The 144,179-nt window shown below is 42.2% G+C and overlaps 2 protein-coding genes across 7 annotated transcripts; one reads left to right on the top strand and one right to left on the bottom strand.

Annotated features, from left to right (window-relative positions):
* The first annotated feature begins 32,479 nt into the window (after positions 1-32,479).
* B3gat1 (beta-1,3-glucuronyltransferase 1) lies at positions 32,480-62,030 on the top strand. Of its 3 annotated transcripts, none has more exons than XM_047516445.1 (7): positions 32,480-32,972; positions 52,443-52,834; positions 53,028-53,109; positions 56,455-56,963; positions 57,668-57,964; positions 58,542-58,642; positions 59,818-62,030. In XM_047516445.1, exons 3-6 carry the CDS (start codon positions 53,103-53,105, stop codon positions 58,626-58,628), a joined length of 900 nt encoding a protein of 299 aa, XP_047372401.1. In that variant the 5' UTR covers positions 32,480-32,972; positions 52,443-52,834; positions 53,028-53,102; the 3' UTR covers positions 58,629-58,642; positions 59,818-62,030. The 3 variants fall into 3 exon arrangements, with proteins under 3 accessions (XP_047372401.1, XP_047372400.1, XP_047372402.1); XM_047516444.1 differs by lacking the exon at positions 53,028-53,109 and having other exon boundaries at positions 32,481-32,972; positions 52,443-52,538; positions 52,688-52,834; XM_047516446.1 differs by lacking the exon at positions 53,028-53,109 and having other exon boundaries at positions 32,830-32,972; positions 52,443-52,555; positions 52,688-52,834.
* A 63-nt stretch (positions 62,031-62,093) lies between these two features.
* On the bottom strand, positions 62,094-105,613 carry LOC124958422 (beta-galactosidase-1-like protein 2). 4 transcript variants are annotated; one of them, XM_047516441.1, is made up of 20 exons: positions 103,630-103,692; positions 96,265-96,380; positions 95,894-96,091; positions 94,146-94,214; positions 93,419-93,514; positions 91,365-91,473; positions 83,487-83,579; positions 79,708-79,789; positions 75,987-76,057; positions 72,973-73,057; positions 71,556-71,693; positions 70,863-70,943; positions 70,343-70,449; positions 69,553-69,693; positions 69,204-69,275; positions 68,854-68,932; positions 66,929-67,016; positions 66,481-66,592; positions 65,699-65,815; positions 62,096-65,441 (listed from the first exon to the last, which is right to left on the bottom strand). In XM_047516441.1, exons 2-20 carry the CDS (start codon positions 96,366-96,368, stop codon positions 65,355-65,357), a joined length of 1,929 nt encoding a protein of 642 aa, XP_047372397.1. In that variant the 5' UTR covers positions 96,369-96,380; positions 103,630-103,692; the 3' UTR covers positions 62,096-65,354. The 4 variants fall into 4 exon arrangements, with proteins under 4 accessions (XP_047372395.1, XP_047372396.1, XP_047372397.1 ...); XM_047516439.1 differs by having other exon boundaries at positions 62,094-65,815; XM_047516442.1 differs by lacking the exons at positions 96,265-96,380; positions 103,630-103,692 and adding an exon at positions 105,470-105,613 and having other exon boundaries at positions 62,097-65,441.
* Positions 105,614-144,179: the final 38,566 nt, after the last annotated feature.

Genomic DNA, 144,179 nt, shown 5'->3' with positions numbered 1-144,179 from the left:
CCACACACCAGACGGCATGACCTTCATGAGGTGCTGGGCAGAGGCTTCTTGCAGGTGAAACTGCAGGAAGATGTCTAAATACCTGTCCTGAAACTATCTATACATTTGTGTCTGTTGGATGTGCCCTTTAGCCGTTTCTAAACTGGCTGCCAGGAATGTTCTCACTTCTTTAACAGTGCATGCATACTCGTTATTTCAAAATACTTGTTATGAAAAAGTACAATAAGAAATCCATTTATATTATTACAAGAAATTTCAATATTATTTTTGTCATTGAAAGAAAAGGAAGGACTGTTTGAAGCTTGAAATATAATTTCAACTGTTATAAATTTCTGAATGGCTGTAAAAAATGATTTTAAAACTTTTATCACCTACTTGTATGAACAAAGGCTCTAGTCAATGGTGCCTATCAGAAATTTGAATAAATGTTCACTAAGTCTGAGTTTGAAATTGCATAGCAATTCTTTTAAGAATCAACTTTGAGCTGGGCAAGGTGACACACAACTGTACTAGTAGTTCTAGAGGCTGAGGCAGGAGGATTACTTGTTCAAAACCAGCCTCAGCAACTAAGCAAAGATCTAAGGAACTCAGCATGACCCTGTCTCCAAATAAAATACAGAAAAAGGGCTGGGGATGTGGCTCAGTGGTTAAGTGACCCTGGGTTCAATCCCCAGTACCCCCCAAAAAATCAATATATATATATATATATATATATATATATATATATATATACACACACACACACACACACACACACACACACACTCTCTCAGGAATATATATATATATATATATATATACACACACACACACTCAGGAAAGCCAGCTCAGTTTTTTCATTTAACAGATTTTATGAATTTACATAAATTTTATACCAATTTATTACTTCATACATCCTTTTAATTTTCATTTACTTAATATCATTTATTATCTAATTATGTATTTCATCATTTCTTATTAAGTGATGCAAAAAAAATGCCTCATATAGATGCCCCCAAATCCCCTCCAGTTTACTCCCGCACCCCATTCAAGTACTATTTTCTATGTATATCATGACATGAAAAAAAAAAGCAATGTCAGGAAGCAATATGGAAAAGGAATCAGACAGAAATCAATAGAAGATGATGTAGCTGTGGCAGACCAGGCCAGCTGTGATTTAGCACCCCTGCTCAGCAAAGCTCTGTGTTCAAGGAACAGACCTCCAAGTGGGAATAGCATAGTGTGTCCAAAGAAAGTCTGCAGGGTACAGACCTTGAGGTGCAGTTACAGGCAGCACAGCACATCCTGACTAGATTGGGGTTCATTTCCCCTGCCAGGAAATCTGGACTGGGGATTCAAATCCAATCTCAGTGAAATCTACATAACTGGCATTTATCTGTCTTTTCTCTCCTGTCTGGACAGGCTTCCCAGGCTTTTGCAGAGACATCCACCTCTGAGCCATGACCATGCATCTGCCAGATGTGAAGGGTTTTCATTTCAGAAGTGCTATCTCTTATACCAGATTTCAGTTACCTGGATTATTGCTGTATGCCCTATTACAATCACAATCACCATGTATAGATATCAACCTCATAAACCATCTGCCCACAGACATTGAACCTAAACCCAGAAATCACAGGGTGAGTGACCTTACACAACGGGAAGCACTCTAAACAGAGGCTTGGGCTCCATCTTGTTTTGACCACTGTCCAGCTGGGAGATATCTTGTTTACATGTTTCTTTCCTGGTTCAAGAAAAGTAAATTGAGAGCATTTTCTTACATGACCTTAAGTGTCCTCTGGCCCTGACATTTTTCATTTTCGAGGTAGCCAACATCCTGTTGGTTCCTCGCTGGCTCAAAATCACTAAAATGCAATTACCCTGAAGATTGGAGCTATGCCCACATGGCTCACAGTTATATCCCTCCTGCTGAGAACAGATCCTGATATGTAGTGGGAGATCAATACTTATTAGATGGATGGATGGATTGGTGGATGGGAAAATGAATGGGTGAATGAGTGGGAGGTGAATAAGTAGATGGATGGGTGGACAGACTTCTAGGGACATATTAAAGTCAAAGTCTCTATTAAATATATCATGAAGCTTACTTATTTGAAAAAAAATCAGTAGTCCACGGGAAAGTGGGACCAGTCTACTATGCCAAAGTAACTTAACAGTGGCTCATTTAATATTAAAACCACACTGGGAAAAACATACTGAATGAGGAGGGTTATAAAGACATGCCCAAGAGACAATGGAGCCAGGAAAGCTATTAATTTTCACTCCATCAGTCTTGAAAGCCTTTTAGGAGGGAAGATTTGAAAAACTATTTGGAAGATGAAACTCAGTGTTGGATGGTAGAAAAGAACATACACTTCATATTAAAGAAGCCACTATTTATAGAGTTGGGACTACTGATCAAGTAAGTCCAGGCCATATGGATGGGTAGAAGAGGCAATGAGGAGAAACAGTTTTTCTGAGCCCTCATAAGGATGCCCAGAATTCCAGAGAAAACCTGAGTGACCCCCACTCCTCCCAGGGGAAAGCCATCAACACCTAAAGTTAGTACTGAGTGCCCTGTTAGAGATTCATCCATCCTGGTCTAACCTCTAGTCATTAATATCTGCCAAGTTCCCTGATGACTTTATTGTCATCATTTACTTAAAATAATTCTTTAAGCAGATACTGTCAAGACCACAACTCCAGGAGGCTCTGTTCACCTCATGGTCTATGCAGGAAGCACCCAGAAAAAGGAGAGTCTCCGTCCTCAAAGAGTAGGCAGTTCTGTGGGGAAGACAATGCAACAGCAAATAAATGCTGTGAGGTCAGGTAGGTCCTAAACCACACAGCACAATATTTTATGAGACTATATCCCCTGCCTCATTATCTTATGTATTTGGTGATATAATGGGTCAACATGAATGTCCCTGGCCTTGACAATCTCATACAGTAACACCAAGACTCTTCTTCAATGCCCACAAAGCAGGATGTGATCAGGTTTTGTTTTTTGCTTTTTTTTTTTTTTTTTTTTTTTTTTCCAATCACAGCATCAGAAAAGCAGCCCAATGTTGCTGCCTATTCTGTCACAGAATTGGGTCAGCCCATCAGAGGCAGTCAGTCACATACCACCTATAAAAAGGAGTTAAATGTTGCTGGTCCCCTGGCCAGTTCACCAGAGTTAGCAGAAGATGATCTAAGCCCAGGATGGGTTGTAGCCCCCACCACCTGTACTGTGTAATTCAGCATATCCAACTTGATGTCACCTTTTATGGAATGTCTCTCAGCTTGGTTTCAAAACCCACATTGCATCTCTGTTATCTTCTGGAGGTGCAGTACACAGCTGAAATGAAAGCAACTGATTGAGGCCTTTTACCAAGACCAATGCACGTTTTACTTCACATAGCACCAAGTTAATTACTTAATAGCAAAGAAATGCCAGTTGCCTGCACAGGCTGAATTGTATGGTAGACCCAGTTTCTTCTCAAGTGCCCCTCGGAGGTGAGGTAGCTACAGACCATACTGTCATTGTCTTTGAAAATGTGGAGGCCAAGTGCAAATCGGGAGAAGCTCATGCCTCCTGTAGCCAGCATCTTGCCTCCGTGCATCAAGGAAGGCTTCCAACTCTGCTCAGATTACCTGATCAATTTGGTTTCCCCATGATATTGATAAGGCAAGGAGCCCTTCTTCCTCCATAATTCAGGAGGATAAGGACAGAAGAGTCCTTCTGGACTCTGCTTACTTGGATCCTGCCACAAATGGGAGTGATTTTGGGGGGGGGGGTTGTTAATGAGAGAACAAAGGAAGGGCTAATGTCAAGTTGGTGCTCACTGCCCCAGGAGAAACAGCATCATTCCAGACCCCACTGGCCATTGTTTTAATCAGCTTTTTCACTGCTGAGACTTAAAGACTGGACCAGGAAATTTGTAGAGGAGGAAAAGTTTATGTAAGCGCTCACAGTTTCAGAGGTCTCAGTCCATATACAGCCAGCTCCATCAAGGCACAAGAGTATGGCAAAGGGAAGCTGTTCACATGATGATGATCAGAAAGCAGAGAGAGGTCTCCACTTGCCAGATACAAATATATACCCCCAAGCCACACCCCAAATTCCCACCTCTTCAGTTACCACCCAGTTAATCCCTATCAGGGGATTAATTCACTGATTGGGTTAAGACTCTCACGACCCAATCATTTCTCCTCTGAACCTTCTTGCACTGTCTCACACATAAGCTTTTTAGGGACATCTCACATCCAAACCATAACAGCTGCCAGGTGAGTAAATTTGCACCAATTAGAATTCTTGGATAACTATAATCTCAATGCACACTTCAGGGGTCAAGAAAGAATTTGAATGGAGTTCATGTTCTCAAGAGCTTTTGGACCAGTTGGGAAAACATATTTTGCACATGTGAATACATACACAACAAAATTGATGTTAATGCTATATCTAGTAACAGTTTTAGAAGAATTATATACAAAGCACTGAGTATATCATTCTACAGGTAAGTTCTTAGGGACCCAAGGACACAGAGGTGATGGTGTGCTGAGGCAATCAGGAAGAAACTTCCTGGGGGATATGTAGGTGAGGTGAGGTTTGCTGGATAATCAGGATTTTGCAAGGCATTCCTGTGAGTGCAAGGAAAGGGGTGACACATGCCAAAGCAAGGCATGGATATAGTGAGCCAGGTGGATAACCAGCAGGAGGAATGGCAGGCTAGTGTAAACCAAGGGCAAGGGGCAGGTTCACAGCAAGACATACTAAAGGGTCAGAGGGTCAGCATCCCCATCCTGACCATCCACACCACATCAAAGTTTTCACCACACACCTCCATGTGCCTCTAAGCATTCATGTCAGGAAACCTAGTGACTAACCAATCTGGAACACTCACCAAGCTTCAATTACTGTCTAAGCTTTGCTCAGTTCCTATGGTACTTATCCCACGTACTTGATACCATTTATACCCATTTTATACATGAGAAAACTGAGGCCCAAAGAGGTTAAGTGAGTGGGCCAAGACCATACAGCCAGTAAACGTTTGGGGTTACATCCTGGATTATTTGTCCATACATGCTGTTTAAGGCTGACAACTCCACTCATCCTAGTTCCTGCCTAAGATGCTGGGCCTCCTCTCATCTATCAACTAACAAGTTGATACTCGAAAGTCCACACCTCTACTGCTGTGATCTAGGGTCACTGGCATATGAGTGCTGATGATGTCATAGAGGGAGTGATTGCTGATGGGATAAAGAGGAGGCAGCTTTGTGCTCCAGACAGTACCCAGGAGGAAAGGAGGAACCCAGACTGGGTGTAAGTCAGAGTTAGCCCTGGCTACATGAGAGCAGATCTAGGCGAGGTATCCCTTGCAGTGCACCCTCAACACCCTACATTTCCACATGCCTACTAACTCCTTCCTAGGAGTGAATATCATAGACACAGTAAATGTGAGACCTTCAGGGCTGGTGACAATTTTGATGGGATACACTAAAAAATCTGTAAAGATGGTTAAGATTTAATATGACTGACTGCCTAAATGCTTCTTTTTATGTGTCTATAAAAGTGATATCATCAAAGCAAAGCCTTGGAACAATTAATCAGACTTCCATCTTCAAGGAGTCCAGGAAAGGATTATTGCTCAGGTCCAGAGGTATGATTGGGCCTTGAGTCAGGGCAGCAGTGGTCCTGGCAGGAGGTGAGGAGGCAGCAGTTGGACACAAGACTAAATGGACTTGGGGTAAGAAAAGTGGCAGGGAAATGGAAAACATGGGCTTTATTTTGAAAATGTTGATTGCAGGCAGAGGTCAACCTGGCTCTTAGAACAGAAGGAAGAGCCAGCACTTGTGATTTAGTTTGAGGATATGTTTCATGCTTTGTACATTGTACTGTTCTAGAGGCTATTCTGATACTGAAAGATGTCTGAAATTTCAGGAAGAGGGATGAGCATTCTGTGCAAACACCCACTGAAAAGACTGGGTGATCAGAAGAGGTCTTCGAGGCTGCCCATCCCTAAAAGACAGAAGGGAAAAGGGGACCAAAGGAAGATGTGTCGAGGGAGGAAGGAGAGAATCAAGAATTGCTGTCTGCTGTAAATCACCTTCTGTGAGCTTCTCAAGATAGACGGAGCCAGCCCAGTCCAACACACTGAGCACAGCTTGGCAGAACAGCTCCTTTTCAATCAGATGGAAATGAATGAACCCATTCCTCCTCTCTTATTCATGTGTTCCTGTCCAAATAGGCAGGGACAGGCATGGGCCTGTGACTGGTGCCTGTCCTCCCTCTAGGCAGTCTTAATCCCTACCCATAGGCCCCTGTTTATTTGGTCTTCTAAAGATGGGGTCTGCCTGTGAAGCCATATGTGATCTCTATTCGTTTGTTTGTTTTTCATTCTTTCCTTAAATACTTCAGAGCAATCACATCTACCATCAACCCTCTCTTTACTCAGAAAGAGAAATAAGAATCAGTCCTAAGGCAAACTGCAAATAGGGCTAAGAAGGAAGTGGTAACAGTAGGCATGGAGCATATTTTCAAAACCAAGTGAAGACTGGGCATAGTGGCACACACCTATAATCCCAGGGACTCAAGAGGTCGAGGCAGAAGGATTGCAAGTTTAAGGCCAGTCTCAGCAACTAGCAAGATCCTGTCTTAAAATAAAAAAGAGAACTGGGCATATAGCTCAGTGATAGAGTGACTCTGGGTTCAATGCTCCCAGTACCAAAAAAAAAAAAAAAAAAAAGAAGGAGGAGGAGGAGGAGGAGAAAAAAAAAAGGAAAGTGGAGGTGGAATCCATGAACAGTTGCTGAAGACCTAAAGATTTCCTCATTATGCCCCTTAAGTTGGCTCTTGAGGTTCATCCAGGTTTGTGAGCACCGATTGGACAGGAAAGGCTGTGAACTGGATAATTGGATGAGCCATCAGAAAACTGCATCCTTCAGTTGTTTCTTGGCCCCTGATTATGAGCTGTCTAATCCATTGATGAGCTTGTAGAGATAGGACCCACACAATCACATCACCAATTTTCCAGAAACTTCTAAGATGCCCCCTCCATGTTCAATCACCCAGATAGATGGCTGCTTAGGAAGCAAACCTCTAAAGTCATAGACCATTTAAAAAGGAGCTTTGGCTCTCATTAATGCGACTTTGGAACTATAGCACAGAGCAGCAAAAGTGTCAGAGAAAATTCAGAGGGAGATTATCTCTGGTGATTGGAAAAGGCTGCTGCCAGCTTATGGGTGAAATTTCGAATCCCTGGCACTTTAAGGGCTGGAACCCCTGGGAAATTCCAATTATTGAGTTGGAGAGTGACTGGGGTGGGAGTTTGCCCACCCTGATTCCAGATCAGCAAGACAAGGCACAGAAACACAGAGGTGATTCAGAAAGCATAAGATGGAAAAGTCACTTCAGATGCCACCTTTGCTTCCCTACAACCAGTGGGTACAATGCTCCTTAATTGGCCAGTAGGGACAACAACAGGAGTCAGTGTTCCCAACACCATGAACCTCTAAAGGCACAATGATCCTCTACAGCAAACAGAGTGTAAGAGGCTTACCTAGTTACCTGCTTGGACCACCCAACAACACTCTTACTTAACAGGCAAGGAAACAGAAGCTCAGAGAGGTGGCCAAAGACATGAGGGGTAGGCCCTATTCTACTGTAGATCTGTATTCCATTAAAACCTGCATAGAGAGGGGAATCTTGGGCAAAAATAAAGGGTGCACCTCAGACAGAGGAACCCCAAAGAATTAGTATGGTCTCAGGACCATGATGGAAGGTACAGAATTCTTCCCTCTCAAGTACAGGCCCTGGCAACCAAGTCCCTTTAGAGCTAAGGAAGTTAAACCTCCCATCACTACCATAAGCCTGGTCCCAGAATCAGCCTGGCCTAAGAAAGAAGGGGATCCATGCTCCATTTGGACTGCTTAGAATCTTCCCTGACACCAAATGAACTTTGCCATGTACTTCAATGTCCAAGAGGGTAGATCTGATATAAGAATGAAAGATGCCAATCTCCCACTCTGTCTCTTCATCTCTCTAACCCCACTTAATTCTCTTCTCCACATGGCCCTAATTCTACCCTTAGGATCTTTACAAGTCAGGAACAGACGGATTCAAACCCATGTCATGTTCATCTCAAGGACTGGGGCACTCTGGGGGCTGGGACCACTCTGTGTTACCATCAGGTACACAGTCATAGGACCATGCCCCAAGGATGAAGGTAAAGTCCTGAAGACTTCCTCTCAGCAGAATCTGCACTTTTTCAGATGTGGGGAGTGCTCCAAAGCTGTGATGCCTCAGCAACTTTAAAAAATAATTATCTCTGTGCACTGCTTCTCTCAGAGAGTCATTGGGATCAAAAGAATAGCTTTACTCAGGGGGAAAAAACAAGGGACAGAAATTGTCAAGATAAATCCAGGCGGTTAGCATGTCTCTGCTGAGCGGGAGTTTTTTGAGTTTTGTTTTGTTTTGTTCCTTTTCTCTTTCCTAAGATGCTTAGTGAAACAACTGTAGGGCACAGTCAGCTCCTCTCTGTAGAAGGGAGGGAAGAACCACTGACTTCCTGCTAAACGAGTGTCAGTATAAACCACTTAAATTGAATTTGAGCCCAGAGTTCAGACCTCCTGTCTCAACAGGTAAATCAGAGGGTAAATGTGCACTGCCAATTGTTAAAGGGTTATACACCCCCCGGGGTCACACAGGTATTTTAACTGCTATTCTAATCACATTTCCAAAGGCCACAGATGTACGTGTCATAGAGGTGACTAGACTAGAAGAAGCCCCCAGGTATCTGCTGCTGCCACCTGGAGCCCCCAATTGGCACAATGTGGCACATGGATGGAAGTCTTACCTCCATGCCTGGAGATAGCTGCTGGACACAGTTAAGGGACTCCACCCAGAAATCTGCATGCCTCATGTAATTAGCACAAGGGTCTTCTTCTATGGATCAAACTAGCTCCAGAAGGAAATTCTCCTACTCAAAGATGAGAGGGCAATGACTGAAGCACCTACCAAACTAACAGATTTTGCCTAGAGATGGCAGTATAGAATAATAAAGCAATTCATATTTGTTAAGCATCTACTATGTGCATAATACTCGCTTCACAGTGTGGAATAAAAAAAACAACAGAGACTACTTATAACCTGTAACACATCCAAACAGACCTCCAAAAACTCTCCAGTCATTTTCATTCATTTTCTCATTGACAGCATTGAATTGCATCACCTATTAAGCTATAGCACTAAGCTGGGCACCTTAAGAAACGCTTAAACAAGTTAGATATAGCTTCTTCCCTTATAAGAAATACATTCTGGTGAATAAACATGAATTGTGATTCTTTTTTAAATATGTTTTTTAGTTGTAGATGGACATGATACCTTTATTTATTTATTTATTTATTTATGTGTTGCTGAGGATCCAGCCCAGTGCCTCAATTGTGCTAGGCAAGCGCTCTACCCTGAATTGTGATTCTTAAAAAGACATAGTGGAGGACCAGGGCAAGAGGTGAACACACCTCAGGGTGTTCAGCAGAGTTCAACAGATGGAAAAAGGAATGAATAGCCTTCTAAGTAAAGAGAACAATATCATAATCACATGGAGAAGAGCTGTAAACAGTAACAAACAACTGGCAATAAAGGAAAGAATATGATGAATGTCATGAGTGTTTCTGACAGGAAGCACCAGAAAAGTTAGAGAAAGATGCCTGTTTGAGTTGGGATGATCAGGAAAGACACACAGAGAAGAAGAGGTTTTTATCAGGATCCTACAAAATGAGTAGATTTGAGCAGTTGTAGATCCAGATAAAGGACAAGGTCAACAAGGTCCAAACTTTAGGACACTTGGAACCCATGGCCAAGACTTAGGCATTTACTGTTGGAACAGATGGTATTGAGATGTTTTAGGTTCTAGGGCAGGACCAAAAGAAAGGAGTGTTTTCTCTATTTAGAAAGAGAAGGTCCCAGAGTCAGTCTATGTTTGGGGCAAGTTCAGGAGGGTGGGAGGGAAATCAGGTCAAGTGTACCTGCCCCAGCCTTAGGATGACAGTATTCTCTCATCTCCCTTCACTGGCTCAGAACCCTTCCACCCCTTCCCACCCACAGCATTCCAACATCACTCTCACCACTTGGAGGACACTCTCTGCTCTTTATTCACTTTCTGCTCTTTATTCAAAGAGAGCTTTTTCCTATCAAAAACAAAATGGAAATATCAAAGTCTCCTGCATACAGCTTATCTTGAAAATATCATTTTCTACTTTGTCTCTGTGGGTGGCAAGGGCTTCCTACTTATTCCCTCATTGCTCTGGGCACTTTCCTAACAAGATATGTAGTTTCACTTGAAGCCTTGGAACCGAGATGACCACCTCCTGTGCTCTGTGTTTCCACAGCAGGGCTGCCAGTGGCAGAGCCCTGAGAACCACTCAACAGTAGTAGCTGGGACAAGAAAGCAACATTCAAAAAATCAGTGGCCTAACTACTCAAAAAAGAAATAAAGCAGGAAATGAAGATCATATATAACTCCACCAGCCACTGTCAATGTTTTCATGTATTGTCTTCTTGTAGTTTTTTCAGTTTTTATGCCATTGATATTCCAATGTACATACAGCTGTGTGTCCTTCCCTTTTTACACACTGTCTGGTATCTCATTTTAGTATTTTAGTACTATTCTATCTCCCTGCTTTTTTTCTTTTTTTTTTTTTTTGATACCACACTGGGGATCAAACCAAGGGCCTGGGCATGCTAGCAAGTACTCTGCCACTGAGCCAATTCCCCATCCCTTTTTTCTCCCTCCCTTTTTTTAATGTGGCCCACTCCTACTTGTCCTTGTGATTCACTTTAGACCATGCTAAGATTTTGATGTGGTTTGTCCTCCATAGATTCATGCATTGGAAGCATGATCCCTAGGATGGCTGTGTTGGAATGTGGTGGGAACTTTAAGAGGTGGGGTCTTTAAGAGGTGGGACCTAGAGGAAGATTATAGGCTCATTCTGGGCAGGAGCTGCTTCACAAGGAATTAGCACTGGTCTTACAGGGAGGGAGCTCTTGTAAAAGCGGATTTTACAAAAGCACAAGACTGGTCCCTCTCCAGTCTCTCTGCCTTCCTGTCTCGTCATGTGATCTCTACTTCCGGAAGTTGCTACTACCATGATGCCACCTATCATTTGGCTCCTCCCAGAAGCCAAACCAAAGGTCTGCTCAGTCTTGAACTTTCAGACTTCAAAACTCTGAGCCAAATAAACCTCCTTTCTTCATAAGCACCCAGCTTTGGTTATTGTTATAGTAACAGAATCAGCTTCACATAGATACTTCCTTCCAGGAAGAGATACTGTTCTTGGTGTTCTTGAGCACCAAGTCACCCAGGCATCTCTTACAGGCTTCCCTCATCCTGTACTTCTGTCACAGTCCTAATCAATAGTGTCATATTTCATTATGTGAGGGTGATGAGTACAAGAATTGCATCTGTTTGAAAATGGATGGAGGTAAATGAGGAAAAAAAGACAGAGGGACATAACTCTTTATATACATTATTTTAATGGTCACATAATATTCTCTTACAAGGATACACCATAAATTAACTCACTGAATAACACCACAGTTCAATCATAACTATTGAACATTTGCTAGTTGCTGCTTAACTTGTTTGTTCCTTATCTCCTCCTATACACTAAACTAGGGAGTAGGAACTGGTTTCTTAAGTTCCCAAAAAGAGCAGAAACCCTGTACTTTCCATTCACTGAAGTATCCTCAACATTTAGAACAGCTGAAAGATTTAACACATCTTAACGTTTATTGAAAAAAATGATTTAAGGAATGAATGAACTTGTGGATTATTTTCAGTGTATTGCCAGCATCGATAACACTGTGATAAACATTATTGTGCATGAATCTCAAACACAAATAAAACGATTTAATCTCATTATTTCAGCATACATAAAAACTCCTAATGCATAGATGCATATTGTCATAGTTAAAGAAAGTACCAATTTATCCTTCCACCAACAACCACCATATCAGAAGTTTATTGCTGCATTCTTAACATGTTGCAGCACATTTTAAAAATCTTTAAAACTTTGCCATTAAGGTAAGTAAAAATAAAATCTCATTTTTGTTAATTTGTGCTTATTTGGTTTCTAAGAAGACTCAACATTTTTTATATGGTTCTTTGTTGTTGATATTTCAAATTGTGTGTTTATGATCTTTGCATATATTCCTAGTAGGGTCTTAATATTTTTCTAATCAATCTAAATATAAGTTCTTCACATAATTTATTCTTTGCCTTTGATAGTTGTTAACATTTGCTTTTTTGTTGTAGACTCATTTTGATGTAGTGAAGTGTTTTTGTTAATAACACTGTCAAATCTATTGTTATTTATTCTATCACTTTTATGCCTAGAACAACATTTTTCACTTACGGCACTTAAATTTTCTTCTAATTTTAATATGGCTTGATTTTCTTTCATTAATATGTATCCCTTTTGCTGTATGGTATGAAATGAAGTTCCAAACTTTATTTTTTCCCAAAGAACAAACCATTTATCCCACTGGTATTTATTCAGTGACTGTTCTCTCCCTCTCTGAGTTGCTATCCTGCCTATGTTAAGGATCTTTATTTGGGTTATCCTGTGCAATAGGTCTGTCCATTCTTCTTTAACTGTTGTATTATTTCATTCAGTAATGGTCTATGATATGTTCTAATACATAGTAAAACAAACCCCCTCATTCAATTTCTCTGTCATAATTCTTAGCTACTTTCACCTATACACATTTTTCAGATAAATATAAAAATTGTTTTTGTCAAGTCTTCCCCTCTTCATGAAAAAACTCAGAGTTTGAGGAAAATTTAAACTTATATGTTAATATGGAAAGAATCAGTGTCTTTATGAAACCCAGTTTTCTTGTTGGCCTTTCATGAGACTCTTTCTGCCTGTGCCAGGTGTTGTTTGGATGGGATGTGGGGGGACAGCAGTACTCCAACTCCCAGCAAGGGCTCTGCCTTCTCAGCAGGGCTCTCCCCTGGACACAGAGTTATGTCCAGACAGGGTTTAGGGCTCTCTTCAAGCTGTGTCTCTCTGAGGGAGCTGCTTATGAGAAATTCTACAGCAATTATTCAGCTAATTTACAGCCTAAATGAACATTTTGATTTGAATTCATTTGGCAAATTCGGCCAAAATGAAGATGAAAATAGGATATAGAAAGTAGTAATATCATGGCATAATTATAAAAAAAAAAAAGAAGAAGAAAGAAAAAAGAAGGCCCTGTAAACATGAGTCCTCTGCTCAGCTGGCCCTCCTAGCAGCTGTTTAAGCAGAGATATTGCTTCCTCTCTCTGGGTCCTAGTTTTTGCATCTGGGAAGTGAATAGGTTGGACCAGTCAGTCCTGAAATTTCTTTTGTTTTCTGAGTTTCTACTGGACAATGTATAAACTGTCCATGTCTACATTTACTTTCTGATTTTGGAAGATCTCATTCACTGGCCCTGACTATGAGTTATGTAAAATATAATTGAAATTCTGCATTACTATCTGTGACTTTAAAGGATAAGTCAAAATTCCAGACATCCAGAAGGTAAGACCCTACAGAATAATAAATTGAATTCTATGGCTTCCCCCGAATGCTGAAGGAGGACAAAGGGACAGAGAGAAGCTGAAGACCCCATTTCTCCCTGTCAGCTACTGGACTTTGGGATCAAGGCTGGACAGCAATGGCACTGGCCTGCACCCCACAGGGAGTTTCATGGCCTCTGGGGGTAATTTGTACACCCTATGAATCCTATAGTCAGGTTCACAATGACTGGTAGGGGACTGACCATTTCCAGGCCCTCACTGCTGCAGAGGTGAGTTCTAATTCTGAAACATCCACCAACCCAAGTAGACGAGGTTTTGCAGAGGGCTCACTAAAATCAGTCAGTAGAAACTCAGAACGGGCTAAAATAGTCACTGACTTCCCTACAAGGCCCAGGTGAACAGAATTAATGGAGCTACATAATGTTATGCAGGATATGATTTCTAAAGAACTCACCCCTGTACCAAGGCTAGAAGTATCTGAGGACAGGATAGAACAAGGAAAAATGTAGTAAGTCAACTCTGAAGCCAAATCTCAGCTCACCACTCACCAGCTGTGCAACATTGGACATGTTATTTGACTTCTCTGAGTCAGTTTCTTCACCTATAAATTGGGTATTCTTAGTTAAATGACTTTGTGAAAGAAAAGTGTCTCATACATGGAAAGTAAACAGGAAGTGTTTTTTTCTTTCTCCACCCAAAAGCAGATATAAATCAGAAAGAGATATATGGTCCAAACACAATTTCAAATCCCAGCCCTCACCTGTTAACAAGGTAAATGTGATCCTCTCTCAAACCTTGCTCTTCTTACAAGTGAAATGGGAAGAAAAATACTGACAGCAAATAAGACATGGGTGGATTTGAACATTCTTCATCAAATGAAAATTCATGAGAATGTAAGACTCCAGTTTTTAAATAGAAGAGAAGAGAACCTGTCTGTTGATCCCATGGAGCCTGCTATTGCAGTATGACACTGTGTAGGGTCACTCCATGGTAATTAGTGCCCAATTCTCATCATTAAAGCTGATCCCGCAGGCTGCCTGGGTCTGGAGAGGAGCCTTCTGTCTGCTGATGCTAATGATGATGTCCGTGTGTTAACCTTCCCCCAGGGTGTTCTCCATCACCCGGCAGCCAGAAGATGAGCGATTTCCTGGCTTGGCTTTGCCTGCACAGCTGGGCAGCTGCCTCTGGGTAAGAACCAGGGGACTGTTTTAGGGTGATTTTCTTTCACTGCAATGCTATTTTCCAGGAAAATAAGATCAGGGGTTGCAGATACACTCCCTGATTAAAAAAAAAAAAAAAAAAAAAAAAAAAAAAACTGTAAAACAAAGATTCAGTGTAGGAAACATGCCCATCAAGTCTCTGGGTCTTTACGTCTTCCTTCTCCATGTAGTTTCTTGTCCTACTGTTAATCTCAGTCCAAAAGCCTACAATCCTCTTCCTCAGAATTCACCAGGTCATATACTCTGCCTACTCTTCCCCACATAATTGATTGTACGCTCCTGAGGTCAAACACCACATCTTATTTCTGTCTATAGCTTCAGTGCCAGGTTTATAGTAGATGCTCAGTTAAAAACAAATTCGAACAGACTTGATCTCCAACAAATGGTCATGTGCTGAGGATACAGGGCAGCCTGAGGGGTGAGGAGGGCAGTACAAGAGAGCATAGCTGGGGGTACCAGGTCTTATCCGGTGGTGCAACCCCATGTGGGAACAGAGGCTCTGCTTGGATCAGGACACTCCTGAGCTTTGTACACTCCCACCTAGAGTGACTATATTTTCTAAATCAAAATTTGAAAAATGGTGTCCCACTGAAGGAAACGTTTTCTTGGAATGAATACAATCATGAGAAATCAACAGAATCTTATAAAATCTGATATCTATAACTTCACCATATGTAAGTTGTGGGGGGCGGTCAATTAATTACATGGTACTTTGGGTCAGGTTGTAAAGTGCCACTCCCAAACAAAGCTGACAAAGTGCTCTGAAGTTTCATCTACTATACAGTAACCAGAGGACAGCTGGGCTGGGGTTCTGGATAACACTGCAGCCTGTCCCTATGGCAGTGGAGGCTGTAAAGGGCTACAAACTTATCAAAAACCCTTTGCAACTCCCTAGAAGTTCTGCAGAGAGAGGAAATGTCTTTTCAGCTAATCCCACCCTGATTAGCTGAACCTATCTGTTTCACTAACTGAAGGACCTTCCTGAAAGGTTGCAGTGAGTGTGTGATCTTCAGGTCGAACCCACGGGATCAGCAGACACATGTGAACTATTCTGAAAACTTACTTGCTTTCCAACAAATAGAGGACATTAGCTTGCTGCTTTGAGAAATAGCATTACTTTGTTTAGAATTCTGTTTGGAGTTTATTTCTTCATAGTGATTTGACTGGGGAAAAAAAGTATATAATCTTCTTGCATTATTATTAAAAGCATTAGTTAATCCTGCTGTGAAGAGCTGCAATTTACTTGGGAAGGTTTCAGGAGGAATAAAATCATGCCTCCTGGCTCCTAGCAGGACACTTTACTGTCCTGCTGACATGCTTGGTGTAGGGAGGGCAGGAAGGAGAATGTCCACTGCCCCCTGCAGACCCTTGTTCTCATTCTAGATGAGTGCCAGCCTGCCTCATGCAGAGGTACTCTCGTTCTAACAACTACCCAGGAAAGAGAAGGGACCTGCTCCTTGACTCACAATGTTTGACTTAAAGTGTATGAGATGCCCATTGCTTAAGATGTTCATGCCTCATATGAGGCTTGGGAAGGGTTGTATGAGTATCTACAGATCCTGCATATTGCATACTTAGCAAAAGCTCATGTCTCATCTTTCTGTGTGAGTCCCTGCTTCTGTTCCTAGCTCAGCATTTGCTTTCCTCTAGAATTGGCACCCTTCCATTGCCCTCACCTCTTCTTCAGAAACTTGGAAACTTCAGTCCCTAGAGCAGGCCTGGTTCCCAATTTCCAGGCCTCCCTGCATCAGCAGCCTGCCAGTCCAACCTCTAGGTTTCTCTGTGCCTAGTTGCCCCCATCTGCCGCACTTTCAGCCCACCCCAACTTTCCATAACATCTGTGATTCACCTGGCTGTTTTTCCTGTTGCTACAACCTGCTCTGACAGCTGCCCTGCGAGGCCTAGTCTCTTAACACCCCATACCTAGGTGCATCTGCTGCCAAGGAAATCTCAGTTCTAGAGACCTCTGTTCCAGAGTCTGCTCAATTCTTTTTGAATGTTATCAAACCCATAACCATGCCTAATTTTCTTTAAGATCAAGGTTCCTTATCACATTGATGCTAAACTGACACTGCATAATTAGTAAGAAATAAAGAAGTTCAGGTACAGTCATACATGTAAATCACAAACATTTAGAGTTAGCAAGGAACTTAGATCATCCAACCACTTCATTTTGATGTTAAGAAGACTCAAGTTCAGAAAGGGGAAATGGTTGCTAGTGGTCACACAGCAAGGCAATCACTTATGAAAGCATTATTATAATAATTATTATTATTATTATTTTGGTATCAGGGATTGAACCCAGGAGTGTTTAACCACTGAGTCACATCCCCATCCCTTTTTATTTTTTATTTTGAGACAAGGTCTTGATAAGTGACTTTGGGTCTTGCTAAGTTGCTGAGGCTGACTTTGAACTTGTGATCCTACTGTCTTAGCCTCCCAAACCACTGGGATTACAGGCATGCACCACCATGTCCAACATGAAAGCATTATTGATTCCTCTGTGCCCGACAGGGGGATGAAGGTGATCTTGTCCTGTTGGAAGACAAGAAAAGAATTAAAAAGCCAGGGGCTCAGCAGCAGGAAAATAAAAGGAACACTTGGTTGATGGCAACTTCTCTGGCCCCTCTGTGGTCTGTGTTCCTGGAACTTAGGGCCCAAGAGATAAAAGGAAGTTTCTGAATATTTGGTCCATGCCATTTTCTCCAACCATCCCTGTATCTTCCAAGTCTCTTGCAATCCTGTTTGTAACCCATTTCCCATGCGCTCAACTACCATGGGTCAACTAATTGACACCAACAAACCCATAAATGAAGCAAACCAGATCTGGGTTTTTGAATTCCTGAAGACAGTTAGAATGTGGGCCTGAGGACAAGTTGGGGAGAGAGACTATACTCTCAGCAATGTAGTTACCTGTCTTTTCCACATTAAAGTGAGAGGAAACGGCAGACTTAGCCCAAGAAATACCTGTGTCTTTGACTTTTTCCATGTGAGGGGCCTCAGATTCTAAGAACTTGATACTGTGTTTGTCTAGTTGGGTTGTAGAACTAGGAGGAATCTGGAGCCCCACATGACAGAAGGATTCAGCTCAATCTGCAGCTTGTGCTGAAAAGCTAAATGGCACGTAATTCAGTTAAAGGAGAAGGAAGCAAACCTCATCACAACAGTTGAAAACACGAAAACAACAAATAAACAGCTGCTTTGAGCAGGCAACAAGGAGGCCAATTTGATCCTTGCAGAAAGAAAAGTGCCATCTTGCATGTGTGTGTTTGCGCCTGCGCATGCCTATGTGTTGGGAGGGGCAGCGCCCTTCAAGAAGCTGCAGCTGTGAGCAGTTTAGAGCACAGCATTAACCAAGTTCCTGGAACAATTTGCTAGATTAGAACTACACCATTCACAGCACACAGACTTGGGCCAAGTTTCAGTGCTAATAGGCTGCACCCATGCCTATGCCCCCCTCATACTCACATTCCACCTGTTGTAGCTGGGCTCTAGAGGGAAATATTTGTGCTCTAAGAACCACAAGTCCTGGTCTTGAAAATGCACCATATACCCACGAACCTCAGGTGAACGTGAGACAAACAATGTAGTGGGCAAACAATGTCACACAGAACCACAAAGCACCAACTTATAATAAGGGTTCCTGGGCCCCTCTTTAGACTTAGTAGATTAGAATCTCTGAGGGCCCTGTGAATCTGTGTTTTAACAGGAACCACAGCTGATTCTTCTGTGTATGAAAGTTGAAGTATCAGTAGCATTGCCTCAAAGATATTATTAGACATATTAGATATTACCCTAATAATTCTGCATAATGAAACCAGTAGAGGAAGGGGATCAGGAGGAAGGAGGAGAAGAGATAAAAGGGAGATTCTAGGGTATGAAATTGATCAAATTATATTATGTGCATATACAGATATGTCACAAAGAATCCTATTATTATGTATTATTATAATGCACCAATAAAAACTATAAAAACTGTAATTCTGCATAGCAAGGATAAACACAAAATCTCAGTGGTGTGAAACAACAGTCATTCATTCTCACAAATCAGCAGGTTGGCAGAAGCAACTCTGCTTCCATGTGTAGACCCAGGAGTGCTAGGGGTAGGGAGAGTTTGGGGGTTTGCTCCACACATATTTATTCTGGGACTCAGGTTGAGAGTACATCAATTCTTGTAACCATGGCAAAGCTGAAAGAAGGAAATAGGAAACCCATGAAGTCTCTTGAGATACAGCATTGGATCTGGCTTATGGCCACTTCCACCCATTCCAACCACCAAAGGAAGTTACATAGGGCCAGAGTCAAAGGATGAGCAACAACACACCATCTACAACAATTCTGTGATAAGAGTACAGATTCATGGAAGGGTCAACCAATTCTCATAGTTTGTTATTTTTTTTCGTTAACAAAAGAGCTTCATTGCAAAGTGGGTACATAGTAAGCCCTGCCCCTATCTCATGGAAGTATTCCAAGCATGTAATGAGTTCATAAACTTGATAGTAATTTCTAAACAGTATGAGTGATGTGTCCATTAGCTGACATGACTCTCATTACTATAACATGAGTCCTAAAAGGTGGAAGAGTGTGGCAAGCCAGGTGATCTCTATGTTCTGCCAGGCTCTCCAAATCTATGTAGTGAGGCCAGACTATATGCCACTGTACATTGTTATTCACTGAATCTCCCTCCCTCTCACATGTTTTTAGCATACTTTTGAAGAACACAACAGGAGGTCACCCTTCGCTAGACCAAAGCCTTCCTGTTAGAGAGATAACAGTGACATTTCTAAATGGCCCAGATAAGTGATCCTTTCACTGTAGCAAAAAAAAAAAAAAAAAAAAAAAGGTCCAATGTTTGGTGTACTTGTGGCTCATCTATCCCCATTTACACCCCTACTCTTAGATACCTTAAATCATTTTGGGCTGGAGCAATGTATGGATCCTGACTGACTAGCAGTTACATCCCTCTCAGGATATCCAAATGACTAGTGTTCTTTGTAAAACCCTATTGTGTTTGATAAATTTGTTGTGATCCCATGCATTTTGCTCTAAAGAGCTCTGTGTGGTGCCTTAATAACAGGAAAGACACAAATGAATGCTGTGTTATCTCTGTCTCAATACCTGAACAATGATAGGGCAGCAGTGAAGAATCACAGCTTATTTCTTAACCATCCCTTGTCCCAAGCACAGTGATAAGTTACTGGGCCACTCGGGGACACTGGCTCCCATGCACCTGAAAGAGAGTGTGTGCTCTGACAAAGAGAACCCCAGGTGTCTGAAATACACCTGCATATCTCAGTTCAACTCACTTGATTTAACCCAGACTCTGGCTCCCAAGCCTACTTCTTCCCCCAACATGCACCAGAGATTTGACTTTTCATGTGTTAATGTGGATATGTGAATATCAGGCCACAATGATGCGTCTCTAAAGTCCTTCTCCCTAGCATCTGTTCATCCTTAGGATGAGAACTGTTGAACCCCTCCCAAATTCTCCCTTAGGATAGGTATTAAGAGTACTGGCATGCTTAAAGATACTCATCTCTGTGATTGAGGGAGGTGTAACAAAGATGACACACCTTTTGGGTTTTTCCCAATATATGCCTAGGTGGAATTTTTTGCCAGTGTCATCTAGAACTTCAGGAATTTTTCAATCTCCAGACTCAAGAATTTGGCAAACCAAGAAAAATTTCCCATTCCATTTCTTTATTTGTTACTTCTCCATCTGTTCATTTTTCTCCTGTTATTTACAAGTGAAGTCTGCAGAATCTGTCTTCAAAATATCCCATTTCTCCTTATAATTTCCAACTCTCCCTCTCTCTCTCTCTCTTTTTTTTTTTTGTTCTGTATTTGAACTTATTTCTTTCACTTGATCTTAGACTCCACTAATTTACTTTTCACTAGTTGCCATCTCCTTTAATTCAGTTGAGTTTTCCAACTCAGAAAGTAGGACTTAGTTTCAGAAAGTATTCATTATGCTGTGATTTAATCTTCATCAGAGCTTTATTTTTTTTTAATCCTTAACATAATTTTATTATCCATAGTTTGTTTACCCATGTACATTTTATACACACTGACTTGTTTTTATTAATTTTGTTTGTTCTAATTAGTTGTACATAACAGTAGACTGTATTTATACATTTTGATAGATCATACGTAAATGGAATATAATTTCTCATTTTTCTGATTGTACATATTATTAGTTTTATAGTTACCATAGGTGAAGTTTTCTGACTGTGTCTTTGAATAGAGCCAGTGAATTCTGGGTGTTCTGAATGTGCTTCTCTCAAGCTGAAGGGTTCCCTTAGCTATGTTTTAAATTTTCATTGCTACCCCATATGTACCTTGCAAGCCCTGATAAGCCACTGGGTTTCCATGAGCAATGGGAAACCCTGTATGCTCATGAGTCCTGGTGGTAAACTGCCAACCCTACACCAGACTCCAGCAGGAAGGCACTCTGCTTCTACCCACTTGCCAATGGAGCTAGTATTCTCTTAGTTTCAGGGGTGGGTTGCTAACTCAGCCCTCTCCCATATCCTCTAGCAGCTTTTCTAAACCCAGGGAGACCAGCTGTCTCCAACTAACTGATCTCTTATTCCCTTGACCTCAAGCCTAATGTGTCCAAAACAGAACTCTTAGTTTTTCCAAAGAAAGATGTTTCTCACCTCCACTACTCCAGTCCTTCTATAATCCACTAACCTAGGAGTTATCCTTGTCTCAACTTTCTTCATTATGCCCAACCCAAATCTATCCCATTTTCTTGGTCATCCTGGGTCTAACTGCTGTACCCCTCACCAAGATAAGTGCTGTGTTTACAGGAATCAGGTTTTCTTCTTTAGAATGTATAATCCTGGATTTTGACTCCCTGCTTCTAATTATTCCTGCATGCAACAAACATTTATTAAGTACCTACAGTATGCCAGGTCCTGGGATAAGTGCTTGAGAAGTAATGGTGAACAGATTGTGCTTCTTTCCTGCAGGATGCTTATTGCATAGGGATGAGAAAACATAAGTGAACAGGAAAGGTTTCACAGAGGGCTAAGTACCATGTGGGGTTAAGGACCAAATACTGTATGAACAGAAAAGATAGTTGCCCATTTTCTCTAACACACATGAAGGTATCCAATTCCTCTTTTCTTCCCTCCACTTTCCTTATCTCTTCTTCTTTACAGGAGTTCCTGTGACGTTGCATCCATTCTATGGGTACTCTCCATCTCTCCTGATGGCTGCTCCTCTCACACATCTGTCCAGCTCCATTTGTAGCAAGAACTATTTAACCCTATGGAACATCACTGAAAGGACCATCCTTCCACTCCTTCCTCCCACAGCAGCCAGGAGATCACATTTTAACACTCTCTCTTATCTTCTCTTCTACTTTCAATATCTAAAGGCAAAACATTTTAAGAGGAAAATATCCTACCTTGGCATACCTTAATTTTTAGCCAACTGTATGACTGTAAGCAAAGGTCTGGAGATTCTCAATTTAGAAGCTAGTTCTCATTCAATCTTCTTGTGTAAAATAAATAAAATTAGACAACATCCCTTTTGGAGGAGAAGGTATCATCTAGACTTGAGAGTCTATGAAATTATAAAACTTGTTTTATTATATACTTAATGGAATGTAGGACTTTTATCATGATAAAGATATCAAAAGATGAACATTATTGCTGCCATCAAGTGTGTTTTGACTATAGCAGATAATCTTTGCTACTCAGAGTAAGCTTCATGGGCCACACGTCCTGAGCACTTCTTAAAAATGCAACATCCAAGACTACTAGACTAGAATCTATACTTCAGATAGATTCTGGTCAGAATCAATATATTTCAAAGTGCTTTAAAGTTTAAGGGGCACCTGCCTGAGAATATGAATCCCCCAATGGAGGCAGGTTTCAGTTTCAGTTTTAGGGAGCAGAGTGATGGAATGAGGTGTATATAAGGAAATGGGGTCTCTGTCATTGGGCTGAAACAGAATTGGAAATGGCATTTCTCAGGGATGCTGTACTAGAGGATGGAGCAGTCTTTAGGGATTTGAAAACAATAACCTGTGCTACCCTTCTAATTCCGAGACATGAAGTTTATTTAATTCTGTGACCATTGCCTTGGTTTCATCCAGGGTGGCACTGGAGCCACAATATATGGTCACTAGTATACATGGCTGGTTTTGAGATATCATTGCCAAGTACAGATGTAATGGCAGAAATGGGCAGAGTAATACATAACAGTCTGATGGGTTATATTGCTTTCTCTTCACCCAGAGGCTGTTTCTGAGAAGGCCATTGAGCTTATTGCAGTCCTGGAACCCACCTCTCCCACTCGACTGCACAAGGGCCCTTTTTCCCTTCCTGGTCAAGGGCCTGGATTCTCAATTTAGAAGCTAATTCTCGTTCAAATTAGTCCATCTCACAGATAGAATTAGAAGCTGGGCGATGATTTGGAAAATACAATCAATTTAGTCCAATTGTTCTTGCATGTCAACTCCATCCAATAATGAAGAATTTGCTCCTCAGGCTGTAGTGCTGACAAGGAGCCATTATCCATGGGAGTAAGATTAGTCTGATAGAACACAAATGGGTGGAGGGCCTTTTCAGCCCTAAGGACAGGCACCCAGACCAGGACCAGAAGTGCGGAGGGGAAGGGAAAACTGTGATCCAGTTCTGCCTATGAAGGAAAACTTAATCAGGTTAAATCAACATAATCAGGTTAGGTCATAAGACTCTGTGACCTATCTGTGCTTCTGTTTCCTAAGGTATAATCAGGTGGTATTGATACCTTCCTGCCCCTTTCAATGAGGTTATACTTAGGAACAAATACAATGTAACTTATGTGCAACTGCATTCATTCACTCATTATTTTCAATAAATATTTATAATATCAGATATTCATTTAACATCAGGCATGTACCCAACATTGTGATAGGTGAAAGAGCTGATTTGCTGAACAAGATAGAGTCTGAACCTCCATAAAATTTATGTGAAATTATACACTGACCATCACTATTAGAAATGATGGGGATGCTGATGGTTGTGATGAGGGTGGTGATAACAATGATGATGGTGATAGGCATTCACCACTGCTGTCTGACAACTGTTTTTAATGTGCAAGGAAAGATTGTTCCTCCCTTGGCTCATCTGGGCTATGAGCTAACAAAGATTAAAATGCTTTTGTATGAAGCAAACAATATGTATATTTTATGAAATGCATTTCTCTGCCTGTTTAATTGTGAAATCTTCAAGAGGCAGTGAGATTCACCATTCACCACTGGGATAAATGAACAGGGCTTCAGCCTCAGTCCTGGGAGGCTTCTGACCACTGTCATGTCCTGGCTCCAGGCCTGCTGGGTCAGTTCCTACAGAAGGGATTGATTGTGTAATGTGATCCATGCAGCTTACTTTCCTCTCTGAGCCTCAGTGTGTCTAGCTGTGGAGATAAAGTATTCACTCTCCCATTGCTTAAAATTTCTCAAGACTGCTTTATTACAAATAAATATGCCAAGGTCCACAAAGATGATGGTTTAGTACCAGAGACTGAAGAGAAAATTATTGGAAACAGCTCCTAGAGACATGAAGGAGTAACCCATGAAGACTTTCTAGAAGTATCTCCAGTGGTCTTTCCAAGTGCTCACATGCCAAGACACTCCCATTATTCCTCTTAAGTCTTAATTTAGAATATGAATATTCCAGTTACCCTTTTCATCCCCCAGATATTGGCAGTTCAAAGTTGGTTTAAAATTGGGGACCTTCTCATACAGCAACCATGGAGCTCTACTTGGGGAGGGGTGTCTGTTTGTGTCCTCATCTAGGTAGGCCTAGGAGAGGGCTTTATGACCACCCAGGCTGCACTAGTTGATAAATGACACCTAAGAAAGTCCTTATTGAAACATTGGTTACCCAGAGCCCAGATCCTTCTTTCTGGACACCTGAGTTTAATGGAAAATCCATTCTCAAGTTCTGCTATTTGGGCTGCCATCATGTTGAAATCATTATAATGTGATGTTTGGAACACTTTAGGCCAGGACTTTATCATACCTTCTCTACCTGCAAAGATATGCCATCAATCCCACAGAACATTGTCTTTATCCCACTGTTTTGCATTTGTTCCTTTTCCCTATTAGACTATAAGTTCCCTGAACATAAGTAAAATCTACTGCCTAGTAACAAACACTTAGCAAGCACTCCACAAATGCTAATTAAATGAGTGAGTGAACAAAAGGAGGAAGAACTGAGAGACTACATAGAACTGGTGATTTTTAAAGACTTAATTGTAGATATTAAAGGGATCTTAGATATTTAGATATCACCTAGTTACGAAAAGACTCCGTCTCTCTTTGAACACACACATGCGTACAGACATACACACAAATTACCCTGCTATTCTACCACCCACTCAAGGCAGACATCACTAACTGGTCATAGCGCTCTGTCCAAAAATGCAGCTTCAGAACATTTCACAGCACTTCACACATTCATAAACAATTTCCTGAAATTGGCAAGCAAGATAAAATTGATTTGCTATTCCTGATCTAGTTCAGTCCCCTCATTTGGAATATAGGCCCTCTCAGCCTTCTCCAATCCTCCCCTGAATATCCCTTTTCTCTATGTCTTGTTTAGCTGTCACCTTAAAGAAGATTCTTTTTTGAAGAAATGCACCTCCCACCCTGGAAATAGGCTCCATGTGGATGTCAGCCTGGCTTCCATAATGCGATGCCCTTCTGCCAAACCCAAACAGGGCTTCCAGAGTCCTGACACTGCTTCTGTCCAGATGTAAGAACATATGCCTCTCGTGAGTGGTGCTGGCCTCGGTGCTGAAACAGACATGTATATATGAGACTGTAAAACCTACATGATTGAGGATTTAGGGTGTTTGCTTTGCTGAATGAGGGATTAGAGACCAGAAAGCCCAAAATGACCATCCGTTTGCTGAAAACAGAGCTAGAGAATTTGAACTGTTAGATGCATGTTCAAACTCAGGGGGCCCTATTAAAGTTATTCCTAACTCCTCAGATCCTTTATCTCTCACTAGGCCTTGCGTGGACAGATCGCCAGTTTCCCTGAAACTCCAAATCCTTTTGACCAAGAAGTAGCCATCAGACAAAATACAGTTTGCCCAGTTCCAGGCATAGGTGTAGCCACACCTATGGTGGTCAACCCAGGGCTACTATCTTTGGAATCCCAGTGAAAGTCAATAGTTACGTAATTTGTTGGGAGTAGTGTTCAGACTATCAAGTGACCTTGTCTCATCATGCCTTCCTGATATCTGAGGAAAAAAAAAAAGGTTTTCCCCTAGTATTCAACATGTTTTTCCTTTATGGGTCCATATTTCCTCTTTCTTATTTCCAAGAAATCCTGACAGACTCAGATTTGTCTTGTAAAGTTGACAGAGAAATAAATGTTCTTCAGTTTGGACAGTTTTCCATGATCAGAGAGTCTTTAAGGGAGTATTTAATGTGAGTTCTCTCTCTTTTTACCTGGCATAACACATAGTTCAGGCTGCAGGCAATTTGCATAAAGAACATTAAGGTATTCTACTATTATGTATAACTAATTAGAACAAATAAAAATTTTTAAAAAAATTTTAAAGAACATTAAGTTCCACTAATTCTGAGTATTCTTCTCCCTAACTTCTGCCCCTCTCTCATGTCCAGGAAAAAAAGAAAATAAAAGAATAAAAGAAGTTATAGGTCTAAGGAACCTTGAGAGATAGAAGAGAGATTTGCTTTCGACACATTGTTTTTCTCCCAAACCTTTGGGTACTTTTTTTGTTTATTTTATTTTATTTTTCTCCAGGATATGCCTAGTCAAAAATCACTCCTGGGTAGGCAGGGGATATAATTCAGTTGGTAGAGTGCTTGCATAGTATGTATGAAGCCCTGGATTTGATCCCTGGCATCATACCCACAAAAGTCATTACTAATGTCTGAAACTTACCTACGACTGCTATACGTTTCTCTTCCTCCTCTCATCCCCCAAAGTCATTGTGCCCTGAAAATCACAAAAAGAATTGGGAGACAACCTCCCACTGCTTGCTGCACAACCCCTGCCCAAGTCTCCATCACCTCCACCAAAAAAAGAAAAGAAAAAAATATCCCTGCACTCTGCCCTCCTCTTTCTTCAGAATAATCCAGGGGTACAGCACATGGGGAAAGACAGATGGTGAAAATGAAATAGAAAAACCTCAGACTTGCGAGAACCACTAGACTGGAAACAAAAGCTGGTCTTTAATTTATATATTTTCAGCATCTAGTAAAGGCAGAGAAAGTAGCTTTCAGGTATTGGGATGAATGAATGAATGAAATCAAAGCACCAGTAGAGTTCCTTCTTTATGTCTTCCAAATCCCAAAATGACAGTATAAGGAGTAATTTCTGCAGAAGCTCTGATAATACTCAAAGGTCTAGGATGTTTGCCCATCACCCCAGCTGTGGAGAGAAGCTTAGGCAGGAAATTAAACAACTACATCCATCATATTTATTGAACAGCTTCTCTCTGGAAGACACCAGTGTGGGAGGTCAATCAAGCACTCGAATCCTTAAACTCCAAAAAGAGAGTATCCTTCTGGCCTCACAGGACTCTCTCTTTCCTTGCTCACCATGCTCCAATTTAGATTGCCTTACTTGGTTTGTTCCCTAAATACACCAAACCTCTTCCAAAACTTGGTTTGGATTATCACTGTTCCCCCTGGCTGGGTCCCCATTCTTCCAGTGCTGTACACTGATGGCCCTTCTCCAACCTCTCTCAGGAGGTTTTCCCTGATCCTCCTTTCCCAGGATCCTCTCTAGTCAGTGATCCTGTCCATATGTGAATATTTTGAGTGTTTGTTTTTGGCACCCACCAGCACATAAGCTCTTGATGTACACTTTCATGAAGAGTTGAGTCTTAGTTATGATTTATGATTTGGATAAGAAGAGTTCCCTAAAAGTTCTTGTGTTAAAGCAAAAGGTGAAATGATCAGATTATGAAAGCCATAACCTAAATCAGTGGATTAATCCATTTGATGGATTAATAATTTGAACAGGCTACTGTGTGGTAACTATAGGCAGGTGGGGGGTGACTGGAGGAAGTAGGTCACTGAGGATATGACTTTGGAGTTTATATTTTGAACCCTGGCTCCCCCTGCTTCTTCTTCCTTGATACCATGAGATGAGTCATTTCCCTCTGCTACAGCCTTCTGCCATGATGGTCTGCCTCACCTCAGGCCCAGAGCAATAGAATTGGTCAACCAAGTACTGAAACCTCTGAAACTGTGAGCCTAAAATAAATGTTTCCTCTTCTAAGTTGTTCTTGTCAGGTATTTTGGTCATTGTGATGAAAAACAGACTAACACAGTCCTGCAACTTAACCACATGATCAAAGGTCAATTTTGTCACTTACCGAGCATGTGATATTTGATTAAATTACCTAAATACTATGCTCCAGATTGCTGACCTATAAATTGGAAACTCCAATAGAACCTCATCATAAATGGCACCTCATAAATAACACCTAATGTCATGAAATTAGTTAAGGCACATGAATACTTAGAACCTTACCTGGTATATATAGATGACCTAATAAAAGTCAACTTTTCTAGTGACTATCATTCACCACTCTACCTCTGTTTTCTGACATATGACAGGAGCTCAAAAAAATATTAAAGGAACAAATAAAAGCATGCACACAGAAATAAGAGTCTCCAGGGAAGTCCTGGAAAAAGTGCTACAGGACTCAGAGGAAGGGCAGTTCATGACCTGAGGTCCCTCAGAATCAGGACAGGCTGTGGGAAAAAAGTGATAGCCTCAAAGTTCACATTTGGAGGAGTTTCAAGTAGTGGAAAGAGCAGGTTCTGCAGAATATTAGAGTGAATCAAGGGGCAACCTAGGTTCTCTTCTTGCCTCCCCAAGAGAACAGAGTCCATGCTCACTTCAGAAGGATGCTCCCACAAAGCTCAGGGCTCTGCTCACATCGACTCTCAGGGCTCCCTTAGCCACAGAAGAAACCAAAGCACAACAAATGTTGAATAACAGAAGCATTCCAAAGCCATGCCGTGGCACCCTTGCCATGGATACAGGAATTTGAAAGGCGGCAGGAAAGGAAGGAGAAGAGGGGGACCTGAAAGTCCTTGTGATCAAAGATCATTTCCAATTTGTTATGGGGAAACAAGGATATGCAAGATCCAAAGCTGGGACCAAAGAACACGTAATAAAATGGAAAAGTTAAAAGGACTACTCCCCTTTTGAGCCATGAATTCGATTAATCCAAAGAGCACATATACACAACCAGTGTGGAAGCACTAGGGAGCATTTCATGAGCCTGCCGCACTCTGTAAGGCATGGGGAGGGGGTGGTTCCTGGGGAACTCACCCTGCCTGCTGAAGCAAAGGGCAGATTTTCTGCCTCTCATTCCCATCACTCCCTCATGGAACCTAGATGTTCACATGCAAATGCATGTGCCCTATGCCCCTTGCCTGAGCAATGACAGTTAAGTGGGATATGGTACTCCTCATTGGGCTTTACCACTCACAACTGCAAAATCACAGCTGTAGATTCCCAATGAAAAAGAGAGAGTATTGGATGGCTCCCCCAAAATGAAGAACCAGCGATTAGACAAACAAGATGGCAGAGTCAGGGCCTGGGACTGCTGTAAGGGCAAAAAGCAGTTCAGATGAGTTAGCTCTCTGGAGTACTTAGCTGAAAAGGAAAGACTGGACCGAAAAGAAAGCTTTGGTGACAAGTCTGGAGCAGACCAAAGCACGGGATAAAAGAGAGGACAAGGGAGAGAGAGCCCACTAGGGAAACAATTAACTGATAAGCGTAAACTAATTGTTATTCATATTAAATCAGGGCACAGGTGATTTGAAGAAAACCTACAGACCCTCCCAGATGTTTGCGGATTTTGCATTGCAGATGATGCTCTTAGGGACCCTTCAGGGATGCAGATTATGGGAACTGGGCCAGGACCAGAGCAGGGGCAGACTCCTGACCTGCTTAACTACACAATAAACACAATAAAGGCTTGTCCCACAGGACAGATCTGGGCTTTGCATACTAAGCATTCTGGTGCTAAGCTTTGGGGTCATCTGAGAAGAGGGGCTCAGAAAAAAGGAGGAAAAAATAAGTCATTCAGGGAGACCTGGATGCTGCTCCAGATGTTTGGAGCAAGGGCCAAGATGCAGGGATGCACTAAATCCAGCTGTAGAATGGAAGGATTTCCACAGATCCTCAGAGGCCAAGCAGGAAGACAGAGAACAGTTGTAGGAAGGTGGCTCCTAGGGCTCATACGAATTGGTGGGGACTGGTGTCTGAGCAGGTGTAGTATGCATGTGTGCATTCATTTATATGTGCATGTGAGGTATGAGAGGATATTTGTGTGTTCATTTTGGTGCATGCATATGTGTATCTGCCTCTCTGTGCATGATTTGTATCTATACAAATGTTAGTGTATTTGTGTGTCCATGCACATGCGGTGTTAAAACTTCCTATTAAAAAGAATGGCAGAGTGTTGCCTCTTCACCAAGTCTTCTTCTGCTAATTTTAATCTAATGTTATTGCTTTAAGTTGGCTTTAAAAATTAATATTAAAAATTCCATAAACATAGCCTAGGGCTAAATTGCAAGACAGGTCCCTAGAAAGGTGTTTTATTATCACTACTGTTCTTACAAGAATGGTGAGATAAAGCTTGTCATCCTTCTTGTTCCATCTGAGCTAGAGGGAGGGCACCCTGAAGAACACCTGCAGAGAGCATCCAACTGGCTATAGGCTCTCAGGACCAGATGGGACTTCTGACCACTTAATATAACTCCTTGTTTTATTACTGAAAAGAAGAGAGTCGTTTGCCAGGTCACTTGACTAGTGCCTTTAGAACTGGCCTGAAACTCAGGCCTCCTCATTGCCATTGTCCTGAACTTAGCACTTGGGGGCTGGGACCTGTCCTGGGGGAAGAGAGAAGAAGTGGTTGTGAGCCCACACACTGATGAAATAGAGTTCTTCGGTGGTTCTCTATTTCCCCATTGGTAAAATGCAGGACTGGAACTAGATAATCTCTAAGGTCATTTCTCCTACTATTTGGTGATTCTGTGACTGGTTCCAGTTGGTTCTAAGAGGAAGAACAGAAGTATGTCCTGCCTGCCTGTGCTCCTCTTTGGGCTTCTACAACTGCCCTCTAGTAGGTGTGGAGTCAGGGGAAAAGCAGAGTGTGGAGGTGTTAGAAAGTAAATATCATCCTGGGAAAGCTTTTTAGAAAAGTCTAAGGCAGCAAGGGTTATTCTAATAGGGAATAGAAAAGCACAGCAGTGTTTGTGGTAATGATCCTTCACTACAGCAAGTGGTACTCAGGTTAGATTTGCTGGAACTTCCTTGCTGGCAAGGAAGGCAGTTGTGCAAGGAGGACAGTTGAGTATGGTAATGGACAAAGGAGTGAGAGGGATGGTCAGCTTTCCCTAGAGACAGTAACTGATTATATTCTAACGTTTGTGGGATGGTTTGGATGGTGGGACCCCTTCCTCCATCCAGGTCTTGACCAAAGTGAATGATTCTGGAGCCCCTACCCTTCCCCTCCTACTGCACATACCCAGTGGAAGGACCAAGCTCTGGCAAAGAATATGAATGGAAAGGATGCCTGTGATTTCAACCTGGGTTCACAGTCATTGCGCAGTACAACTTAAATGCAGTAAAGCCTAGCTGTGGGTCACTGGATTACTAAGGGAGGTGGCAGATCCTGAGCATAAGCACTGACTTCCTACAGGAGCCAGGGAAAAAAACAAAAAACGAACAAACAAAAAACAGCCCTGACTACAGGTGTTCAGGAGGACTAGCAGGGAATATGATTCTTCAGAGTCCAAGGATAGTTCCCAAATCTCTGGCAAGTAGACAAAAGACCTTTTGGAAACCTCTCCACAGACAGCTACATGCTGCTTCCTCCATACATGCACACTTTTGCACACATACACGCTGACTCATTGGCCACACAATCCCCTGGTCCACCCGCTTGCACCAGCAAGGAAAGCCTGGGAAATTCCTAGATGGCCTGCCCTTCCCGCCTCTCCACCTCCCCCTCAGTTCTTGGTTCCTTGCACCCCTGCAGTACCTCCCTATCTTCTCTTTGTAATGTCTAATGCACTGCTCTGGGCGAGAGTGGAGGACATGGACACTCAGTAGTTTGACATGCCCTTCGACTAGGGAGCTGTACCCACAGGTGGGGTCGCCCCACTGGCCGGCGCCTGAGGATCCCCACTTTCACCTCAAAAAAGTGGCCCCGTGTCCTGGCAAGATATCACCCATCCCACCAGACTCCTTCCACTCCCAGGCGCCCAAAACCAAGGAGGGAGCCTCACCCTCCCTGCTCTCCAGCTCTGCCTCTTGGTCCTAGAGAACCGCCCCCCAACAGCCCAGCCCGGAAACAATCACCCTTTGAGAAAGCCTGCCAAGCTGGGCGCCAGGAGCAGCCAGGATGGAGGCGGGGTGGGATGGGGGTACAAGCAGGGGACCCGGCGCGCTTTAACTCTAGAGAGCCGAGACCCCGGGTGCGTTGGGCCCCTCCCGCAGTCCCTGCTCCAAGCGCCTAAAACTGGAGCCGCCTCCGCTGGGAAGGGTGTGTGTGTCGTGGGTAGGGGATGGGGGTAGGTGATACCAATCTCGGGGGGTGGGGGTCTCCTCATCGGCCTCCCTCCTCGCGCCCCCGCCTCAGCTGGCGAGGTTGGTACGGACCATTAGTGGCGCGGGTCCCACCGGCTCGCTGGGGGCGGGGGTAGTGGGGGAGGGGAGTAGGGGTGGAGGCGGGGCGGGAGGCGCTGTCAGAGCCGTGGCTGCACCGGCGCATCAGCCACCGCCACCGCTGCCGAGGGGACTGCGCGCTGGCCCGGTCGGCTCGGCTCCGGCCGCGCGCCCGGCCACCCCGCGCTTCCCCCTCCGTCCCCTGGGCCTCCGCTCCGTTCCCCTCCACTCTCCTCCCCACCTCTGTCTCCGGTTCCCCGCCCCCCACCGCGCCTCCCTGCCTGCGCCCTCCCGCGCGCTCCCAGGCTCCGGCCGCCGCCTCGCTGAGCCCAGAAGGAGCCGGGCCGGGGCGGCGGGACTAGAGCCGGGCTGCAGGCGAGCGCGCGGACCCTGAGGCTATGAAGTGGCCCCCGGGGGCCCGAAGCGCGAGTGCTCCCGGAGAGGGAGGAGCGCGCGGCCCAAGGCAGCAGCCTGAGGGCGCCGGGGCCGGGGCGTAGGGGCCGCCGCCCGGGATGGAACGCGCCGGGGACGATCCCGACTCGTCGCCGCAGGTCAGTATCCCCCGAGCCCTGCGCTCCCGCGGGAGCCGCTGCCGCTCACAGAACCCCTTTATGCGTCCCCATCTGTACCCACGCCATGTCCTCCCGGGTGCGCGCAGTGGTGTGTGTGTGTGTGTGTGTGTGTGTGTGTATGGTGTGCCCAGGTGGGCTGCTGGAAAGGGGATCGGGACTGGAAGGCCTGCGCCCAAGGGCTGCGAAACAAAACCTGGGTACTGCTTGCCCTCATCGGACCCGAATAAAGGGAAAATCTGGTTTTCAACAGCTTCTAACAATTGGACCTGCTCTTAGCCCATTGATCCCTTGCCATCTCAGCAGGTGGTTCCCGGTGACCGGGAGAAGTCAGTGGCCAACACCCGCCACCCTCCACCCCACCCCTGCTCCCCAACAGTCACTCACACCCGCTCTGCGGCTCCCTGGAATTGACAAGTTAACTCTTTTCAGAGGACTGGAGCTGGCAGCTTTGCTGGGGATATTGAGAGGCTGAGAGATGGCAAGGATGGCAAAGGGTCCTTAAGACCCTCTATTTAGCAAGCAGGAAGGAGGAAGGACTAGTTCATCACTAGTCCACTGCACCTGGGCTCAGGCCTGATGTCCTGATCCTCCAGAGCCAGAACATATAACTTCAAAAAAGGAAACTGAGAGTTGAGGCAGGAAAGAAGAAAGAAGGAAGCCACCAGATCCAGCAGTGCCAGGGAAAGAGAGTGACTGCTTTCTACCGAGCAGCAAAGGTCAAGAGACCAGCCCCTCCCCCACCCCACATGCATAAACCTGGTCTTCACCCCCTAGCCCCCAGACCTAATCTCAACCGTACACTGGCTGGATGGTCTGTTGTAGAAAGGAGCTGAGTGACTCCTGAGATATCTATTACACAGTACCCTGGACAAGGCCTTTTGCTGACAGTGGCTAGCCCATGCTGGTGGGGGTAACTCAGTCTGCATGCCTGCCAGTCTGGTTGCAGTACCCAGTTGGAACTTGAACCTGGGGTACATGGTATGCACTGTTTAAAATAGTTGGGGGTGGTTGTACGAGTGCATAGCTTTGTGACATTACTGTGTGTATCTGTATGAAAATGGCAGGCACACAGTTTCATAAGTTACTGGACTCAAGGAAGCCTGGGGCTGTGCAAGACTTTAGCCCTAAGTTGTTTTCTGCCCTTATATCTCCATGCTTCTGTCAAGAGCCACCCCACAGTTGACACATTTTCTCCTTGAACCTGTTTAGTTGGTGACTATTATTGACCTTATTGAACCAAATATCAAGCCTTCCCTGTCTTCTTATGGAATAAAGACCCTTCGCCATGAGACCCACAGGAAGACTTCCCACTCTTCCAAGTTCATGCCCAGCACTCCCAAATGTTATGGACCTGCATGCCATTTCCCTTTGCTCCTTTGGATGAGAGAAAAATGCTTGCTAGGATTAGCTGAAGAAGTAAAATTAATATATTTGTGCCCCATTCAGCTCTGAAGCCAATGCCTTGTTGTTCCCATTTCTGTAGCTGAACCCTAGGTGTTTGGGAATCAGCTGTGTTCAAGCATGCTAAAAGCTCCTATGTGCTGGGTTGAATATGTGCATGTATGTTCCAGGGTGAGCAGGGACTAACCGTTCCACCTGAAGTTTGGGGCAGGTAAATCACTGAGGGGGAACAGCTCCAGTGAAGAATGGAAGCCCATGGCAGAGACCAAGGACTCCAAAAGAAGCCCTTTTCTTCCTTTCAGCTCTCTGGATAGACAGATTTTCCCACAGTAGTTTTTAAGGGAGAGGAGACCAAGTCAGCTATGCTTTTCCTAGTTGTGGGGCACAGGCTGATGAGGCAGATCAGGAGCTTTGCTTTCCTGACTGGGAAGCCTGGGCTCTGGGGAAACCTGGTGGTCCAGTGTGACTGAAAGAGAGAATGAGCTGGTACAGAGATGTCTGGGTGCTTCTTTCTGCTGAGACTTGCCTGAAGAATAGAACAAATCTGAGTCTGAGAGAGGCAGAGGGAAGGAGGCAGAGTGAGACCACAAACAAAGACTAGAGGGAGGCACACCCGCAGAAGGCAGGGCTAGCAAATTGGGGAGTGGGTTGGGGCAGGCATGGTTCCTCCTTCCCAAACCCCCAACATCCTAACATTGGCAGTCATCCTCTCCTGCAGGAGGTCCCTCAGAGTAGACCCAGGGACATTCTACTGCGGAAGGTTCTGATGAATGCAGGGGTTCAGAGGGAGGCTCAAAGGCAGAGAGGAAACCAGCTGTGAGGCCACCCCTGCAGCTGTGCCATCTCACAGTGCTGAGTGCTCTTCTCCACCTTTTGGCCCTGCCCACCCTTTCTGGTCTTGGAATACAGGATGATGGGGGGAATGATGCAGGTCTGGGCAAGCCTGACACCTGGGGAGGAGAAAGAGAAGCCTCCTTAATGTATTAGTCTTCCCATCCAGTCCTCCAGGAAAGAAGATCTCTGAAAGCCAAGGGGATGTGGATGTAGAGCAGAAGGGATAGCCCCCAGCCAGGCTATCTGGCATCTCACTCAGTCTATCTCTGACCAGTTGAGTGGACTTTAGAAAAAACTGAGCCCTATAAGGTTTCTGAATATCTGTAAATTGAGGAACCCTTTTCTCACCAGTTTTTTAGGGGAAGTACTAGACAAATATTTATTCATTTTACACACTTTCTTGCTTGCCTCCCATTTTCTCAGCATCTGGATAGCTCTAGAATTTGGAGTAGCAACTCTCTGGCCAGATTAGCCCTGGAGCCAGTTCCAAGGAATAGATACATTCTGTCCCACATCCAGTCCTGACCACATTTGACTGGCCATACCTCCAGGATGTGGGCTGAACCCAGCCCTTCATTATGTAGGAACAAAGAACCCCCAACATTTCTTAGGTAAATAACAACAATAATATTATTTTTGTGTCTAATAATTAAGTGTAATTCACTTTATCAGCCAATGCTTATCTTAAAAGAACATTTCACAAAACTTACAAAAACTCCAAATCTGTGACAGCTTATCATACATGCTTGCAGGTGAAAGGATAGTCAGAGATCACTCAAAACTGCCCACTTTCACTGACACTGATTAAACATCTTCTATGTTCTGGCTTCCACATCTGGTTCTGGGTACATAAAGCATCAAATCATCCAAAATTAGCATTTTCTATTTAGCTTTGGAAGGGTTATATGAATTTCTCTCTCTCTCTCTCTCTCTCTCTCTCTCTCTCTCTCTCTCTCTCTCTCCTCTCTTCTCTCTCTCTCTCTCCCTCTCTTTCTCTCTCTCTTTCTCTCTCTCTTTCTCTCTCTCTCTCTCTCTCTCTCTCTCTCTCTCTCTCTCTCTCCCCCCCCCCCCGCAACTATAGCAAATTTACTTTTCTAATGAGGTTTGGCTCCAGCCAATATTAAAATGAGTCTGTGCTCCTTGCGCACACACCAGCTGACAGCAGGGCAGGAGGCAGCCTCCCCGCCAAGTGCCTGGCAGGAATTAAGGCTTTGCTACCACTGATAAGCCCCAGAGTAGAGAATTGAAGTCTGGATCAAGAGTTGACTGGATTTAAGGACTATCCTTGCCCAAGGGGCTTGTGGGTCCCACAGCTCAGTGTACAGAGCCATGTCAGGATATGAGTTTCTGATATGAGCCCTCATCTGTGCACATGAAAGAGAGGGGAAAAGGATGGGGGAGAAGAGAGAGCAGAGACAAGAAGGTGTGGTGATGGAATGAGTGTGACCATGGTGGGAGACCAGGCTCTGCTCTCCCCTACTGGCTTGCTATATGGAGCAGGTTGGGCTCCTTCACCTCTTCCCATTTTGCTTCCTTTGGAGGCCAGGAGTCACCCTTTTAACTCTTGACTTTGAGCTCTGGGCTATTCATTTGACCATGGTACAGAACCTGTTAGAAGCTTAACACTAGGCTACTTCCCCTATACTCTAAGCAGTGTCCACTTTGGACAACAAGGCATAGAACATTCCAAACAGTGCAGAAAGTTCTCCTGCATGGAGATGCTGTAGCCCTCTGTCTTCATAGATGGTTTGGCAAGGTGGCTAAGAGTATAGCCATTGAAGCTATTCTGACTGGACTCAAATCCCCACTCTGCTGCTTACTGTGTGACTTTGAGACTTGCTTAAACTCTGCCTCCAATTTCTCATCTCTAAAATGGGGATAATAATAGGATGTTGATGAGAAGGGAATGAGTCATTACAGTTAATCATGCTAATCGCTCAGAACATGTAATAGCAGATGCTTTTTAATTTTTTATTTGAAAATAGAAAGCAGTTTGTATTATTCATTTATTTAACAATTCACTGACTTACTGAATAGCCTACTCTGTGCCAGGCTGTCTTCCATCAGCATGTGACCTTGTTTCTTATAACTCTGCCCATTACTGAATCTCAGTTTCTCTCACCCATGACAAGAATGTGACCAGATAATAACCCATGTGCCACGCACCCCAGACAAATAAAATAAGACAGGAATTGTGTCCTCATTTGTAAATGAAAGGGGCTTATCATTTGAAGGTAGACACAATGGAAATTCTATTTTATTGGTAATGCTCTCATCCAAAAGCATTTAAGTCCCAGAGTTGAAAATAAAAGATGCGAGGTAAGTGTCAGTCAGATCCCATGACTTTTTGCTGAGTGGAGATGAAGGAAGGGATTTCAGGGCACTGCTTAGGCTCACCCCTCTTTGGTCTTGAGGGGAAGAAAGCCAGGAGGCTATGGCCCTAAGCTCAGCAGAGGGAAGCAGCAGCGGGAGGCCCTTGGCTAGACAGAACTTAGAGCTGTCACACACCCAGCTGACTGTGCAGCTGGAGCCCCAGGTTATGGTCCCTGCTGTGTCAGCAGCACATTGTGTGACAGAATTTGTGAAGCTTTGGTTTCCTCATCTAAAATATGGAGAACAGGGACGAGTAAATAGTTCCCCACCCAAATAACTTATACTAATGAACCTCTCCATAAAACACCTCAGGAGCAAGAAGCAAGAGACAAGCTGCCAGAGGTGAAAGGGAAGACAAAAATGGATGTGAGGAGCAGGTCCTGGTCATAAGGAGCCATGGACTGGGGAATAGACACCAGAGTAACTGGTCTGCCAGACTTTTCCCAGAAGTCATATTCTGTGACTCTAAGCTGCTCCCTTATTTTTATAGATGAGGGAATAGATGCCCCGAGTGTGCCACACAGCACCCACCCTGTGCCCTAAGATTCCCAACTCCCTCTCTAACAGGTACCCTGTTCTCTTCTGCTAGAGTTGGGTCCCCTTTTCTCCAGGGATAGTTTAGGGGCAAGAGAGGATCTGGATATGGTGTAAATTCTGACAGGGCCCTGGGGAAGATCAGTTCCTTTAGACCACAGACAGTGAATCAAAAATACATACAAAACTTCAATTAAGTCAGTGAATCTCTAGTCTGCTATAGAATATCCATGAACACTATTAAGGGAATAAGGTTGGTCTGAAAGAGTCAGGTTGGATGGGCTGTTGGGGGCCCTCAGTAGCTTAAGACTTGGGTTCTGGGGCTATCTGGCTCCTACTTAGCCTAGACCTGAAGTCCTCTGATTGGGGGTAGTGTCTTTGTGAACCTGAGAAAAATCTGGGGACAATCCTCAGCTACCTCCCCCATGATCACTGTCCTGACACCCTTGCAGATCAGTGTTGCTTTCAGAGCTGTCAGTAAAAACTGTGTCCCCTGGGAGGCACAGTGAATGAAATAATGGGGCCTTAGTAGGGACAGGGACATTGTCATTGCAGAGATGTCCCCTTCTAGTGGCTGTTCTGGGTGTATATTTAGTTGTCCTGACTCAGTGCCCTTTGCTGTTTTCTCACTGTCCATCAGTTCTTCCTTTATCCTTCACCTTCCCATTATCCACAGACCACAAAGTAGAAAGGACATTGCTTGTTTCACAGGGAGAACACTGATCCTACAGAAGCCAAGGGATGGGGCCAGGTGGCACCCACACTGCGATCAACATCACTGGCCCAGGACCCTGGCTCTGCTGGCTGCTTGGGTTGACATACAGCCGCCTGGTGTATGATTCTCTCCCACTGTCAGAGAGTTTCTGAACTTAGATGAAGTATTACTCTCCTAACTCTTCACTTGTCGATATTAACTTCTTTTCCCAGTCATAAATCTCCCTCCCACTCTCTCAGAACAAGCAGGCCAGCTGCTTGCTGTCTCTGACGCTGCCCAGGCACCAGTATGGGAGACAACTACAGGCTGCCTTGCACAGGTGTACATTCCTCTTAGTGGCACATCTGGAACCTCTAAAGGGTGCTTCCTAGAGGTATACCCTGTGCCTGATTCCTCATAATGATTTTCCCAAGTGACAAAAAGGTACACAGGCATCCTACCCGTGACCACACACAGGCATTCAGTCCAGCTCTGTGCAGGGAAAGTATCTCCAGACCCTGAGAAGTATTGTTGACCCTGTCTAAATAGATCTTCTGGATGACAGGTGTTTTTGTTATTAATAGTTGTCAAAAATATGTAACATACAATTTACCATCCTAACCATTTTAAGTGTACAGTTTAGTAGTATTAACTCTATTCACGTTGTTGTAAAACAGATGTCCAGAACTTTTTCATCTTGCAAATTGGAAACTGTACTTTTTAAACAGCTTCCCAACTACTCTTTTCTGTGGCCCCTGGCAATTACTGCTCTAGTTTCCCTCTCTATGAACTTGATAACTCCAGTTAGCTCATAAGAACAGAATCATACAATATTTGTCTAGAATGGCTAGCTTGTTTTACTTAGCATAATGCCCTCAAGGTTAATCCATTTTGCAGCAGGTGTCAGAATTCCTTCCCTTTTTTAAGGATAAACAATAGTGTGTGTATATACCACATTTTGTTTATTCACTCAGCTAGTGGACAGTTTCTTTGATGATAAGTTATGGAGTAAGAACTGTTCAATCAATGGTCTCTCTTGTCCTTTCCAGTTGGGGGATGTCTAAACATAGGGGCAAACCTATGTTTAAGTGCAGGCTTTTGTGCTTAGAGTGAAGCCCTGTACCAGAAGTCATGGGAGCACAGAGCATAAAGGAGGCCACTTTTATTTGTTGTCTGATTAGCACCTCTGGTTGCTCCCTTCATCTGTCCTATGCGCCTGAACATTCTCAGGTGCCAGGCCCATGTGTGACAGCCCTCAGAATGAGTGTACCCTGCCTCAGAAAGTGGAGGAGGACAATGAAAGAGGTAAGACATGACGCACTGACCAGTGGAGCGATGCCACTGTTTGTCCTGGGTCAAACCCTCTCTACTCTACCGCCTTCCTGGGACCCTGAGAGTGAAATCTGTCCCTCTATTTCCAGAATCCTTGCTGGAGGGCAGGTACCCAGAAGATCCTGGAGAGCCCCCTGGGTATGTGGCAAGCCTGCCTTGAACATGCACCTTTGTGATGTGTGTTCAGGCTCCATCTTAGTGATCGATGATCCATAGCCACCCTGACACTTGCTGTATAATATATTGCTGTATAATATATGGCTGTAGAACATATAGATAGTGTCAGCATAATCTACCATCTGCAGGACTGAGATTTAAGGACCCCTCCATTCATTACATTCACACCTGCTGTGCTTGTACCACTCTGGTTCACAAGTATTTGTAGGCTATACTCCTCACAACCACCTTTAGCCCCTTACTTTAACACTTTCTCATTCAGATAGTAGGCTTAACTGATACCCCAGAACAGGGACCCCAGCGGCAGAGGAGTTGTATCAGAGGGAGGTGGAAAACCTCTGAGGTTGGAGGTGGTGACAATCAGGTTTTCCAGAAACTGTTTCCGGGATAGAAAGGGCAGTCTGTGCCAAGCCTCAGACTCCAGCTGATATGCCGGATATTCAGCCCTGCCATGACACTGTCTTGGCCCACTCAAGGCTGAGATACTTGGTCTGGGGCTAGATCCACCTGGTTTACCTGGTTCTGGTATCTAGGTCTTGCAGGGATTCTGCAGATATCTGTGCCAGGTCCATACTGCAGGTGGGCACCCCCATCATCTGGCCTAAGAGACCTTTGTTGCAACCAGTACTTAGCACCTGGGCAGCCCTGTTCAGGTCCTGTCTCTAGGGTCTGATGAAGTGAGGGTAGCACCCCTCCCACCTTCTCAAGCCAGGATTCCCTGGGTATTGCATTCTTTCTGGGTTCCTGATCGTTCTCTGTCACTATTAGTGCATGGTAGCATGGTAGAGGGAGGGGTTGGATGTCCTGGCCAGTTGCACCTGTGGTCCTTTCTGCTTCTGTTTTATGAATAGTTGTAGACATTTTCTTGCCCCACCAGTCCCTCCTCTTTGGTAGCAGAATAGACTGAACCCCTCCTCCACTAAGCAGGTGCTGACCCAGTAGGTGTGAGCCAGTAGGAGGTAGAGCTGTAGACACATCCTGAGTGGGCCCACAGTCCTCTCACAGCACACTAAGCATTGCAGCAACCTGGACAGAGTCTTCAAAAACAGAAGTTTGGTGAGTTACATCAAGAGCATTGAACCTGGGGTCAGGAACTAAATCCTAGTGTGACCTCTTCCTAGAGCTGGGGTGAAATGCATTGCCAGTTCTCTGCCTGTCTCCAGAGAGGCCTGAGGAGGTTAGGCAGGCAAAGGATAGGAGGATGCTCCTGCCAGCAACAAGTCAGAACCACTTGCTCCCAGAGCTCATAATGCAGAGGGAAGGAGCAGAGGGGAAAGGAGCCATTTGGGTTTGCTAGTTCATAGAAGTTGCTCAGTGGAGGACTGCATGTAGGACTGGAGTGAGCAGAGGAGAAAAGTGCCCCGTCTTTATTTTGCATTTGCTCCCATAGCTGGCATCTGCATATGGGGTGGCAGTGGGCCCTGGTTAGGGGAACCTGATGCTCACTTCACTCGAACAATCTCAGACCATAACAGATGTTGACCCATTGGCTCTTGTTAATTGTTTTATCACCTCATTACATCTTCAAAAGTGTCCTAGTTTGCATAAAATAGTATAAGGTCTTACTAACTCTAATCAACAAAGGGTAGGGAAACCTAAGTTGCCAGCTGAGTGTGCAGCTTCAGCACACAGCCAGGAGGAACCCCATATTCCCACTGAGCTGAAGGCACAGGGCTGACTGGCCACAGGTGAGAAACTCCCTGGAGGAAGCCAGCAGGGGACTTCAACCCAAGAGGGATGCAACAGGGTCACTGCCTGGAACATTCATAAAATTCTCTAATGCTTTAATTTCTCAATTGTAAAACAGAAACAAGACTTTAGTGTTATAAGGATTTAATGATTAGTTGAGATAACAAATGGGAAATCATTTTTGAAGCCACACATCACCATTAAGCATGAGCAGTTGTGTTAACTGCAGATTTCAGCAGGAACTGTCTGCCCACCCTAGCACTGCAGAAAAAGCAAATTGACATCTTGGCATCATCCCATCTATATTCCAGGACCTGAGGCTGTTGTGTGCCAAGAGCACATGAGATAGTCTTTTATTTGAACAGGGATGCAATCATAGGATTCCCTGACAGAGCTCAGAAGCAATAATTGAAACAGCCAAGAGGATGCATACTCATGCCCATTAACATACATGTATGTTTGTGCACTTGTGTCAAGAAGAGAGCTACCTACCCTCCAAAATCACTCAATAGTGAGGCTCTGTGGTTTGCCTAGACAACTCTATGAGTTGTCAGAATGAAAGGCTGGACCCCAGCCATTTTCCTGAGCTGAATTACAAATACCACATCCAAGAGGTTGGAGTGGAAGGGCAGGCACCTGTCACCTTTGCCAAACTGACATCTTTCCACATCATCTGCTTTAAGAGGAGGGTTAGGTAAGAAGGGAAAAGGGCAGAATGGTCAAACTGATCCTGTGATTTCTAGACAAGGACCTGTGACAGCCACTCAGGCCTAGGTACCACAGGCATACTGAGCAATGGCAGAGGTTAATAGCAGGCAGGTTGGAAGCCAAGGAAAGGAGGCAGACTTGCTGATGGAAGGACATTGGATGGAAACTGGCCTGTGAAAGCCAAGCCTGGCTGCTTTTTGAGCAGCTTAACTTAAGATTCTTTCCCTGGGGTTGCCCCCAATCTTGCTTTGGATGGGAGTGGGGCATTACCATCTGACATGGACCATGATGGGTCCACCTGCTGCCAGAGTTCTCACCAGTGCCTCCGGAAGAAGAGCAGTATGCTGTGTTGGAATAGAGAGGCAGATTCTGAGTGAAGAGCAAAAGTGTCTACAGAATAGGAAGGGGTGGAGTTGGAGCAGTGGGTCTCTGGGCAGAGGGCACAGAACCTTGAACACCAGGCTAAGTAAGTTACTGCCAAGGAAAGTTACAGAATGATACTGAGCATGAATAAGTCTGTATGGTGGATCAGGCAGGGGGGTGGTGCATTCTCGATTGAAGAGGAAAGGCAGGAATCAAATCACAATGGAAGACTACTACAGGCAAGGAGCTACTCTCTTCCTGTGTCAGAGGGGTGCAGCTTCAGGCCTGAGGCAGACATCTAGGAGCTGAGGCCCAACCATTATAGGAAGATCAAGAACAGCCCTGAGATTCTCATGTTGTTCTCCAAGATGATGACAAAAACATCCCCTTGTATAGGGGTGCTCTGGGAAGAAAGATGGTGGTTGGATCTTAGGCATGTCACAGTGAAGCATGCCAGGAACAGCACTGCATCAGGAGATGGGGGAAATGGGGCCAGGAGAACACAAAGGGACTTGTCAGTGGCTTCATACCATGGTGGTAGAGCCAAGGTTAGCCCCTGAGACATGGAATTATCTCTGACTATTCCAGCCACTCTCTTTCTTCTTACTTCTCCTTTTGATGTTGATATGGGAACCCCAGCATCTGCAGCTTCCTTCTGCCTCTCAGCAGCCAGCAGTTTAGCTAGAAGGAGAGGAAAGCAAGGCCAAGAATCCCATGCCAGGCCCTTTCCAAGCTGTGAGAATAACAGCTTCAGGACTGTCTGTTTATTGGCACCAAACACATGCCAGATAGTTTGGGATTATTCTTTTTCTAATTATCCTAACAACCTAGAGGGGAAACACTATCCTATTCCCATTTTATGGTGAGAAAACCAAGGCACAGAGAGGTTCCCTTGCCAAAGTCATACAGAGAAGAGGGTTTACAGGGTGTCCAGGGTCCAGGCTCTTCCCAGTGTAGTATTGTCCCTGCATGGATCACTCTACTTGGGCATAGGAGAGTGAAGAGAAGATGGAAGAGAGGTGTTGGAAGGCAATGGGTGTGGTTGTGCCCTTCTGTGACCCTCAGGAGCTGTGGGAGCTGGGCAGGAGCTGAGGAGTTAAAGGTAAAGGTAGCCTATTTGCCTGGTTCTGGTGGGTAGACTCTAAGACATTCCTTACAATCTCTGACTTCTGTCTAATCCCCTCCCTGTAGGTGTGAAAGACCCCCATTATGAGCCTCTAACCAGTGGAACATGGCAAAAATGAGAGTTATCACTCACACGATTACTTTGTGTTATGTAGAACTCCAGTCTGCTCTGGATTCTCTCATTGCTGCTTTGATAAAGGAAAAGTCCATGTGGGAAGGAGCCATGTGGCAAGGTACTGTGAGGAGAGCAGCCCCTAGCAGCAGAGCACACTCCCAGCCAACAGCCAGCAAGTAGCCATTGCCCTTAACCTTATCACCCCACTGCAGTGGAATCTACCAGTGACGTGAGTGAGCTTAAAAATGGATCTTTCCCCAGTCAACCCTCTAGATGAGAACACAGCCCGGTCATTCCTTTGCAGCCTCATGAGACCCTGTGAAGCCAGGCCTGGACTCCTAACCCATGGAAACTGAAGAGAGCAGATGGGTGCTATTTTAAGCTCCTAAGAATATGATCATTTGTTAGACATCAATAGAAAGTGAATGTGATGTGCTTGCCATGGAAATAGTGGCATTCCCTTCCAAAAGCTGACATGGTTACCAGAATGGGCCTACAGCAAGGGACGGGGAGGATATCAAGGAAGAAGGATAAAGGAGGTGGGGAAGGCCTGCACTTTCCAACATCAAACCTCTCCTCTGATCCAGGTTGGGCAGCAGGGTTTTTGTTGTTGTTTTTTGTTTTTTTTTTGTTTTTTGTTTTTTGTGTTTTGTATTTTTGGCTTTTTTGCAGGGACTTCTTCCTGGTCCTTCAAACCCCAAAGATAGTCACTGTTTCCACATCATGCAGGCAAGAGATGAATGGCTCTGTGCTGTTCTGACTGCTGTCCTATGATGGTTAGCACATTCCTGTTGGATACATTCACCTTCTCAGCCACAGTGCCCCCCCCATCCCTGAGAATGAGCAGTCAGTCTACATGGTGGCTTTTCACTGGGAGTCCTTCATGGTCCTGCTGACCATTATCCTTCTGTGCCCAGTTCTCTATCAGGTTTGTTTCATTGGCTGACACTTCCTCCTACTCTCAAAGAGCCAAGCAGTAGATCATTTGTCTGCTTGTACCCTAGATCCAGTGTATTCCAAAGAGGACAGGAACATGTGCTGTTCTCATAGGACAAAGCACTTGATTTTTGCTTTCAGGTCCTCACTCCTTGAGACTCTGGGGCAAGTGGAAGTACTTCTACCTGGAGATCATTAACTTTATGACTAAGGGAACATCAGCAAAATCATCTGGGGTCAATATTTATTCTGTTCAAATTCCTCCCATGAACTAGAGTGAACTTTTACTTGCAGAGAACCACACTAAACTAAAACCCAATTTTCATTTTTCACAGAATCATAATCCAAATCTAATCTGAAGGCTATTTCTAGAAGTGAAAAAGAACAACGGAATTTCCTAAAAAAAAAAAGAAAAAAATCTCAATGGATAATATTTTTTGACATTTTTGGCCTAGAAGGGAATCAAAGCATAAAAGTATTCTTTGCACCATGTCTGAATTGACGTAATACTTCCTTTCTATTTGATTACTTGGCTTGGTTTTTCCCAGTTAGAAAAGAATGAGATGACAGAAGATCAGGAATACAGGCTGCTCTTTCTACCAGAGCATCCACAGGTGCCAGCCAGCAAGGGTCAGGCCTGGTAATCAGGACAGACAACCCCAGGTTCAGGCCTTCCTCTACTCCTTCATGCAGCACCATGGGAGTTGGGGAGGGAAGCCCTTCAGCCTTCAGAGTCTTATAGACCCTTTCCGGGGATACTGGACCTGACCATCAGGGTGGGGATAGACACAGAAAGGTCAGATCAATCAGACCCTGGGGCAAACGTCCCCAGAGCATAGGCCCATGTGTGGGCCAGGACATCCAGGAAGCAAGATCTAGATGTGTCAGCAAAAGGAGGCAGCTGCATACAGAGTTTTAGGCCTCTGCTTACCCCGAACATTGAGTCTTTGGGTCATGCAGTCTCTCTAAGCTTCTGTCGATTCCTGTGTCCTGCCTCATAGCAGTGGCTGTGTGGGCCCCAGGGCAAGTGCTGTTGGCCAGAGTGCTAGGGCCAGGTTAATGAAGTATGGATTGACTGGGCTGGGAGCTGATTAGCTCTGGCACTGGGCTTTTTCTGAGCAGTGCCTGCAGAATCAATACTAATCCCTTGATCCCATTAGGGGCTCATGCAGATCTCTGGGACAAAGTCTGTGTCTCCCTCTATTTGGGAAGGACCTATGTAGGCCTGGAGGGAGATGCTGGAGCCTTGCCAGCATCCCTCCCATTATTTTTCTTTAAAATCTTCCTCCTGTTGTCACATCCCCACTCCCATGCCCAGAGGACTGGGGACCTTCTCCAAGCACACCAGCTCCCCCAGCAACTTCTGTGATGCTGGTTATAATCCCATGCAAGGAACCTCCGGCATCTACCTTTGTCTGGAAAACCCAGACTCCTGAATGATATGATATTAATGCACTTCTGTGCATGAACGTAGGGTTTTTTATTTGTTTGGCAGTGCTGGGGATGGAACCCAGGGCTTCACTCATGCTAGACAAGTATTCTACCACTGAACCACATTCCCAACCCAGCAGAACTTTCTGAACCAACCTTTCTTTGATCAACTAACTCAGCAAGTTGCCTGATATACTCCATTCAGTTCATAAAGCACACTGAGCCAGGCCAGTACCAGAGGAATGAAGGGGTTGGAGACCCCTGGCTCATTTAGCCCCTGAGTACATGCTTACTGAGAGTCAAAACATTTTTTCCCAACCTGTTTATGATGATAGTGCTTGTTATCATTATGGAACATTAGAGATACCACTAAAAGAGTGTGTTGAAATAAGTGTGTTCTTCCTATGAAAACGAAATAGAATGCTCTCAAAAGACTGTATGGTGGGTGTGGGAAAAACAGTCTCCAAATTAGCTGAAGATTGATGGGAACAAGTGATAAGCATTCTAACGGGTATTGCACTCAGCCTGCTCACGAAGTGTCCTTCAGTTCTCTAACCACTTCTTCAACTACAATGAGCACTTGCTATGGTGAGGTTAATGCCAGTTCAGTGCAGATGTCCCATTGGCTGCCTCTTGGCACAGGAGAAACCCTGGCCCTGTGCTGAAAAAGTGGAAATGCTAAAAACCAGCCAGCAATGGGCAGTTTGAATTTTGGAAAAAAGATAACATATTTGCATTCATGGGAAGGATCAACATCTGGATCTTCAAAAGTTACTTACCTTGAAATATGTATGACGTGTATGTATGTATCATTCTGAAAGACCCCCACTTTCGTTCTTTTGATTAACCAACTAACTATTGCTTCTAATCTTATTGGTTAAAAAGTCTTTGATTATCCTCCAGAGATGAGTGGTGCGGACAAGTCCTGAGCTTGTTTGTAACCAGCCTCTGTCACACATGTGAGCACACACACATGTGCACATGCACACACATCTCTCAAACATTATGTGCACCTCACACATCACTTGCCTTGGAGTGACCTGTGTATCGTCTCCTGCTCTGGACTAGGAAACCTTGGAGGCAAGCCCCTGTTTTCTTCCAACACTGCTGTATCACCCACAGTGCTTTGTTCAACTATGGATGTGCATAATATTTGTCAAATGGAATTTAATGAGCCCCATCTTCAGGGATGAGGGGCATTACTGAGGCTTTTGTTTGAACAAATGCAGGTGCAGAAAAAAAGCCTTTCCAGCCTGTAGAATTGACCATCCTTGAGCCTACCTTGTACACTGTCCTGACCTTCTCAGACCCAGCCATTCTTGGGCTCTCCAGCCTGACTTGCCACATTTCTAGCTGAGTCTCGATCACTCATCCATACCAGGGCACCCTAAAGTCAATGAATTGCTGTAGATAGTTCTTTCCAGACATGACAAATCTCCAAAGGTTTACATGCTCTTTCAGTCCCAATGGGTAGCTGTGATTTTGTTCCTCTGGCCTTGACCCTGGCCTAGATGCCCACCTGGACACCACCTGCTTCAAGGAGGATGTTTTAGTCAGTTTGGTTTTTTTGTTTGTTTGTTTTGTTTTGTTTTGTTTTGTTTTGCCACTGTGACTAAAGGATCTGATCAGAACAATTTTAGGGAAGGAAAAGTTTATTTGAGGGCTCATGGTTTCAGGGTTTTAGTCCATAAAAGACCAGCTCAATTCCTTGGGGCTCAAGATGAAGCAGAACATCATGGCAGAATGACAGAGGGAAGCAGCTCGCATGGTGGTCAGGAAGCAGAGAGGTCTCCACTCGCCAGATACAAATATACGCCCCAAAGCCACACCCAATTCCCACCTCCTCCAGCCACACTCTACCACTTCAGTTACCAATTAATCTTGTCAGGGGATTAAATCACTGATTAGTTTAAGGCTCTCAGAGCAGAACCATTTCCCCTCTGAATCCTCTTGCATTGTCTCTCATGTGAGTTTTTGGGGGACACCTCACATCTAAATCATAACATAGGACAGTTCCTCATTCTCACAGAGCCCCAACTATCTTAGCTTCAAGAAGCTAAAATGGAAGAACTGAAAATACTTTAAAATTCTTCTGACTGATCTCAATGCTTTAAGGATGAGAGCAGAAGTCAAGAGGGGCAAGCAGCATAACCACAGTCCCATGTGGAGCTGACCGGGACACAGTCCTGCCTTCTGCTGCCACCAGCTGCTACTCCTCCTCCTTCAATGACCATCCCCCACTGGGCCTCACCCATGATACCCACAATGTAGGCTTTGTCTCTGCCCAGTGGATGCTTTGAGAACACTCAGGAGAGGGGAGCCTCTTCATGTCCTCACTTGCTGAGGGAGACACTGGTGATAGTCAGGGTCTGTCACAGGCATGGGTATGAGCGTAGGGGTGGGGAAACAGCCACAGCAGACCTGGTCTTCATGCTTGCTCACACCTACATTTCCTTTCTCAATGTAAACCCCACCCCAACCCCAACCATTCCTCCTTTACCCTGCTTTCCCCACCATTATCCTCTCTGCTTTCCTAGGTGTTCCTGGCTGGACCAGGCTTCTCTACCACCTTTGTGTTGATTCTTCTGCCCATCCCAACCAAGGGTCCAGAAGCCATTCTGAGTTCCACAGTGGACACAACATGCAACCACAGGCAACTACCATCCTTCCTCCAAGTAGAAACTGCAGGCTGCAGAGGAGTAACACACATTGGATATCCCTGCAGCCCTGTCTTAGATTCAGGCATAGGTGCACCCTCCCCAACCTAATCCCACCCCCTACACACACTCAGGCATCATTTCCCATGATTCCACCCCCTGCTGGCCAGATGGCTTTCTCCAAGACTGAGGGCTCTCTTGGTTCTACTTAATAACCGGCTGGTAATTAGCTCCACGATTTTGCCACTATGCTTATAATAGCCTCCATTAAAGTTATGGGGTTTTCAAGCCGTAATGGCTTCCAAAGTAATTAATGCACAACTGGGTTTATTGCAAGTTTATTTTTAGAGCTTTTCTCCCTCATTCCCCTCCCTTTCCTCTCATAGATATTTTGACCAAAAACTAAATGGGATCAGATTCCCTGTGTCTTCTTGCACCATGTCCCTATCTCTCCCCTTTTTCTTTTTGTTCCATTGTCTAGGCAGGTTCTGGGACCCACGGCATAAGCAGCTGGGGTGGAGGACAGGGGCTCTTGAACAGGTGTTTGTCCAGGCCAGAGAAAGCCTGTGGCCTGTATGTGTTCCTGTGCCTGGCCCAGGTTCTGAGGATTTCAAGCATGCTCCTGATGATAGCATATAGCCACATCATCCTGATTTAAATCTGACTGCATCATTTCCTAATCATTGACCAGGGGCAAATTACTTATTTTCTCTTTTCATGAATCCAGCTATAAAATAGGGATCATGATAATACCTGCCTCACAGGGTGGTTGTGAGGACTGCAGGGAGAAGATGTGTGTTAACTGTTGAACTTAGTCTTTGTACATCATGAATGCTATGGGAAGCCATGTTGTCATTAACAACAGCCCAAGCAGACCAGTGGGAGGTTGAGCAGGTGTCAAAGGTGGGAGCTGTGGGATAAAGTGACTTCCCAGAAGGGACAAGTTATTAAAAGCAGGAAAGTACTGACATGGGGGCTAGACACACATGGACTGAGTGGGCATGGTGCTCACTTCCTTTCCTCAGCTTTCTCCATCCTGGAATTAGAAGCTTCTGGAAAACCAGAGACATTGAAGAAAGCTTCTTTGTGAATCTCTAAGAACATAGAATCAATCTTCCCAGATGTTTTGGGAGCTTCAGTCAGGCCTAGCCTCCCAGTTTAGGTCTATTTTCTGTTACTGTAATAGAATACCTGAGACTGGGTGATGTATAAAGGAAAGTAGTTCATTTGACACATGGTTCTGGAGTCTAGGAAGTCCAAGAGCATGGTGCTAGTGAGGGCCTCATACTGCTTCAACTCATGATAAAGCAGAAGGTCAAGCAAACACAAATGGAAGACATAAAACATGATGGACAGTCTTGCTTTATCACAACCTGCTCTTGCAGGGATGAACCCACTCTTGTGAGAAAGGCATTAATCCCTCATAATAATATCATCACCTCTTAATGGGCCCACCTCTCTGCACTGCCACAATGACAATCAAATTTCAACACAAGTTTCAGAGAGGACAAACCATATTAAAACATAGCACTCCCCATCCTTCTTTAGATGTAACATAAGGTCACATCAGCCGGAATATGGCATTGATGTGGAACCCTCCTGGTGGCCTGCAATTTGATCCAGAGGGTGTGGCATAAGTCACTCTGCTTCTCACATGAGACCCATAAGCATTCTTGTATGCCACTGGGCTCTGTTACTTACAGGGTCAGCCAAGGCCTGCTGTAGGGAATGGAGCACACAGCTCAGAATGATGGTCCTACCGCATGCCCCACCACTGGCCTCTGTTTCATTTAACCCTAGTGTTCCATCGCCTAAGGAAGGCAGGGAGGGTGATGCCATCTGCCCTTGTAGACAGACTCTGGAGACTGTGGGCCTTTGGTGGGAAGAGGTAGGCAGGGGCTGCTGACTGACCCAGGAAACCAGAATGGAAGGCAAAGTTTGGTCCTCCAGATGGTATCATATTTAAGACCTGAGAATAAAGCATACTACTTCCAAAACTGGGGGACAACGAAGTCCTGGTCAGCACATCTCTCAATCCTCCCAGAGATGGAGAGCATACATGGGCTGGGGTTGGAGCAGACTTGGTCACCATGCAGTGCTAGGCTCTGGGGGTGATGAGTACATCAAGGGCTTTGCTGGGGCACCCAAGGCTGCCCTTTCTCCCCTCCCCCTCTTGCCCCCTGGCACATTTGCACAGTGCTCAGCACAGAAGTGAAGGAAGGAGGAAAGGAAAAGGATGTGGTAATTTCCGCAGTGCCTATATTTACTCCCCTTGTCCTAGGAAGGAATAAGTCCCAGAATGGATGACTGCCAGAAGATTTGCCACAACTGAAAACAAACTCAATCAGGCCTTTTCTTTTCATGGGGATGCCTTTCCTGGGGTCCTGCTGCTGCCATTTATGGAAATGTCTCCCCATGATGTAGCAGTCCCATAGGGACCACCCCTTCTCCCTGCTGATGCCCAAGTACAGCACCTGGCACTCATCCTGCATGGAGCAGGTGCTCCAAAAGAATTTCCTAGGGACATTAACAGAGGAATGCATTTGTCACATTTCCTCCCATGGCCTAACCCTAAAAGATCTCTTCCTTGTTCTCAAAGGAAGCCTCTCAACTCTGCTGCTATACCCAGGCTTGAAAAAATAAAATCTGGGCCCACAAATTTGGATATCACAAAAGTTAACATTTCTTGTACACTTACATGGGAGACTACCCTAAGTGCTTTATGAATGTTAACTCATATAATTCTGAGAACAGCCTTGGAAAGTAGGTGCCCAATTTTCTAGATGAGAAAAACTAAACTGCAGAACAGGGTTGATATAATTGTGCAAAGATCACAGCTTATTGATGAAACACTCGGGACTTAAACCAAACAGGTGTCTCGGAAGCTGTACCTGTAATGCCTATACCCTATTGACTCTTATAAATGTACCCTCAGCAAAGATGAGGTCTTCAAAGAGAAGACCAAAGAAGACTCCATGGAGAAACTTGATGCTGTATGTCCCAGAGTGGGACCTGACTCTTGCTGGGTGTCCACTTCCATGCTTCGGTCTCTGGCCATCCTCTTCTGCTCTCTTTTACAGGTGTCCATCTCTGAGGGTTCCTGACCTCACCCCTGGACAACCGCCCCTTCTCAGGCTCCTGTCAGGCTGGACTCTGCAAACCTGCTTCCGCAATGGGTGGGTTGTGAGTGCTGGTAAGACCTGCTAGCCAGCGTTCGGCTTCTCTGTTCTCTCCATGCCTGGCCGGCCAGCCCATGCCTTTTCTTTTCTCCCCTGTGCTGCCGCTGCCCTGTGGCCACCCCTCTCCTGACCTTACCACCACTCAGGTAATGAGGAGCTGTGGGCGCAGCCAGCTTTGGAGATGCCGAAAAGACGGGACATCCTTGCAATCGTCCTCATCGTGCTGCCCTGGACTCTGCTTATCACCGTCTGGCACCAGAGCACCCTTGCACCTCTGCTCGCTGTGCACAAGGGTGAGCCCTGCCCACCCTCCCTGCCTACTCCCCAGCCCGGCCTCCTTAGTGAGAACTCTTTGAAAGAGCTTGTTACCCTCAGTTCCCAAGAGAAGGGTCCATATCATGCCACACAAGGCCAACTGGGGTTGCTCAGGAAGCAAAAGGGGTGAGAGGCAAGCCTGTGGATATGCCTCTATTGTGATTTTTGCAGGAAAGAAAGAGCTGAGCGAACCTCTGAGCAGGCTTGGAAGTGGACAGTTTGAATAATTTCAGTGTGTTCTAAGATATGACAGGTAGTTTTTAATTGTCTGGTACTGGTACTTTGGTGATTTAGGACAGGGTAAGATTGGCTTGCAGTGTTTGATAAAGGATGTGGGTGGGTGTGCCTCTGAGTTGGTTCATTGGCATATGAAAACTCTATTTGCAGACAATTGTTTATTATTTCTAGTTAGTCTGGGAGGGTCAGCCCTTTCTCAGGTCAGCAAGGCCCCAAAAAGTCAAAGCAACAGCTAGGTGTGATAGCAGACACCTGTAATCCCAGCTACTTGGGAGGCCGAGGCAGGAGGATTTCAAGTTCAAGGTCAGTCTTCACATTTAATGAGACCCTGACTCAAAATATAAAATAAAAAAGGGCTAGGGATGTAGCTCAGTAGAGTGTCCCTGGGTTCAATCCCCAGTACAACAAACAACCCCCCACCCCCATACACACAAAAGTCAAAGCACCATCAAATACAGAAATTTTTAGAATGAACATGATTAATACATGCATGCAGAGAAACTGCATACATAGCTTTACTTCCCATGTGCAAAGAACCAGATCACTTAGCAGGGAGTCATGAGGAAAGAATAGGATTTCTGGCCCATATTTTTTGTTGTTGTTGTTATTTGTTTGTTTTATTTTGGGTTGCTGAAGATCAAATCCGGGGTATTGTATATCCTAGGTAAGCACTCTACCTCTGGACCAACGACCTTATCATGTATTGTGTTACAACACCTTTAAGAAGAATATATTGCTTATCACCTTTTCCTGTTTAGGAAACTAGTTAATCTACCTACTGGCGGTAGACCTGGAGAGAGAAAGAATCTACCAGGAGCTAGTGGGAGAATTATGATTTGAACTGCTTTCACCTGGCTGAGTCCCAGGGTTACCTTTGCCTCTCACATCTAAGCACTTTAGACCCCAAAGCCTTCTATGTGCTTCACATTTGGCTGCCCTCATTGCTTAGCCTTTAGTCTCATGCTTTCTTGTCCCCTTCCACTCCAGCCCCCAATATACACACAGATGCAACACTTTGGGGAAAGCAGCAATTCTCCTAAAGCAAAGTGTCTCCCCCGACCCCTCATGGTGCTAAGAATGGTCTCCAGGTCTTTACCCATGTTCACATACTAGACAGGCACTCTATTACGGAACTATCCCCTCCCCCCAGTCCAGTGTGAATTATCTTACCTGGGAGCATGATAAAACAGGAAGGTATCCAAGCCCATTTCAGGGATGGAGATAGTGATACTGAATTAGGATCTGGGTTTCCACTGTAGCCTGTAACCCTCAAGTGACTCAGATGCAGGCCATATCCACAAATCATTCTGTGCTGCTCTACACAGATAAACTCCTGTAGGTTCCCAAAGATTCCAGGAGAACAAGCTAAGCTTAAGATTGCTGTAGCCTCACTGCCTGTGCTGGACACTTTGGCTTTTCTGCCTGCTGTCATCTTCTGCTCCTAACCCAAATGTCTGTTTGGTACTTGTCAGTTTAGAATCATCATTATCCTGCCAATACATCATTCCAGAATGGTTGAAACTACCATATAGAAAATGATGATAGCATGTCCCATTGCATTCCTAGCAGAGCTAGGGTTGGAAACATCAGGCGTCTTTCTAAGTACTGATGTTATTGCCCAACGATGGCAACTTGACATTCTGTCTTCTCTGAACATGCCAAGAGGGAAACATCTTCTCTGTAGCCTGGGTAATAGACTTTCAGCTCCTGCTATGTGTCTTGTGTCATTAGCCTATGAGCACTAAGAGCCTACAGCAGGTCCTTTTCTAGGTTCATCTATATGGGACTCCACACCAGCACCCATACAGCTTGCATGCTGCTAATGATGGTGGAAGTTGAATAGAGGGAGGGACCAAAATGCTGATGCCCAGCATCTTCTCGTTGACCTGGCTCCAGCCCTTTCATGTGACTTGCTCATTTCATCTTTATGGTAACTGTATGGAGCCATGAGGAAGTGGGGCAGCTCATGTCCTTCTACACACCAGGAAATGACAGTAAAAGTGCTCTAAGTCCTTCAAGTGTCTCAACTCATTAATCTACATAATAACTCAATAAAGTAGATGCTATTATTAGTTCCATTTTACAGTCACTGAAATCAAGGCACCAAAAGCTAAGTAACCTGTTCAAGGGCATTTAGTTGAACAGAAAGACAGGGTCTAAACCCAGGCATTCAGTTTCCTAGGCCTGCCCTCTGACCATGATCCTTCCACTGTGAGTATGTGAGCTACACTATCATTGCTACATGAGTTTTTCAAACAGAATGACATAATTTGGAAAATAGAAACTCATTGACAATAGGAATGCTAGTGATCTTGAATCTCCTCTTAATAAGACTGCTAGATTCTCCATGGAGGAGGATGTCCAGCATGTAAGAAATACCTAGGTCACTAAGGCTTCCTGTACTTGGAGCAAGTTGCCTGCAGGAAGTAATGATAGCCCCATTCCTGGGAATGTTTGCTCAGAGATCAGGATCTGCAAGTGTTAGTGTCCCTCATGGCATCCTTGGTGTGGAGACAGTAACACTAATAGGGTGCTAGGACAGTAGTGTGCAGTTTGTGTCCCATATAGCCCAGTGTGCCTAGAAGGTATGGGTTAGGAGATTGACATCAAATCCTTGAAAGAGGTTAAACAGGTCTTGTTTGTCCTTTTCTAAAATACCAAAATGGAGGAATATACAAAATCAGGAATGACTTTCAGGTTTCAAAATTATTTTTATGAGTGTGGGTAAAACTCACTAAAATCCAATACAATAATCATTAAGTTCTGCACCAAGATTCAAAGAATTGATTACATAGGGCTAAGAAGGAAGAAGCCCCACTTGACTAGAGGACTTGAAAAAAAAAAAAAATATGAGGAAAACTAATCTTGGGATCCTTCAGGATCCAGTGTGTTGCACCCATGAGATTAATGCTGCCCTTGTGTTTTGTGACATCCCACCACAGAATGCGCACGGTCAATCTGCTATGTGGTTATTTACACCACATAAGGAGGGCACTAGGGAAGGAAGGGTTAGGAGACTACAGCATAAAACCCAATGTGTTTAGGAACTGAGAGTGCAAGCTTGGAATAGGCCAGCTGCACTCAAATAACTACAGGGCTGTCAAATGTAAGAATAAGGAAGGGATTATTTCTGTTTCATCCAGGGAGTCAGAACTAAGGAAATCCCTGTGAGAATTCCAGGGATGTAGATCTCAACCTTAGCTTTAACAGGTCAAGCAGATGAAGCAGGGATCTTGCTGTTCCTGCAGAGAGGTAGAGGAGGGGCCTATCTTAGAAAGGGTAGTTGGACTCGGTACCCTGTAATGGGGACAGAGTCAGGTCACCATTTGTCCCCCACACCGCCTGTCTCCCAACTCTGCAGATGAGGGCAGTGATCCACGACGGGATGCGGTGCCAGGCGCAGACTCAAGGGAGTACTGCATGTCCGACCGTGACATCGTGGAGGTGGTGCGCACCGAATACGTATACACTAGGCCCCCGCCATGGTCCGACACACTACCCACCATCCACGTCGTGACGCCCACCTACAGCCGCCCAGTTCAAAAGGCCGAGCTGACACGCATGGCCAACACGCTGCTGCATGTTCCCAACCTGCATTGGCTAGTGGTGGAGGATGCGCCTCGTCGTACGCCGCTTACTGCGCGCCTGCTGCGCGACACGGGCCTCAATTACACTCACCTGCACGTGGAGACACCCCGCAACTACAAGTTGCGAGGGGATGCCCGTGACCCGCGCATCCCACGGGGCACCATGCAGCGCAACCTGGCCCTACGCTGGCTGCGAGAGACTTTCCCGCGTAACTCCACCCAGCCTGGTGTGGTGTACTTCGCTGACGACGACAATACCTACAGTCTGGAGCTCTTTGAGGAGGTGCGGGAGGGACTGAGAGGAAGGAGAGTGGAAGCAGAGATTGGAGATGCTGATGGATACGGGGACTCTAGCGAGAATAGAGATGCAGGGGAGTTATGGGTGTGGGTACATGCATAAGGAAACCCAGGGAAGGGGATTGTCAGACTCGAATGGGTGAAGACAGTAGAGGACCAGGGAAAAGCATGGAAAATACCATACTGCTGACAAAAGCATCCTCCACCTGTTAAAGGCAAGAGTGGTGGTGGCCTCCTAAAAGCTTTGGTCTTAAAGGAGCTGTTTGAGATCTTTTGAGTGAGGCCATTTTGTATGAAAACCAGAAACCATTCTAGTGGAACAGTTTGAGCTTTTTTGGAGTCCTGGGCCATGCAAGCCTGGGGGGAGGAGGAGTCATCATTTCTGACAGATAAGTGGCAAGATTGAGATGTTTTGTCCAAGGGAGAAAACAGCAACTGGGTCACATTGAGAAGGTGACCATCAACTGGATTGGGAGTTGGGTCCTGCCTGCAGCTTAGAGGAGATTCTTCTGCAGGTGCCCATTAGTTGCCATCTATAGGATGGCATGTAGAGGCAGGGCTGTACTGTACCTCCCTCCCCCCATGACTTTAAATGGACCCCACATGTATAATTGATTTCACCTCCCTTGGGGATGGGTGCTACTCCTATCATTAGACCCAGGTGTCCTGACTCTGGCTTCCCCCTTGTAGATGCGCAGCACCAGGAGGGTATCCGTGTGGCCTGTGGCCTTCGTTGGCGGCCTTCGTTATGAGGCCCCACGGGTGAACGGGGCAGGGAAGGTGGTTGGCTGGAAGACAGTGTTCGACCCCCATCGACCATTTGCAATAGACATGGCTGGATTTGCTGTCAACCTGCGGCTCATTCTACAGAGAAGCCAGGCTTACTTCAAGCTGCGTGGCGTGAAGGGAGGCTACCAGGAAAGCAGTCTCCTTCGAGAACTTGTGACCCTCAATGATCTGGAGCCCAAGGCATCCAACTGTACCAAGGTAGGACCCTTTGCAGAATTGATGACTGTAGTGCAAGTGTTTCCATGACCATTTAGAGCCTCTCCACAGATCGGGGCAAGGAAACAGACCTCAAAATGATCTTGCCCATTTGAAACCTCTACCAAGGAAGGTTTATCTTCCATACTGAAAGTAGGAGGGACAGGGGAGGGGTGGTCATAGGGTCATAACCAAGAATTATTAGCCCTGTTAATGTGCTTTCTAGCCCCCTGCACACAAAAATACACATACCATGTCAGATGCACACACACGTGTATGCACACATACATACATACATGTGCACACATACATGTGTGCATGCACATTTGGGAAGTTTTGGGACTTATCTATTTTCTGTAGTTCCACACATCTCATTTCCAACAGATATTCTGAATGCATCACATGTACAAACAGCAAGAATGAGGGGGTAGGTAGAAATAAAGAACAGGTGGAAAGTCTTGATGGAACAGGTGGAAAGGGAGGGGCAGGAGAAATACTTGTAGGGTATGGGAGGGAGCAGGGAGGTGGCAGGGTGAGGTTAGGGACCTCACCCTACTTTGTTTTGTCTCTGGACACACAGATCCTGGTTTGGCACACACGAACAGAGAAACCAGTCTTGGTGAATGAGGGGAAGAAGGGCTTCACTGACCCCTCGGTGGAGATCTAAGCCTCAGGATGAAGGTAGGAGGGAGACCAGGGAGGGCACTAAAATGCACAGCACAGAACCAGGTTTGGATGCAGCATCAATCTCCAAGGACTTTCCTCTCGGTCTTTCATCATGGGTAGATGGGGCAAATGTGGACAAGAGAGGAAGAGGTGTGGCTAAAATCTCCTTTCTTTTTTGCCACCTGAAGGTTAACAGGTGTCGGCTTACACCCACATAGCTGGGTCCTTCTACCACCAGACACTCCAGACCACGGAGACACTTTCTCATGACATTTCTCTTTGTCATTGTTATGCTGGCCATGACACCTGAACCACAGCAAGGACTGCTGCTTAGACTTTCTCACTGGGTTCTATCCTCTTAAGGTTATATTTTCCCCTTTGGGTTCAACTGCTCCATGTCAGTGGCACCATGGTTCTGTAGGCAGATGTAGTGCACAGTGAAAGCATATACCCCAAAACTTGTTTTAGCACCCAGGACTTTTATGTTTGACCTAACTTTGCTTCTCTGTGCATCAGTTTCTTCATCTATAAAATGAGTTGCCGGGAGTACTAAGAACAGTCTGTGGCACATAAAAAATATAATATGTGTCACTGATGTTAATCTGGTTCTTTAAAATCCCTCTATCGAGGTAGGCTACAAGATCTACCTACAATTTAGAGGTACAGAAATGATTTCAGAAAAGCAAAGTAACTTGTCTAAGGTGACACACTGGCACAATGTGAACTGTACCGGGTAACTGGTCATGCCAAGAATTTTCAAGGGACTTTTCATGATCCTACTGTTTCTTGAAAGCACTTCTTACTTGGGACTCCCTATTTTAGGTCATGTCATACAGAGGTGGGAGCTCAGGCAGTAGACAGACATCTGTCCTCTGGCCTCAGGACATTTGTAGGCACCATGCCCACAGGGACTACAGGGTATCATTCTGCCAGTTTTGTCCCTTGACCTTAAAAAGTCACCTTGGCCAGTGTCACTTAGAATGAATCAGTATAGAGCTCAGTATAGGATTCATTCTCTATCTGTGTCCCTTACTGTGTTATTGGAAGCACCTTCTCCTCAGAAAGGTCTCTCAAGAGTTCCCGAAGTCCTCCATTAGGCACTCAACTTTGAGCAGCTGGTCACACTAGCTGTTCCCTCTCCGATCCCACCCTGAGCTGACACCTCTTTTGTTCCTCCTCTCCCTTCACAGGAGCCTCCTTCTCAGACCCTGTTCTTGGCCTTCCATCCTCTCCCCACAGCTGATGGTCCCTCCACAGCAGACTCCTAAGGAACCACCATCACCTCCTTTCTATTGTGGGGGCTTTCAAGAGAGCCCAGCTTGATGACAGGACAAAGGACAGAATTTAAGCACAGAAATCCCAGACCTGTTTTTCTCTCCATCCAGCATGACCAGGGAGCCTGAAAGACCTGAGGGTGAGGGGGTCTGGTTGCCAGCAAAGCCAGTGCTCAGCTCACCTCTACACAAGCAAGTGCTATGGGCACACATGCCTGCCCTGGAATGATGCTGGGGCTGGGAGGGAAGTGAGAAGACCTTGCAGTCAAGTGGAGCATGGCCATCTCTGGCTCCCTGCTCCTGGGCCCAGCATGACCACACAGGATGCCCAGCAGGGAATTCTGAAGACAGAGAGCAACCCCAAGCATCATGAATGCCCTACTCCTTGGCATCTGCTCGTCCTGAGCACTGCTCCCAAATCAGACATACCTCTGGCTCTCCTCTGGTTCATGTTTACAGAGCATAATAAGGCTGTCTTCTATCTCAACAGGTGCCCGGCCCTGCGTGGGGGGAGCATGAACCTGTCAATGGATCCCCCCTGTACCTCAGGCTGTGGTGGGAATGGACTCCCCTCCTCTTGTCCACTTTCCCCAAGCCTTCTCCTCCAGCACTGGCAAGGAGGTGGGCCTAGAGCCAGCACAGGTCACTGACTGACCTGGACCAAGAACCACATGACCCCCACTGTCCACACACTGCCTCCCCACCCTGCCCTGCCCCTTGCCTGGCCTGGGCTGGGGAGGGGAGAAAACCTCTTCCTGTGGCTACTGAAAACTGCAGGCCTCAGGGCTGGAGTGAGCAGTGGTGGGTGAGGCAGACAGCTTCTCCAGCCTGGAGAGTAGGGGGATCCAGGGAAGTCGCCAATTCCTTCCTGCTCCTCTTTTGAGGGATGGGAAATTGGATTGGAGAGATTTAGGGAAGAGGGGCAGGGATCAGTTGGACACTAAGAGGAAAGGAGACCTGAGTGCACACTGCTTTGGAAATCATTATAATTTTAAATAAAAAAGGGGAAAGAAAATCTCACTTCTCTTGAAGCTGAGAGCATGCAGAGCCAGCCCACCTCATGTCCAGCTGCCCTGCTCTCCACTCCAGAGAGAGAAAAGAGCTGCAAACTGTTGTCTCCACCCAAGAAGTAGTGGCCCCCTGGGTCTCCCAGGCCTCTGGAGAGGTCCCTGGCATTCTGACCAGGATGGCCCCTCTGGTGTTAATCTCATGCTCCTGAAAGTTGGAAGCACAATTTTCTTCCCAAGTGGAGGAAAAGGAAAGGGCCTGTGCCTACTGAAGAGGTGTTTATTTTTTAACTGCTAACAACCCCTCCCCTCACTCCATTAAAATTCATAGGACAGGTCTGAGGGCCATGCAGAACCTACTCCTCCATGGGTGGGTGGGACTCAGTCCAGAGACCTAACATTCAGAGTATAGCTTTGGCTGCCTATTTTGAAATGAATATAACTTCCCACTGTATTCATGAAACCATCTGATGGAATCAGATCCCTGAACCACCTTGCAGGATATTTTCCCCAACCTCTTACACTTTGGATGTTGCTTTGGAAACTGAACCCTTGGCATCAAGTGTGATGGCATGGGACAGAGGAAGGAGGTGGGCACAGGGCATCCATAGATAATTGAATTTATGTCTGGGCACTCTACTGCCTCATGAAAACTAGCCCTGAATATCAAGGTCAAATTGACTGGTATGAGGCCACCTTCTTAGCCAAAATCCTAGGGCTTATTTTCAGGAAATTAATAATGAACAACAAAATGAGGATTTTTTTTTTTTTTTTTGGCAGATTGTTAGTTCAGTTGTTTTCACCTAATATCCTCTCTTAGCTGCATGTATATTTATTTATAATTATAACCCTGGTGGACTGCAGCCTTCATCTTTGTTGGGAATGAGTTTGTTAGAAGTCAGAATTGGGACCATGATGACAATTTGTTTTCCAAACCCATTCTGTTCCCTGCTCCAATGCTGGCAAACCCCACCATAAAGAAGTGAAGCCAGGGGTTAGGAGTTTCCAGGGCAGTGGCTGGGGTGAGGGGGAGCCCAGGCAGCTGCACCATCTGATCTCTTTTAATTTAACTGTATTTAATTTGTTTTCAAAATTAAAAGTCAAATATGGTTTTTAACAGTCCTAATTCTCTTCAGCCCCGCCTTATTTTTATTCTTATTTATTACCGTAACTATCCAACAAATATTTATCAGGTGGCTACCTGTCAGAGCATGGCAGTGGAAAAAGAAAAAAAGGCCCCTATCTTCATGGAGCTTACCCTCTACTGAGAGGAGATGGATCACAGCAGAAGAATCACATTTCAGAGATGGAATCGGCTCAAAGGAGAAGAACAAAGCCAATTGGGGGAGATTGAGAATAGCAGGAAGAAAGGCTTGGGTTCTTTATAGGGCAGTCAAAAAGGTCTCTGTGAAAAGGCGCACTTTTTTTTTTCCCTATTTATTTATTTATAACTGTTTTTATTAGTGCATTTTATAGTTATACATAATAACTACAGTTATACATAATAACTATTTTGACATGCATCGAATATAATTTGTTCCTGATAAGGCAATTTTTGAGTAAAGCAGTAATACCCCAACATGCAGCATTCTAAGAAGAAAGAACTCTCCCTAGGAGGGCGAGTGCTTAGCTATGAACATGAGGACAAACATGTTCATAGCTAAGCATATCATGTGGTTGCAACAGACAAGGCAAGGGAAGTGGGTAGAATAGGTGTGACAGGCATGTGAGGAGGATGCCCAGAACATGTTAGCTTCAAGATTCAGCACAAAGCTTTCAGTTTCTACCGAGTGAAACAAGAAGGCATTGGAGGGTTTGGAGCAGAGAACCTACATGATCTAACCAAACTTCTTTTAGAACCATTCTGCTTTCTGGGTTGATGACAAATGGAGAAGGCAGGAGCTGGCCGGGGAGGTAGCTTCTGCAACAATTCAGGTATGAGATAATGGTGGGTTGGATAAGGGTGCAAGCTTTGGGGCAGAGAGAAGTGACTAAATTCTGAATTTGTTTTAGGATGCAGAGCCAACAGTATTTGCTGAGGGATTGGATGTGTGATATAAATAGGAGCCAAAAATAATCTGAGCCATGGAATAGAATTGCCATTTCTTGATATAAGAAAGAATGTAGGAAGGGCCACCTGGGGCAAATCAGAATTCTGTTGCAGATGCTTTTTGGACATAGGCAGGGGACAGTGAGAGGACAGTTGCCTATGTACCTGGACTGTGGGCATGGATGGACATTTGGGGCTACTGGTGTCGAGGTTGTTTATGATGACATAGGTCTCACAGGTTGAGACCCCATGCAGTGAATGTGGATGGAAGAGAGATGGAGTCCAATGAGTTGAGTCCTGGCATTTAGGCTGGGGTAAGAGATTAGGTCTTCCAAAAAGAATGAGAAGAGTCCATAAAGAGATCTGGAAAAACTTTTAGTCAATTCTGGAGGTGCTTTGATAGGGAAACAGATAAAGTCAAGAATATGAAGTTACTACAGCAAGAGTTCTTTTTAAGAAAAGGCTAATGCATAGGTGTGCATAAAAGTGTTAATTCAGGGAATTCTTCACTTTCCAAGAGTTTTCTTTAAGAGTTCCTTAATTTCAATCTGTTGTCACAATTCCAACAGTGTCAAACTTTGCAGAAATCCACTCTTATGTAATATAAGATAAAGTGACACTGTGACATTGCCCCATGCCTCTGGCCATACCCAAGTAGCCCTGAGTTTGTACACATCTTACTTCAAAGCTTGCTATTTCAAGGCATCACATAAGGAACTGGTGAGCTTAGACAAAATTAAAGACTCTGCTCCTGTCTTGCTCTCCAGTCACTGTCTGTGACCTCCATGTTAATAAACTCCACCTCTCTCCTCTGAGTGGGACATGTGGACCATACTGACTGCCACTGATCCTGCTGGGCTCTTGGCTCCATGGTTGCATACCACCAGCAGTGCCCATCAGTGCAGACCTTGTGGATCAGTCATAACCATTTTTACTGGACTCCTGTGTGGGTGCTGTGCTCAGAAGTTTTGTGCTAGTTGACTTTCTATTAGTGAAGATAATTAGTTTGGTATTGTACATGCCAAATGTGGTTTATGAAGAAAAATTGCCCTGCCCCTCCCTACCTCTCAGTTAATTCATATGCAACACTCTTGGCCATCTGGCAGATTCTTATCCCTGCCCACCAGCACGAGAATGGATTTGTACTTGACCTCTCCTCTTGAGGGGCACTTCCAATCCAGCCACATTTCAAGCAGAATCAAGGTTAAGGCAGTAAGCAGACAGGGGTGTGGCTCAACTAACAGTTGGGTATGGTCAGAGTCTGGATCCCTGAAGGCCAGGAGGCTAACTATGTTCCTGATCCCAGACTGCCTCCTCCACTGGCTTAGAGTGGCAGAGATGAGACCAGAGACATTGGCAAAGAACTTGATTCAAATCTATTGCTTTATTGCAAACCAGAAGAGTGAACCTGAGTCAAACCATTGAATTCTAGAATCTCTAAAACAAGAACCTCTAATTTGGACATGGAGGTAACTACGAAGGTTGTCTCCCCCTGCTACTGGTTAGTTACAGTGGCAGAGAGCTTACCAAGTTGGATATAAGACTTGGGCTAGGCCTGGAAGTTTCATGGCTACCCCAAAATGGCCTGCGGTGTGGGGGTCACCTAGCCTATGCCACTTAACTGAACCTTCTCTCCTTTCCCTCCTTGGAAGTTCAGATTCAGGCTGTGGTTTCTGCTGGGATCTACATTTCCACCTCAACTAATGCTTCTCCCATCGAGTACAACTGGAAATGCTGTCTAATTCAGGAAAATTGGTGGCTGAGTATTTCCTTTTCTCTTATGCTCAATTTGTCATGGAAAGGGGGAAAAAAATGTTATTTCTTAAACAGTTCCTTCCAGAATCCCAGTGGCAGTTTAGAGAGGGCAATAAAGAAAGAATAAAGCTGACTTAGGTGAAATGCCCCTTCTTCCTTCTCTACTAACAGCAACAAACCCATGATTTCAGGAACAGAATGGGGCCATCCAGGATGTGACCACGTTCCACAGGGAACATTAGAAGAGCATTCCTGCGTCCAGCAGACTAAGCAGCAGGAATTTGACTGGAGCAGGGGACGATGCCCTCCCACCACCAGTTCCTTTTCTGAGGGTCTGAGTATTTATCACTTGGTGATCTGACTTTTAAACATGACCATCCCTCAGAGACATCCCTCGGGCCTCTCCCAGAAAAAGCAGGGAGTAGGAAAGGTGCCATTCACAGAACCAGGCCGAGAAGCCGTCCAGGTCTAAGGACCCCAGTGCTATTCCACCTTTCTTTTCAGTACTCCCAGGATTAGAATTTCAGAAAGCAGGGAATAAACTATCTCTGGGCTCCCTGAGGTTGCTACTAAAGAGACTGTCCTGTAGGGCAGTGGAGAATGCAGCAGCTCACCAGGCAGGAGGTGCCAGGGGCTGCTACTCAGTGAATGTACTGGTTTCTGCCCAGGTAAGGGGTGTCAGTGAACTGTATCACAGGGCCTGCCATCACCTCCTCAAAAATGATGATCTGTAGGAAAAAGAAGGGTTGGGCTATGAGGTTTGTCCTGGAGCCAGATAAGGGGACCAGGAGGGTTGGAAGGGAAGGGTTTGGGAACCAGGCTGAAAGGAACAGGGACAACAACTCTGCACCAAGAAATAGGAAGGAATAGGTTAACTGAAACTTCTGCCCTCTCCCAAAGGCTCCCAGGGAGGCAATCTGATGCCAGGTGCAAGGATGGGAAGGGAGTTATGAGGAAAACAGAAGGAGGTTGGAAGTGTGCCCACCTGGTTGTATTTTCTGTACAGCCAGGGACCTGGTAGGTAGAGGGTTTCCTGGGGTCCAATGTTCCAGTAACGTCCAAGGTTTTGGCCATTGACAAATACAACTCCCTTCTCCCAACCCTTCAAACAGAGTAGGGAGGGTATTAGTCTACCATAAGAGGCACTGATAAAGTCACACCAGAAGGCAGAGAAGACACATTATGCCAGGTGCAGTAGCACAGGCCTATAATCCCAGCAGCTCAGGAAGCTGAGCAGGAGGATCATGAGTTCAAAGTCAGCCTCAGCAAAAGCAAGGCTCTAAGCAACTTAGTGAGACCCTGTATCTAAAATAAAATACAAAAATAGGGCAGGGGATGTGGCTCAGTTGGTCAAGTGGCCCTGAGTTCAATTCCTGGTATCCGCCCACCCCACCCAGAAAAAGATCTGTTCTTCACTCAGTTTCCAAAAGACCAAAGGGAGTCAGTGTTTCAATAGCCATGGAGACTAACAGGTGGCATGTTCCCCCTCATCCCCACTAGCTCTGAGCCTTCTAGGCAGAGCACCCAGTCCCAGGCTAGACATGGGAGCCTGGGCCCTGAGAAGTGCCATCAGGTGATTCTGTTTTGAGCTCCCTCTGCTGCCCTGGAAGGCCCCAGGAACCCTTTCAGATAGGACAATGGAAAAACAGGGAGAACTCTGGGACCAGGTGTTAGAGTGTCCATCAAGGCTAAGCATTAATGGTTTTTGAATCAGCACTCTGAGAGAAGAGACGAAAGAACAGGGAAAGGTAAAGGGGGCTTACAAACCTCCAGTTTCAGAAATGTGTCAGAAGGGGAAGAGTCAATGTTCAAGCCACTGAAGAAGAAAGCAGGGAATGTTGGTACATCAGGGATATTATTCCATTTGTCAGTGCTGAACCTAGGGACAGAACAGGGCAAGAAAAAGAGGAAGGGGCTTTCTTAGATCTGTTCCAGTCCTGTACCTAGTTCCTAAGATATGTCCTTTCCCTGTTTAAAGCCTCCAAGTTCCACACTTCTTAACCAAGACACAAGAAGGGCAGCAAGGAAGTACAATGAACATTCCCTAGTCTGCAAGTGCAGGTTCTAATGCTGGTACTGTCCCTCACCTTGGATAAACCACCTTGGCCTCTGGGTCCTGGCATTAACAGGATCCTGGTGGTGTGACGGTAGGGCTGTGCTGGTTCCTGCTACAAATTATTACGAGCTCATACACTGACATGGGGCAAAGACCTACCTCTGAAAGAAGTTCTTTTTCATGTCTAAGCTGTAGATTCTGAATTTTTTCAGGGCAGAATCATTTAGATAGAGATTTCCAATTAAGCCTGTGGGAAGGAGGCAAAGAAACATGAGCAAGTCCAAAGGCAGGGGACAGGTGACCTAGTTACAACCAGGGCCATGCATAGAAAGTTCAAGGGAAGATTTCTCCTGAAACATATACTACCTAAGAAGCTCTGCACTTAAAGCATAACCTATCTAGAGATGCCAAGGAACATGATAATGAAAAGACCATTATTTGCCAGGTCCTAGAATTTGCCATGGAAGAGTAATACATCTGAGGACAGCAACAAAGCTGAGATCTCATAGGGGTGAAAACAAACTCTGGCCTGCCTCTGAGCTAAGACCTGCATGAACAAGAAGTGACAGAGGTTTGGGCCTAGCTTTAAGGTTGGTGTCAAGTAGGATCCAAGAAATAATTTAATTGGAAATTTTCTACACAACCTAGATTTAAAGACAGGGTTTACAAGTATTGGAATTGTGAGCAGATGGTAATATCACTTGGGTATCCAACGTTGAAGAACTATATACAACCACATAGTGAGTGATTAGCACCTTGGGACAGCTCTGTTGATCCTGGAGTGGCCCCAAGGATAGTGGAGCTGCTGAGAAGATAGGGTGGGAATTTTGAGAAACTGGGAAAGTTGAATAGGCTTCACAGGGACTGCAGATACTCTTAAATGGTGCAGAAAGGTGTGTGTGCATGCACACTTTTGGAGGGAAGGTCTGTGGCTTATAAATATTGGTTGTGATACAGAGGCTACAACTCCACAATGAGGGTCAAGACACACTTGATGAAGGTCTTGGAGAAGCAAAGACTGGCAACAAGGGTCAGAGTGGAAGGTCCTTCCAAGTCAGGAGAACAAAGGAAGTGTGATGGGCCCAGAGATGAAATGCCAGGGAAGGCGCTGAGATTCTGAGAGGAATGCTGGGGAACTATTTCAGGAAAAGGAAGGCAAAGCGGGCCTGGATGGTTCTAGAAGCTACTCTGAGGCCCTTCCAGAGGAGAAGCCCCAATGTCTGACAGACACATCACATACTTGGTAGGCTACCAGAAGGTTCTCTGCTGAAAATCTGACCAAGGGAAAGATGCACAAGTTTCCTCCACTACAAATGCAAACAGCTGTGACAGAATTGGAAGATCATCAGTTTTCCTCACCACAGCAGGATTTATTTTATCTGAGTTCTTTTTTTATAACTTACTTAAAAGCACTAACATTTAGACAGATAAAAGAAAGGTCTAAATTAAGGCATAAAAGATTAGAAGGCCAGAAAATGAGAGTGAATTAGTGGGATATTCCTGGAGGGACATGTGGACAAAAGGCATTTGGTTTATTCTATATCCTGCTTCCTCCTCCTCACCACAGAAAACTATGGATTTCTCTGAGATGGAAGAAGAAAAGAAATTCAGTGTGGAAATCTAAGAAGGTACTGGTCCTATACTCTCCTTTGGATTCCTGGAAATCTCTTTCCTTGCTCCTCACCCACTACCCAAACAAGCAGATGATCCCATGCAAAAGCAGACTTCAGCCCAGGGAGAGACTAAGGTTAGCTCACAGTTCATGTGGTTTCTTCATGAGCACACAGAAAGTACAAGCATGGAGTGCTTTAGGGGAAAAGGTCAGAATGCAGCTAGTCTTCTCTGGCCCGCTCATCTGGTCTCATGTGCACGTCAACTCAGTCTTCACCTCCCTGAAGTGTGCCTCCATGATCCACTTCCCTTCAAAAGGCTTCCATGACCCACCTCCCTGCAGTGTGCCTCCATGGCCCTGCTCCCTGCAATGGGTCTCCACTGCCCACTTCTCTGCAATGGCTCTCCATGACCCGCCTCCCTGCAGGGTGCCTCCATTACCCACTTCCCTGCAATGGGCTTCCATGACCCACCTTTGCGCTGATCATCAATATTATTCCCGTAGTTGACTCGCCCACGATTCTCCACCAAGATCCTCAGTAAGGTGTAACCCTGCCAGGAACATAGTGGCTGATGATAATCACCTGATACCCAGCTATGAGGTCACTGCTGCACCTGGGGCTGTTTGTGGACCACATTTCTTCCCTATGCTCTGAGTATGGGAGTGAGAGCCCCAGCTGGTAAGAAAGACATATTTGCCCCCTCCATCCGCAGCTTGTGGTTAAGGAGGCTCCTGTCTTCCAGGTCTTCCTCTTTGACTCCCACAAAACTTCCTTGGAAGCAGCTGGGGCTAGCCATCACACAACTCCCTAGGATAACAAACCTGAATCAAGGGGATAACAATCTTTGTTGTTTTATAGTCCATGAATCCTATGGATACTGTGTCCAAAAATACCTGCCAAAGAGAGCAGATGAAAAGCATTCATGGTCAACAGGAGGGAGTATGAGAGGGGCCTTGCTATGAAACAAAGAGTTAACACTATGTATATGGATGCTTAGGAGGGCATGGAAGAATGAATGCACATGGTCACAGCTGGAAAGTGTCACTGAGATGACAGAGATGGGCAACTTTACATATTGGCAATAGCTAATTCTGAGGGCAGAGAGAATAAGATGTATAATGTAGAGCTTGGTCACTAAAAGGTCCAGAAATCAAGAAGAGATGCTCCTACCTGCCCCCGATCACGTACAAGACCTCTAAGGGTGCCAGATGAAGCAATGATGGTCTCATACAGAATGTACCCAAAGGCCTGTCCATTTCCATCATTTACTGGAAGGTTCTCCATGTTGATGGGTTTTTCAGACTCAATTGGCTACAACAGAAAATAGGGGAAAAGCACAGGGGCCAGGCTCACTGCCTCTCCCTGAACCTCCTGGCACATGGAGTAGCAGACAGGTCTGGCCTGGGAGGGAGCACACTGAAGGTGGAGCGGTAAGGGGAGATCTAACCCCCTTTTTCCATTTGGACTTATTGCATTAAACCTATAGCTCTCTAGAGTTATAGGGATGAGAAAACAAGGAAAGGGAATGTCATAAGAGAAAGGAGCCTTGCGATCTAGTTAGACACCTAACTCCTTATACACTGTCATTTTTGCATTACAGCATCCCTTAGTAAGCTGCAGGAGGTGACGCCTCTTCACAAAGGAGGGGTCAGTCTATTCCTCTGCCTCTTCCCCCTCCTCTTGCCCCAGGGAAAGGCAGCTCTAGCCCCAGGGAAAGGCAGCTCTAGCCCCAGGCTGGAGGAAGACCCCCATTGTTTTCAATTTCTTTTGTTCCTTCCCACTGCACACTCTGGCACCAGTTTGTTTTCTTCACTCTGAGTTCTGAAGTTGGAGAACAGACCTCAAAGCCATCTAGAATTGGCTTTGTTCTTCCCAGCAACCCCAAACCCATCTGGAGAGTTTCTGGGTCCTGCTCACCTTCCCAGTGATTGTCCCTGCTTCCCTGGCTTGCAGTACTCACCTCCCCTATGAAACTGAGGACATCCCACAGTGATACGTAGAAAGACGGCATCAATGGCTCAAAGGTCATCTTGGGAAGAGGTTTAGGAGGGGGAGGTAGAGGGGCATCTACAACAGACAGACAACACAGCCATCCCTAAAAGACCCATGTTGTCACTGCATCCTATGGTCTTCTATCCATGTGTCCGATATGCTCCTTTATCCTGGTACCAGTAGGAATAACAGGCTAATTTCAGCATATGCTTAGATCATCTAGGAGGCAATGCCTAGGGGAAGGGTGGGGCTTTCTTATGTCCTCCATATGAGATAAGGAGTCTTAATGCCTCTATAATACAAAGGCAAAACTGGCAAGATGCACACTATATGAAAACAGTCTCTCAAATCCTCTTTGTCTAGAATGTTCTTGCATATAGGTCCACTAGGATTGAGATGGGATTGTGAGAGGGTAACAAGAACAAAAGCAATTTGCTAAGTGGATACTTCATTCTGCTTCTTGCTGGTATTGAACTGCTAGCTGGTACCTGAGAGGGAGCCAAGGAATTCTCGAAGCTTTGAATATTTGGCTGTGTAATCTCCGGCTTCTGTCAGCACAGCATCATAGTCTGAAAGACATTCATGAACTGGTCATGCTCATTTCTGTCCCTGGAACAATACACACAGCAGCAAAGAAGAGAGAGGCTGGGATAGGGTAGTAGGCTCCTTGGCCCGGCAATTTTGAAGGCAATCACCTTTAGTATGAACTACTCAGTCAAAATACTATAAATTCTACACCTTATAAAATAATACAAAAATTTCCCATTATCACAGCATGAACCTAAATTTCTAATTGCAGGTAGATAAAATGAGGCATCTTTCCTGTCCTTTGGGGACTCTCAATCTAAAGGGGGGATACTTCAGTTACACATTCTCAAAAGCCTGAGTAGTGAGGAGAGGCTGCCCATCATCACAGGTATACATACCATCCCTTCCCTTCCTCTAGTACACTTCCTCTAAAGAGCTCTCTCAGCAGATTAGCTGGCTCACAAGCACCAAGCATCTTGAGTCTCCTGCTGCTCTGGAACCTTAAAAGTGACAATTTGAACACTGCCTCTACCTTCCCCAGGCACTTTATAATCAAAACCATTAAAGGTGCCAGATGTTGTCCCTAAAGGACTCTGCATAAAAAGCCCCAGCCCTGAAGATTCTGGAGAGGACCAGTATTCGAGAACACTTGCCATAGCTGGTGACATCAGACTTATATTCATGAAAATGCATGGCTCCATTTATGAAGCCAAAATTGGTGCCTCCATGGAACATGTAGAGGTTGAAGGACGAGCCAGCGTCAACGATGGCAGACACTGTTTCTAGGACCTCTACAAAAGGAGGGAGAAAGAGGGATGTGTGAGTTAGAATATAAGACAAGTCCTAGGTACTCCCTTTGGTTCTCTTACTCCCAAGGCCTCCTCAAAGTCCATTTCATCACTCTGTCCTTTAGTTTTCACTAAAACTCCAACTACAGAAGATCAGGAAATGAGGAAGAGAAGTGGGCCTGAATTCATAGCCCAGAGTTTGGGCCTCTATTTGTATTTAATTTCTAGCCAAGTCTATGAACTACCACATCAACAACTTATAACACAGGCCTGCATCCCTTGCCAGCCGGCATGCTTTCCGGAAGTTACTCTTTTGGTAAAATGCAAAATGATGGTGCTTATCATCAGAGATACAGTTATGACCACATCCCCCAGTCCTACCCTAATTAGGAAATGAACCAGTGACATAAAGAGATAATATTGGAGGAAAACAAATAAATGATTAATATATATTTTATTAATATAAATAAAAAAAATGCAAACTAAATAACATGTCAGACTGGCAAATATTAAAAATTACTTTAATATGAATAATGATGAATCTGTAGGAAATAAGTACTATCATTTAACAATGGTGAGTAAAAATTGCTACAATCTTTCTTCAGGTCAGTTTGACAAATACACATTAAAATTGCATTAATATAATAAATCTATTGATTATCATAGGGAAATAATATACCAGGTATACAAAACTATATGTTCAAGGATGATCAATGATATGGTGTTCAATTAACCAAAGAAACTGAAAACAAAGTAGGGTATATCCATAAGAGACTAGGTCAATAAATGGTTGTACAGTTATTAATGCAACAGGGTTCTTTGCATTCTTTAAGATTGTGATGTAAATCTAAGTTCAGTATTATAGAAAGCTGTCAATTTGTGTCATTAACTGGCATAAGTAGGTGACAGGGTCAGCAGGATCTGACTGCATTGTCTAAAGCTCAATCAACTAAAAAACCACTGCAATGTATACATCACAATGTTTTCTCTGGGCTCTGGGACTTTTACTTCTTTATTACTTTTCTATAGTTTCTGCATGTTTGAAATAAGTATGCATTATTTTTCTAAGTACAAAAACATAAAACATACAAAAGCAATGTTGAAAGTCCTACTTTTGATTTTAGATGTCAAGACTGAAATATCAATAGCTGACTATTAACACAAGTGATCCTAGGAGCCTTGCACACAACAGCTCCATACATCAACTAGCAGTTTATTTAAAACTTATTCTTCCTTCTTAGGCTAACAAACATGTTGCATATAGGCAATGCCAAGTACTCACCAGAGGAATCCAAGATATTGTGTGAGTCTCCCCATGAGTCAAACCACCCTGTCCAGTATTCCATCACCATCTTAGGCTGAATCCCCTGGGCACCACAAAATGAGAGTTAGCCAGGCAAGCAGGCCAAAAGGAAAAGAGAAATATCATTCCTAAAGAGGAGCCCAGGACCTCTGTCCTCCCACCTCTTCCCTGGCTTCACACCCCTTGCCTGAGAAGCCAGTTGTAGCAGAGCACAGATGAGGGTTGTTCACCCACCATATCTGGCCTCCACACTTTTGTAGAGTAGAATAGACAACCACAGTTGATACAGTACTTAATGTGCTTAGGATGATGCTTACAGTGGATCCAGTAAGAAAACATTGGTATATATTCAAATTAAGGCTCATTAGAATTCAGCATCTGTTTTGGAAGCCTACTTAACCAAAGAAAAAAAAAGAAGAGCTTGGGGTTGCTTTTTGGATCATGCCAACCTTTGCCCATCCCCTTCCAGGAAAGAAGAATGTTGTATCCATTATGGCTTCATAGCTGAGAGGCACACCATGGGTCCAGACCCCTCTGTGTTGCTGCTACTTTTTAGCCAGAAGAGTCAGGGGGCTGCAGTGTGGGCACTCTTTAAGGTTTAGCTTATTTAAACAGTAGTTGGCAAAGCTAGATCAGAAAATTAGAGACTTACAGCATAGCGAGTCACGGTACAAGTCACAGTATATATTCATACCTTGGGGGGGACATTCAGCGAGTCTTAAATATTATTTTAGAATACTGACTTTGACATATGATTGCCTCAAGCATGCAGAGATCTTTCCCAGGACCATGCTGTACTCTGCCATGTTTGCAGAAACCCTGGAGTGCCCAGGGGAGATATAAGGACTGATTTGCTAGGATTTTAGACTCTGTATAAGGAGCCCTCATTACTCATTCAGTGACAACTGATCAAGTATACTCTCTGTCAGTGATGGCATGGAAGTTTTAGAGCAATGAAATCAGATCCAGCAAACTTACAACCCATTGTACACAAGATAACAGCCATTCCCAGATAAAAGCCAAAGTAGTCACATTACTTATTTATTCATTTTTTTAAAGCAAGATTGCTGACTTGGTTTTCTTTATAAGCCATCTACCTCCCAAGAAGAGAACATATACTGTACTATATTTAAGTTACCCAAAAGGAATAAGCAGATTCTAAGTTCTACAACTCAGGAGTCTCTAGTGTCAAGAGTAGGCTCCTTAATTCGCAAGTGCTAGGGGTGAGGAGGGAGGGATCCAGCATGACGCAGGTCACTATACTGTAAATGTAGTAAAGAGCTAGAGATCTTCATCAGACCATGGTGTAACCCCTAACCAATCATTTAATAGGGTTTTTGTTTTTTTTTATTCATTCTAATTCTATCTCCTTAACCATAAAACAGTAATAATAGCAACTACCACCTATGACTATTGGGAGAACTGAAAGAGACAGCACACATAAAGTCTTTAGTACACAGTGCCTGGAACAACAGGAAATGTTCCAGAAACATTTTAAATACCTTCATCAGTGGCCATGAACCTATGGGATGATTGAAGTGCTACTGTATGCTCCAGATAGACAGAGCTGGTGTTCATTCAAGGGAGCCCTTGACTTAAACAAGGAAGCACCCAAGACCACTTCCTTTCAAATGTGCAGAAGAAAGTTCATTAGCAGTGCCATTCTGTTGACAGGACAACTTGGTGTGGATGGCACAGGCATGCCTACATTTCCAGGATGACCAGCAGAAGGTGCACACTTCCAGCAGCTGCCATATGAGGTACTTTTCAAAAAAATCTCACTGAATCCACAAACAATCCTATGAGTTGGGACTCTAATTATTCCTACTTAACCAAAGAAGAAAGAGAAGCACAGAGGTTAAGTGACTTGCCCAAAGTCACATATTAGAATGGCCAACTAGCCAAGTAGCTCACAGTACCCTGCACTCAAGAACACTTCTACTCAGTCATCATGAGATTGTGTATTTCATATATCTCTCTCCTCCAAAGTGTAAATTCCATGAGAAAAGACCCTGTTGTCTGTCACAAAGTGTAATAAACCCTAACAACATCCCAAGCACAGAGCAGGCACTTAGGAAACACTGAAGGAAGGAAGGAATCTGACCTGAACCCATCTTTCATCCATTATTTCTCCAAGCAGAAGTCCACCTGGGATCAGGCCCCATCCATCTCCTCCAAGGAACCTTCTCACCCATTCTGGCTATCATTTATGCTCCAGAATAGCCATACTACACACATATATGGTCCTCATCCTACAGGGCTCATCCTGCCATCACCATGTCATGTGAATGTGCTTGATCAGCTGAAATTGAAAATGTTTTGCATCTCCTCAGTGTTGATACAAACACTCCAATAGCTCCACTCTAAGTCTGGGGATCAATGTGGATATGCAACAGATGGGGGTATTCACAACTTCTAGTAGGTCAGAGTGAAAGACACAGCCTCTCAATTTTAGAGACAGGCTACACTTTGGACAGGATCACATCCGTCTCCTTAGGGGAGAGACAAACTTGAGAGAGCAACTGTACCAGATTGAGCTGTACGTGCCCATCAGTCTGATGATGCTCAGATACTGCCAGAAACTCCCCTCTCTCTTCCTTACCTGGAATGGATCTGGCTTCCTCCCTTGTAAATGACAATAATCTTTCTAGGTTAAGGTCAGACACCTCATATGTCACAGCAAGGGAAAGAGTTTCTCTTCCCCCTTAACTAGAGCAGTCTGGGGCTCACAGAGTCCACAAATTCAAGGGCTGTACAAAGTTCCCTTTCTTAAGGCAGCAGATCTAACTCATGCCTTATCTATCTGCACAGCAACACTTTGGAGCAGCTTCTAAGCTACTTCCCCTAAAGTGTGCAGCAACAGAGCCATAAGCTGAAAGACTGGGACAGTCCAGGTCCTTCTCCCCACTTCAGGGCAGCCTGAGAAAAGTGGCAGGCACAGAATCCCTGAACTTGCTGAGCAGTCTATACAGCTTTCCCTGGGCTAGGCTTACCTGGACACTCAAAAGAAAGGTGTTTAGTAAATGCAGCTCCTGTCGTGTCTGTACGTTAATGGCGGCCAGCACTGTGAAGGGAAAGGAGAAGGGAGAAAACATTCTTAAAGTCAGGAAGATTTTCTGAATTACTCCAGACCCTTCTTCATCTACCAGAACAACAAATTAACTAGTCTGGACATTGTTTCCCATCTCCAATTAGAAGTTAGCTCCTCTGACGGCAGGAGACCTAACTCTTTTATCTTGGAAGTTCTTCCATTCAGCACAAGGTGACATAGTACTAACACTCTAGACATCCATTCTTGATTAACTGTGATTCTCACAACCAGAGTTATTCACTTCTGTTAATTATTCTTTTGTAGGAATCACAGTCTGAACTTTACACCCTAAACATGTAGTGCAGGGTAATGATCTTAACAAAGACTCTTGCTTTATTTTTTGATGATGCCTCATTTTCTATTCTAGTCCATAATGTGTTCATTTAAAAATTTTAAATGACATGTTATATGGTTTCCCATCAATGAAATATATGTTCTACAAAGATGCACTATAGCTGGCTGATGGCCATGGAATCCCTTGACCTATACCCATTGCAGAACTTCATTCTGAGGGTTCCTGCCTGCTTGCTGTCTACCTGCATAGTTGGCCTCATGCCTGGGCTCCAGAAGGCTCAGCATTGATGATAGAGTCTGAGGGGACCTATCAAGAGCAGCCATCCTGCAGGACAAAAGCTGCAGCTCTGGGAGGTATAATAACTTACCTCAAGGTCACACAATCAGTGAGCAGAAGAATAGGGCTGCAAACTCAAGCCCCTCTGGCACCAATCTATTGCCTTGTGATGTCACAGGACAACCCACTGGGTAAGACTGCACACCCAAGTCTCTCCTCATCTAAAGTTACAAACTCTCTCCAGGAGGCCTGTCTTGAACTACTGAGACAGAACTCTCAAAAGTCAATGAGATGCACACAGCTTATACCCAAGCAGCTGGGCCCTATTTTTCAGATCCTCACTGAATATAAGTAAAGCAATGAACATATAGATAACCATAAAGACTAAGAATATAGAGGAAACCAGGCACAGTGTTGCACACCTGTAATCCCAGTGACTCCAGAGGCTAAGGCAGGAGGATCACTATTTTGAGACGAGCCTTGGCAATTTAGTGAAACTCTGCCTCAAAAAAATAAAAATGTAAAAAGGGCTGGAGTTGTAGCTTGGTGGTAAAAACCTTTGGTTCAATCCCTAGTACTTAAAAAAAAATGCAGAAATATTAGTAGATGGAAAGTGCCAATAAAATCTTGGAAAACTGGAAAAGGACAGTGGAACAGTAAATGGCCCAGGAGAGTGGAAGGAATTTCCACCAGTTCCTCAGGTCTCACCCCACTGAGCCCCAAGTCTTAAGTTCCATGCAGGGGGAAAATAGCCCTGTCTGAAACATTGCAACACCACATCGTTGTCCTCAAGTCTGCTTGAGCACCCATGCCCATCAGCTCAGTGGGGCTCATGTGCTCTTGGAAAACTGTTCTCAAGGGGTGGGGGGGGTAAGAGGTAGAAGGGAAAACCAAAGGTTGCTTCTGTAGAAACACCAAGAGTACAAAAGACAGAGCCATGATCTTTTGAACAAGCCACTACAGCTCCATCATTGCCTTGTAGGGAAGGATGTGTGTCTGAAGTCTCTCCCCACCCTCTGAGCTCCAAGAGGCTGTTTAGGGCCTTCTTTTTTTTTTTTTTTTTTCTCTGTAAGAGCCAGACAATTGAGAACCTCCCCTCACCTGGAAGATTGGGCAGAGCAGATAAAAGGAAATCAGGGTAAGGAGAACCAAGAAAAGAAACAAATGAAATGTTTAAAAATAAAAAGAGGAAAATATTCTCAGAAACAGTCAAGAAAGACAGTAAGCATTTTTTAAAGTATGCTAAGAGAAAATGTGATCTAGGAAGTAATAGAAGGATTGGGAAAAGGAAAAAAAAAATGTTGAGGAAATACCCATAACTAGAAAGAAGTAGAACTAAATAAAGAGACAAGAAATGGAAAAGACCAAGACATAGAGGGTCAAAGTGAGAGTTCATGTAGAAATAACAGGAATCAACAAAAGATCAAGAAAAAAGATGGTAAAGCATTATCAAAGAAACACAATGCCCAAATGAATGTCTCAAGCTCGATGGATGTAACTGTGCTCATTCAAATATGCTTTAGAAATGCCACAAAAATAAGAAATATCACAACCAAAAGCACTATTATGAAATACCAGAATAGCAAAAATAAAAAGAAAATTCTAAAATGTTTTAGAAATGGGGGGTGAGAAAGGAAACGGGATATACTAAAAGATCATTAGCCAGAATGTTCCTGGGCTTCAGTGCAGCAGTGGTTGCTAGAAAATGATAGAACAGTATCCAGAACTCCAGTGATCAGGACACAAGAGAGAAACACAGGTCAGAGTCTCAGGATAAAAGCTGTAGAGTAGGCCAACGGCAGATGAGAAACACAGAGCCAGGCCTCCAGACAGCCATACTGGCCCTGATGTGGGATCTGCTATGCACAGGCATTTGAAAAATACCAATGATAGGTGTCTGGAAGATTTTAGATAAAGACTTTGTTAAAAAAAAATAAAAAGAGTGCAGGGGTTTGGGATGGCAGAAGGAATAAAAGAGAAAAATTGAAATGAAAAGACAAATAGGATAAGTACACCCTTGAAAGTGAAAACTAAGTACATTGAAAAGCCAGTTGATTCACAACTGAAGAATTCACAGATTATGTGGAGCAGCACAATACCAGCCCAGCAGGCATGCAGGAAGGAGCCCTGCATATCCATGACACAATCAAAACTCAACACCTGACAGGAAAGGGATGGGTGAAAGAGGTGGAGAAAACTCAATCATCCACTAGAACAAGAGGTAAGAGACAGAATCTTAAATCAATTAATACAGAGTTCCATATACATGTTATTTAGACACAGGAAGAAATGTACTGGAAGAAAAAAAACTGAAGAGTTCAAAATGGACATTTCTGAGGAACAGGATGGGAAGGCAGGCAATGCTGTATTTTTAGATAAACATTTTCTATTATTTTAACTTTTAGCCTGTGAGAATGAATTGTTTTAATTCATTTTTTTAAACTAAAAAGCATCTTTCCTGGTAGCAAGAGTTGCTAGAGGCGTGAGGGATGGGGCCTGCAAAGGGAGGAAATGGAGAGAGCAGTGATTCCCCATCATCTTCCCAAGACCTTCAATCAGTAGACTAAGAAGCATCAGAGGAACCAGAGCTCCTCCCAGGGACAGTGATCAGATCCCAAGAAGCCCTGGGGACCCTAGCAGCAGACATGAGGAGACAGCGCCACCGCGTGGGAACAGTGGGAATCGCTACTGATCCTGGTCACACCCAAGGCTCAGGACCTCTCTGTTACCTACTCACTCTCCTCTCCATGCAGATAAGCAGTCATACCCTGAGCTCAACACCTTCCAGGTGCTACTGGAGTGATATAGATTTAAAAATCCCTACCTTCGAGCGATCAGCCTATGGAAGAAAATGCAAAAAAAAAAAAACAAAGTGGAGTACAAGCTATACATAGCAAAGGTAAGCACAGTTGTAGGAGCCTAGAGAAAGGGTCCCACCACAACTGAAAGGAGGGATACACCATGTCTTGACAGAAAAACTCCTGCTTGTGTCTCAGTCTTGCCTGGAAGAATATGAATAGTAGGGCCACCCACACAGCCTTCTTGCAAGTACCTCCATGGACCATTCCCTTCTTCAGGCCCTCTTTGTTGTCTGACGTCAAGAGCAGTTCTATGATACCACGGTCCTCTAAGGCCTGTTGGGAATAAAGGAAAAGTCAAAGTCTATCCTCATTCTTCAGAGCTTCTGCAGTCTAACACCGCTGAGGATAAGGTAGCCTGAAGAGCAACAGGGAAATATTTAAAGGAGCATTTCTCTACGGAAAAAAGAGGAAAGTCCATTTTGTCTGCACCTGTCAGATTCAGCAACGTTCCAATAAACTTGACTTCCAATTGTAGCAGAAGACAGGGCTGTTGATCTTTGGCAGCCCTCGGATGTTTCTGAAGGTCTGGCCAGTTTGCTGAGTAGGTTCTCAGATGGACCTACTCAGGGGCCGGCTATGGCTTGGGAGCCTGTGGGGCTCCAGCAAGTAGATCAGACCCCCAGGACAACGCTACATCTTTTACTTCACCCACACCATGAACAAGCACCCTGTCTCTTTCCCATACTGAGCCAGTGTGGGTGTGATCAAAAGCAAGAGCATGATGGCCCAGCAGTGACTCAGTGATATGCCTGTGGTACACTGCCTACATTGAGCACAGCAGGAAGCACTCCTGGAGTTTATAAACCAGAGAATGATGAAGTGAAAAAAAGAGGATGTAGTGAGGGGCAATAAGGATTGTTACCACTCAGATAACTGCTAACATTTATACAGTATTTATTATTGTTCTGGGCCTTCTGTTAAGCACTTTGTAATTCCTTCAGAATTAATATCTTAGTAGTAGAGACCAAGAGACTCACATAGACTGAATAAACTATAATGGAAGAGTATGGGCTAAACCCAGAATCTGCCCACTTTCAAAGGTTCTCCTCTGGGATTCTGGGTTCACTGGGACCAGAAACCAATGCAAAGGTGATTTTCCTATCATTTTCTCTACAGATATTATAACAAGACCGTATATTTCAACTGATTTTTTTTTAAGTAGCGGAGGCAGAGAGATTGTCTAGTCAGTGAATAAAGTGGATCTGACCTCCAAGGACAAATCCCACAGGCTGGTAAGGAAAGAACAGAACAGGGATATAGTTCTCAGGGATGACACAAGTTGAAGAGTTTGGGCTGGGGATATAGCTCAGTTGGTAGAGTGCTTACCTTGAAGGGTGCACAAGACCCTGGGTTCTAATCCCCAGCCCCACCAAAAAGAAAAAAAACAAAACAAAAAAAAAGCTGAAGAGTTTAATCCATGCAGCCAGGTGAGATCTTTACCAAAAACACTGGATCAACCGCCTTCAACTATCCACTTAGTCATTCACTATATACAGCAAACATTCACTTAAAGTTCCACAATATGCACAAGCTTAACTTTTCATGGTCATTAATTTATTGACTTTACCTAGTAAAAGATGATTATTAATTTCCTGACACCAGTCACAGGTCATGTAGTTAGGAGCTTTGGTCTTTCTCAGATTCTTAGAGAAAGAACTCAGTCTTAGAAAAAGCTGTGCGGTGGGGCAGGCCCCAAAATGGCTATGCCAAGACTTCCAGTCAGCTGTGTTATGTAGGGGTCTTAAGCCCCCTTGCTCTTCTCGACCAGCTATAAGAGAAGGGGACATTCCCCAACAAGGTCAGACCGGGATAGGTAGGGCCGACTGAACGCCCACTCCCAGCCCTCCCGGTGAGGATAATCAGACAGTCAGGGAGACCAGTCACAGCAGGAACTCGTTTATTGAGGAAATCACACAGCTTTTATGTAGGGTGGGAGGCTAGGCGGGAACCAATCAGCTTAAAGGTCAGCAAGGCATGGGAGGTTCACGCAGGTGAGAGTCCCATAGGACTATATGGCAAGCACAGCTGATCACGTTGGCGGAACTGTTGTTAACCAATCCCTGACAGTGGTCCGATTTATCGTCATTAACCTTTGAAACCACTTTTGAGCCTTGATCTTGCTCACTCGCCAGGGAGTAAGGAGTCAGCCTGAGTTAGTTAATGTGTCATTAGTCCCAACAATGTCATGTTTTTAGTGTATAGCCAGAGTTTGGAACTGGCTATGTTATGATTAGTCAAGGTCAGAAACATTAACTTGTGAGCATGTACCCTCTCTTTATATAACCTTCTTTGTTTGCCTTGCATATAAAAAGGGCCTAAGGAAATAGGCAAAAGGGAGGAGCTAAAAAAAAAAAAAAACTGACTGGGGGCTGAAGCTGAGGCTGGGGACTGCCTAAAGGCTACTAAATAATGCATATCTACTATACTAACTGCATCTTGGATCTTCCACCTGCTGAATCCCAAATCTGTTTCCTGGGTCAGAGTCCCCATACAACAGCCATTTATGTCTCCATTTTGCACATGATGAAAGGAGACTCAGAAAGGAGAAAAGGGTCTCGCCCACAGTCAAGCAATGTTGGCAATATCCACACCTCAGCAATTGCCTCCCACACCTCCCCCAAGGGAAAGTTGCATGGCAGTTCAGAAGGGGATCTTCCCAAGAGCTTTAGGATGACAGAGGCTGGGTGCTGTGCAGTAGTAAAGCATGACTGAACAGATGAGGTCCCTGAGGAAGCTACACTCTCTTGCGGCTCATGGAATGCTGCTTCTCTGCAGCGAATCAAGTAAACAATTGCAGAGAAGCTGCATGTTGTAAGAGGATGTCTAAGGGAATGAGGTGAAGCAGAGAAAGCTCTCAAAGCCTGTGTTTGGAGTAGGATCTTCCTAGGTAATTCAGAGGTGAAAAGGAAGCTGTGACTCTATTTCAAGTTGTGATTGGCCTTGACCATCAGATCCCAACTTGCCCCTTTCCAGCTTGAGGAATGTTGCCCTTCCTGGACACAGGCTTGGACTCTACTAAGACAGCTTTCTGTAGGCAAGAAGTGGAAGTCTGTAAGAATCTACAAACTGAGGTGCTTAAGCCTTGGTCCCCACTCTACAGGGGACCCAGATAAAAAATGAATCTGTGTGTGACAGCAGAAGAGACACTGCAGAGGTCAAAGGCCAAAGCCATCCAGCTTTCAATTAGATGCATTCACAGAGGCCATTTAACATTTCAAGTCACACCATGACTGACCCTTCAAAGTACTCTAAAACAAATGCCAAAGATTCCATCAAAGTCTTATTTACTGACAATTTACTGTTTGCTGAGAACAGCACTGAGCTGTATGACCTGAGATAATACAATTAAGAGGCAGACACTCTTTGTATTCCTACTTTATAGAAGAGAAAAAAGAGGTTTAGAAAAATGAAGGCATTTGCTCAAGGTCTCAGCTACTATTTGACAGAAACTGGATTTTAATATTAGCCTGTTATTGTATATGTTACCTTAGTCCTTCCCTTTCCTGATCTGCTGTGTATTAAATCAGTAGTTCTTATCCTCCCCCATACAATGGGATCAGATATCTGAGAACCACCTCAGAGGTTCTTATATATGTGACTGGGGTATTCAAAAACTCCCAAGATAAAGCCAATCTGTAGCTAAGGCTAGGAGCCATGGCTTTCAGCACTGGAATGAAGGTAGTCTCTTGAGGAAACCTTCCCTAATCACCACTACACAATTAAATCAATTCCATTATTCTCAGCTCCTGCAACACATGTATGTACCGCAATCCCCAAATAAATCTTACTCAATAAAGGGGAAATAAGTGACAACCTTATTGAAATAAAACAAGGAAGACAAATTCATTAATTGATAAATGAAATTAGGTGACACGGTACTAATCTGAGGAAAATATTAGATACATACATCACAGCTCATAAGACATTCTAGAGGAAGGAACATGAAGAAGTGAACCAAGCTGACTCTTACCTTCTTGATGTAAGGCATGTAAGCAGGGTCTCTGTAATAGGAACCATATTCATTTTCTACTTGCACAGCAATGATGGGTCCTCCATGCTTATACTGGGAAAAAGAGATAAATAATCAGAAGCTGAGTTTATAGCAAGAATCATATAATTTAACTTCATCATACCTATCTCCAATTACTAGCAATGTATCCCATTTAAAAACAAAAGTCTCAAAAGGTTTGGAATGTAATTGAGAGTAATGTAATCAAGATGGTAGAAGAAGAAGCATCAGGCCCTTGTTCTCCATGCAAACATCAAATAACTACAGACTGACCAAATAAGTTTATAGTCAAATGTCAAAGCAAGCAAGTGACCAACCAATGAAGATACAACCACGTGCAAGAGAATAGGATATTTTGTGATGTTTTTAGTAAACCTTGCCCCCTCATCCCACCCCTCTCAGTGTAACATAATGTGGAGGGGATAAAGTGTCCCAAATTTCCAGTTCCCTCTACTAGGATGGAGGGGGAAGAAGGGAACTTGTTTGTAATTCTGTGGCTTGCCTGGGGGCTGCCCATGGGCCTGGTTTCTGTCTCAATGACAGGAAACATCAGCATAGTTTGGAAGCTTCAGAAGGCAGCATGAGATACTATAGCATGTGAAAACTGCAGAAGATTACAAACTTGTGGAATGCCCGTGGACAAGGAATTATGGGCATAAGGATATGACAGAACACCCAAGAAACTATGATGAGACTCTTTGGGAAATGAAGACATGTAAAAGTAAAAAGAATTAGGGCGTGGGGAAAGTGTATACACAGGTGCAAACAGAAGATATTCTCAGAAAATATCTGGAATCTTGTATCTTCGCTCTGGCCTGATCTCCAGGTTCAGTAGCCCATTAATTAGTGAAGATCGTCCTAACCAGTTTGCAAAGACAGGGTGAGATGAGTTTTTTTCAAATGCCCAGTGATTCACAAAAAAACAGGCTTATAAAAAAATTACAGAGAAAGGTGGCTTATTCAAAGGAACAAAGTAAATCTCTAGAACAGCCTCTAAACACACATACACACACACAACTAGATATACTAGATAAACATGTTTTAAGAACTGTCAAAAATACATTTAAAGAGCTAAAGAAAAACTAGACAAAGAACCAAAGGAAAGAAAATGACATATGAACAAAATAAGAATATAAATAAAGAAATGAAAAAAATTTAAAAGAAATAAAACAGAAATTCTGGTGCTGAAAAATTCAGTATCTAACAAAAAATTCACTAGAGAAGTTTAACAGCATATTCACACAGGCAGCAGAAATAATTAAATGAACTTGAAAATGGAACATTTGAAAGAAATAATGGATAAAAATTTCTCAAATCCAGGAAGAGACATGAATATGCAAATTCAAGAAGCTCAATAAATTCCAAACAGGTTAACCAGAAAACTACACAGAGACACTTTATATAACAAAATTGTTAAAATACAAAGACAAAGATTCTTGAACGCAGAAAGAGAAAAGTGGCTTGTCACATAGAAGGGATCCTGAATAATATTATCAGGTACATCTCAGCAGAAACCTTGAAGGCCAGAAAGTAGTTGGAATGTCATATTCAGTTATTCGGAAAAAAAAAAGTTTCAACTTAAAATTTTGTCTTTGAGATAATATTTTTCAAAAATGAGAGAGAAATTAAGACGTTCCCAGACAAAGAAAAGCTGAGGGAGTTCATTACCACTGAACTTTCTCTGTGATAAATGCCACAAATTGAAATAAAAGGATACTAGACTATAACTTGAAGTCATATAAAAATAGAATGTTTTCCAGAAAGGTAAAAATGTGAAAAAAAAGTAAAGTAATATTATTGTGATTTTAGTTTACAATGACACTTTATTTTCTACAAGTTTTAAAACATAAAAATAATCTGAATTACTGGGTACAACATATTTAAAGATATAATTTGTGACCTCAATTAAGTGGGGGAATAGAAATATAAAGAAGTAGTTTTTGAGGGCTGGGGATATAGCTCAGTTGGTAGAGTGCTGGCGTCACAAGGATGAGGACCTAGGTTCAATTCCCAGCACCACAAAAAAAAAAAAAAAAAAAAAAAAGTAGTTTTTGTATGTAATTAAAGTTCAGTCATTATCATTTTAAGATCAAATATCATAACTTTAGGATTTTAGATATAATCCTGTGGTAACCATGAAAAATCTGCAGAATACATACAAAATAAAATGAAAACAAAAATCACCATAAACAGGTATCACTATAAAAAATCAACCAGACACAAAGGAAGACAGTAGTGGAGGAAATGAGGGCCAAAAAAAAACTCCAAGATACACAGAACACAACAAAATGACAAAAGTGTTTCTCATCAGTCATTACTTTAAATGTAAAGGTAAACTCCTCAATCAAAAGACACACATTGGCAGAATGTATAAAATATACTCAAGTAGATGAAGTCTATAAAATGCTCACTCTAGATCAAAAACTATATATATACAGGCCGAAAGCAAAAGGATGGAAAAATATTCAATATAAATAGTAACCAAAAGAGAATAGGGCGGCCTTTCCAATAACAAACAAAATAGATTTTCATGTCAAAAAATGTTACAAGAAATAAAGGAGGACAGAATTAATTCACCAAGAAGACATAACAATTACAAACATATATATATACCAAATATAATTTGAACAACTGTACACCAACAAACCAAATAACCTAGATGAAACAGATGAATTACTAGAAACATATAATGGGCCAAGTTTGTACCATAAAGAAAAAGAAAATCAGAATAGACCTATAAGTAGTAAGGAGATTAAATCAGTGATTTAAACAGAAAAACTCAGGACCATATGGCTTCATGAATGAGTTCTACCAAATATTCACAAAAATAATTAACAACAATCTTTGTCAAACTCATCCCAGTAATTGAAGAGGAGAGAATACTTCTTAACCTATTCTGTAAAGTCAGTATTACCAAACCAAAGACACTACAAGAAAAAAAAAAGGGCAAAGAAAAAGAAAACTACAAACTAATGTCCCCAATCTGAATTTATGCAAAATTCCCCAACAAAATACAATAAAATTAAATTCAGCAGCATTTAAAAAGGGGCATGGACCAGGAATTTATTCTTGGAATTCAAGGAGGAGTCTACATATAATAATCAATGTAATATACCACATCTTAAAAATTAAGGGGAAAAATCATAATTTCAAATATGTAGAAAAAACATTTTTAAAAATTCAATATACTTTAGTTATAAAATCACTCAAGAAACTAGAAACAGTAAGAGACTACCTCAATATAATAAAGGCCAAATATGAAAGGCTCAAAGAAATACACTCAATAGTGAATAGCCAAAAGCTTTTTTCCTCTAAGATCTTGGAAAAGACAATTACTTTTGCTTCCACCACTTCTATTCAACATAGTACTACAAATCCTAGCTATAGCAATTGGTCAAGAAAAAGAAATGAAAGGCATCCAAATTGAAAAGGAGAAAGTAAAATTATCTCTGTTCATAGATAACATCACCTTTAAGGTAGAAATTCATATAGATTCCATAAAACCCCCACTGCAACTAATAACAAATACACAGATTTTCAGGATACAAGATCAAAGCACAAAAATCTCTTCTATTTTTATGTTACCAAAGAACAAACAATTCCATTTATAGTACCATCAAACAGAAAAGAATAGGAATACATTTAATCAAGGAAGTAAAATACTCTGACTCTGAAAATTACAAAATGATGCTTAAGAAAGTAAAAACAAAAATTAGTGAAATAAATACATTTTTCTATTTAGGTATTGGAAGACTCAACATTATTAAGATGTTACTATCACCTAACATGATTTACAGAGTCAATACAATCCCTATCAAAATCTCATTTTTTTTTCTTTTTTTTTATGAAATAGAAAAAGACATCCTAAAATGTATATGGGCTCTCAAGAAACAGCAAATAGCCAAAACAACGTTGAGAAGTTAGTGATCTCACAGTTTCTGATTTCAAAACTTATCCCAAAGTCACAGTAATCAAAACATGGCATAAAAACATGGTCTGTCAAAAAAAAAAAAAAAGCACTTGATTTTTGAAAAGAGTTCCCTTTTCAATTGGGAAAGGACAGTCTTTTCAACAAATGGTGAGAAAATGGAATATCCACATGCAAAATAGTGAAGTTTAGACCCTTACCTTACAGCATATACAAAAGTTAACTCAAATGAACCAAAAATCTAAATGTAAGATTTGAAAGCAATAGAAGAAAACATAAAAGGAAATCCTCTTGACACTGGATTTGGCAATGAGCTCCTAGATATAACAACAAGAGTAAAAGCAAAGGCAACAACAAAACAACATAAAATTTGGAAATAAAATTTAAAATTTTTAGCTGGGTGTGATGGCACACACTTATAATCCTAGTGACTTGGGAGATTGAGGCAGCAGGATTCCAAGTTCAAGGTCAGCTTCAGCAACCTAACACCCTAAGCAACTTGGTGAGACCCTGTTTCAAAATCAAATATAAAAAGGGGATATGGTTCAGTGATAAAGCACCCTGGATTTAATCCCTAGTTGCCCTCTACCAAATTTTTAAAAAATTTTTTCTTTCTCTTCTTCTCTCTCTCTCTCTCTCTCTCTCTCTCTCTATCTCTATCTCTATCTCTATCTCTATCTCTCTCTCTCCCGTTTGTTTTGTTTTTTGGTGCTGGGGATCTAACCTGAGCCTCAAGCTGGCTTAGCAACTGCTCTTCCACTAAGCTATAACCTCAGCACAAAGCTTTTGTGAGTAAAAGGACACCATCAACAGAGTAAAAAGGTTACATTGTGATATGGAAGAAAATATTGCAAATCATATATCTAACAGTGAACTGATATCCAGAATATATGAACATCACAACTCAACAACAATAACAACAAAAAAACCCAAACAACTGGATTAAAAAATGGGCAAGGAACTTGAATAAACATTTCTTCAAAGGCAACAAATGGTCAATGAGCAAATGAAAAGATGTTCAACATCAATAGGCATCATTAGACAAATATGACTCAAAACCACAAAGAGATAGCTCTTCTCATTCATTAGGATGCCTCTTACCAAATAAACAGAAAATAACAAGTGTGGGCGAGGATATGGAGAAACAAATGCTTGTACATTCATGGTGGGAACATAACATGGTGAAATTTCTATGGAAAACAGTATGGTAGTTACTCAAAAAATAAACAGAGGAGCTTGGAGTCTATACTCTAGCAAGCATGAAGCCCTGGGTTCAATCCCCAGTAGGGCAGAACAAAACAAAACAAAAATGAAGGAAACAGAATTGTAATTCGACCCATAAATGTCACTATTAAATGTAAACCCCAAAGAAGCGAAAGCTTGTACTCAAAAACAATATTTGTACGCCCACATTTAAAGCAACATCATTCACAGTAGCCAAAATGTGAAAACAATCCAAATATTCATCAATGGATGAATGAATAAACAAAACAGTACATTCATACAATGGAATACTATTTAGCCTTAGAAAGGAAGGAAATTATGACACATGCTACAACATGAATGAACCTTGAGAACATTATGTTAATTGAAATAAGTCTGTCATAATACTGAGTGATTCTACTTATAAAGACAGAATAAACATATTTGTAGAGACAGTAGAATGACAGTCGGGTGCAGAGTTTCATTTGATCAAGATGAAAAAATTCTGGAAGTGGACAATGGCTCCAATGTCTTAAATGCTTGTGTTACCCTCAAATTCATATATTGAAATGCTACCCCCCAATGCAATGGTATTAAAAAATGGAACCTTTGGAAGCAATTATGTCATAAGGATGGAGCCCTCAGGAGTAGGATTAGTAATCTCATAAAAAGATCCCAGCAAGCTCCCTCACTCTCTTTCGGCCCTGTGTCTGCAATATGGAAGAGGACCCACAAAAGAACATGACAATGCTGACATCCTGATCTTAGACTTCCAGCTTCCAGAACCATGAGAAACAAATTCCTATTGTTTTTAAGCCATCCATTTGAGGTACTTTGTTTTAGAAACCTCAATTAAGATAGTGATGATAATTATACAATAAGAGAAATGCAAATAGTTCCCTCTTATCTGCAGTTTTGCTTTCTGGGTTTCAGTTACCCATAACCAATAAAGATATGAAAATATTAACTGAAAAATTCCATAAGTAAACAATTCATAAGATTTAAATTGCACACAGTTTAGCATGATAAGTAATGTGATACTCACACATCCCACCCTGTCCAGTGCAGGACATAAATCAGATGGTCCAGTGTACTCATAGTGTTTATGCATGCTATGTGCCTCTTTTAGTAGTCATTGTAGTTATCAAATCAACTTGTCATGGTATCACAGTGTTTTGTTCAAGTAACCCTGACTTTACTTAAAAATGGACACAAGTGGGCTGGGGATATGGCTCAGTTGGTAGAGTGCTTGCCTTGCAAGCACAAGGCCCTGGGTTCAATCCCCAGCACCGCAAAAAAAAAAAAAAAAAAAAAAAATGGACACAAGTACAAGATTAGTAAGTTTGGTGATTTTTTTATATTATGATCAGTTGCTATTGTGTGATTTTCCACTATGCCTGATTTATAAATTACACTTTATTGTAGGTATGTATGTACAGGAAAAAAATACTATATATAGGGTTTGATCCTTTCTGTGGTTTTAGGCATCACTGGGGGATCTTGAGATAAATCCCCCACTTTTATAAGAGGGAACCATTATATATTTAATGCCATTATAATACATTTAAAAATGGCTAGAATGGAAAATTTTATTATATACATTTGCCACAATAAAAAAGGAATAAAACTACTGTAACCAGGGGAAAAAAACACCTTGGTTATGTCACTTCCATGAATGCCTCTAAACTATGTTCCCAGAATGGCCTTTGCTAGTAGCCCCACCCTCCTCTACTACCCAATCTATTAGCACCATCTGCTGAATCTCCTCAGTAACTCCATTTTCCTGCAAAAATCTAGGCTAATAATTTCCAAGCTTCTTCCTTCTTTCATGATTAGGGCTGCCAGATTTAGTAAATAAAAGTATACGATGCATTTTAAAATGAGACTTTTTCATATTAACAATAAGTTTTTTTAATGTAAAAACTTACATGCTACTTGGGGTATATTTCACTAGGAAAAAATTCCTTGCTTCCCTGAAATTCATATTTAATTGATATCCTGTTTTTTTAGCTGGCTGTTCCCTTTGATTTATGTGTGCTGTGAACATTCCAAATGATTAACTCAAGAGCAAATTTTTATTGATACACTAATTTCTTATTGATGTACTAATTTCTCAATGTCATTCTTCATGGTTTTACATAAGCTACTTTAATTATTCCCATTCTCCTTTTTTATTGCTTCTAATTATTACATAAAATATTAAAATATTTCCCCTCCAAGACTCATTTTAACATATTTGTTTAAATAGTAAATGCATCCCAAGCAGTATGTTTTGGTTAGCAGAGGGAAATACCTTGAAAAGTACTTAAAATTTTTAAATTACAAAAAAATCTGTTGTCTAGTATCCGAGGGCCTATCCATGTGTGTTCCACTTGCAAAATTGAGTCATAGTGCTATTGGACACTGGAAGACGGGTGTTTTCAGCTATTAAGACATCCTACTTACCCATCATGAGTCATGACTCTGGCACTATACAGAGAAATGTGAGTCCTAACACCTGTCTGTCTATTTAACTTTGTCTGAGACCACACTGAAACACACAGTTCTTTGAAAATACAACTATCGTGAGTTCTTCTGATTCTATATCTCAGGTAGTCAGCAAGAGTGTGTTCCTGTGTTGCAAAGAACTTGGTCTTTGAACTAATCTAGGATTACCTACTACCTAGAAGAAAGACAGGCGAAAGATCAAAGAGTCTGTTTGCTTTTACCTGAAGTGGCACCACCCTGGACATTAGGTGATCAAAATAAAGGTCCACTGCCTGGGTGAAGCCCTTGTAAGTCGTTCTCAGTTTCATGCCAGAGTCCTGGAGTAGCCAGCTTAGGAAGAAAAGGGAAAGGAGTGGATCATTAGAAACTGGATCTGTGGGTTTTCCTGGGGCAAGCTGACAGTAGTAGCAGCTTCAGAGAGCTCAGGGATGATTCTGGAGACCAGGATGAGCTGAAATTCATTCCTATCTCACCACCTTCACTCAGTCAGGATATTAGGAGACTATGCAGACAGATTCAGGGGCGAGCAACAAAGTTAGCCTGCACTCTCCACTGTTTCCCTAACCAGCACAACCCTAGAGGAAGGTCATTTCCAGCTTTCCAGCTACAGGCCTCTATCTATCACCACCACACAGTGAGAAAAGCTATTCATAGGACCCAAGACCCAGGTTTCAAGCATTTCCATTATTATCTCCCAACAAAAAGATGAAGTCAAAAGGGGTAGGAATCACTGGAGCCAGAGAAGGACACACCTGCAATCTTCCAGGGTCATCCAGGAAAATGAACCAGCATAGCCTGTGAAAGGTGACTGCAGTTTGGCTGTGTCCCTGCTAACCACAGACTCCTTTGCATAAGCCACATCAACCCTGCAGATCTTGGCCAGTGGCAGCAGCAATAGATCCAATTTCTTTCTCTAACCTGACTGCTGTGATGACAAATTCCCCTGAGGAATGCAGCACTATGGCTTGGTTCCAAAACAGGAGTCAAAGTACTTCCCTCCTATTTGAAGTTCTGAAAAAAACATTTTTTCTAACAAAAGGCTCTGAGGCATCCCTTGTCCTGATTCCAAAGTCCTGAATAAGGTCAGAAAAGTATCAGTTAATGTTGGTTAAAAAATGGAGACAGGGATCTCCTAGTGTCTAACCTCTACATTTCCTGCCACATCAAAGAAGGTCTAGTTTATCATCTGCACTAGGGCTCCACACTCCCCTGTTGTGCCCCAAGGGACACCCTAGTGAATGGAGAAGTGCCACATAGGGGCTCGCAGGAGGTCTGAGGGCCAGAGCTTTCTGCTGCTTCTAAGTTAAGACTGCTAAACCCTATGCTCCTCCAGCTGAGCCCCAGGAAATTGTTGACCATGGCATACAGATCTGTAGTCCACAGGGACTTGGGACTCTACTCTGGCTGTGTTCACAGCCTTGCTCAGAATGCCAACTCAGAGAGAGAGAAGTGAACCTGAGGAATAGAGAGAAGGAGACAAAGGCTGAGCCCCTGAGGGAATGGCTGGCCGAGCTGGAAACTAGAGAGAAAACAAAGTGGGGCTTTGGGGCTTGTGCTATGGGAAGAAAAGTTCCCCAGGAGACTTCGGAAAATGAGATCAGCCTTTTCCCTTGGGGCAGCACGGGGTGGGGGAGCCTAAGTCTAACCATCTGGTACAGTATGAGGCTAGGAACAATTATATATATTATAACAAAGAAAATCTTTTTTACTGGAAAATAATGGCAATAATGACTAGAATAAGTAATAAATGGGATCCCAGCTGATTCCTGTCCAGATTTGTACTTCAACTACAGAATACTCTACTAGCTTCAGCAGAGGTAACACTTAGCAAGACCAGACATTAGGAAACTTGAAGACAAAACAGAAACAAAAGCTTTTCTTATACTTCACCAAAATACTGAACTTTTACAAATGATTGGTAATATCCTTAAAAACTAGAGCAGATTTGATTTTTCCATTTGTAGTGAGGGAAAGTAAGGTCCAGAGCAGACAAATGATCTGCTTGGGTTTTAACTTCACAGTTAGGCCCAGAAGAATGAAAAGCTCCAGAATGTCCAATCATCTTGCTGCTGTTTGCACATAACACATATTTTACAAAGTCAATAACTGCAACATCATTCAAAATGACCCCTTGTGGGTGCTACTTATCCTGAAAAGAATATTCAGCACAGAATAGAAACTATACTTTAAAAACAAAATGAAATCATATCTATGAGTATTTTGCATCAGCACAGAGATACCTCAAGTCACATTGGCCTCTCACAGTCAGGCTTACCTGGGTAAGCCTCCGAGGTCAATCTCACTGCAGATGTAGGGGCCTGGACGCAAAATCACCCACAGCCCAATTTCTGCAGCCATCAGGACAAAGGCCCTGGGGAGATAAACAAAGTCATGACAGTGCAGAAGGGACACTGAATGAAGAGGGAGTCCTCACACTGGACAATGTGTCAGAGTTATCTTGATTCTTGTTCCCTTTCTTCTCTTACCCAAGAAGTGGTTAAGGGGTGAGGAGGGGTCAGCCCAGCCCAGCAGAGAAAGGAAATCCCTACACCATGTCAGAGGCCAGTGGTCCTGGGAACTATATTTGTGCTGGCTCCCAGCATCAGGATCAGCTCTGCCCCACTGGGAATATAAGGATAAAGGCATCAAGGTGCAGGGACTCTTACCCAACAACACCCCTGTGAACTCAAAGAGCAGCCCTGACCCCAGCTAGGTGACTGGACCCCACTTAGAGTTAGCACCAAGGATCTTGGCCCCTCTGGGCTACAGTGGAGAAGAAGGTTGAAGGTTGCAGCCCAGTTCCCCTGCGTAACAGGTCTGCTGAGGAACAACTGGGTCCTGGGTACAGAGCCACTCATAACATCCTGAGAACAAGGCTCCAGATCTTGGTTCCTCTTTAGTGCTCAAAGCACAGCCCAGATAACACTAGGATTCCCAGTCTAAGGGGCCATGTCTCTGTCACCCACTCTGGGCCAGGTCACAGAAGCAGCAATACCACATACTCCAGGTCCAGATTCCCAGAGAAGTTGAATTTGCCTCTTTCTGGCTCATGGAGGTTCCATGGAACATAGCTGTAATAGAAAAGATAATTATAGGCAAGAGTTTGTCAATCATTCCACTTCACCTTCTAGATTACCTTTCTTGTCCTAAAAGAAGATATGTTTCTTAATGGATTCAGGACCAGAACCAAGAACTAATTCAACAGATCTGGGGACAGAAGGGAATCCAAGGCAAGCCCCAGGGGACCGGCACTGCATCTCCTTAGGAGAAGAAAGAGTTCAACAAGATTTAGGTAAAGCATGAGACATGCAGAGTAAAAGGTCAGGTTCAATGAGCACAGGTCAGCTTCCCATCCCCACCCCTTGTCAGTAAGAAAGAAGGAAGTTCATTGGAAAAAGAGATAAAAGTAGGGCAGGAAGAAACATCACTTATTAGTCCTATTTAACTGAAGCATCCATATTCCCAAAACTTGCCACAAAATGGGGCTTCTAATGGGAAGATAAGGACACTCCATAAGCTGTTAAAGGAGGCCAACTCAAGAGATGGGAGGTAGGAATCATGTATGATAACAGTTATGAAAGCCACCCTCCTCCTTGACCTATATCCCATCACTGGCCTAGCAGAACCCTCTCCCATTGCAAAAAATGTTCACAGGTGAAGGAAAGGGAGGCCTTGTGGCTTCCTATTCATTCTCAAGAGTTTCATGTTGAAGCAAATGTAAATTGTCCTGCTTTGGTAAAGCAAAATGCTTACCCTGCAGTATTCCCATAATCTTCTGGAGTTCTGAGAAACTAGTCACATTTCTTTCAACAATGCTGTCACATCTCAGAACACTCCTACAACTCTTTTAGGAATTATCTTCAAAGCCAGTTCATAAACCATCCAAGAAAATCCATCTTTTTTATTTACAAAAACATATTTTTCCCTGAAAATGGAACAATTCAGCCTGATCAACTCACTTTATTTATAGACATACATCCAAGTATCTGTTGGAAATTTGGGAAAAAAATCCATGAAAAGATGAAGATTATTCACAAATGAACTATTTTTAAAATGATTTTCACATTCAGCATTGTATTACATGCCTGCCATGTGTCAATCATCACACTAGATACACAAACGGTAGCCACAGCAATCAGGATCATTCCAAAAGAATGCTGGAAACTGCTTCTCAGATAGTTCCCCTGAAGAAGACTCTGTTCGTTTGCTGTACGAATTGAGGGTAGGTAGTTTGCTTCCTTAAAAAATTATTTATTGTGTCCTTACAAGAAGAGGGAGAGACACCCAGAGTGTGTACCCACAGAGGAAAGGACATGCAAGGACACAAGAAGAAGGCTCTCTACAAGCCAAGGAGATGGCCACAGGCTAAGCCAAACATGTTAACACCTTGATCTTGGATTTCTAGTATCCAAAACTGTGAGAAAATAAATTTCAGTTGTTCAACTGTCCCCTCTCCCTATCTCCCATCCACACCCCCCACACACACAAGAAAAAAAAAAGGAAAAAATAACATCCTACATGTACACTTACCTACCTTTCTCACTATATTCTTTTGTTCAACATTGCTACCTTGTCATTCTAGACTTTGTATTCATTTCACAACTTTTTGTGCCTGGAGTTCTATAGAGATTAGGAGGAAGGGAGACTCCTTCCCTATAGACCTAAGTAGAGGGGTTGGGCTGGATCCTTCTCTTAGGAATCCCTATTTGGTAACCAGGCTTGGTGGCAGGGGATGAGGCATAGCACTCACGTGGTGAGAGTATTCAAGCCACAGGCTTTCATCTTGAGCAAGCGGTCCCTCCAGTATTCCCTGGGCACACGGAAATAGTGTATGGAGCCTCCAAAGATCCAGAAGATGGAGTCCTCCAGCATAAAGTGTTTGCCTTTTGCCTGCAGCCCTAACTGCCGATGTTGGAGCCATGCAGGGATCAGAGTACTCCATTCCAACCTGGAAAGAGAAAATCCTCTGATGGAGCCTTAGAGCTCACTAGCAGCAGTGAGGAGGAGTGCAGAGAGGCAACTGGCTTCTTTGCCTCTTTCACAGGCCCTCAGCCTCTCTCTTTGAAAAGGGCCTGCTCCCAGGCAGTCAGGCCACGCTCCCACCCTCCAACTTGGTCAAACCTTGGAAGGCGTCTTTCTTCAGCAACACTCACAGGGCTGGGCCCCACTGCAGGAGAGCAAGGTGACACTGCAGTCAGGAACAAGGCAAACACAATGTTCAACATGAAGATGTGTAGCTAGAAGGAGAAAGGACGAAGCAGGGTCATGCTACATAGGAAGGGGCTGCTCTCTAGCATCAGGGACTAGAGAGCAGTTGTAGCTCACAGGCTCCTAACATGGCCAGCTATTCTAGGCCACCTGACTAAACTAAAGCAGCAGCTACTAGAAACAGTACCTCTGAGCCTCCTCACAACCACAGTCACCTGACTTGAGGTGCAGATACCTGGAAAGAGGTATGCACGTTAAACAGCATCTATTTATCCATCAGACTTTAGGTGTTAAGTTACTTTTTGAAGATGAAGCATCAGTCAAGAAATAATCCAGTATAACACAGTCCTACCTGGAAGACTATTGGACAGTTACAGTCCATGGAAAAGCATCTCTTGGTATCTCTGGGGTTGGCCAAAAGGAGTTCTTTCAATTACTCCCAGTGACACCAGAGTTCTTAGAATTTCCCCTTTCCTCCACCTAGACTCCTAAAGACCAGGAGAGAAAGCTGGTCAGAGCACCTGAGAAGCCAGAAATGTGTGGCTGTGAATTTTAGAAAAGTAGGTGACAGAAAACAAAAGTGAGTTTTAGGTGAAAGCAAATTGTAACTAGTGTGCTTTCTCTTTTCAATACAGTTCTTGACATATTGCTGGGCAGGGTTCCTACGGTCTGTTAGGAAAAATGGTCCTACACTTGCAATGTCATTGTTTTCAAAGATAAGGATGATACAATTTAGCAATCACTCCAGCAGGGAGCAAACTTTATTCTCTGGCCAGAACTTATTCTCTTTAGTCAATTCTTAACTAAAGCACACTAAAGTATCACTGATTCTAAAGTTTGTTTACAGGCCTGAGAACCTCCCCTCCCTACCCTGTTAAGTGCAGAGAAGTCAATAAGGTTGGAGATGGGCTCTTTTCAAACTTTACACTTTTAATATAGGCCCTGCCAAAACCAAACATCCTAAATCTATGACCTTGTGGATGACCAATCAGTTGACTTAGCCAGGTGTGGTCTGTAGATAGCAGAGTATCTTCAACTGCAGCTTGTTAGAAAAGTCCAAAATTGTGCTTTATCTGAGAACTGCTGAATCAAAATCTGCATTTTAACCAGATCCTACAGTTAAAGCTTGAAAAGTACCAATCTAACACTTTCTCCTTTGAGAAATATATATATATATGTATATATTATATATATATGTATATATTATATATGTGTGTGTAATATATATGTATATATTATATATGTGTGTATGTATATATATATATATATATATACAGTTTCTCTCTAGCTAGAGCTTCTCCTTGCTACTGTCTTTATGTTCTGCCATTCTAGACTTTGTTAAAAAAAATATTTCTTCTCAAGTTCTTATCAAAAAGTAGGAAATAAACATCACATGCAAAAAAAAAGCTAGCTGATACCAAATTTCAAATTCCAGAGAATTCAACTATTTTTTCCCTGGAAATTTTCTGATAGGTAACTAGTATGTACTCAACACCTTTCTAAAAAACAAAAATGTATTCAGTGAGAAAATGAGGATGATAAATGTTGGGTTTCTCAAAGGAATTCACTATGAGAAAATGGATGATACAATTCACAGTGTCATGTATCAAACGAGAAAGCACCATGCAAGTGGTTATTAACACTAATCATGATCATTAATACTAATGATCATCATATTAAGAATAGCCCCATAATTTCCTAAGCAATTAACTCTGTGATAATAAAGGAAGTATCAGTCGTGTGGTTATGTCTGGCTGATTTAAAGAGCAGAGTGAATTTAAAGTTAGGCTTATTACCAAGGAGCTAACAAAATCCTGAGGAAGCCCTGTTTCTATTGCTTTTCCTAGTGAGTTGGAAATTCATGATAAAAATTTCTTGGCAGAAACTGAAAAAGAGAGCATCCTTGTGCTGATATTGCAAACTAAACAACTATCACCTGACTAGGCTGGCACCAATGAAGCTAAAATTGACATGTTCCCTGCTAGCACTGCTTACCTAGATATAGGTATGTATGTCGCCTGGCTTTTGTTTCTAAAAATTGTAACCCCTCTGTAAGACCTACAGAGAAACAATCTAGCTGCTCCTCCCCAGTTCAATTAGATTGCATTAAGTTCACGTTTCCTTTTTACATCATTTGCTTATGAGTGGGTAGGTGAATTGGGCCAGCTGGAATCCAGGCAGGCTCCCTGGTTTAGATGCCAGTAACAAAACTAAAGGCACTTGCATTCTTTGCAGCTGGAGCTTATAGTGATACTTTCTTCCGGGATTTCTGCTGCTTTAATATCTTGGCTTCATTTCAGGGAAGCCACTTTTCAGTCCTAGAAAACACCATACACCAGATAGTAGGCTTCAGCTTCCACCCTACAATCTGTCCTTGGGTTTTCACTCAGTCATGTTCTGTTTTTCCACCTATAAAAGGGGGTGGCCATGTTCATAGTCTAAAGCAGGTCCCTGGTGTGTCAGGATTCTTGATGGAGTCATGAGACATGAAGAGCACATGAAGTCGACTGAGTTCTACTACACCCTAGGAAGGAGAATTCTCATCAGACTGTTCCTGGTGAGAAAGCAGAGTAGATACTTCATTCTGAATCATTGAATTGAGACATGAGGACAAAAGGTACAGGGCAGGCTCTAGCAGGTAAGGTGTTCCTGGGAATGAGAAGAAGTGCTGGGTTAATGAGTTTGAATAGAAAAGGGCAGAGAAACAGGTGGACAGGTTTCCACCTCTTTCACTTTGAATGCAACCATGAATGGATTCTCAAGTTTCAAAGCAGGTCATGCAGGGTGGCTGCAGTAAGAAGATAGCCAGATCCAGTCAACTCCTTGGAACAATCTCCTTGAATGAGGCATGCTAATGAAGACAATCTTGAAATGCTTCTTGTCATCGCGGTGCACATCCCCAAGTCACTCATAAATCCTGTAAACTTTGATCAGTACCCAGGCTAGTGATAGGACTTGGAGGCCTCACTTGAATCGCGGTCATCTCCTTTTGGCATCTGTTCAGTATGCAGAATCTGATCCTGAATGAGCCAGGATCCATACAATTAGACACAGCAAAGAAAAGTTCTGAGCAGCTAGAGTTGGATGGCTTGAGGCAGAGATCAGGGGCATGAGCAGTCTGAGGCTGGCCAAGGGCATGGCCAAGCTGGACACCTGCAGCAAGGTGTCTGCAATAACAGTCCTTTGATTCCCAGAACACACATCTTTGCTGATCCCAACTACTGGTTATTCTGGTTATTTTGATATAAAAAGTATGCACTTGGTTATCTGAGATAATGGCTTATAAGTTCAATTTCCAGGCCCCTACTTGGGCCTCCTGAAACAAATTCAACTGACACTGAGTTCAGGGCATCATATTAACATGTTAACTAAGAAAACACTCCCTTTTTCATTCATTCAAGCCAGAGATTGTGATTTTAGATGGTATGTATGTTAAACTGCCCCAAAGACATCATGACCTGTAGAAATTTCCTCACTTGAGTCTACAATGAAAATTTTTAATTTCTCTTTATCACTGTCAAGAATCTGCTTCAGTTATAGGCTCCCATGAGGTCCACTTTCCTTGGCCATCCTGCTCCTCTAAACTGTCCGTTTGTCCCCAACAGACATCAACTCTGTTCTCTCTGCCCTCAGCAGTAAAGTTCAAGGGTGTAAGGAAGGGAGTTTTTACCCTTTGGCCTGGTCATGCCCTTAACACCTATACCTCAAAATACTGCCTCTTGAATCAATCCTTGGGGCATGAAACACTGTAGCCCTAGGGAAATAGAATTCACTCCCTGTGCCTGGCCCAACTTAGATGTGATCTGAGTCCAATACTTTGGGTTCTTGTTTTGCTAGGAGAAGAATCAAATACTCCAAAGGACTTGGACAATGCCAAACCCAAAGCAAGTATGTGTGTTATGCAGGGACACAAGGCCCAAGGCATGAATGCAATCCCATTACCTCTGCCCTTCTCCCTGATGAGGTTCAGGGAGCCAGGACTGGCTGATACCCAGGCTCCTGCAAATCACACCAGGTGACTGACCTGACCAGAAATAATACTGTGGTTTGGAGAGCAAGATTTTCAAAATGAAGTATGTGCTAAACCAAAACCTTGAGATCCAATATAACAAAAATGTCCATTAGTAACCTACCACATAACAACAGCAACAAGTTGCCCCAGTGTTATGTGACACTGTACATTTGCTGTGAGAATTTTTTTTCATAGATAGGTAAAATAAAATAGGTAAATTAGGGCTGGGGAGATACCTCAGTCGGTAGAGTGCTTCACTTGTAAGCACAAGGCCCTGAGTTCAATCCCCAGCACCACCAAAAAAAAAAAAAAAAAAAAAAAAAAATATATATATATATATATAGGTAAATTATCTCAGCCTAGAGAGAAGTGAAAATTCTATTAGAAAACTCAAAAGGACTCTACTGTTAATAATAAGCCTCACTTATTGGGATTGAGAGGCCTCACTTGAATCATGGTCATCTCCTTTAGGCATCTGTTCAGTATGCAGAGTCTGATCAGACATGAACGAGCCAGGATCCATACAATTAGACACAGCAGAGAAAAGTTCTGAGCAGCTAGAGTTGGACTAAGAATCTAAATGCAATGACCTCATGAAATAGGAAACAACACAAATGTGTTAAATGTTTTTTTTAAAACTATCACATGGTACTTACTGAAAAAGATACATAAAAGATGGGTTAGTTCTTGTAAGACCCAAGGAATCCACATTGTCTTCCACACATACATTAAACAGAATTTCCTCCCTTAGGCTGTGGAGTTGAGCTTAGCATCTCCTTTACACTAATCCAAGAGAAATGACATGTACTATTTTGTAAATGACTATGAAGATTTAAAATGAATGTTTTGGTCAACAGTTCTACTTGTAGAAATGTATTGAACAGATAGTCATTGCAACTTGGTTTACTTTAGTAGCCAAAATATTACAAACAATATTAATAAATAATAAAATATTACAATCAATATTCATCAATAAAGAACTATTTAAATAAATTATGTGTCCAGTGAACAAATTGAAGTATAGATAGATAGATAGATAGATAGATAGATAGATAGATACCTTCTTATATATGCATACAATACCTCCAAGAGAAAACATTTTCAGAAATAGTCTCTGGTGGGAGGATAAGGAAAGGGTCCCTAAGGGACAAGAATGGGAGCTTCCTTTCATGAGTCCCCTTCATCCTCTGAATAGTCACCATATTTATTTATTATCTACCCATAAATAGAAATTTTAAGATAAACACAATTTGTTACTAGAAGTAAAAAATTCTATTAAGTGTCAGAGTACAGAAGAGTGAGTATACACCAACAGTATCCAATGAACAAACACCAGTCAAAAAATATTTGCTTCCTTACCATAAGTCTCTAAACACAACCCATCCCCTTTCATCCCAGAAGAAGTCCCATACAGGAGCACTGTTTTTAAAAATGGTCTTTAATATTCAGAAAAATTGATTTAAGAGAAGTTAAAACTGAGTAGAGAGGAAGCAGTAAATATCCCCACAACAAAAGAACACTGCTTTTGCTGGAGATGGCAGGTTAGAAGGGTGGGAGGGAGCAACCAGGCTCCAGGATCCTTTTCAGGTACTAGATGTTTTGAAAACTCTTTGTCATCAAGCTCCAGAATCTCCTGAATTCTTCTCTAGGGGAGCATTTGAGGTGACATGATGCATTATTTCATTTGCTCCTTCCTGATGGGGAGAACCTTTCAGTATTTAGATAATTCTGCTTCTTGATATTTCTGATGCCTAGCTCTTTGCCCCCTCTTTTCTAGATATCCCCAACTCCTAAATCACAAAATCACTGATGATGTCAATGCTCCAAGAAAACTCTGGTCTCCTTCAGTCATTAGCTAGCATGGTCCTGCAAGAATCCTGATGCCATCTTGCCAGCACAAGGTGACTCAAATATCCCACCTCTCCTGCACTATGAGACACTGCACAGGTAGCTTTGCTTCACCTCCTGTGTCAAACAGGTGATTACCTGCTGAGAAAGACACTTCCCAAATGCTGAAAACTTTACCTCTAGGGATGAAAGGGACAGAATTCAAAGGTTTGAATAGTCCAGGGACTCTGAGTCAGGCCTCCAGCAGAGTTGAGTCCTAGACTAGGCAAAGCTCATAAAATCAATGACCTCACGGAAGCACAGGAAGAGACACAATCTATTCACATACCTTTGGAGACAGGCTATCATTTGGATCAAAGAAAGTGACCTGCATAACTAAGTTATACACCTTTACCAAGGGGAAGGAGTTGAATGAGCTTCCCTCACCCCTTTTCTTTTTTACAGGAAATGCTTGATGTCCAGAATCCAAATAATGGCAGTGCAGGAACAGTGAATGACAGGGATGAGAGGAGAAATCAACATCTTTCAGGAGCCCAGTGCTGGCTACCTACTGGAGGCTTTCCTTTCTCTGAATCTTTGCTAGCTAAAAGGTATGAGATATACAGAGTTGACTGAATTATTGTTCAGTAATTGTAATTATTGTTATTGTTCAGTAATGCTTTTATATTAAGGAAAAAACAATCTTAGTGGGAACCATACCTTGACCATATCAAGTAGGCATTCTTATGTTCACAGAAAGAATGGAGGAAAGAGAAAGGCAATTGGCTCAAAGGCCTGGTTCACAGTGATACAGCATCATAGATCTCAAGATAATAAGCTAAGTAAAAAGAACCAGGCAACAAAAGGGTATGCATTTTACATTACATTTCTATAAAACTCTAGAAAATGCAAACTAATATATGGTGCTTAGGGCTGGGGAGAAGGAAATTGTGGGAAGGAAGGATAACAAAGGGGTACTAGGACATTTTGAGGGGTGAAGGATATTTTTACTTTCTCAATTGTTATGGTATTTTCCCAAATGGGTGAACATACATATCTCCATAATATATTTATTTATATATATGCACATATATATATACTCACATACATATAGAGATGGAGATATATACATATATATTAAAGTTTATCAAACTTTATATGCTAACTACATCCACCTTGTTGCATGACAATTATACTTCAATAAAGATAGTTTTTAAGAATGACCATTGTTCAAGCTAAAAAAAAAAACAAACCTAAGATTTAAATCCTCCTCAAGTCAATACAGTCCTCCTATTTCTTAGGTATCATGTAATCAAAAAACTATGATTAACCAAGAACCAAACCAAGGAAAAGTCTGGGGGGATTAAAAAAAAAAAAAAAAAGAAATACTGCCATTAAACTCTTTTCTGTTGCCATTATCACCACTGCCATCCACATACCTGCCTTCTGGGGTCCAGGAAAAGGGAGTATCCTGACAGCTGGGCTCCACAATGCTGAGAACCAAGAAGTCAGTTTCCATGTGACCTATATTCCACTGGCCACACCAACATTCCCCATTAACAGCTGGGAGAGGCCCCCACCTCCCACTATTTAATGACCCAGTCAAAGCTGGGATAAGGCAGGAAGAGACAGAGACAAAGAGTCTATTCTCCTCCAGCCTCCAGGGCTAGGAAAGTAATTCACAATCACTGATATCCAGCCCAAGTCAGACAAAAGGAATTGGGCAGGAAGTGTCTAGGAGGGTGAGACAATCAAAGAGATAAACAAGTTGAGTATTCTAAAGGATCCTAAGAGATGGTCTTGAACACAGTTCAGAGCTTCTCTGGCCTGTCTTACCTACTAAGTAAGAGGGGGTAGCAGAAACAACATGTTTCCTAAGCATCTCAAACTATTCCCCAGGCTTGAGTCATAGCTATTTATTCTCTATTGCCATTCCGAGGCCACTCTGTAGGCCCCAGCCTGACTTCCTCTTTCACCACCCCATGTGGGTGGGAACATGGTTAACACACCTGTGAGGTCAGGCTTCCTCACAGTCCAGTCAGCTGCCTGACACCTCTCTATCCAGGATACAATATATGCCCAGTCTCCTTATACCCTTTCCTGGAGGCTATTAGTGCTCTCCCTACTTGGATCTGATGCAAAGACTACTGTACTCCTGATCAACAACAGGCTATATGCACACAGCTAACCCATTCTCTCTGGAGCCCAGGATCCTTGACACATGTTGTATATAAGACACTCTTGTTGCCACTGCTCTGAGCAATTCCTCTGGGGGTTGCATCAGCCTCAGCACCTGCAGGAAAGCTGAACATCCTTCAAAAGCCAGGGCCAATCTTCAAAGAGGATGACTGAGTGATCATGGCCAACATGGGAAAAGTCTTGGGAACAAATGGTGAAATGAAATGCCTTGTGAGTGTTCTCCGCACCCGCGTACAGCTATTTTCTTATTTCAAACATCATTATGATATCCCTCATCTCAGAAACAATTCACCAACCTCCAGTGCCAAACCATGGCACACGGAGGGTTTTGAATATGGAAAGTAGCAGGCAAGACCTGAAAGATGGCCAAGCCCATTAGCAAATACAGTTTAGAAAAATTTGGGGGTAGAGAACGCAGAAAAATTTTACACAGGTGCTGGGTGAATGATTCTATCAGTGAGTCCAAGCCATAAACACTTTCTAAATGGGAAGGGAGGGGGAGTTAGCTGGTGAATGAAGGAAAGTGGGAGAGTCACTTGTAGATATGATCCGAGGATCTAGGAGGCACAGTGGGAAACGTCCTTATGACTGTGCTGAGTGAGCTAAATCTTGCTACTGCTGTTGGCATTGTGGCGCTAGCCTCTGGGAACAGAGGAGACTCCCAGCAGGCTTAAATGGAAATGTGGGGAACTGGGGGAAGAGTTGAAGGGGTTTGGGTTGAGCAGTGGTGCAGAACATCTGAGAGATATGTAGAGTAGTTCTGCTGACCTTCCCTGAGTGCTGGGAACGACCACGCGGAGCAGAACCCCGCAAATTTGTGAGGGGATGAGAAGCTCAATGCACAGGCGCCTGGGGACTAAGAGGGCAGCGCCTGGTGTTGCCCAGAGGCCTGAATCTTCAGGCAGAATCGGAGCGCCTAGAGGCGCAGAGGGACTCCAGGATACTGAGCTCCAAGAAACAGGAGTCAAGGCACGCTTCCATGGGAAATCGGGATTCGCGCTTTGCAGGAGGCGAGAACCCGAGGTGTGTAGGGCTGGGATGAATGCAGTTCCGCAGGTGCTGGGCGGGACTCTCTCTCACCTGCGGAGCACCAGGAAGCTCAAGATGACCAGTACCAGGAATCCCAGTGTGCGGCCCGGCTTCCGCCGGAGGATCCACGTGGTCTTTGCTCTCATGATGCAAGCCCCGAGCAGGTCCCACTCAGCCAGCACCCTGCGGCGCGCGGGAGCCTTGGACTGAGGGAGGAGCCACGCCCTGGTAGCCTCGGCAACCGAGCCGCAGCCGGCTGGGCCCATTGCTGCCGGTTGGCTGCAGTCCGCGGCCCCGCCCCGTGCGACCAGGCACGCATGAGCAGAGGCGGGGCTACGGAGGGAGTGGAGGCGGGACCCAGGATGTCCCCTGCTACAGAAAGGTTCAGGTGACAACCTCTGGTCTCCCACCGTGCCACAGGCAGTTTCAAAAAGTCTTTGCCTGCACGTGAAATGCAGGAGCAGAAGTATCGGGCAAGTGTAGTCGGGTTCTTGAATATCTTTGGACACTGGAATAAAGTCCCTCCCCAGCGCTACACTAGAAAGCATGTTTTGTTTTTGTGTGTGCCAGGTATCAAACTCATGGCCTTGTACTTGCAAGGCAAGTACTCTACCGACTGAGCTATCTCCCCAGCCCTAGAAAGCATGTATTAAAGGTTCCTGCCAAGCAGGGACAACCAACAATTCAAACTTGGAAGAAAAACAAAAAATGTTTAAGTAATAATTCATTATGTGAAAAGTCAGGACATTGTAGAATGTTTTTAATACATATTTTATGGTTTAGTATGGTTCATGTTGGAATAACTGTGAGGTGACGAGAGAGAAAAAATATTCTATCTTTCGTTTCCATGGGTTGATTCTTACCTAACTCCCAGCACTTCTTTTATTATTATTATTATTTTAAATTTAAAATATTTTTTAAAACTTTTTTTAATTTTTAATTTTTTAAGACGCTTACGTTTTAGGAAAGGACAATTATAACTATCGTGGCACAAAATCATGTTCCAATGGACATTATGTAATATTTGGGTGAAATTTGTGCTTTCTAACAATCACAAACCAAGGCTTCCATAAACAAAATTCAGATTTTACTGGAGGAAATTCTAGGGAGGAAAATGATTTTTCAGTGCATCAAGGATTCTAAAATATCTTCCCCTGTTGGGTGTTTCAAATTCATTTCCTATACATATTACATATTTTAACTTGTAAATCTGAGAACAAAATGACAGTTCAGTTTTTATTACAAAGACACAGTTTGGTGTGAAAGGTTGTATTTGAACATTGAGCAAATATTTTAGTCTAGTAACAAAAGTTAAAAAGAGGAAAGGCAAAAACAAACCAATAAACAAGGTGGGGGAGCTGCCAGAACTAGAGAAGATAGATTGGGCTTTGAATACCACAGTTATGACAACAGGGTCAGGAACATCCCTACAAGCATGTGAGGAGGACAGGAGATACCCTAAACACACTCTAAAATCAATGCCTTTTCTCCATTTTTAAGGTATATGATTTTTGATGGTTGTTAAGACTATAATAAAAACATTCTGGTTTAATGGGGATAATAGCACATGGAAAAAATGTCCAAGATTATCCCCTTTTACCTACAGAAAACCTTCCCAAAGATGCCCACCCCACATTCATTCCCTCATGTTACTGAGCAGTAGCAGAACCTATTAAACATTGGGATATTCTCAAGTTGTTTAAACAATACCATCATCTCTAATTTTTCTAGATATTAGTAAAATATTCTTACCATGAGCTATAGAAACCTTGAACTCAGGCTAGGGGTGCAGCTCAGGGGTAGAACACTTGTGCAAGACTCTGGGTTTGATACCAGCAATGTCAAAAAATAAATAAATAAATAAGCCTGGACTTCTTAACCCACCCCTGTTCCTCTGGATTTGATTTTTGTGAGGAACAAACAAACAAACAAACAAAAGTATACAACTCATTGCTTTAAAAAAATCACCCCTTAGCCCTGTAGAAATTCCCAAGTCCAGAACTACAGACACACCCTACACACAGTTTAAGAACAATTTTACCTAATTTAATTATAACACAGAATGCTACAAAAATAGCACTAACCTAAGAAGTGTTTTGCTGTTTTGCTGAGGGACCAAGACTTTTGTTTTATAAAATATTAGTATGTTACTGCTTTAGTTTCCCCTTTCCAAAATGTCTAATGATCTTGGCTCAAAGTTGACAATGAAAATAGTTAAATTTAGTTCTCTAGGAATATAGTCTACAGTAACAATCGATTGGCATGAGAGTGATATGAACAAGAGGTCTGGTAAGGTGCTTGGGTTGTAATGAATCCTCAATATACAGAAATCATAATCTTCTCAAGCTATCTTTCTTGTGTCAAGTATTAAGAAAATAAAAGAAATACTTAAAAAAAAATGAAGTCCTATTGGTATTCTCAGTTCACTTCTCTAATTCATTGCTCCAACAGACCAGACCCAGGGAGCACAGCACCCTCATTGAGAATCCCCACGTTCCACATAATCAATGGGAAATATAAATATACACAGAGCAGCACACAGGATAATAGAAGTTGTGGTAACACAGGATAGTAGCATGGAGTCACAAAAGAGAAAAAAACATATTAAACTAATTTCATTTACTGTTTTATTTTAGATATTTGGTAGGTAACACATATATAGATCGGTTATTCATTCATTCACATAATTGCCTTTTTAGAATACTGTGATAATGATTTAAATATAGTATATCTAAACTTAAGGAAAACACTTGACAAAGTCTCTCTTACAGACATAAAGATAAGACACAAAATTTGGTTTGTTTAATAGCACAGTCATTTGGGCCCTTGACCAAGATGTAACACCCTTGTCCTATAACAGATACCTCTGGTCAATTTTTCCCACCCTTCCTATTAACTCCTTTGCTCAGGGGAGCAAAGTCCAGTTATGAGATCAAATTGTGAGGGGTCTTGAGCAAAGAAATTAAGAATATGGGGGAATTTTCTGTGAATAAATGAAGACCATTTCAAAAAGGAAGTAGAAAATCCCAGGATTCAGATTTTGGTCTTGGAAAAGGAAAAGGGAGGAAAGATCTAAGTTAACAGAGGTAGACAAAGCTTCAAAGTCCAAAATATGTCTTAGTGGGAATGGAAGGGACCAGTATACATTCTGTATGGATGGTCTGAACTACTTTCAGTAGTCCAAAAGTAACACTTTGTAAACTCAGTCTTTGAATGACCATATAATCAAAGATCCAGTTCAACACCATCTTACTGATTAAGAAATGACCTTGTATAATGTACCAAACACTACCATAGGTGCTTGAGATATATTGGTAAACAAAACAAGCAAAGATCCCTTCCCTTTGAAACTTATTCTAGTCAGAGAAGAAAAACAACAAAAATTAAAAATATGAATAAATACACTGTAGACTACATTCAATGGTAATAAACTCCATAGCAAAAATGAAAAGTAGATAAGGAAAGGAAGATTGGGAGTGTGGTAGGAGGGGCACAAAGAAGTCTCCCAGGGAAAATGCCAACTCAGCAAAGATCTGAAAGTGGTGACATTTAGCTGTTGTCACTTGGAAGAGAGACTACCCAAGCAGAGAGAACAGTCAGTACAAAGGAACATGAACAGTTGTTCCAGAAAACACAAGGAGGTCAGTGTGGGAGGAGAAGGGTGATGGCCAGGAGGGAGGAGATGAGATCAGAGAAATATCGGGGCCTGGTCATGCGGGACTTTTAGGAGTAGGGCTTTGACTCTGAATGAAATGGGAGTCATTGCAGGCTTTGGATATGATATAGGTATGACTTAGAAGGATCACTGCAACTGCTGTATTAAGAATTTCCAGGAGTGGGAGAGAGTGGAAAAAAGATCACTTAGGAGACAATTGCAGTAATCCATGTATGTTAGTCAGTTTCCTGATATAATAACCAAATACCTTAGATAATCAACTTATAAGACAAAAAATTTATTTTGGCTCACAATTTTGAAAGTACCAGACCATGACAGTTTCTTTGAGTCTATGGAGAAGAAACATTCATGGCAGGGAATGTGTGACAGGACAAAACCATTCATCTCATGGCCAGAAAGTAAAACAGAATGAGGAAGGGCCACTATCCCTCAATCCCCTTTGAAGGTATGCTTCCGATGACTTAAAAACTTCCTACTAAGACCCAAGTATTGGAAAGTTGCACCACCTCCCAATAGAACCATCCTGAGGACCAAGACTTTAAACACATGGGCCCTTGGAGGACGTTAAAAATACAGATTATAGCACCATGTGAGAAGTGATGCTGACTCAAAGAGGAGGTGGTGAGGTAGTGTGAAGTGTTACATTCCTGGAAATATTTGGAAAGCAGAGATAAGAGGATTGTTATAATTCATGCATTGTTTGTGGGGTGAGAGAAATAGAGGTCTCAAAAGTGACTATACAATGTTGGGCCTTAAAAACCAAAATGACAACTGGAGTTGTCATTAATCGAAGTGGGGAAGGCTGTGAGGGAAAAGGGTTTGTATGGGAGTGTCAGGACTGGGTTTATGGGTTTGCTAAATTTAAGATGGGTATGGGACATTCAAGTGGGGCTATCACATAGGCTATCAAATACAATAAGCCTGATGATCAGAAAAGAGTCTAGGATGGAGATATCAATTTAGGACCTCTCAGAGATTTGGTACATAAGGCAATACACTGAATGAGATCGCCCATGAACTCAGTGTGATAGAGATGAGCATCAAGCCCTGGCACACCTAGTGATTAAAGAGGAGGGACTGGTGAATGGGCTGGATGAAACAGCAGTGAGAGAGAGAGAACACTCAGAAATTGGGATAACCTGAACATCAAGAGAGAAAGTTACAGGAAGGAAGAAACAGCATTCGACAGTTAATTCCACTGGAGAGCCAAGTTAAACAAAGAATGAGAATGGACCAATGGATGTAGTATATAGCAGTAGCAGATATTAGTGAATTGGACATTGATAGTTTTGGTGGAATAGGGGTTATGGAGTTAGGGAAGCAGAGTGGAATGGGTTTAGAAACAAAGGGTGAAAAGGAAACTAAAATGACAAATATAGATTATTCATTCAAGGATCTGTGCCTCAAAAAGGAAACAAAGATGTGGGATGGTAGGTGGGGGTGGAAGAGGAAACTGAGCCAAGAACAGTGTTCTATTTTCATTTTTGTTTATATGGGAGGAACTATACCATGCTAGAATGCTGATAGTGATCTTGATTAGTAGAGTGAAAATAAGTGAGGTAGGAGAGACTGTGGAGAACTTCTAGATTATCTTAAGGAGAAATGGAGGCAACCTGGTGATAAGTAAAGCAAAAAGCTTTAGGGGAAGCACTTGGGATCATTTAGGGCATTACTGCATTTTGAATGATAAGAGTAATTCAGAAATGAAAAGCACACATCATTGGAATTTGTTTTTAATATCTGTATATTCACTTTCAAACGGGCATGAATTCGGGATGTGATTATAAATAAAGCATGCTAATTTTTTTTGGTGGAGTACTGAGGATTGAACTCAGAGGCACTCAACCACTGAGCCACATCCCCAGTCCTATTTTGTATTTGATTTAGAGACAGGTCTCACTGAGTTGCTTAGTGCCCCACCTTTGCTGAGGCTGACTTTGAACTTTCGATCCTCCTGCCACAGTCTCCTGAGCTGCTGAGATTGCAGGCACCATGCCTGGCAAAATATGCTAATTTTATTGGCAGACTATGATGATTAATGATCATTATGAAAACTGTTAATGCAATTTCCAAAACTATTATTAAAAACTTCCAAATACTTAAACACATAGAGAAATAGATTGACAGCTTATATGATTATTAGGAGATTATGATAGTTTTATAACTTCAGGAAGATTTCTATATCCTCTTTGAACAAAACAATGCATATAAAATATTTAATGTCAAAACTATAGAATGTATATTGTAGGCTGGGTATGGTAGTGCATGCCTATAATCCTAGCTACTCAGAAGACTAAGGCAGGGGCGGATTGCAAGTTGGAAGCCAGCATGGGCAAGTTGCCAAGATTTTGTATCAAAATAAAAAATCAAAAGGATTGGGTATGTAGCTCAATGGTATAGCACCCACTGCCTGCCATGCGCAAGGTCCTGGGTTCAATCCCCAGTACCACACACACATACACACATACAAACACGAAAGTATAAAAGTATGTAGAAATTATATATTGTATAATACATAAATTTTAAAATATAAATACTAATTAAAGATTGTGTTATGTCAGATATTTTATTATTTTAGAATTATTTGATGTATACTATTTGCTATTGTTTGAATAGGTAATGTCCCCAAAGTCCATATGTTAAAGACTTGCTCCCCAGGGTGAAACTATTAAGAGATGTTATTGGACCTTTAAGAGGCGAGGCCCATTGCAGTGGCACCCGTTTATAATCCCAGTGGCTCTACAGACGGAGGCAGGAGAATCTTTAGTTCCAAAAGCAACCCTCAGCAACAGTGAGGCGCTAAACAACTCAGTGAGACGCTGTCTCTAAATTAAAAAATACAAAAAAGGACTGGGGATGTGGCTCAGTGGTTGAGTGCCCCTGAGGTTCAAACCCTGGTACCAAAAAAAAAAAAAAAAAAAAAGAGAGAGAGAGAGGTAGAGAGGTGGGAACCCCTGGGGAGGGTCATTGGTCTGTGGGGACATGTTCTCCAAGGGTAGTTCTCAAAAGAGCGGAGCTCTCTCTGCTTAGGTTTGAGATGTAATCATTTGTTTGCTCCCAGCACACACCCAACCATTGGCATCTGTGGCGTGAGATGATGCAGCCAAAGGGGGCTGCTGAGCATATGCTAGGCTATTTGGACTTTGAATCCTCAAAATTGTGAACCAAATAAACCTTTCTCTTCATTGAGTTAATTACCTCACGTATTTCATTGTAGTGATGGAAAACTGTCTCCTACCGTTCATAATAGTAAACATGTTTTTATAAAACTGAATGTAATTTTTTGTCATTTAATTTCACTCAAGCTATGAGTCTTCCAAGAATTATTTTTTGCCACCACAACATTTCATATGGATAAAAATCAAAACTATGTGCAGCTACATCTTTGATAAACCATTATCCAGATAGAATAAATAATAGACAATATATGAAGAAAAGATGAAATCATTAGACAGAAATTAAACATGCTGTATTCTCTGGAATCAAATGTCAAAGGACAGACATAATAACTCTTTGAGAAGACAATGTAACTTTGAGTCTGTGAAGACTAAATAAAAATAAGTTTAACCAAGTAATCATAATCACTATATCCCATTTTTGGTATTTTTTTTCTTTCCTTTTCTTTCTTTTTTTTTGGGGGGGGGGATGCAGTTGAAGAATTTAAAAAATCTTCCAAAGCTATGAAATCCAGTGCAAAGTTTCGTCTACAAGACACATTGCTAAAACTGTTTTTCCTTTGGGCTTATCAGTGGGTCAATATCAGGTATATGAACTTTTATATCAGATATATGAACATGCAGAAAGAAAAAAGTTACCTTAAAAATTGATGGTATGGCAGGTTAATGATGAATGTAACTATGCTTCTTCTGCATTATTTTGTTGCCTTGATTTTTTTGGTCGAATACAGATAATTAAGAAATATTTATAAAACAATAACTTAGAAAATAAAGGTACCATTTAATTTGCATTGGTGAAGAGTAAATATGGCTAAAGTCATAAAGTGGTATAGGAATTACAAATGTAGAATGTTTTACTTGGTATCTTTGGTTCTGTGTTTGAAAGTAATTTCAACACAGCATAAGGTAAGCACTTGCACTTAAAAACAAACAACAAACAAAAAACAAAACAACAAAAAACCTGTGACCTATATTTTTGAACTCTCCTGTCCTTTCAGATTTTTCTAAAATGTTCTTAAATATTGAATGATGACTAATACATTTTTTAAAAAGCCTCAGAAAAAGAAAGTATTAATACCATACTTTGCAGATAATAATAACATTAAGGTCTAAGAAGCTACTAATGGTTTATTTGCTTGAACCTTCTGGAGAAGAAAACACATTGAGATAAAAAGCTACCCTTCCATGAATCCTGATGAAAGTCACTACCACTCTTTTGTGGAAATGAAAGTTGACATGCACATGAAATCTTAGGATGATTTTTGGTATCCTAAAATCCAATTACATTACTGCATTACTATATTTTTAGATTCAATGTTCAAGAGAACATATTTTCAGGAGAATACAAATCAAAACCTCCTAGAGATAACATTTCACATTCACTAAGATGGCTATAATAAAAAACAGAGGTTAGGGTGCAGATGTAGCTCAGTGGTAATAAGGCCCTGGATTTGATTCACAGTGCTGAGAAACAGATATATACAGAGAGAGAAATATTAAAAAGAAGTGCTAATGAGAATGTAGGAATGGAACGCTCATGGCCTTGTTGGTAGGAATAGAAAGTGATATAGCCACTTTGGAAATAGTGTGATGGTTCCTCAGAAGTTAAACATAGTGTTGCCATATGGCCCAGCAATTTCTCTTCCAGGTAAATACTCAATAGAATTGAAAATATGAGAAATTCAACTCAGATATCCATATGTGTAAGATGTTAAGAAATACTGTAAGAAATACAAGAGTTGGTCTTGATTTTTAAGGAGATGTAACATTTTATTTTCCTTTGGCCAGTTAGGAATACAATAACTTGTGTTCCACTTTGTTTTTGCATTGTTAATAAATGTAAATAGATTAATTGAAAAAAATTTTTTAAAAACATGTCCACACAAAAACTTGTGCATTGAATGTTCATGGTAGCATTATTCTTAATAATCAGAAAGTAAAAACAGCTGAAATATCCATCAAACAATGAATACATAAACAGAATGTATATCCATACAATAGAACATTATTCAGCTAAAAAAAGGAATGAAGTGCTGATGCATGCTACAACGCTGATAAACCTTGAAAACATTATTCTAAGCAAAAGAAGCCAGATACAAAGAGCCATATTTCACATGATTTCGTGCACACAAAGTGTTTAGAAGAGCAACTCCATTGAGATAGTAAGTAGACTAGTGGTTGCCAGGGCTTAGGGGAAAGAAGAGATGAAAAGTGATTGCTAGAGTTATGGGTTTCTTTTGGAGTGATAAAAATGTTTTGGAATTGGATAGTAATGATGGTTGTAGAACTTTGTGAATGTACTGTATTAAAAACTACCAAATAACAAGCTTTAAAAGTTTACAATTCACAAATGTATATGTATTCATATATTTTATAGTATATGAATCATATCTCCATATTTGAAAATAGAACAAACTTTTCTCAAGCACAAAGTATTTCTATTTGTTTCTTTATACATATGGTTATGCAAATATTTGCATTATATATTTTAAGCATAATTTTTTAGGAACATTCATGCCTAAAATTCTTGTATTTTTCTCATGAATTTTCATTATTATTAGTAATTCCTCTTCCTATAGTTTGGATATGAGCTGCATGCCCTGAAAGCTTGGTCCTTGGTGTGGTAAAGTTGAGGTGGTGAAATCTTTAAGAGGTGGAGCCCAATTAGAGGTTACTAGGTCACTGTAGGTGTTGGCTTTAGAAGGAATTAATATAGCTGGGCACAGATGTGCACACCTGTAATCCCAGCAACTCAGGGGTGTGAAGCAGGAGGATCACAAGTTCAAAGCCAGCTGCAACAACTTAGTGAGGCCCTAAGAAATTCCATGAGACCCTGTCTCTAAATAAAATACAAAATAGGGCTGGGGATGTGGCTCAGTGATTAAATGCTCCTAGGTTCAATTCCTGGTACCAATCAATAAACAAACAAACAAACAAACAAAAAGAAGGAATTAACATAGTCCTCACAGGACACTGGTTAGTATTCCTGAGAGTAAGTCATTTTAAAAAGAATGAGCATGGCTCCCATACCACTATTGTTTTTGGTCTCAATATCTGATCTCTCCCTCTTACCTGCACTTCCACCATAATGCCACCAGCTGTATTGTGACATAGATTCTGTTGTCATGTGCATGAATCTCCAGAAATGTGAGATACAAAACAAACAAACAAACCTATTTAATGAAACAAACAAACTTAATGAAGTGCTTGGTCTCAGGTATTTTATTATAATAGTGACAGAAAATGAACTATGACACCTCTATACATAATAATACTTTCTGTCTTAAGTCTATTGCCTGATGTGAATATGGTTACTCTAGCTGATTTGGTAAGAATTTATATGGTACTTTGGAGTATTGATGCTTGATTCTGCCACACTGAGAGATTATAAAAAATGGACCTAGTATTTGTTATCAAAATCCAGTGTTTGAAGTCATAGCAAAAATTGTCTTCGTAGTCATTGAGATTAGAGAGGCAGAAAAGAAATAATCTTTCTGATTATCTATTTTGTTTCAATTACTCTTTTTGAAGTTTTGAATCTGGCTTGAAACAGTAAGACAGAAACATGAATTTATAGCAAAAGTGTCATAAGTATATAACATGCAGATGTAGAAGTCAGTATGATTAAATGCTGTTCTTTACACTGAATATTTGAATCTTATGTGTAACTATAGAAGCTAGTTTTAGTTCTTTTTGTATCCTGATATTTTGTATATTATCGAATTATCCCAGATTTCATAGAATTTTTCAGTATGTAGAGAACTACATAATATTTTAATTATATACTTATAAGAGCTTGTTTATATTTCATACTACTATACTTTGAGAGAAAAAAGTCAAAGAAAAAACTAAATTTTGGAGGGGAAAAAAATCTGACCATGAAGGATAAATTTTAAAAAATAGCCCCATATGATTTAGAATACTCACTCATGGAATTCCAGTTATTATGAATTGTTTCTATCCTTCTCCCCCATCATGCCTCACCAATGATATTTTTGCAAGTAATTTTGTAACTAAAGAATTAGTATCTTGGATTAATTAATGGTTACCAGTACATTTTGATTACACACATCATTTCTCTCTTTAAAATAAAAGAAAATCAATATTGTGGAACCACAGTAGTGTCATTTCACATTAAAATCAAATAAACAAACATTTGATTATGTTTAATATGATGTGAAGATTTTAAATAAGAAAATGGTTTGAACTTAGGCCAAATGCTAAGTTTTGTGTTTAAGAATGTGATTGGTTTCCAATGGTGCCATTTGATATTTGTTCAAGCTACTCATGAACATGAGGCTAATCTCAGTAATACTTGTAAAAGTCTTAATTCTGCTGCATAACCAAGGAGGAATAAGACACAGAGGACTTTGTTTTACATTTGCTGTCAGAAGTATCTGAGCCAAACAACAAATTTCTGTTCCATCTCCAGTTGGATGTGACTCAACAAGTTACCCTGGAGACACACAGCTTCAAGTTAGTATTGATCATTGCCCTCTCCCTATTCATCTCCTCCTAAACATACACATGTGCACACACATGGAGACCATGCATTTGCCCATCATCAAAAGCAATACTCTGTCTTACATGGGAAAAGTATCATCCTCACTCTTTCCTAGACTTCTGTTCCTCCTCAATGAGTATAAGGAAGTAGAAATTTATTTGTTTTTGTCATAATCATATCTGCCTATGGGCACATTTGATCAAAGAATAAGAACCTGCTAAGGATTAAGCATTGTTCTTGATAAAATGTCATTAAAAATTTTGAAAACTATAGCTTCAAAATGGGTAACATGTGGCTATTCTATAAAGTACATAACAATTTCCCTATTGACTTTTAAAGTTATCCTAACATTTTTCCTATTGCAGGCAATACTGTGGAATTGTTAGCAGTAAAGTAACGAACTTCCTGGAAAACTACTTAGAGATGAACTTGAACAATCCTCAAGGGCCAAGAAATGTGTTAGTATTTTTGTATTCTGAGGATGAATAAAATAATCTGAAAGTTTATGAGACCTCAAGTCAGGGCTTGGGTGGACTCACCTCATTGTCCTCTGCATGAAGCCAGAAATCAGGATGGGAAAGCATTTCCTCAGGCCCAACATTTTAATACCACCCAAGGTTGCATCCACTGTTGAACACGAATCCATAATTCCAGCTCTGGAAGGATAGGGGCTTGATATGTAGGAAAGATTTACACTGGCAAGTGATAACTAAGGCATTTAAGTAGTGAAAGCAAGACAACAATGTCTATGGCACTGAAAGTGAAAGTGGGTATAGAATAAAATGTGTCCTAGAATTTCTAATCTGATGTCTAGGGACAAGAGAGGAAAACAAACGGAACCAACCTTTTACTGTGGTGATACTGTTGTTCCTGTCCAGGTTCTTTGCTTCAAAATCCAACTATGAGGTAAAAAAGATGAACACTACTACTAACAACAGCTACTAAAGTTATAAAACTTTTTCAATCTGTTTGCCATTCAGCAAAAAAATTGCAAAACAAAGATTTGGGAGAAGAAAACAAAGAGATGAGGAGGCATCCACTCAGTTTTTTCTGCAAGCAGCATCTTCCCATTCAGAAAGAACATCTGAGAAGCTGAGTGGTAGCTTTCCTACCCTCACAAGTTTAGGGAGACAAAAAGTGGACACGATTTATTCTAATTAAATAATGTTCCCTTGTTTGAAATTTCAGGGGCTTCACCCTAGGAAATAGTTCAGTCATTAGATGGAAGCCTGGTTTCAAATCTTTTCAATCCTTGTCACCAGAGTTAGGTGATTACTAGTCACCTCTGGAGGTTGATGTTAATATTCTCTGGAAGAAGATGACATCAAGTAGGTTTAGAAATATTTACAGAGTATTTATGGTATAATTCTACTAGCATGAAAATAATTGTACAAGTGTATTTAGACAACATCATATGTAAAAACAAACAAACTGGTGGCATTGTTGAGCTCTGAGAAAGAGAGACAAATTGGAATGAGGATAAGTTAAAAGAACTTGCCCAATTTGCTCTGTACTTTTTCTTATTATTGGAATTTTCCATTGAGGTAGTATGTGTTATTTTGTAATCAATGATCCATGAGGAATACTGAGAAATGAAATATGACTTGGTTGGAAAGGAAGAAGATTTTTAAAAAGGAAGAAAGGGAAATATTCCTGTCAAGAAAACTATGGTTTTGTTTTGAGTTTGTGTGAGTATTCACATGCACATTTGGAAATGAGAGCAGAAGAGGGAAGCTCATTTACTGGTAGGCTTAGGAAGGTGTCCTTGGGAGAAAAGTCAGTCCTCAAGGGCCCAGACTACTCTGGTACAGCCCTCCAGCTGGCAGAACTGAGCCCGAATAAAGGATCAAGACATAAAAGAGAGGATGACCCTTTCTAACTCTTTTCCCCACATTATCCCAGCTTTCCTCCCAGAGACTAGAATTCTATTCCTCATAGATGTATGAGACTGGCAGTATTGAATGGGAATTAGGAAATTTATTCTAGGGTTCTAGTCCTGATGCAAAGCATCAGATAAACTGGAGTCAATTCTTTCAATTGCTTGAATCTGGTTCTTCATTTACAATGGAAGAACTTGAAAATTCTCAGTTCCCTGCTCTCCCATTGTGGTAAGGAAGAGCATACCTCCCAAAGTAGCCCATTTCATCTCCGGAGAACAGATGGTGAAACCCTCCAGGTAAGTGTTATTGAAGTTAACAGAGCCAGCTAATCCTTCAGATGGGAGGCAGGAAAGAATAGGAACAAGAACTGAATTTTCACCAGGGTCTGGGATGAAGCCACACAGACATGAATGTGCCTCATGACAAGGGCACAACCAAGAGACAAAGACTTCTCTGACATGCTGTGTCTGAATGTCTCCTGCATATTTCCATGTTGCTAATAAACCACTCCACTTAGTATTAGAGATTTCCCTGAAATCCCAAAAGGAGACTGGACCTTGCTCTATGACAAACCAGCATCCAAGATAACTGCTCTGTTTTCCTGCCCTGGAGAACAAGAAAAGGCAGGACAAGGGAAAAGAAAGGAGTTTGCATATTTATGTAGGACTGAGGGTGACCACTGCTGAGGGACTCATTTTCACCCTTCTAATCTAAACATAACCATGGTATTAATTTCCAAAAGAAATTGCAGCCTACTTCTCAGGCCCAGAGCCTACCTTTCCACTCATCTTCCAATTTCAATTGAGAATCCACTTGTCCTTTATTCTCCACCAGAATCCTCAGAAATTCACCACCCTGATGTGGGTCAGAACAGTTCATGGGAACTACAAGAACAGATAGGGCTTGGATTCTAGAGCCCATCTTCCCTCCAAATCCAAGAAAGAAGCACTAACAAATAGAGTAAAGTAGGCCAGAGCATAACAGTGGTCCCTCTCTGGTAAGGGTGTGTTCCTATTTCATACTCAATCTTCCCTTTCTCCTCTGTTGAACCTATTAGAAAGGGAGACAGACTCAGTTGTGCCTTTTACCAGAGGCCCAAATGGGGACTTCAGGTTAACTTAGGCCTAAAGGTGAAATTCCATTCTATCTGGAGCATCTGTACTATAAGTCCTGGGAGAGGATTATTGTGCTTCATGCTTCCTGTTTCAACCCTATGTTAGGAATAATATCAAAAGGTTGTGGGAGAAAAGGTGGTCTAACTCAGGACCAGTAATATTTGCTTTTGAGGGGAGGTCAGGGCATCATCTGATCTCTGGAATTACATACCCTGAACTGAAGAATGTTCAGGTTCCCCAGCTCCTCATTTAGGATTCTTATCATCGTCTCATTCAAAAATAACTGAAGAAGAGTTGGTATCAGACTGATAGATTCACTTGAAAAAGGAAAAAGAGAGTCTGTGAATGAGGCAGAATGATGTCATTATGAAGGCAGGGACTAGTCTTTACACTCAGAGATGGTTGGATGTTAACTGGAAGGTCCTAGTAGATTTTAAGTTGTGTTAAAGCAGATAGCAAGTTTGTTTGGTTTGATTTTATATTCCCAATGTCTCCTCCAAATAGGTGCTCTAAACACCATCATACAGTAAAGTTGCACAAAGACTAATAACCCTTCACAATAGCAAAGATAGGCTAGACACTTGGAACACCTGTCAACAGCTGCCTGTGTGCCAAATGTGGAACTACATATTGATTATTTTACTTTATTTTTTTCTTTTCTTTTTTTATTTCTTCTTTTGTGTCAGGGATTGAAACCAGGGACTCTTAACCACTGAGCCACATCCACATTTTAATTATATTAAAATAAATAAAATTAAATATGTAATTTTTTATTTTGAGACAGGGTCTCACTAAGTTGCTCAGGGCCTCCCTAAATTGCTGAGGCTGCTTTGAACTTTCTATCCTCCTGCCTCAGCCTCCCAACCCTTGGGATTCAGGTAGGCATGCAACACTGTGCCTGGTGATTGTTGTATCTTCTAATGATCTTCTCACTCCACTAAAATATAAGCTCACTGTCAAGTGGGAACCATGTAATTTTTATCCACCAGGACAGCTGCAGAGCCTGGTCAGTGATTGTAGCTAACGGGTTACTTATATTTTTGATTGCATGAGAGAGTTAATTAGTACAATGACCCAAGACACAGGGTCATTCAGACTTGGGAGTCAAAAATTGCAAAACACTTACCACTTGCTTTTGTAGCATGGTGTGTTCTCCCCATAGGTCAAATCAACCAGTCCAATATTCCATAATCAGAATTAACTTATTCCTCTAAAAATGAAAAAAAAAATCAAATACTAAGTCTACAAAATATACCCCAACCAAAAAAACAATAACAACAAAACAACAACAACAAATAAAATAGAAAAACTGAATACCACAAATGAGAACTGAGTATCTCATGCTTTTCACCTTAACTCAGTTTTTCATTTTTGAGACAAACTTTCTTATCTCTGATGCCATTACACCTTTCATAGCTTTGGATCTATCACTTGACCTCAACACCCAAGCTGACTTCCTCTAGCTTTGTGTCTCTCCCTATTATTCCAAGGTAGCACAATGAATAAATTTCACTTTATCATATCTGATGCTGTGTTCACGAGAATCAGTTTTTGGTATACAAGAACCTGACTACAAACTGGAAGAAAAAATACCAAAGTAGCACATTTCTCAAAACCTTTGAACAGATTCTCGCCTATAAATTTCAGCAGTTCTTTTAAACCTCATTTTATTGGTGCCTACCCTGTTAGATACCAGATGCTTTCTGCCTGACACCTGCACTCCTCTTTTAGCCTGACATTCTCAAGGCTATTGAATAGTGAAGGTTCTTTTTAAAAAGAGGATGTTAACAGCAGGATAGCTGTTGTTGTGTCTTGTGTATTAAATTGGAAAATTCTGGCTGAGCTTCTCTTGAGTAATACATAGGCATTCGTAGCATGAATTCCCAATTGCATCCTGTGGTGAGCTACAATGGTCACTCTAAGCCTGAAGAGCTGTCAAGTAGAAACTGATTGTAGAGTTGGAAATAGAATTTTCTGGAATCCCTTTCTTCTCTCTTGGTTTAATCCTTTATTTCCTGACTCCTCAAAATACTTCCATAGAAACAGTAAACAGAAAATTTAAAAATGCTGTGTCCTTAAATGTCTGAAAATATCTTTATCAAGTCTTTTCATTTTAAAATTTAAGTTAAATTTGTTTTTGACTGATACTTAAAGACAGAAAAAAATGTATATATTTATAGGGTAACACATGATGTTTCTATATATGTTGCATTGTATAATACTTAAATCAAACTGAAAGTATGTATCTTCTCGAAGGTTAATCATTTTTTGTCATGAAAATATTCAAAATAATTTCTTGTGGTGTTCTGAAATGAATCATGCATTATTGTTATCTGTAGTCTCCCTAATGTATATAATTGAATACCAGAGCTTCTTACCCCTATCTAACTATAACTTTGCACCCTTTGATCAGTCTCCCCATCCCCCAGCCCCACTCTTCCCAGTTTCTTGTAACTACTCTTCTACCTACTTTCAACTTTCATTACACAAATTTTTTATATTGCACACATGAGTTAGATCATGATTGTTGTCTTTCTGTGCCTGATTTATTTTCACTTAACATCATGATGTCTACTTCTATCCATATTGTCACAAATGACAAATTTCATTATTTTTATGGTAAAAAGCTCTCCATTGTGTGTATGTATCACATTTTAAAAAACATCAGTTTATAAATGAAAATTTCTTAAATCTACCAACACAGTTGATTGACTCAGTTTAAAATTCTACATTACAGAGATCCGAGATGGTAGACTAGAGGGTGACTGCATCTTCCGTCGCTCCAGAACTCAGGATTCAAGAAGGGGAGGTATTGAGAGACTTGGACCAACATAGAGTCGCATGGTCTCTCCCACCTGTGAAGCTCGGCGGGGCGGCAGGCCCAGACAGGGGCAGCTTCTCAGAACAGGGCAGGGCAGTGAGAGTCTTCCCCAAGCAGCCCGGCTCCCTCCAGCAGCAGGCGGGGTCCACAGCCAGTTTCTTGGAACAGGCCCGCCCAGTGAGAGCTTTTCCACACAGAGCCAACCCCAAGCCCTGAACCCAGCAGCGGTCCCAGCACACAGGCAGCTTCTGGGACCAGGGCAGGGCAGCGAGAGACTTCCCCAAGCAGCCCTGCAATCTCCGGCAGTAGGCGGGGTCCACAGACACCTTCTTGAAACAGGCCCGCTCAGTGAGAGCTTTTCTGCACAGTCAACCCCAAGCCCTGAACCCAGCGGCAGGCGGCTTCTGGGACCAAGGCAGGTCAGGGAGAGGCTTTCCCCAGCAGCCTGGCTGCCTCAGGTGGGGGCAGGCCCTGTCTATAGCAGCTTCTAGGAGCAGGACCACCCAGTGAGAGGATTTCCATGCAGAACCAGCCCCAAGCCCTGGACCGAGTAGCAGACTAGGGGCAGTCTTCTTCTGAAGCACTGCATTATCAAGTTCCTCCAAGACTTCAGGTTACTGAAGGCTGGGAGGTGATATACTGGAAATCTACAGGGACACTATAAGCCAATAGAGGAAATCTGCAATGTCTCAGAGTCCCACTGACATCTGACCAATATGAGAAAACAAGGGAAGAAAATGTCCCAAACAAACCTAGATACTATATCAATAAAACCCAATGACAGCATAGCAGAAGAAATGTCAGAAAGGGAGTTCAGAACGTACATAATTAAAACAATCAGAGAAGCAAATGAGGAGATGAAAGAGCAAATGCAGGCATTGAAGGAAGAAATGAAAGAACAAATGCAGGCATTAAATGATCACACCAATCAACAGTTAGAAGAGCAAATACGGGAAGCAAGAGATCATTTCAATGAAGAGAGATAATGAAAACAAACAAACAAACAAAAAAAACAAATCCTTGAAATGAAGGAAACAATAAACCAAATTAAGAACTCCATAGAAAGTATAACCGATAGGATAGAACACCTGGAAGACAGAACCTCAGACATTGAAGACAAAATATTTAATCTTGAAAACAAAAATGACCAAACAGAGAAGATGATAAGAAATCATGAACAGAATCTACAAGAATTGTGGGATATCATGAAAAGGCCAAATTTAAGAATTATTGGGATTAAGGAAGGCTTAGAGAAACAAACCAAAGAAATGAACAATCTATTCAATGAAATAATATCAGCAAATTTCCCAGATCTGAAGAATGAAATGGAAAACCAGGTAAAAGAGGCATATAGGACTCCAAATACACAAAATTACAACAGACCCACACCAAGGCACATTATTATGAAAATACCTAACATACAAAATAAAGACAGAATTTTAAAGGCTGTGAGAGAAAAGAACCAAATTACATTCAGAGGGAAACCAATAAGAATATCAGCAGATTTTTCAATCCAGACCCTAAAAGCTAGAAGGGCCTGGAACAACATTTACCAAGCTCTGAAAGAAAATGGATGCCAACCAAGAATCTTATACCCAGCAAAACTTACTTTCAGATTTGACGACAAAATAAAATCCTTCCATGATAAACAAAAGCTAAAAGAATTTACAAAAAGAAAACTTGAATTACAGAACATGCTCAGCAAAATATTCCATGAGGAAGATATGAAAAACAATGATGCAAACCAGCAATGGGAAGAACTCACCTAAAGGAATAGCCAAATAAAGGAGAAACCAAGTCATGTCAAAAAACAAAAATGAGTCAAATGACTGGGAATGCAAATCATATCACAATAATAACCCTGAATGTTAATGGCCTGAATTCATCAATCAAAAGACATAGACTGGCAGATTGGATTAAAAAGAAAAATCCAACAATATGCTCCCTGCAAGAGACTCATCTCATAGAAAGAGATACCCATAGACTAAAGGGGAAAGGATGGGAAAAAACATACCATGCACACGGACACAGCAAAAAAGCTGGAGTATCCATCCTCATTTCAGATAATGTGGACTTCAAGCCAAATCTAGTCAGAAGGGATAAAGAAGGACATTACATACTGCTTAAGGGAAGCATAAATCAACAAGACATAACAATCATAAACATCTATGGCCCGAACATTGGCTCATCCATGTACGTCAAACAAATCCTTCTCAATTCCAGAAATCAAATAGACCACAATACAATAATACTAGGCAATTTTAACACACCTCTCTCACCACTGGATAGATCTTCCAAACAAAAATTGAATAAAGAAACCATAGATCTCAATAACATAATCAACAATTTAGACTTAACCGACATATATAGAATATACCATCCACAAAGAGCGAATATACTTTCTTCTCAGCAGCACATGGATCCTTCCCTACAATAGACCATATTTTATGCCACAAAGCTACTGTTAACAAATACAAGAAGATAGAGATATTACCTTGTATTCTATCAGATCATAATGCATTGAAATTAGAAATAAATGACAGAATAAAAAACAGAAACTTCTCCAATACCTGGAGATTAAATTGTATGTTATTATATGATGAATGGATAACAGAAGACATCAAGAGGGAAATAAAAAATTTCTTAGAAGTAAACGAGAACAAAGACACAACATATCAAATCTCTGGGACACTATGAAAGCAGTACTTAGAGGAAGATTTATTTCATGGGGCGCATTCAACAAAAGAAGTAAAACTCAACAAATAAACGACTTAACACTATAGCTCAAAGTCCTAGAAAAAGAAGAGCAGATCAACACCAAAAGAAGTAAAAGACAGGAAATAGTTAAACTCAGAGCTGAAATCAACGAAATTGAAACAAAAGAAACAATTGAAAAAATTAACAAAATAAATAGTTGGTTCTTTAAAAAATAAACAAAATCGATAAATCCTTAGCCACACTAACAAAGAGAAAGAGGGAGAAAACTCAAATTACTAAAATTCGGAATGAACAAGGATATATCACAACAGACATGAGTGAAATACAAAACATAATTAGAAGCTATTTTGAAAACCTATACTCCAACAAAACAGAAAACCTCGAAGACATCAACAAGTTTCTAGAGACATATGAATTACCTAAACTGAACAAGGAGGACATACACAACTTAAATAAATCAATTTCAAGCAATGAAATAGAAGAGGTCATCAAAAGCCTACCAACAAAGAAAAGTCCAGGACCAGATGGGTTCTCAGCCGAGTTCTACAAAACCTTTAAAGAAGAGCTCATTCCAATACTCCTCAAACTATTCCATGAAATAGAAGAGGAGGGAACCCTCCCAAACTCATTCTATGAAGCCAATATCACACTGATACCTAAACTAGACAGAGACACATCGAGGAAAGAAAATTTCAAACCAATATCCTTAATGAACATCAACGCAAGAATTCTCAACAAAATTTTAGCAAATCGCATACAAAAACATATTAAAAAGATAGTGCACCATGATCAAGTGGTTTTTATCCCAGGGATGCAAGGTTGGTTCAACATCAGGAAATCAATAAATGTCATTCACCATATCAATAGACTGAAAGTCAAGAATCACATGATTATTTTGATAGATGCAGAAAAAGCATTTGATAAAATACAGCATCCCTTCATGCTCAAAACACTAGAAAAAATAGGGATAGTGGGAACATTCCTTAACATTGTAAAGGCCATCTATGCTAAGCCCATGGCTAATATCATTCTAAATGGTGAAAAACTGAAAGCGTTCCCCCAAAAAACTGGAACAAGGCAGGGATGCCCTCTTTCACCACTTCTATTCAACATTGTCCTTGAAACTGTAGCCAGAGCAATTAGACAAACCAAAGAAATTAAAGGGATATGAATAGGAAAAGAAGAACTCAAACTATCCCTATTCGCTGATGACATGATTATATATTTAGGGGAACCCGGAAATTCCACCAGAAAACTTTTAGAACTCATAAGTGAATTCAGTAAATTAGCAGGTTACAAGATCAATGCTCATAAATCCAAGGCATTTTTACATGAGTGATGAATCTTCAGAAAGAGAAATTAGGAAAACTACCCCATTCACAATAACCTTGAAAAAATAAAATATTTGGGAATCACTCTCACAAAAGAGGTGTAAGACCTCTACAATGAGAACTACAGAACACTAAAGAAAGAAATTAAAGAAAATCTTAGAAGATGGAAAGATCTCCCAAGTTCTTGGACAGGCAGAATTAATATTGTCAAAATGGCCATACTACCTAAAGTGCTATACAGATTCAATGCAATTCCAATTAAAATCCCAATGATGTACCTTACAGAAATAGAGCAAGCAATCATGAAATTCATCTGGAAGAATAAGAAACCCAGAATAACTAAAGCAATCCTTAGCAGAAAGAGCAAAGCAGGGGGTATTGCAATACCAGATCTTCAACTCTACTACAAAGCAATAGTAACAAAAACAGCATGGTATTGGCACCAAAATAGACAGGTAGATCAATGGTACAGAAAAGAGGACATGGACACAAACCCAAATAAATACAATTTTCTCATATTAGACAAAGGGGCCCAAAACATGCTATGGAGAAAAGATAGCCTCTTCAACAAATGGTACTGGGAAAACTGGAAATCCATATGTAACAGAATGAAATTAAACCCCTATCTCTCACCCTGCACAAAACTCAACTCAAAATGGATCAAGGACCTCGGAATCAGGCCAGAGACCCTTCATCTTATAGAACAAAAAGTAGGTCCAAATCTTCAACTTGTTGGCCTAGGATCAGACTTCCTTAACAGGACTCCCATCCCACAAGAAAGAAAAGCAAGAATCAATAACTGGGACAAATTCAAACTAAATAGCTTTCTCTCAGCAAAGGAAACTATCAGTAATGTGAAGAGAGAGCCTACAGAGTGGGAGAAAACTTTGCCACTCATACTTCAGATAGAGCACTAATTTCCAGAATATATAAACAACTCAAAAAACTCTACACCAAGAATACAAATAATCCAATCAACAAATGGGCTAAGGAAATGAACAGACACTTCACAGAAGAAGATCTACAAGCAATCAACAGATATATGGAAAAATGTTCAACATCTCTAGTAATAAGAGAAATGAAAATCAAAACCACCCTAAGATTCCATCTCACCCCAATTAGAATGGCGATTATCAAGAACACAAGCAACAATAAGTGTTGGCAATGATGTGGGGAAAAAGGTACACTCATACATTGCTGGTGGGGTTGCAAATTAGTGCAGCCACTCTGGATAGCAGTATGGAGATTCCTTAGAAAGCTTGTAATGGACCCACCATTTGACCCAGCTATCCCACTCCTTGGCCTATACCCAAAGGACTTAAAATCAGCATACTACAGAGATACAGCCACATCAATGTTCATAGCTGCTCAATTCACAATAGCCAGATTGTGGAACCAAACTAGATGTCCTTCAATTGATGAATGGATAAAGAAACTGTGGTATATATATACAATGGAATATTACTCAGCCATAAAGAATGATAAAATTATGGCATTTGCAGGCAAATGGATGAAATTGGAGAATATCATGCTAAGTGAGATAAGCCAATCTCAAAAAAAGAAAGGACAGATGATCTCTCTGATAAGCGGATGATGACACATAATGGGGGGTAGGAGGGGTTAGTGCAAGTGTTAGGGTTAGGGTTAGGGTTAGGGAGGGGGGCAAGAATGGAGGAAGGAAGGACTGTATAGAGGGAAAACGGGGGTGGGAGTGGTGGGGGGGAAGGAAAAAAATAACAAAATGAATCAAACAGCATTACCCTATGTAAATTTATGATTACACAAATGGTATGCCTTTACTCCATGTACAAACAGAGAAACAACATGTATCCCATTTGTTTACAATAAAAAAATAAAATAAAGTTCTACATTACAATTATTTAATCTCAAAATTTTGATGTTATGTCCATTACTTCTTATTACCCAAAGTCGATGTTTTACAATCCTATACCATTCTCATTTTTGTTGATTGGTGTGTAACTTTATGATTATTTGTCTTGATAAAGTGTTAATTTCACAGGGTCAGTATTTTTATTATTTACTTGCTGACCATTTGATGGACAACTTCAATTTAGATAAATGTATGCTTCAGTTACAGGAAATTCTTATGCTATTTGTAATTTCCTTTCCTCCCCATGTTTGTTCATTCCTTTAGCAACTACTGTGAGTAAGATGTTGGGCTTCCTACAGTGATCCACTAGACCTTTCTCTTTTCTCTACAGATGTTATCTTAAACTTCCAACTCTCATACCTAATTTTTAAATTTCAAATATTAGATTTAATTTTAGGGGATTCTTTTTGATTCTATGGTTATCTGTTTTTCTTAATATTCCACTCTTATACATAAATGATCTTATTCATATTTCTATGCATATTAACCAGACTTTCAGATATCATGTTCTGTTCATTTATTAGTCTAAATTTTCTTGTTTATAGATTAATTTCTCCTTAGGAAATTTTATTAAGTAAGTAGAGATCTTTTTATTTGCTTTTATTTTTATTTTTGTTCTTTTTAGTTGTACATGACAGTAGAGTATAATTTGACTTATTATGTAAACATGGAGTATATCTTATTCTAACTAGGATCCCAGTCTTGTGGTTATATATGATGTGGAGATTCACTGTATTATATTCATATATACATAGAAAAGTTATGTCAGAATCATCCCACTGTCTTTTCTATTCCTTTCTCCCTTCCTTCCCTTTGTTTCCCTTTTTGTAATCTATTTAACTTTTCTCCCTGCCCCCCACTGTGTATTAACATCCAATATCAAAGAGAAAATTCAGACTTTGGTGTTTTGGGATTGGGTTATTTCACTTAGCATAATAGTGTCCAGATCCATTTATTTTCTGGCAAGTGTCATAAAGTCTTTCTTTTTATGACTGAGTAAAATTCCATTGTATATATATACTGCATTTTCTTTGTCCATTCATCTGTTGTAGGGCACCCAGACTGGTTCCATAGCTTAGGTACTGTGAATTGAGCTGTTACAAACATTGTTGTGGCTGCATCACTGTGGTATGCTTATTTTAAGTCATTTGGGTATAAGCTGAGGAGTGAGATAACTGGGTCAAATGCTGGTTCCACTCCAAGTTTTCTGAGGCATCTCCATACCGCTTTCCAGAGTAGTTGCACCAATTTCCAATCCCATCAGCAATGTATGGGTGTACATTTTCCTCACACCTTCACCAACATTTATTGTTACTTGTATTCCTTTTTTAAATGTTTTTTATTTGCTCTAATTAGTTATACATGACAGTAGGATACATTTATGCATTTTGATAAATCATACATAAATGGAGTATGATTTCTCATTGTTCTGCTTGTATGTTTGCTGAGGTTTGCCTTAACACCCATGGTCAAAGCCTCAAGGCTAAAAAGGAAGGCCATTTATCAAGAGACATAAGGGAGGGTATAAGTCACAGAAACATACACAGAAAGATGATTCAGGAGTCACTATGTGCATATAAGAGAGGCTGAGGCTGTGGGTTCCTGAGAAAGCAAAGATCGACCTTACAAACCTTGGGTCCTACCCAGACAAACTCAAAGAAAACAAGGAAGCCTGCCAAAACTATGGGATTGGGGAGATCTACTCTTAAAATTGTATTTATACAATAGAACATAGGAAGCAGAAGGAGGGCAGAAAGCAATTCCTATGCATCTATTAGTTTCATTGAGCCGTATTTAGGCCTGGGGTGGAGTTAATTGATAAAATTTTAAAATTAAGAAAAAATAATGTTAACTGAAGAAGAGTGACTCAGGGGGTGTCACATCATCCCCTGAGACAAGTCAGGAAGGGAATTATTCACAGACCCTGTTCAACTTCCAGCAACCACAGTTACAGGGCAGGAAACAGTCAAGCCATGGACACTAGTGATACCGCCGTTTACCGGTGACGAGTTTTGCTCCTTCTAATGTTGAAGACTGAACACTAGAGAAGCACGCCAAGGCAAGCATATTAAGCAGGTTTTATTTAAAGATAATAATACAGACTTTTCCCGGCAGGAAGAAGGGGGCCATGGCTGATGTTTTAAAGTCCCAAGAAGTGAGCGCACCCTACATCTTTTATAGATTAAATTCTCTTTTGTTCTCCAGTTCTCTTCCCCCCCATCTCTCCTTCCTGCCTACATGACTAGGCCTGGTTTTGCATTAAGTGAAAAGCCATGGGCAGGGGGAGGGCCAAGGTGATTCAGGCAGGTAAGGGCCCAGGGGGCATTAATTAGCAGCTCCTTGCTTGCAGTCCTTGATAAAGGCAGATAAATTTGGTAATCAATGGGCTCTGGAGATCCTTGACATTCCATTCTTCCAGGGGCAGTCTCCAACTTCCAGAGGCAGATGGTTTCATGGCTTCATTTCCTCAAATTGACCCGATTTCCTATTTCTACACTAACTACCTGTGCTTAATTCTGGCTTCACTAGTTCCCCTAACCTTACTGCTCCTCACCCAACTGGCCACCCCTCCCCATTCTTTCCAGTATGTTCATCGGATGTCTCTCTGTAGATAGAGCTACCGAAGCAGGACTGAGTCCAAATGGGACAGGTCAGATCATGGGGCCCTGCATCTTGTTTGCCACCCTGAGGACAGGATTCAGTTTAGACTGAGCCTTATCAATTTTTTAAATGTGAGAAGCCAGGGACAGAGAAGGAGAAAGAGAAAAGACATTAGGCAGAACTGCAGTTCATCCTCCATGGAGAAGCAAAAAGAACAGAAAAAGGGAACATCAATGCCATAGGCCAGAAAGCTACAAGCTGATAGCCATCATCACCAAGTTTATGAAATTTTATTTACTATGAATATAGGTTCACCAACCTTCAGCCTTTGATGGAGCACAGGGATAGCCAATAGAAAGGAGTGTCTTTTTAACATCATATTTGGTTTCACCGTACAGTTGTTTAAGTACGTCTTGATTGTTCTGAAAATATTGAAGATATATAGAAAATTTGAACCTGATCTTACATGTGCTTATTGTAAGGAATCTGGCCTCCCAACCACCTGTCAATCTGCGTTCCACTCACCTCTCCCGTTACAGGAATCTGACCTCCCAACCACCTGTCAATCTGCATTACGCCCGCCTCTCCCGTTACAGGAATTTCTGGATTATGTTGCCATAATCTTCCTGCCTCCCACATTACGTTCTAATATGTCATTGGTCCATCAGTCAGTCTGTAATAATTCTCCTCCGTGATTGGTTCCTCCCAGCCTGCGAAATTCCGATATCTGAGGAGAAACCATGCGCCATGTTCTTCTTTTCCTTCTTCCCTTTTCCCCAAGCGGACCGAATCGTCTGCATAAAATAAAGTTCCTCGTGTGAGACCTGTGTCTGCGGAGCGTTTTTCTGGGAGTTGTCGACGAACCAAAACTGCCCCTAACACTTATAGTACACAAAGCCTAGAAATGATAGTAATTGTCTAATTCCCACATGCTGGAGAAGAGTCAGATTAAGCAAGGAAAAATTTTAATGTGGAGATAACCAAGTGTCTTACCTCTGTAACATAAGATATGTAATGTTCGTCCTTATTAAATGAACCCTTTTCCTTCTGTTTTTTTCACTTTTGTCTCAGTCCTCAAAGCTTTTTGGTTAAGCTTCCAGCCCTAAACCATCAATGCAGAATTAGCTGTGCTAAATTAAAGCACTTTTCAGGGTTTAATTTTTCAGTGTCCTTTCACACTCAGGTTCATTTGCTTTTTCTTTAATTCTGTCAATGCTGAAAGCAGAATGAGCATTGAGAAAAATGTCTGCTTTTTTCACTCCTCATTGCCCACACAGTAAATGTCTACATAGAGTTGATGCACCTTTTTGGTCAGGGGATGATGCTCCCAGTGAGATCAAGGTCAAATGAGCCTGTGTGGTGGGTTCCTTTAAAGACCAAGTTGGCCTCCGTCCCTCCTCATGCTGCCCAACACTCAGTGCATATTCATTCTGTTCCTGCTATCTTTGGCTTCACCAATGTAGGGTACTTGCCTGGTTGATGAATGTACTCTCCCCTTGCTTATTAGGGGACCCCATGCCTCCTCCGTTGTAGCCACGAATGTCCTCATGATAGTGTCTGTTTTTCTCCATGTTGGATTAGAAACTCCTTGGAGTAAGTGTTAGTTAGATGTAAAGGGGGGCAGTTTTGGTTCGTCGATAACTCCCAGAAAAGACGCTCCGCAGATACAGGTCTCACACGAGGAACTTTTATTCAAGTGGACAAAACGTGTCCACTCGGGGGAAAGGGGAAAGGGCAAAGGAGAAAGAAGATGGCACACAGTTCTTTGTATTGGAATTTCGCGGGCTGGGAGGAACCAATCACGGAGGAGAATTATTACAGACTGACTGATGGACCAATGACATATTGGAACATAATGTAGGGGGGGCAGGAAGGTTACAGTGACGTAAGCCGGAAATTCCTGTAACGGGAGAGGCGGGCTTAACACAGATTGACAGGTGGGTTGGGAAGCTGGATTCCTGTAACGGGAAAGGAAGGTTGCTTTATACCTAACAGTAAGAACCATATCTGTCCTGATGACAACTGGAAGCTTAGCTACTGAACGGGGTCTGGCACCCTACAAAATAACTACAAATTGCCTGATGTTCAATGATCTTTACTGGCCTGGGGGTGTAAGTCAGGGGTACATCACTTTCCTGGCAAGTGAAAAGCTCTGAGTTCTATCCTGATCACTGCAAAAACTAAAACAATAGGTAAGCAGACATAAATACTCTGGACTATAACATTTACAATTGTTTTCATTACTGATTGCTATCTTCTCCCCAACCAGAAGGGTGAGATTTCTGCAAGTTTCATTATAGGAGAATTCATAATTAACCTTCTAAATAAAGAGTAGTAGAAGAAGAAAATTCTTATGCAAGATAGTAAATGCACTCTAAAGAGTATTACACAATAATGTAAACAATTAAGTGTTCAAAATACTAATAATTTAGCAATGAAATAACCTGTAGATTTCATTTACATTTAGAATTCCTTGCTCGTTAAAAATTTCTGAGGTTTCCCACTCTCATAATTTCAATGCAATATTTATAAATGTGTTTGCTAAATGACATTAGTACTTGTCCTTTAATTTCTATCCTATTAACCAGTCTTTCTAGTTTTAAGGTTCAGGGATTTCCACTACAACCACTTAAGAACTTTTAGTCAGATTTTTCATTTCTTTGACTAAAAGGCCTGACACAAACAATTTTAGAGGAGGAAACATTTATTTGGTACTCATGGTTTCAGAGGTCTCAGTCCATAAACTGCCTGCTTCATCCTTAGGGCTGTAAGTGAGGCAGAACATCATGGCAGGAAAGTATGACAGAGGGAAGCTGCTCACATGACGATCAGATAGCAAAGAGAGACTGAGCTCAGTGCACCAAATGTAAACCCTGAAGACACCCCCCACCAGCCTGCAGTTACCAGTCAGTTAATTACTGGCAAGGAATTAATGCACTGATGAAGTTAAGGCTCTCATAACCCAATCATTTCACCTCTAAGTCTTCTTGCATTGTCTCACACATGATCTAAACCATAACAAGAGCCCTCTGGATTGCAGAAACATGTGATTTCTATCCTTTTTACAAAAAAATGCACCTTGACTACTCCTCACAGTCTCAGGTTCAACACTAAAGATGCGGTTTCTTCCCTTCAACTCTCCTAAAGCTGTATGAAGAAACCTCATCCCCAATGTATCATTCACACTCCTTTCCTTTCTAATACCTGGGTTCTTCTCTCTCTAAATATCTTAAAAATAACCCAACAATTTATGATTCTGGATTCATTACAAGGGGTCAGATCTGTACCTCTGTCATAGGTTCCCCAAAGTAGATGTGTCTAAATAATTTAAATTTACTATCTAACAATCCTGCTGTTAATCTCATTTCCAGCTACATCAAAAGATACATTCTTAAACTAATATTTGTTTTTTTTTAATTTTAATTTTTTAATTTTTTTTACGTTTACATAGGGTAATGATGTTTATTTTATTTTTCCCCTCCCCCCCACCCCTCCCACCCCTCTTTTCCCTCTACACAGTCCTTCTTTCCTTCATTCTTACTGCTCTCCTTAGCCTAACTCTAAACCTAACCCTAAACCTAATGCTAGCCCCTCCCACCCCCCATTATATGTCCTCATCCGCTTATCAGCGAGATCATTCGTCCTTTAGTTTTTTGAGATTGGCTTATCTCACTTAGCATGATATTCTCCAATTTTGACCATTTGCCTACAAATGCCATAATTTTATCATTCTTCATTGTGGAGTAATATTCCATTGTATAAATATGCCACAGTTTCTTTATCCATTCATCAACTGAAGGGCATCTAGGTTGGTTCCACAATCTGGCTATTGTGAATTGAGCAGCAATGAACATTGATGTGGCTGTATCTCTGTAGTATGCTGATTTTAAGTCCTTTGGGTATAGGCCAAGGAGTGGGATAGCTGGATCAAATGGTGTTTCCATTCCAAGCTTTCTGAGGAATCTCCACACTGCTTTCCAGAGTGGCTGCACTAATTTGCAACCCCACCAGCAATGTATGAGTGTTCCTTTTTTACCACATCCTCGCCAACACCTATTGTTGCTTGTATTCTTGATAATCGCCATTCTAATTGGGGTGAGATAAAATCTTAGGGTAGTTTTGATTTGCATTTCCCTTATTACTAGGGATGTTGAACATTTTTTCATATATCTGGTGATTACTTCTACATCTTCTTCTGTGAAGTGTCTGTTCATTTCCTTAGCCCATTTGTTGATTGGATTATTTGTATTCTTCGTGTAGAGTTTTTTGAGTTCTTTATAGATTCTGGAAATTAGCGCTCTATCTGAGGTATGGTTGGCAAAGATATTCTCCCACTCTGTAGGCTCTCTCTTCACATTTCTGATAGTTTCCTTTGCTGACAGAAAGCTTTTTAGTTTGAATCTATCCCAGTTGTTGATTCTTGCTTTTATTTTTTGTGCTATGGGAGTCCTGTTAAGGAAGTCTGATCCTCAGCCAACAAGTTGAAGATTTGGACCTACTTTTTCTTCTATAAGATGCAGGGTCTCTGGTCTGATTCCGAGGTCCTTGATCCATTTTGAGTTGAGTTTTGTGTAGGGTGAGAGATAGGGGTTTAATTTCATTATATTGCATATAGTTTTCCAGTTTTCCCAGCACCATTTGTTGAAGAGGCTATCTTTTCTCCATTGCATATTGTTGGAACCTTTGTCTAGTATGAGAAAATTGTATTTATTTGGGTTTGTGTCCATGTCCTCTATTCTGTACCATTGATCTACCTGTCTATTTTGGTACCAATACCATGCCGTTTTTGTTACTATTGCTTTGTAGTAGAGTTGAAGATCTGGTGTTGCGATACCCCCTGCTTCGCTCTTGCTACTGAGGATTGCTTTAGCTATTCTAGGTTTTTTATTCTTCCAGATGAATTTCATAATTGCTTGCTCTATTTCTGCAAGGTACATCATTGGGATTTTAATTGGAATTGCATTGAATCTGTATAGCACTTTAGGTAGTATAGCCATTTTGACGATATTAATTCTGCCTATCCAGGAACATGGGAGATCTTTCCATCTTCTAAGGTTTTCTTGAATTTCTTTCTTTAGTGTTCTGTAGTTCTCATTGTAGAGGTCTTTCACCTCTTTTGTGAGATTGATTCCCAAGTATTTTATTTTTTTCGATGCTATTGTGAATGGGGTAGTTTTCCTAATTTCTCTTTCTGAAGATTCATCACTTATGTATAAAAATGCATTGGATTTATGAGCATTGATCTTGTAACCTGCTACTTTACTGAATTCACTTATGAGTTCTAAAAGTTTTCTGGTGGAATTTCCGGGTTCCTCTAAATATATAATCATGTCATCAGCGAACAGGGATAGTTTGAGTTCTTCTTTTCCTATTCGTATCCCTTTAATTTCTTTGGTTTGTCTGATTGCTCTGGCTAGAGTCTCAAGGACGATGTTGAATAGAAGCGGTGAAAGAGGGCATCCCTGCCTTGTTCCAGTTTTTTGGGGGAACGCTTTCAGTTTTTCACCATTTAGAATGATATTAGCCATGGGGTTAGCGTAGATGGCCTTTATAATGTTTAGGAATGTTCCCACTACCCCAATTTTTTCTAGTGTTTTGAGCATGAAGGGATGCTGTATTTTATCAAATGCTTTTTCTGCATCTATTGAAATAATCATGTGATTCTTAACTTTAAGTCTGTTGATATGGTGAATGACATTTATTGATTTCCGAATGTTGAACCAACCTTGCATCCCTGGGATAAAACCCACATGATCGTGGTGCACTATCTTTTTAATATATATTTGTATGCGATTTGCTAAAATTTTGTTGAGAATTTTTGCATCGATATTCATTAAGGATATTGGTCTGAAATTTTCTTTCCTCGATGTGTCTCTGTCTGGTTTAGGTATCAGGGTGATATTGGCTTCATAGAACGAGTTTGGTAGGGTTCCCTCCTCTTCTATTTCATGGAATAGTTTGAGGAGTATTGGAATGAGCTCTTCTTTAAAGGTTTTGTAGAACTCGGCTGAGAACCCATCTGGTCCTGGACTTTTCTTTGTTGGTAGGCTTTTGATGACCTCTTCTATTTCATTGCTTGAAATTGGTTTATTTAAGTTGTTTATGTCCTCCTCGTTCAGTTTAGGTAGTTCATATGTCTCTAGAAATTTGTTGATGTCTTCGAGGTTTTCTGTTTTGTTGGAGTATAGATTTTCGAAATAGCTTCTAATTATGTTTTGTATTTCAGTCGTGTCTGTTGTGATGTTTCCTTGTTCATTCCGAATTTTAGTAATTTGAGTTTTCTCCCTCTTTCTCTTTGTTAGTGTGGCTAAGGGTTTATCAATTTTATTTATTTTTTCAAAGAACCAACTATTTATTTTGTTAATTTTTCTGATTGTTTCTTTTGTTTCGATTTCGTTGATTTCGGCTCTGATTTTAACTATTTCCTGTCTTCTACTACTTTTGGTATTGGTCTGCTCTTCTTTTTCTAGTGCTTTGAGCTGTAGTGTTAGCTCGTTTATTTGTTGATTTCTACTTCTTTTTTTGAATGCACCCCATGAAATAAATCTTCCTCTAAGTACTGCTTTCATAGTGTCCCAGAGATTTTGATATGATGTGTCTTTGTTCTCGTTTACTTCTAAGAATTTTTTATTTCCCTCCTGATGTCTTCTGTTATCCATTCATCATATAATAGTGTATTATTTAGTCTCCAGGTATTGGAGAAGTTTCTGTTGTTTATTCTGTCATTTATTTCTAATTTCAATCCATTATGATCTGATAGAGTACAAGGTAGTATCTCTATCTTCTTGTATTTGCTAACAGTAGCTTTGTGGCATAAAATATGGTCTATTTTAGAGAAGGATCCATGTGCTGCTGAGAAGAAAGTGTATTCGTTCTTTGTTGGATGGTATATTCTATATATGTCTGTTAAGTCTAAATTGCTGATTGTGTTGTTGAGATCTATAGTTTCTTTATTCAATTTTTGTTTGGACAATCTATCCAGTGGTGAGAGAGGTGTGTTAAAATCGCCTAGTATTATTGTGTTGTGGTCTATTTGATTTCTGGAATTGAGAAGGATTTGTTTCACGTACGTGGATGAGCCAATGTTCGGGGCATAGATATTTATGATTGTTATGTCTTGCTGGTTTATGCTTCCCTTAAGCAGCATGTAATGTCCTTCTTTATCCCTTCTGACTAGTTTTGGTTTGAAGTCCACATTATCTGAGATGAGGATGGATACTCCAGCTTTTTTGCTGTGTCCGTGTGCATGGTATGTTTTTTCCCATCCTTTCACCTTTAGTCTATGGGTGTCTCTTTCTATGAGGTGAGTCTCTTGCAGGCAGCATATTGTTGGATTTTTCTTTTTAATCCAATCTGCCAGTCTGTGTCTTTTGATTGATGAATTCAGGCCATTAACATTCAGGGTTATTATTGTGATATGATTTGTATTCCCAGTCAATTGACTCATATTTGTTTTTGACATGATTTGGTTTCTCCTTTATTTGGCTATTCCTTTAGGCTAGCGCCTCCTGTTGCTGATTTGCATCGTTGTTTTTCATCTCTTCCTCATGGAATATTTTGCTGAGAATGTTCTGTAATGCTGGCTTTCTTTTTGTAAATTCCTTTAGCTTTTGTTTATCATGGAAGGATCTTATTTCATCGTCAAATTTGAAGGTAAGTTTTGCTGGGTATAAGATTCTTGGTTGGCATCCATTTTCTTTCAGGGCTTGGTATATGTTGTTCCAGGCCCTTCTAGCTTTTAGGGTCTGGATTGAAAAATCTGCTGATATTCTTATTGGTTTCCCCCTGAATGTAATTTGGTTCTTTTCTCTCACGGCCTTTAAAATTCTGTCTTTATTTTGTATGTTAGGTATTTTCATAATAATGTGCCTTGGTGTGGGTCTGTTGTAATTTTGTATGTTTGGAGTTCTATAAGCCTCTTGTACTTGGTTTTCCATTTCATTCTTCAGATTTGGGAAATTTTCTGTTATTATTTCATTGAATAGATTGTTCATTCCTTTGGTTTGTTTCTCTAAGCCTTCCTCAATCCCAATAATTCTTAAATTTGGCCTTTTCATGATATCCCATAATTCTTGTAGATTCTGTTCATGATTTCTTACCATCTTTTCTGTTTGGCCAACTTTGTTTTCAAGATTAAATAATTTGTCTTCAGTGTCTGAGGTTCTGTCTTCCAGGTGTTCTATCCTATTGGTTATGCTTCTATGGAGTTTTTAACTTGGTTTATTGTTTCCTTCATTTCAAGGATTTCAGTTTGGTTTTTTTTCAGTATCTCTAACTCTTTATTGAAATGATCTCTTGCTTCCCGTATTTGGTCTTTTAACTGTTGATTGGTGCGATCATTTAATGCCTGCATTTGCTCTTTCATCTCCTCCTTCAATGCATGCATTTGCTCTTTCATCTCCTCATTAGCTTCCCTGATCGTTTTAATTACGTACATTCTGAACTCCCTTTCTGACATTTCTTCTGCTGTGCTGTCATTGGGTTTTATTGATGTAGTATCTAGGTTTGTTTGGGACATTTTCTTCCCTTGTTTTCTCATATTGGTCAGTTGTCAGTGGGACCCTGAGATATTGCAGTTTTCCACTATTGGCTTATAGTGTCCCAGTAGATTTCCAGTGTATCACCTCCCAGCCTTCAGTAGCCTAATGTCTTGGAGGAATCTGATAAAGCCGGTCATCCGAAGAAAACTGCCCCTAGCCCCCTACTGGTTCCACGGTTTGGAACTGGTTCTGTGCGGAAATGCTCTCACTGTGGGCCTGCACCGTGCAGCTGGCCGTGTGGGAAGAGCCCACTGCCGGAGTGTGGAAGGCTACCTTGGGAAGACTCTAGCTGCCCTGCCCGGCTCCACTAAGCCACCTCTATCTAGGCCTGCCACCCGGGCTGAGCTTTACCCAGTGGGCAGACTCACCCGTGGCTCTATTTCAGTCCGAGTCTCTCAATGCCTCCCCCTCTTAGCTCCTGGGTTCTGGAGCGACCGGGGGTGCAGTCTCCCTCTAGGCCGCCATCTTGGATCGCCCCGTGAAGAGAGCCCGCAGCCGGAGTGGGCAGAGCCGCCTGAAGAGGTCTCCGGCTGCCCTGCCCTGATCCCTGAGGCTGCTTGCAGATCGAGGCTCTCCGCTGGTTCTTTGCCGGAGTACACTGCGCTGCAGCGGCTCCGGGACTCGGAGCCTGCTCTGGTCAGAAAGGCTCTCACTAGCGGGCCAGTTCCGTCCCGAGAACCTGGAGAAGCTGGCTGTGTGGGCGGGGCACACCGCCGGAGTGCGCAGGGCTGCCTGTGGATGACTCTAGCTGCCCTGCCCGGCTCCGATAAGCCACCTCTATCTGGGCCTGCCACCCGGGCTGAGCTTTACCCAGTGGGCAGACTCACCCGTGGCTCTATTTCAGTCCGAGTCTCTCAATGCCTCCCCCTCTTAACTCCTGGGTTCTGGAGCGACTGGGGGTGCAGTCTCCCTCTAGGCCGCCATCTTGGATCACCCCTAATATTTGTTTTTACTTAACTAAATCCTATATGAATGTAATTGCTTGGAAGAGATAGTTATGCTTTACTTAAAATCAAAGAATATCCCAACAGCCATGGGATAGCTCTCCAGGACTAAGGGAGATAATATATTTTTCTGTCATTGGTCCACCTGTGAGCCAATCTATAGATTGTTATGATGAAAATAAACACATGGCCAAGCACATCGGGTCTGGGTACTCCACAAAGAAGGGAAACGTAGCTTATGGCACATGGCATCCGTGTTCTTCTCGTTTTTAGGATTAAATCAAACTGGAATATAGGGAATAGCAGCTGTACTCATACAAATTAAAAAATGATTTGTGAACAATGTTACCACAACATAAACTTGAGGAATTCAAATGTCTACAAATAGGGTACTACTTAAATGAATTAAGCTATATCCAGACTATCAAGACAAGGTGGCCATTAAAAACAAGAGATATATTTTTGAGTGACAAAAGAAAAATGCCAAGAGGTAATTATATATTTTTATATGAAAATGAGTATTAAAACACAAATGTGTATTTGTATGTGTGTGTATGTGAAAAATTGGCTTACACATGTAACAAAAAACTCCTGAGAAGATATACAAAAGTGAGATAAAATTGATTGTCTCCTAAAGAGACAACTAAATAGCTTTGGGACAGGGTGGGAGGGAAGAAAAATCTATTTATTTATTTATTTATTTATTTACTTACTTACTTACTTGTGAATACTTGTACTGACTATTTAAGAGAGATAAATTAAGAGCAGAAATAGGAAGAAGCAGATACGTGAACTTATGGGCTATCAAGTCCACACAGACAACCATTACAGCCCTTTGTATAGTTCCTGTCTTGTGTTTTGTAGGTGTTTCTAGAAGGCCTGGAACAATCCACAAGGACAGGACATGCTTGACATGAAAGTCCAGAAGTTAAAGTTACATGAAAGTAGTCTGCATTTCTCATAGAGACTAGATATGACCTATTTGGTTGGTGACTGAACCAGAAAAAACTCCCCAAATCAAGTACCAGAATAAAACAATCAGGAGACTTTATCTGGAGAGGAGTCTTTCTGGGATCAGATGATGAAAACACTTACCAACTGCTTCAACAAAGCCCTTGTGTATTGTTCTCAGTTTCAACTTGGGGTCTTGCAGAGGCCAGCTAGGATGAGAGGGGGCAGGTCAGTGTGAAATAGGAAGGTGGGAAGAAGGATGGGTCTGGTCCACTGAGCACCACAGCCAGCCCCTCCTCAGAGCTGCCTTTAGCACTCCTGGACCTCTCCCCATTTATCTAATGCCCTTGATCTTGGAGCAGTCAGGTACCCCGAGAGATCCTGTGAGCTTTGTATATTATCCTCAAGGACTTGTGAGGAGGAGAAAGAAACATGCCACCCCCTTCTCAAGGCCTTGCCAGTGCTTTCTGCTCCCTTTGGTCAGACTGAAGAACCACACCTGGCCAGGCTTCCACACTCCTGTCCTAATGAGCTTCTCTTCAGCATCCCTCCTCCATTCTATTTCAGTTCACTGAGAACATTGAGCACAGCATCTGTTCCTCAGGCACAGTGTCACAGATCCTCTAACACCTGAGACTTCAAGAGCAGGAAGGGAAGCAACAGGCCACAACAACCCACTGTAGGTGACTGGTGGCTGTGGTGGTGAGAGATAGACTGCCAAGATGACTAGCACAGGGAATAGTTGCTTCTCTGAAACTCCCACTTCCTCCAACTCAGGTGTCTTCTGCTCCTGTTTTGGACAGAAGGAGCTCACCCAGGAGAAATGAAAGTTTTCAGCTGACTCTGGGGAGTAGTAGTGCTTAACCAGAGGCAGAGCCTGGATAGGATGGGGACCTGTCAGCCAAGAGGGATGACAGGGACTGGGGAGATAGCTCAGCTGGTAGAGTGCTTGCCTCGCAAGCACAAGGCCCTGAGTTCAATCCCCAGTAACGCAAAAAAAAGAGGGATGACAGAGGAGGATTCCTGAATTCTCCCCATGACTGGTCTCAGCAGAATGAAGGAAAAAAGCAGGAAAAGGGAGATAATGGAGAGGGGAGGGGATTGGAGTTCTTTGTGGATAGAGAGTGTGCCTGCCCTCAACAAATAAAGATTTGAGTCTTTCTCAGATCCAGAACAAGCCCAGAAGTTCTCAGAGTTTGGGTGCTTTAAAGCTTCTGGTCCCTTATTTACTGCTCCATCAGAGGCTGGATGTAACCTCTTTTGTGGGCAAGGTGCATAGGAGGCTCCTGTCTCTGCTTCTGGTCTCAGTCAACCTTGTGGTCATATGACCAGCACACCAGGACTGAAGTCTGGAGACCTTGTCTATGAAATGGAATGACAGCAGAACTCACCCCTTCCCATGCCACTATAGACTTCACAGAAGAGGACATGAAGTAAACAGAACAGTGCAAGAAAAACGTATGCTCAGCCCATGAAAGTGAATTTCATTATCATTAGATTGAAAAGTTACTTTTTGTGAACCAAAACACTTAACTAAACCACAGGTCTGTACTGGTGGCCCCACTCACCTGGATAAACCCCAGGGTCAACATCAGTGCAGATAAAGGGGACCAAATTCAGAATCACCCACAGCCCAATATGTGCAGACATAAATACAAAGGTCCTATGGAGGCAGAGTCAGCCCCTCTCATGAAAATCCAGAGGGGATGCTACCCATTGAGGGAGCCCACACATATGACAGGGTATCAGAGCTACTTTCTTCTCCCCTCACCTTCTTCTCTCAACCAGGCAGACTGCTGTTGGGTGGAGAGGAAAGCTCAGGCCTTGGAATCAATGTTTGAGCACCTGACAGTTGAAAGAAGCTATGAGGCATGGTGGGAATATTGATCATCCTTTATTTGGAGGTGGCCATAGCCCCAAGCAATTTTCATAGGCCCTTTCTACGTACAATTCAAAGAAGGCACACTACCAACAAGTTACATAAGGGGGTGCATGCTCACTAGTTAACGTTTAAGACCTTGAGTATATATATACCCTGAATCAGAGTGTTTCTGGCCTTGATTACACACTAACCATAACATAGCTGGTCCCCAGTCCTGGCTACACACTAAACAACATATCATAAAACATAACATAGCCTACCAGAAGTCCCAGCAAGGGAGCCTAACTATAGCCATTTTGGACCTGCCCCAACAATCCACCCCTTTTGGATTCCTTACCATACAATTTACGCATCTGAACCCTTCCTCAATGATCCCTTAGTGAGGAGGGCAGAGCCCTGCGTCTGTAGGCCACAGCCATATTAACTGCAAAAACACAACCAGAAAATAAGCACTACCATCTAGTATTACCAGGAGGCACCTCCAGGGGGTTAAAGCAACTCACCACTCCTACAATCATAGGTGGCTGCTTTATGCCAGGTGCTTCAGAAGTCATATGTGCTAAAGCCAAACTAATACTTCCTGCAGTGATCTGGTATGTATATATGACATTCAGTGCCAAGCTCCCTGTGCCACTCTCAACAAATCAAGTGCCATGTGATTTTGCAGCACAATTTTATGTATTTGAGACATTTCTTCATTTACCAGGGATGGAGCATGCTTTGTAGGATTT

The sequence above is a fragment of the Sciurus carolinensis genome, chromosome 11, assembly GCF_902686445.1.
Source record: "Sciurus carolinensis chromosome 11, mSciCar1.2, whole genome shotgun sequence".
In the NCBI taxonomy this organism is placed as follows: Eukaryota; Metazoa; Chordata; class Mammalia; order Rodentia; family Sciuridae; genus Sciurus; species Sciurus carolinensis.
Note: the sequence above shows the minus strand (reverse complement) of the source record. Positions and strands in the feature narration are given on the sequence as shown.

Bases quoted from the DNA above. Each gene is read 5' to 3' on its own strand.
- B3gat1 (XM_047516444.1), top strand. The intron at 52,835-56,454 runs GTGAGCCCTGCC...CCAACTCTGCAG, and splicing joins TCTGCTCGCTGTGCACAAGG to ATGAGGGCAGTGATCCACGA. The intron at 56,964-57,667 runs GTGCGGGAGGGA...TCCCCCTTGTAG, and splicing joins GTCTGGAGCTCTTTGAGGAG to ATGCGCAGCACCAGGAGGGT.
- LOC124958422 (XM_047516439.1), bottom strand. From the start codon at position 96,368: ATGTTGAACATTGTGTTTGCCTTGTTCCTGACTGCAGTGTCACCTTGC. The intron at 76,058-79,707 runs GTACTTGCAAGA...TTCCCTTCACAG, and splicing joins GAAGGGAATGGTCCATGGAG to TGCTGGCCGCCATTAACGTA. The intron at 65,816-66,480 runs GTTTGTAAGCCC...CTCTGTTTGAAG, and splicing joins ACACATTTCTGAAACTGGAG to GGTTGGGAGAAGGGAGTTGT.